The sequence below is a fragment of the Polypterus senegalus genome, chromosome 2 (genome assembly GCF_016835505.1).
Source record: "Polypterus senegalus isolate Bchr_013 chromosome 2, ASM1683550v1, whole genome shotgun sequence".
In the NCBI taxonomy this organism is placed as follows: domain Eukaryota; kingdom Metazoa; phylum Chordata; class Cladistia; order Polypteriformes; family Polypteridae; genus Polypterus; species Polypterus senegalus.
In genome coordinates, this window is record NC_053155.1 from 274,022,089 (window position 1) to 274,158,997 (window position 136,909).

Sequence of the window (136,909 nt, forward strand, 5' to 3'; positions counted from 1 at the left end):
CAGAAGGATCGTGAGGCCCCGCTTTCACGGTCTGTACTCATACTGAAAATCAAGATCAAGCGAGCTTTTGACCTTCTGCTCCACGGGAGGTTTCTGGCCTCCCTGAGCTCACCTTAGGACACCTGCATTACCACCCCAGTCAAACTCCCCACCTGCCACTGTCCCCAGAGTGGGTCGTAACCCAGGGTGGCTCGGGCATGTGATGCCAGAAGCGAGAGCCCCACAACTCCCCCCTTCCAACCTCAACAGGTGAGTAAAAAAATGATAAGAATAGAGGTATTTCACCGGCATCGCCCAATGGCCCTGGGCGGAATTGGGGGCCTCCCATTTATTCTGCACCTCTCATGTCTGTTCACAGTGCCAGACTAAGTCAAGCTCAACAGGGTCTTCTTTCTCCACTGATTCTGCCAAGCCCGTTCCCTTCACTGTTGGTAGGGACAGTGGGAATCTCGTTCATCCATTCATGCGCGTCACTAATTAGATGATAAGGCATTTGGCTAGTTTCCCTATGCCTTGTCCTTGTGTCATCTAAGTTGCATGCAACCCTTACGGCCAAGGGGTGGATGGAACCCAGAAAGGGCATCATGATAGAAGACCCCAAAACCAAAATAGAACAATGGGCAAACTGTATTGGCAAAGCTCCTGTCAAACCAGATCGTCTGCAAATACTAGAGTAATAATAGCGGAGGAACCCAGGAGGGTACCTTGGCCTTCATTCTCTAATTTATTGATCAGGGGGATCAATGGCAATATTACATAATGAGAGAGAGCATCCCCTTGTTTGACTCCTCTCCTTAGTGGGATTTCATCTGTACGGTAATCATTATTTTCCACTGTTGTGGATGCACCTATTTACACGTTCTTAATTACGTGCGATATGTGGACATCCAGTCTCATAATGTTAAGAATTCTAAAAAGGTAGGAATGAGAGCCTTTTCAAAGTTTATGAAAGCCATGCACAGTGAGTTTCTGATATGTCAAGATCCCCTGTAGGGTCTGTATGTTTTCCACACATCCGGAAGTTTCCATGAACTCTTTCTGCCTAGGGTTCAAGTTTGTTCCATCTTTAAGTCTTTGGTGAATGATTTTAGAGAAAAGCCATGTTATTAGGGCCCCAATGGTGATGGGTCTCCAGTTATTAATATTCAAAAGTTTCTGGTACTCTAAGGATGTAGGAAGGAGGACAGTTCTTGCTTTTTTATATGAGTTGGATAATAGCCAAAGATTGAAAAGTGTTGTTAAAGTTTCGTTCCCATTTTTAGTTGCAATAATATCTTCTTTTTTAATCCTGTCTGGACCTGCCACAGTGTCTGCTTTAATGTTTTTAACAGCAGCTGTAACTTTGATATTGGAAACAAGGGTGAAAAATATGGAATTATCCACACAATGAGCCGGATTATAAATTGGGGTGGATGTGGTTTCCCTTTCTGTTCCCCAAATACAGCTAAAATGCTCGTAAATGTGTTCTTTAGAGATTTCACTTCTCTTTCTTTTGATGCCATTAAGTAGTTCAACTGCGAGATGTGACCAATCTCTTCTGTACAAATTCTGAATACGTTTATATTCGTATTTCTTTAAAATTCTGTTGGGAATGTGTTTCAAAGTTATCTGGGTGGAGCGAGACAGGCTGGTAGGTCTATCCCTTTTATTGTTATAGAAGTCTTTAAGAAGGGTATTAGTAATGTTTTCCAGCCATAACTCCCTCTCTTTAGTGTTAGGAAAGCTCTCTTTCCATAATTGGAAAAATTCTTGTGTAGTTCCTTTTGTTATTAAATATTCATTCTTTTAGAATAGGGAACACTTCATTCACCTGAATGAACTCAAGTGACGAGATAAACAATGCATATCCGTCGTCTTCTATATTGGAGTCTGTCATACCATAGTCAATGTCTTCAGTAAGAGCTGACTCACTTTCTTAGTGACGATGCCTTGTGTGTTGTCCAAGGCCTCTACTGTTGGTAAACTGCTCACCACAGATTTGACAGGTAAAGTGTTTGACTTTGTGTTCTTTTACTTGTTTCGCACTTGGCTTGATGACAAGCTATGGCATGATGATTAAAATTGGTTTTAGTGCAATTTTTACATTTGATAATAATGATTTTGTAATGTTTAATTAGTCTTGTTAGGGTGTCTACAGGGTGGTCCAGATCTAATTATGCAGATCCAGATCGTCTGGATGACTTTGATTTATGCGGGGACGATTCCAGTTCGGCTCAAAGACGATTCTTCATGTCGTCAGTTCGCACACTTCTCGATGGCCCGGGATTTTTCGGGTGATTTTCTATATAATGAAAATTGCGTAATTAGATCTGGACCATCCTATGCTTGATCCTCAAAGCATAGACAATAATAATATTCTCCAGGGATGATGATTGTAAGTATATTCCCATTAATCTTCCATTGTATCTGGAATAAGAAAGAGAGAAGGAAGGTTATACATAACATCCATAATGTGCTATAAGAGTCTATGCACTATAAATACAACACAATGCGACAATACTTTAATAGGTTTGGGTTATGTGTGATGTGTTATATGTCGGTCTTTAGCGGCTGATGGGTCATTCCGATGGAAGCAGTACGACCTAGCCTTAACCTATTCAGTGTACTGGGGACATCGTTCATACCAGGTGCACTTTTGTACCCATTTCTTACAACCTTGTCACAACCTCCTTGTCACAACTGCAGTATGGACAACGAAAGTGACTGAGCTGGCTGAGATTTTTAGCGACATAGCCTATTTGTGTATGGAGCCACAGTGACACCCGACGTTTCGCTTTCAGGGTGCTGCTACCAAGGAAATCCCTTGTTGATAAAATCACCATGCACAAACTCATATTCTTTTAAAATAAGCATGCAACAAGCTAAAAATATTGACAATTATTCCCCCTGCAGACTATTCCTGTTCCTATGGTAAAAGCTTCGTTTCTTTGGATTTGCAGCAACAGTCTGTTAAGAGCACCTCACGAGGTACAGAATATTAACATTAGGCTATTGCATTTTTGCAACATTTTAAAAAGGCCCTCTGGGAAAAACTAGTATAAAGATACAGCTTATTTCAAGAAAAAAGAAATTAACTTTGGGAGCTTTACAACTTTGCTTTCTTCCTTGTTTTTGTTTTTCTGCTCCACGTGGGTAACTTTGGTTCATTTTCTAGTCAAGAACTTGTTTTTTGGGGAACATACTGGTACGTATCTGACCCTGCCATACTATAAGCCTCTTATCTTAGACATGTTGTAAGCTTTCTTTTTCAGGCTACAACTACAACTGCACAGTAGTATGGCAGTAACATGGAATAGTCCATTGTAGTCTGGACTGAACAAAAGAGCTCCACATTCACAAAAGAGAAGGAGGAGGAGGAGGAGGATGAGGTGGTTGAGAGCATGTACTGATAGCACATTGCCACATCCACTACAAACCAAACAACCTGGACTGGGACCCGAGTGCAGTGGGTGACACCTCAGCCCCCCTCTGGAACAGTGTGAAGTTTTTACAGTTGCTGGAGTGCTAATCCTGCCACCAATCCCCAGGTTTTCCCTGTAAATTGGAGGACCTGCTTGCATGGCTGGATGCAGATTAACGTCATACCCGGGATGGAGCAATTGCAGGCTAAAGTCCTTGCTCAAGGGCCCAATGGAGCAGAGTCTCTTCTGGCGTTTACGGGATTCAAATCGGCAACCTTCCACTAGATCCTTAGCTTCAGAGCCACCCCTAACAGAACTCCACTGGAAATAACAGCTATAACTGCAAGTTTCATATGTTTGAAATAAATAAAAAGTTCAAAATGCATTTTATCATGGAGCCTTGAACTACGTTGGGGCCCTAGGCACTTGCCTACCCATGGCTAATGGTTAAGTCTGCCCTCTGTGCATGAATGAAAAGGTATTGTGTACCCTAACTATCCAAACAATTTAAAAGGAAGTCTTGAATCCATAATGGATAGATACATGTTCATATTGCTCCATTTCTCATTCAATATGTTAGGCAGGATTGAAAAATCTGCAAATAGTGCTATGACACAGGAACTAGGCTTATCTAGAAAGGAACGGATACTATAATAGAACAAAGTGTGTCCGCTACACTTCTCTTTGCACAGTAAGCAAACTTGCATAGCCTCTGTCATTGCAATGTTTTTCACCAAATGTTCAAAGCGTTTAAATGAAATGGAAGTGACTGCCCTATAGACATTCAAACTTCTTGGCCTGGAAACCCTGGGAACTAGATAATGATTGACTGTTTTAAGAGCTCAGGCACAATACCCCACAGCTCAGAAACCAGTTAAAAAGCAGACGGAAAAGAGGAGAGGGCTGCTTAAAACAGGACTGTCCCGATTTGCCATCTGTTCCCAGCATCCTGTTGCTTTTAATACAGCGCATAGATTTCTCCACTTCTGCTATGCTGCACCCCATCTTCATTCGCTATTAGAAAACATTTCCCGTACTTGTTTATTATGAATACTGAGATCATTCTTGTTAAAAAAAGTAATCTAGATTATTAGTGAAAAGGTCATTGTTCATGTCTATTAGAAAGGTTGTCCTTGTCATTAACCAATCCTGTCATAGGTTTCAAACCTGTCCAGACCTGCTTTATCATTAAACCATCTTATAATGTTTTCCCCATTACTTTACTTTTTTAATGGACTCATTTACTTATCTCTGTTAAGCCCCTTTTGTCCTATCTCACTTTATTAGACAGCATATTCTTGTTAATTCGTGGCTAACTATTGGTGAAGGTCCCTGCTGCAGCTGCCAGAATGGTGACGTTCTAAACTTTATGTGCATCTTGGTGGACTTTAGCAGTTCTTTTTCACAGAAATGCAGATACTGTACTTACTGCCTGTTGCAGTGTCTTCTTTTAGTGGATGTCAGCACAATCCTAGTCAATGCAGGAGAAGCACACCTGTAGGATGGTAGCTCTGCTATCACTTCTCCCTTCAGTTCTGCGGTTTACTTATTTATGGGTGTTGTTTTTTTTCCGTTTCTACTTCTGCTAAATAATGGCGCAGTCAGACACATTCAGAGCTGCTTGGCGATTAATCTTGAAAGCGCCAGATATAACAGTTATCCATTATGTTATCTTGTCAAGTATTAATATTAACATATTTATTGCAGTGTGGCAAAGCCGACTCTGTTTCAGCGTACAGTAAATGGGATTGCAAAGTTGTGTGAGGCCACAAGCACAAAAGGGTCAGAAACATCCATCCATCCATTATCCAACCCGCTATATCCTAACTACAGGGTCACGGGGGTCTACTGGAGCCAATCCCAGCCAACACAGGGCGCAATGCAGGAAACAAACACACCTTAATGCGCTAAACCAAAGGACACCTTGAATATGGAGATTTGGTAAACGTCACGAGGCATGGAGTTTGGGAGAAACGCCACGGTGAGAAGATGGAGCAGAGCCGGGCCTAAAGATATTTTCACCTGAGGCAGGAGGATAAATTTGCGCCTCGATGTATATAAATTTTTTTATTATTAATAAGTATTAAATAAAAATAAATACGAGGAAACAAGTGTTTTGAGCGAGAGCATCCAATGCAAATTGTCAGTTTGCTTAAGGTATTTGACGAACATTGCAACATACATTTGGCTTTTTTCTTTTTCAATTTATTAATTTCCAATTTTCATCAATTTAGCTCCCTTTCCCATTGTTCACCCGAGGCAAGTGCCTCGTTCGTCTCACCCTTGTCCCGGCCCTGAGACGGAGCTTCACTTGAGACAGAGAATGCCGAACGTCAAGGAGTCTTTACCTCAGTCAGTAAGTGTAGTGAAATGTGGTCTAGACTAAAGTTTAAATGTTGGGATGTTTTTCTTAAATTTTGTTAAGACCAAAAATGACATTGCTTGGATTTTCACACCTCTTCACCTACAAAACTGTCACACAACCCCCTACATCTGAACATTAATACCTGTCAGCTTCACAGGTAGAAACAGTTCACCCAACCTTCCAGTCAAAGCCATCTCCAAAATACTCAAGTTATCAACAGAATTAAGCATTGTGGTAGGCATGGGCTGCGAAAAGCGTTGGAGGACATTGTTGGTGTTTCACAGAGATTGCTGCAGGTTATTAAGATGAGTCATTCCAAGTTCATTTAAAATTGCTTCAAGTCACAATTTCATATCAGCATCAAACTCTAAAATAAGATCTGTCTTATCATAAAATGGATTTGAGTAAATGTCTACAAGAAAGCATGGGTGGAATCAGGAGCGGACTGGGTCTCAAACCCAACTCGGGCATCCTTCAACAAGTGAGGTGACGAGGTCGGCCCACTCGAACCATTATTCATTGTAATTTTCTTAAAATTTGTGGTGAGTATGCGGCTCGCTACTTGCTATGAGCCTATGATATGAACTTTATCTAAACTGTTGCCAAACTTAATCTGTACACTGTTGTTTAGACACAACTTATGATTTGATGACATACTTAGAAATAAAATTTAATGAAACATAAAAATTTAGTAGCATGGCTTACACGTTATTAGAGTACATGTCAAATGTCAATGTCATGTCCAAGTGCCAGTACCCTAGTAGGTTAGTAGCTTCTCCTTTACAATGGAATAAATTATAACTGAGGTTATAATAAAAACCTCACATGATTGAAATGGTTCATTAAGTTAACGACGAAACTATAAATGTTCCGTCCTATTATGAAAAATTAATATCCTGTGCTTTATAACTTTATTTTGTCATACTAATACTGTAAAACAGCTGAAAACCACTAATTATCGCTCATGCTGAAGACTAGAGAACAGTAAAATGCATAATACATAATCTAAACTAATTATTAGTACTGAAGAATTTAAATACTAAATATGAGATCAAATAAATTGTAATAATGTATATGCTAACTGAAATGTAGTGGTATCAAAACAGAAATCGGCAAAAGGCAGTTTTGACCAAATTTTTCTCTGCAACATTGTGTACTGACAACTACAATAACTTGATGACGTAATACGGTATATTATATAGGACTACTGTATATAAATCGCAGTACCAGACAGATAATGTTTAGTAGTTCTGAAAATTCATTTTAATGTCAAACAGTAACCAGTACATAAAATGTATTTCATGAAGCGGCCGGCCCATGACCAGACCAGAGTCTGCAGCCAACCAGGCATTGCCCAAATGTGCTAATGGACAGTCCGCCCCTGGTTGGAATTAATGAATAGGCTATCTTAGGCTGTAGCCTAGAGGCCCTGATTGACTTGGGAGAGTGTGTGCGTGTGCGTGTGGTGGTCCAGCAGTTGTGTAAATTCTTGGGAAAATTAAGCTATTGTGATTTTATGGGTGTACCTTACATTACCATTTTTAGCAAATGTTTTACTTTTTTAGCAAATGTTTTACTTATTTGTTAAATTCAGTAGGATTTTGTCAGATTGTCAAAGGTCCAACTCATAATCATAACCACACATTAGATTTAATTATAACTTACAAAGCTGAAATTCAAAATTTAAATATTACTCCATTAAATGAAGTTATTTCCAATCACTACTTAATTACATTTGATTTAGTCCTGCCCTTGCCAACACACTCCCAGATTAAAACAAAGACAGTGCGACATCTAGATGGTAATTCTGCTTCAAAATTTATAGATACCTTGAGTAAGTCGAGTGTAATTGTGGAAAACCATTTAGATCAGTTAACACCAAATGAAAACGTGAACACAGTGGCTCACCTTAAAACTAAAGTGATCGAAGCACATAGAAACTCTTCCTGGTTTAATGAAAACACTCGAGCTCTTAAATTAGAGTGTCGAAAACTGGAGCGCAGATGGAGAACAACAAAGCTACATGTCTTTCAAATTGCATGGACAGAGAATGTTAATAAATATAAAAAAGCCCTCTTTAAAGCTCGCTCAGAATACTATCCTACATTAATAGATAGCAATAATAAAAATCCTCGGGTACTGTTTAGAACAGTGGCTAAATTAACAAATGGAAATTCAGATCAACAGTGCAAAATACCAACAGATATTAGCAGTACAGACTTTATGAACTTCTTCAATGAGAAAATTAAAAATATAAGATCCCAAATCTCAGCATCACAGTACAAATCAAATACTAGCTTAGCAGACCCTGACGCACATTGCATTCAGCACTTTAATAATTTTAATCCTGTAACTCACCAGGAAGTCTTAACTTTAATTACTAAAATGAAGCCCACTACTTGTTCCCTAGATCCAGTGCCAACAAAACTAGTAAAAAGTGCAATGTCAGTCATTAAACCTTTACTTAAAAAGTCAGACTTAGACCCACACATACTAAATAATTATAGGCCTATTTCAAATATACCATTCCTCACTATATTACTAGAAAAAGTAATCGCCAGTCAGATTCAGTCACACCTTATTCAATACAATTTATTTGAGAAATTCCAGTCTGGTTTTCACACTGGTCATAGTACAGCAACGGCACTAACATGGGTTGTAAATGACATTCTGATATCCTCTGATGAAGGAAGCTCCACTGTAATTATGTTGTTAGACTTAAGTGCAGCATTTGACACCATTGACCATTCTATTTTACTGCACAGGCTAGAAAACGATGTTGGGCTTACAGGCCCCGTGCTCGCTTGGTTCAGTTCTTATTTATCAAATCGATTCCAATATGTACAGAAATGTGCTGACAGTACTCCATCATTATACACAGAAGTTCAATATGGTGTCCCGCAGGGCTCAGTACTGGGACCTTTACTGTTTTCACTTTACATGCTTCCACTGGGATCTCTCATTAGGAAACATAATGTTAATTTTCACTCGTATGCAGATGACACCCAGTTATACCTTTCATTTAAATCAAGTGAAGTTTCTCCGATGTTGTCTTTAATTAGTTGTGTTAGTGAATTAAAGGAATGGATGAATGAGAACTACTTGTCTTTAAATACAGATAAAACAGAGATGTTAATTGTTGGAGGGAATGACGCTGATCACAATAATATTCTATCATCATTTAACTCAGTTGGAAGCCCAATTAATTTTACTGAATCAGCCCGGAATCTAGGAGTTATCCTTGATTCTAGCATGTCATTTAAAGCGCATATTACAAAGTTATCCAAAACATGTTTCTTCCATCTTAAAAATGTTAGGAAATTAAGGCGCTTTCTAAATAAACAGGATTCTGAGAAATTAATTCATGCATTTATCTCTAGTAGGATTGACTACTGCAATGCGGTGTTCACTGGCTGTTCAAACTGTTCTTTATACAGCCTCCAGTTAATCCAGAATGCGGCTGCAAGAATTATTACAAGAACAAGAAAATACGAACACATAACTCCAGTTCTTAAATCTTTACACTGGCTCCCAGTTAAGTTTAGGGCTGATTTCAAAATCCTCCTTTTAACATATAAAGCATTAAATGGCCAAGGTCTGGCTTACTTGTCCGAACTTATCATGACTTACAAACCTGAGCACACATTAAGATCTCAAGATGCCGGTCTGCTTATGATTCCAAGGATTAATAAAATAACAGTGGGAGGTCGAGCTTTTAGTTACAGGGCCCCTAAACTGTGGAATGGTCTTCCTGCTACAATAAGAGATGCCACTTCAGTCTCAGCCTTTAAATCCTGAAAGAAGACTCACTACTTCAGTTTAGCATATCCTGACTAGAGCTGCTGATTAACTGTACAGACTGCATCTCAGTGGTTAGTCATTAGCACTATAACATAAGTAACATGATAGTTAGAATTGAACACTAACCCTCACCTATTCTGTTTCTCTTCTCGGTACTCAAATGTGGCACTTGGTGCCACGGCCCACCTGCCAAGTTGTTTTGCCTGCCTATGGTAAAGTCATTCCTGATGGAGGGGATCGCAGGAATCATGGGAAAAAGGGGTCCTTTCATCGGATTGGCTGGCCCAGCACTGTTTCAGCCATGGAATGGCCAAATGGGGGATGGATGAGGTCACCTGGATACTAAGAATATCCAAATCTTATTATGTGATATCATCTACTGTTAAATTCTGCTCCATACTTCTAAAATTTTTATTCTTATACTGTATTGAGGATTTGTTCTGTTCTGTGTATTGTATTGTATTGATCCCCTTCTTTTTGACACCCACTGCACGCCCAACCTACCTGGAAAGGGGTCTCTCTTTGAACTGCCTTTCCTAAGGTTTCTTCCATCTTTCCCTTCAAGATTTTTTTGGGAGTTTTTCCTTGTCTTCTCAGAGAGTCAAGACTGGGGGGCTGTCAAGAGGCAGGGCCTGTTAAAGCCCATTGTGGCACTTCCTGCATGATTTTGGGCTATACAAAAATAAACTGTATTGTATTGTATTGTACATACAGGGATGGACTAGCCATTGGGACAATCAAGACAAACACTGTTGCGGTCTCTCTTTGTGCTACACTGTCAGGCCACAGGCTGTAAGACAGAGCGAGAGAGAGGGAGATGTGAGTGGTCCATCTTCAGTGTGCCTGTCCAATCACATGAGCGTACCAACTTTCAGCCACCCTGCATCGATGCAGACAAAAGCTTTAGAGGCATTTATTTTATTTTTTAGCAATTGGAGAACCAGTAGATGAAGTGACTTGCTCATGGCCACACAGTGTCATAAGCAGGACATGAGCCCAAAACTTCAGGGTTTGAACTCCAAAGTCTTAACCACTGTAACCACAAAGGGGAGCCAGAGAGCCCCTAATCTCCGATACAGTAATGCCCAGACATATCAGATAAAGGGTTTTATTGAGACCCAGAGCCTTCTTCACAGGAATGATAACAAAATAAACCTTTCGTTGTCCCTGCCAGGATGCCTGTCCCTTCTCCTGGGCACCCACACCACTTATAAGTCAACATAGATTTATGTTGTGGAACAGGGGAAATAAAACATGGGCCTTGTATACAAGAACAATATATCAATAAAATATGATTTCAGAAAGGATAATTCCTAGTGGTTTTTTTTTTGGTTTATTTAAGTCACTAGATGATGTAGTTGATAACATTTTGTTAATTGTACTTTATTTATTTTTGGCACATGTGTATGTTGCACCTTGTCTTTATCTCAGTTTCAGATATCTACATGTCCGCTTTATTCCATAACTACCGATTGAATCGGGCTACAAATTCTACATTTGTGAAATCCATACTTTCTCTGCAAAGAATTATTTGGTTTTTTTAAGCCCACGAAATGATTTTGTTATCATGGCACTGATTTGTGCTTAAAATAGACCTTTTTGGCCGATATAATGAAGAGCTTCCTGTTTAAATGGGGCTGCGAGACGTGAACTCAGCTCTTCGGCGCACCTCATTTGATTTTTTCCAGCAAACAAATTTTCAAAACAAACCGTATTTTACGACTCTAATCGGAATAGGAGTAATAATTATATTGGCGTGCCGGATCATGTCCTGCTAGGCCCGACTGGTGCATGGTTGAGTAACGTCAACCACAATTCGTCCTCAGTAATATCTGTGTGATTGCACATGGCAATGCCGTGCCGCTAAGCATTTACACGCCGCAAGGCACAGGCTGCTCGATTTCTTTCAACCCTTGCTGCATTTGCGACTGCTCGAGCTTCTTCAGCCGCTTGTGCACGGCTGGCACGATTTCTTTTTGCGTTAGTAGCATTCTGTATCGCACGTTCTTCATCTGTCGTTTCTGTCCGATTTGCACGACTTTTTACAGTGTTAGTAGGATTTGTAGCCGCACGGTGCTCATCCGTTTGTTGTGCACGTTGTGTACGCTTGGTCGCATTAGCAAGTCTATGTTCCTCGTCAGTCATGTGACATCGTTTCCTACGCATCCTTTCCGCGGCCGCTGGTCTTCTGGCTGCGTTGCGATCGTCACTCATTTTAGATCTGAGATCGGCTAAAATTTAAATAATGACCGTTGGTAATACCCAGCCGTTAATACTCAGTTTGCCAACAGATATCAGAAGGACGGATTCCAAATTGCATGGTTCTAACTTGTACTGAGTCGAGGTATTGACGGGAACACCATACATATGGATCCATCCATCCATTTCCTAACCCGCTGAATCCGAATAGGGTCACGGGGGTCTGCTGGAGCCAATCCCAGCCAACACAGGGCACAAGGCAGGAACCAATCCTGGGCAGGGTGCCAACCAACCGCAGGACACACACAAACACACCCACACACCAAGCACACACTAGGGCCAATGTAGAATCGCCAATCCACCTAACCTGCATGTCTTTGGATTGTGGGAGGAAACCGGAGCGCCGGAGGAAACCCACGCAGACACGGGGAGAACACGCAAACTCCACGCAGGGAGGACCCGGGAAGTGAACCCGGGTCTCCCAACTGCGAGGCAGCAGCGCTACCACTGCACCACCGTGTCGCCCATACATATGGATAGTATCAAAATATATATAAGGATAATTGTTAGCAATGGGGGTTTACCACTGCTCTGTGTTGGTCAAGCTCAAAGTCCATCTCTTTCCTCGCTCTTGGTGTATTGGAGCTTCCAGTTTGCCTGCGTCTGTAGCGATTAAGGGGACCTTAAGTTGCCGCTGGTCACATTTATGGGGTTGATCCATGTCAAAAGGAAGACACAAATTATTCAATCTGTTATTGTTTTATTGAGTAGTATGCTGTTGTAATATTCTGCTCTACAGAAATAAAGTCTGAATTAGCATAAGCTGCCCTAATTCAGGCTATTCGGTAAATCGTTACTTTTTATGTAAACCATGAGGTAGAAGTTCATACAGTAATAAATGAGAACTGTTGCATTAAATACTAAAATGCCCGCTTCGTTCTAAATGTTTGTAGTCTAAATATTTTGATTGTAGTAGAAATTTGTCATTCTCACCTACTGATAGAGGTCTGTAGAAGACTAGATCCCAAGTAAAGGATCACAAATCAAAAATCTCACTCAAATTATCTTGTTTTCATAATCACTGACCTTGATCTAGTCTAAAATGATGTCCCACATGCCTATGATTGAAATTTGCCATTTTTACCTTTGGGAATTGGCTCTTTGAGGACTAGGACCATTGGTAAAATATCCGTGATTAAAACTATCACCATATTTGTGATCAGCAACCTTGAAATAGCGTAAATTGACACTCCACATGCCTATATTACAAAAACCCAAGCCGACTTTTAGTCTTTCTGATTCTTTTTGCTGAAGACGTCTATTGGTTTACTCTTTGTCATGAGAATGTCATTTTCTGTGCAAAACAATAGTCCAAAAATGGCCAACAAGTGAGTTTTTTTTTTTCAGGTCTTAAGACCCATAAATTGAGAGAACCCCCAAAAAGCTTGACATCTTGAACAATTAGACATAAAGACGAGTCAGAGACTGTACAGGCTTATCATATTTGGGTATTTTCTAGTTCTTGTAAGTCAGGAGCTGCTGGACAAAAAAAAACTGAAGTGATTTCAAAGAATACACGAGAAATTCTTATGAACACAAAAAACATGAATACACATAGGGGACACGTTCAAGTGGCATAGTAACATGAGGGATAAAAGTGCAGCTTCATGCTTGAAATTCTGCTCCATTTGTTGTCTGGGTAGGTTGCTTGTTCTTCCCACATCTGCATGGGTTCTCCTTCAATATCCACAAAGACTTGCAGATTGTATTAGCTGACAATTCTAAAGTGTCCCATGTGAGAGGCCCTTGCAATGGCCTGTCTAGAGCAGTTTCCTGCCTTGTGCCCAGTACTGCCAGGACAGGCTCCAATAACTCACAGCCCTGAATTCTGTTAAGCAGGTTTGAAAATAACTAAAGGAGATATGTGTATAGGGCTGGTCATACACTTCTAATGTAGGTAGTGTGTGTGTATTCTACAAGAGATCACATTACAAATAAGAGGAGTTTCACAAATATTATGCATATTACACAAGAAACACTCACTTGCAAGTGTTCGAAAGAAATGTTTTAAAAGCTAAACAAGCACAAAAACACAGAGATGCCCGAGGGGTCGAAGTATGCCCTGTGATGTACCAGCATCCCATCCAGGGGTTAGGGTTAGGGCCTTGAGCCCATGCGACTGGGACAGGTCCCCCCCTCTTGCAATCTTGTGTTGGAATTGGAATATTCTAAAACTAAAAGATACAAATACACTCGCAAAAGAAGTACAGACAAATGAAGCGACTTGCTCAGAGCTAATGGTGGCACTTCAGCCCACATTCTAGACATAATCATTTTGTGTAATTAAAGCCAAATTTCAGCTTCAGTCTCCCTCATTTTTCATTCATTACAAAGAAGTGCTGAAGGCTCGCCATTAAGCATGTGTTTCTGGGGCATTAGTGTTCATAGGCTTAGACTGGCAAAACAAGAATTTCCTAATGGAAAAAGGCCAGTGATTACCTAGCAATAGAGGGAAGGTGTGTGCAGTGTATATAATTTCTAATTCTCACTGACATTTTTACCTCAACATAATTTCCTGTGTTTTATGACATTATTTTTTTTTACAAAGCTTGGCGTTGCATACTGATAAGCCAGAGGTCAACAGTCATTTTGAAAGCCATTCTGGCAAAGACCCGTCCATTTTCCATTCACCTATGGAGCAGCGGTCTTTAAAAGGCGGACAATGATGATATCAAGGAAAGGTAACCTGGACGAGTGGACAGGATGTCCATAATCATCTAAGCTAAAATATTCCAATGTTTTGTGAGTTATTTATAATAGAAGGTTAGGTGTGGCAGTGAGAAATTGATCCATTTTGAAACATGCATAGTCGATCACTGGAACGTTTTACAGAGTGATGAATGCAGAATGTCACATAATAAGGAGACAACCAGATCTTTTTCTATAATTTCAGATTATTGTTCTGCTTCTGTTTCTATTCACACTATAGGCAGAGAAGGGAAAGATATTGTGACTCAGTTTATTTTATTCTAGAGGTTTGCACTAATAAATAATTTGTAATCTTGTTTAAAGTAAAATGCCTTATGATGGTGCATGCTGGTAATGAAGGTACAGTGCCTACAAAAAGTGTTCGCATTTAATTGTTAAATCTGCACTGGCAATGAGAAGGTTGCCGATTCGAATCCCGTAAAATGCCAAAAGGGACTCTGCTCTGTTGAGCCCTTGACCTGCAATTGCTAAGCACTTTGAGAAGTGAGAAAAGTGCTGCATAAATGCAAAGAATTCTTGTTATACAGCATTGAATCACAGTGGGGTTTTGTGGCTTTTTTGACACTGATTCACAGTGTCAAAGTGAAACCAGATCTCCGCAAAGTGGTCTAAATCAATTACAAATAAAAAACACAAAATAATTGATTACGTTAATATTCACCCTCTTTAATATGGCACAACTAAATCATTACTGGTGCAGCCAACTGGTTTTAGAAGTCACGTAATTAGTTTATATTTTGCATTTACATTGTTTTGCTTAGCAGAAGCTTTTATCCAAAGTGACATACAAAGGAATCAAAATCAAATAAACATCAGTCTGCGGACTGTTTGGGAAACAAGTGTTACAAGACAAGGGTACAGAAAAGCCAAGCAAAATGACACCTTTTATTGGCTAACTAAAAAGATTACAATATGCAAGCTTTCGAGGCAACTCAGGCCCCTTCTTCAGGCAAGATGTAATACAGAAACTGAAGTTTCCTGTGTTTATATCCACACACTAGGACAAGAAACAACAATGACAAGGGTACAAAATTCATTATCACAAGTGAAAAGCTTGGAATATAATACACATTTGTTACAATTCTTAGATTACAAAACCTAGCAGCTAAAATCAGTTAAGACAGAACTTCACCAAATTAGAGTCTTCAGACACTTCTTAAACACAATGAGGGAGTCAACATTTCGAATGGAGGTGGGCAGCTCATTCCACCAGCCAGGAGGTACACATGAAGAGAGTCTGGACTGAGATTTGATACCACACAGTGGTTGCATCACCAGACACCATGTACCACCAGACCTCTGTGGTCAAGAAGGAGCATAGGACATCAGAAGTGTCTCTGTATACTTATACATGTGCAGACCCACCGACTACTTTGTAGGCAAACATCAACGATTTGACGTTAATACGCGCCGCTACAGGAAGACAGTGTGGTGATCCGACAGGGCAGGAGTGACATGTGCCTGCCTCAGATTGTTGAACACCAAAGGTGCTGCTGCATTTTGAATCCTCTGTGCTGGCTTGGTGACACATGCTAGTGGTCCTGCCAACAGAGAGTTGCAGTTGTCCAGAAGTGACAAGGCCAAAGCCTGGACAAGGGGTGTAGTGCATATTCTGTCACATTTGGTCTAATATTGTAGGTAATGTACAGAGTCATTCTGCAGGACTGAGAGACCATGGTAATATAGTCCCTGAAGGACAGCTGGTTATCAATCACCACCTCCAGGCGGCGTATTGACTCTGTGAGTGCTAGGGCCGGTTTATACTTCACGCACAGAACATGTATGTGCACGCATCATGGCTGCCACGCGTTCCCAGCGTTCATTTGACGCATCCTCTGAGCACGTCCTCAGAAATTAATGGGATGCATGCGTGAGTTGCAGTACCAGCAAAAAACCTGGGGGTGCAGTGTGGTCAAGTTGGAATGTGACATCAGAGTTTCTATTTACTATCAACATGTGATAGCAAGCCGCTTTGCAGATCCTACAGGATCAATGCACATGCTTTGATGTTTGATGAACGGTTCGATGACATGAAGCAAAATGCTGACGTACAAATGCATTCGTGGTGCTTTTATATTCAAGCATCGCATATTCCCCATCATAATGACATGATACATTTTAAAGGTCTCACATACCACCTCCACAACAGCATCATAATGTATGGCAGTGTATTTGACTAAGTGAGATCATTTATGTCAGGTAGAATGCCTAGTCGGGTAGGGTGGTCTCATGGCCTTGGAACCCCTGCAGATTTTTTTTTTTTTTTTCTCCAGCCCTCTGGAGTTTTTTTTTTCTGTCCTCCCTATGCATCGGACCTTACTTTATTCTTTGTTAATTAGTATTTCCTCCATCCATCCATCCATCCATCTTCTTCCACTTATCCAAGATTGGGTCACGGGCGCAGCAGCTTGAGCAGAGATGCCCATACTTCCCTCTCCCCGGCCACTTCTACTAGCTCTCCTGGGGGAATTCCAAGGCGTTCCCAGGCCAGCCGAGAGACATAGTCGCTCCAACGTGTCCTGGGTCTTCCCCAGGGCCTCCTCCCGGTTAGACGTGCCCAGAACACCTCACCAGGGAGGCTTCCAGGAGGCACCCTGATCATAATCCTGAGCCACCTCATCTGACTCCTCTCGATGCGGAGGAGCAGTGGCTCTACTTTGAGCTCCTCCCAGATGGCCGAGCTGCTTGTATTCACGATCTCGTTCTTTCGGTCACTGCCCATAGCTCATGACCATAGGTGAGGGTAGGAACGTAGATCGACTGGTAAATTGAGAGCTTTGCCTTTCGGCTCAGCTCCTTTTTCACCACAACAGACTGATGCAGAGTCCGCATCACTGCAGATGCCGCACCGATCTTATATTTAAAATTATTATTATATTTAAAATATTAGTATTTCCTAATTTTTATATATTTTTTCTTTTTTTGTTTGTTCATCTTGTAAAGCATTTTGAGCTACATCATCTGTATAAAAATGTGCTATACAAATAAATGTTGTACTTGTTGTTGTATTTGAGCCACAGAGAAAAAAATTAGGGACACAGTGAAAAGGTCTATTTTGTGAATAAAGTGGAAATTCCAGCTTTAATCTCGAAATCTCCACTTTAATCTTGTAGTTTATCTTGGAGTTAAAGCTGATCGTCATTCACGTCATCTTAAAACTGACTCAGTTGTTAATCGCTATGCGCTTCTGGGGCTGACAGCAGTGGCAAGCAGCAATGGCCACACAGAACACATTAAATGTATGATACTCCAGCTCTCTGCACACTTAGAATCCTTAGATAAGGCTGCCAAGTCTCTTTCTCTGAAAATGAGGACATTTGGGTGGAAAAATGAGGACCTTTGAGGACGCCTTTCCCTTTGACACCTTTATACTGTCTTATAGTTTTTTTAAATTATAGAAACCCTTAATAGCAGTTTATCACTATAATTATGATATGATGGCCACAATCACAGTCTCTGGCAAACTAATAACCCATTAAATATTTTGAATATGTCAAGCCACTTAAATTAACAGACTTCATTCCTTCCATTCTTATTTGGATAGCTTAAGTGTCATAAACCTGTAAAAAATGATACACATGTTGAATTCACTTCTAGTAAAATAAAAATAATTTTACTCTTTTCAATTTAGTTTATTTGCATTTATCCATCCATCCATTGTCTAACCCGCTGAATCCGAATACAGGGTCACGGGGGTCTGCTGGAGCCAATCCCAGCCAACACAGGGCACAAGGCAGGAACCAATCCTGGGCAGGGTGCCAACCCACCGCAGGACACACACTAACACACCAAGCACACACTAGGGCCAATTTAGAATCGCCAATCCACCTAACCTGCATGTCTTTGGATTGTGGGAGGAAACCGGAGCGCCCGGAGGAAACCCACGAGACACGGGAGAACATGCAAACTCCACGCAGGGAGGACCCGGGAAGCGAACCCAGGTCTCCTAACTGCGAGGCAGCAGCGCTACCACTGCGCCACCGTGCCGCCCGCATTTATCTATGTTCTTTTATATTTTTCCTGCTGAAGCTATTTTTCTCAGTAAATTTGGGTTCTTGGATAAATATGAATAGAAATCAGAGTATGCTACTGAAATTGAATCTTGTGAGCATTAGCCGCTTAATTGAATCTGTTCTGCCATTTTGAAAACAAGGATATTTGTTGTTCAAGTATTCTGTGAACTTGCACATTTTTTTCAGCATAATGGGTATTCCTGAATTTACTCTACGTAAATGAAAGTACTGTATTATGAAAATATTATTAAATTACTTGAAGATGTGACTTATTACTCGATCAACTAAAAAGATATTGAATTTATATGACCAAATAAATGTGTGATTTTTGTTTTTTAATTAACTGATAATTTAATAGTTGACTCATTCATTAACAATGGATGATAATAACAATATTTTCCATTAAAATATTACAAAGCAGCACTTACCTGCACTTAAGTATGACAGACTGTACTGTACTGTTTAACCAAGCTGATAAAAGAAGAATTGAAAATAAGATCTCATATAGAAAAAGTGAAATTGTAATTTCGATTTTGAATAAATTTGCTTAGTTACAGTGAATTTGAATGGAAAGGAACAACATTTATAATGAACTGTCTACTCACCTCAAGAAGATAAAGCTGAATTCATAAAATGAAGTGAAAAAGCCAAACTGGACAGACATTGGCTATTCTCGTCAATATCTGCATTGTTTACTACCAGAATGGAAGTGAAGATTCTGGGAAAAAACTGTGTGCAATACTTTTGCACATGCTGATCAGTGTACGGCTTTCAGTTTTTACCAATGATACGGATATGGAGAATTTCAAATTTTAGGAGCCAGAATTTTCAAAATTTTATAAATTCCTCCTGGAGGGCATGTCCGGGAAAATGAGGACGGTTGGCAGCCCTATCCTTAGATTTATACTTGATATCACTTTCATGATGAAATGCATTAAAGTATGTATATTACTTTTTACAGATAAATAGTTAACTTTATTTAAATAATGAATACTGTTAGTAATTACACACGTGTGGATGGCACAGTGGCGGAGCGGTAGTGCTGCTGTCTCACAGGGAGTCACGTCCCTTGTGTTCCGTGCCTAGAGTTTGCATGTCTTCCTGGTGAGTTTCCACAGATGCTCTGGTTTCCTTCCAAAAACATGCAGGTTTGGGGATTTGGTGATGCTAAAATGACTTTAGTGTATGTATGTGCTTGTACTCACCTAGCAATGAGCTGATGCCCCATCCAGGGTTTGTTTCTGCCTTGCGCCCGATGGATGCTGGAAGGTACGCATCCCTGGATTGATGGATATAATCATTAAACATCCATCCTTTTCAGAGATATTGCGCCAAGGTGTCCTCGGAATTTAATGGACGTTTCAGGCAATTCACAACACAGGGAAGGCAAAAGTTTTCTCACTGTGATGATACCTTGCACTGCCACTTAGTAGAATCTTCCAGATTTTTGTAAAGCATGCGCACAAGTATAAACAGTACAATGCTTGCGTAGCATTACTGTCCACAGGAGCATGTGTTATGGTGTGTGAAGTATAAACCCGAGTTTAGTGATAATGAGGCAAGCTGAACAGAGACTGGGTGCTGAATAAACAGAAGAAATGGGATAACCAGGAGGTCTTTTTTTGCCAGATTGAGCTGGAGATGGTGTTCCTTCATTCAGTTTGCAATTTTAGTGAGATTTGGAGGGAATGATTGGTATACCTATGTGTCATCAGCATGACACTGATAAGAAGAACCATGGGACTGGGTGAATGGGTTTAATGAGGAGGTCTATGGAGAGAAGAGAACAGGGCTCTGCAGTGATCCTTGTGGCACCTCAGTACTTGACTGGTGAACCACTGACATCTCTCAACACCAGGACACATGGTAGGATAGTCCCAAAAGGTAGGGCTCAAATCACCTAAGGGCAGTCCCAGTGATGCCAAGGTCAGAGAAGATGGCAAAAAGGATCTGGTGGTTGACCGTGTCAAAGGCAGAGGAGAACCCTAGCAGGATGAGCACAGATGACATGCTGGTAGCTCTGGCCCGCCGTAATGTCTCCACCACAGTAAGTAGAGCTGTTTTGTTGGAATGGACCTTCTTGAATCTTGACTGATTAGAGTCAAGAAGTCTGTTCTGCAGAAGAAAAGAAAGACCTGGTTAGAGACGGCACATTCCAGTGTTTTGGATAGAAAGGAGAGGAGAGACAATGGTCTGTAATTACCTACTTCAGATAGATTAAGAGTAAATTTCTTGAAGAGAGAAGTTATAAGGGCCTGAATAATATAGGAAAAGTGCTTGTGCTGAATGAGGTGTTGTTGATGGTGTTTGTAATAGGCAAATTAAATCCACTGTTATTCAATGTTGTATAACAATAAAATGTGAAAAGCTCCAAGAGGGTGAACATTTTTTATAGGTATTGTGCATAAAATATAGTGGCATGGTGGCACAGTGATTATTACACCCATCTTACAGTTCTAGCATCATGGGTTAGAGTCTCTCTGCGGACTCCACATTTCTTCCCATGTTAGGTTCATTGGTAACGCAAACGGTGAGGGACTGAAACTTGCATCTGTTACTTACTTATGTTTTAATTTTAAGTTTTTCTGAATACATTCAGGATTCAGCATGTGTTATTTATGACATGCAGACTGGTTGCTGTCTCCGATCCTAACCCAGCCATCAAGTTAGTATTTGGCAGTCGCCATGGAATTTTTGGTTAGTATATTATAATCTTTTACAATTTATTATAAATGTTTGCATATATATATATATATATATATATATATATATATATATATATATATATATATATATATATATATATATATATATATATACTAACCATGTGCGCCCATCTACGTTGCGTGTGATAAAGTTGTCTGTGAAGGGCTCTCTGTTTAAACACAGCTGCCAGTCACGAACTGGGCCCTTCGTCGCACAGCATTATGATTTTTTATAAGGGAAACAAAATTACAAAAGAAAACCCTTGGATATTGATTAGATAGGAACGGCCTACTCTGAATCACTGTCTGAATAGTAATTATGTGGTGGTGTAGGAGCATTTCTGCTTCTGTCCGTTCACAGTCCGTCTCGTTTTCACGACGCTATCGTTTCCTCTCACGATGTCTTCTCAACCTTTCTCCAATCTAGCAGGTTGCTTCGTGGCAATCCAAAGAGTAAGGCAATATACACGGAGCAATGGTTATAAAGGGGACACATAGATATCCAGGCTCTTTAAAGCATAAATAGGGATCACTTCATTGACATGTGAGTAAGCCATGGTACAACTGTGAGACGTGCAGCACTCGCCGGCTACAATGTAACAATAATAATTTCCGGAACGTGCTGTCACATTGTCATTCATTTTACCCATTGTCTTTCTTTCATTCATATGTTAAGTAGGCACGTACCTTTTATCTTCGGCAATCTCATTCTCTAACCAGGCCTCAGGAGCTAACCAGCATAACACTGTCCACCACCCCTTTCGTTATTCCGGCACATTGTTGACATCCGTGAGTAACAACAACGTACTAAACTGGAAGGTGGTCTATGCATGCGTGGAATTCGCAGACAAACAAAGGTCAAGATCTAAATGAAGATCTCTTTAGTTAATTTAAAGCACAACTATTTGTTTAGTTTGAATGTCTGTGTTTTGAGGTGTGACTGGAGTACTACAGTCTTCAGTAGTATAAGCCTGGAGGAGATTCTTAATGCAATGCCTATGTTTTAGCCGTCTCTCTACTGCCATCTTGTGCTTCTTCTTCTAATTCATTCGCGGACAAACAAAGATCAAGATCCAAATGAAGATATATATAATGTCACACGCGCGCATGGGAGGCAGCTAAAGGGCTCGAGTGAAGGCAGTTCTGAGCCATGCGGGATGTGGCAGAGCGCACTAACTCTCTTTCTCACTTCCCTGTAGACCTAACCGGGAGGTTCCACCTGTCTCTCTGGACGTCACTTCTGGGACCGAGCCAATGGAGACAGACCTTGCCAGCTCCGGCCCCCCTGATGTCACATCCGGGACTAATCCAATGAAAGATGAACACGTGCCCGACCTTATGACCTCACTTCCTGTCTCCCCTTTAAAAGCCTTCCCTTTTCCCTTCTCTGTCAGTCTTGTTTTGGACTCTGTTGTAAGCACTTCAGTGCTGGTATTTGAAAAAAAACGACTTTGCAGCCAGGATACCAAATTACATGGGTGGCTGCCCCAAACCTTTTTCTGTCTTTGTCTCGTTTTGTGACAGTGGCGTAGTCGGCAGGATGGAGAAGTCCCAGAAGAGAAGGGGACAGGACCTGCAAAACACCCAGGTGGGGGCGTAACGGGGCCGAGTATTCAGGCGGGAGGGTGCCCGTGGTTGGCGAGACCAGTGCGGGCTCCGCTCCCAGCACGCAGAACTAGGCCATCTAGAGGCCAGGGGTGTGCGGGTGGGGCTCACCGTGGGCTGCCCTGGAGGGGGGCAGAGGGACTCAGTATGCTCTCTTGGGGAGAGTGCCTGCCCCCAGTGAAACCACAGCCCATTTACCACCTAGGGGTGCCCCAGACTGGCAGGTGAGTAAAATAACAAAGTGGAGGTTGGACCCTGAGAGGCCGACCAGTAAACAAGCCTGGTCCTTATGGGCAAAGTATGGCAGTGGCTACGGCCCTTAGAAAACAAGCCCTACCAGGTAATTGAGCAGGTAGCGTGCTATCTGCTCCTGAAAGCACTTCCCCAGGGCTTCACCCAGCCGGTCTGGGGCGTGCAGTTTGAACATGTCAGGGCTCATAGAGCTTCTGGAAACACAGAGGCGGCCTCACACTCTGGGAGAGCAGAACCGTCCTTCTGCCAAACTCAGCGGGTATGTCCCAAGACCTAGCCCCTCCCTGTACAACCGGAGCTTGTATCGGTGTCGGCGGCTGGGCGCAAAACCGCTTGGAGCGAGGAGGAATGCAGGTGGAGGGAGGAGGGCTTGGTGTGCTCTGACAAACCCGTTGGCGGTCCCGCATACAGGCGTGGTGATGTTAGCGGGTTTAAAACTTCGCTCTCGATTCCGGCAGCAACATTTCCATTGTTGCCCGCCGTTTTGTGCTACGCGACAATGGCTAAAATTCAAGACCAGTATAACCTGTGTCCACGGGAAACCGCTGGTACAGGACCGCCGCTGTGTCATTAGCTACGGAGGATCAGTCCAGAAAGTAACCGTGGCAATCCTTCCTGATCCTCCACACCCGGTGATACTAGGGCGGGACTGGTCTGAATTAAAAGCGGTGAGACACATACCACTCCGGGGTTAAGTTGGGCCTCGTTATGGGCGGAGATGAACCGTCTCAAGCTGCCTCCACGCCGTGTAATCAGCCGGCAGAGAGAGTGAAGCAGCCGTCCTGGCTGGCGTGGCAACTCCGGGCGTCGCAGGCTGACCGTCATCCACCAGCGCGCGGCGGGCGGGAGGAAACCACGCCCATTGAGGTCGGCGCTGACCCTCTCTCCGTGTTGCGGTTTCAATTTAAAAGGCGCCGGCTTCTTTCAAAGGGAGCAATGGAATGACGACTCCCTGAAGTTTGTAAAAAATGCAGTGGTCCTTGTCAATGGCCAGCGCACTAGTCAGTCGATGCCACAGGGCCCCTACTTTGTGCTAGATAATGACCTCCTTTACCGTGTAGCAATGCATGGCGGGCAGGAGGCGAGGCTGCTGCTAGTGCAGCGTACCTTCGGCGGCAGGTCTGCGAGCTAGCACACGCCCACCTCCTAGGTGGCCACCTGGGCACCGAAAAACTCTGGAGCGGATCAAGCTCCGGTTTTACTGGCCAGGAATTAATGAGGAGGTTAGCCGCTTTTGCGCTTCCTGCCGGAGTGTCAACTGCGACAGATTCCTAGGAGGGACCGTGCTCCTCTTGTTCCTATTCCCTTGATTGGCGTTCCCTTCCACAGAATGGGTCGACCTGGTGGGACCTCTAGAGCCCTCAGCCGAGGACACAAGTACATTTTAGTCCTCGTGGATTATGCTACGATACCCGAAGCTGTTCCGTTGCGCTCAGCTACCTCTAAAGCCATCGCGCGGGAATTACTAGGGGTATTGGCGTGGGGATCCCCAAAGAAGTCTTGACAGACCAGGGGACCCCTTCACCTCGGAGAGCGTTCAAGGAGACTGCCAGATTACTGAAAATAAAGCATTTAAAACCTCGGTGTATCATCCTCAAACCGGCGGATTAGTAGAGAGGTTTAATCAAACTCTCAAGCAAATGCTGCGTAAGGTGGTCAGCGAGGATGGAAGGAACTGGGATCAGCTCCTCCCCCTCGTCCTTTTTGCCTATCGGGAAGTCCCACAAGCCTCCACGGGGTTCTCCCCTTTGAACTACTGTATGGCGACAACCTCGGGGCATATTGGATATTTTGAAAGAAGGCTGGGAAGAAGAGGCTCATCCCACCACTAACATACTGGAGTATATCGCCCAGTTACCGCGATAGATTTGGAAAGATTCGGCCTGTCCTTAAAAGTCACATGGAGGAGGCTCAAGCAGCACAGGTTCGCTACTACAACCGCGGCACGTCTCTTCGGGAGTTCCACCCGGGAGATCGGGTCATGGTCCTAGTGCCTACCTCCCACTCTAAGTTGCTTGCCCACTGGCAGGGCCCCTCTGAAGTTAAGGAGAGGAAGGGACTGGTCGACTATTTGGTGAGTCAACCCAATGCGTCGGCCAAAGGAGCGGTTTATCATGTGAACCTGCTGAAACCGTGGAAGGACAGGGACCCGATCCCTCCTCCGGCCAGCCCGCTCACTCTTGCTCACACACACGACCTTAACTTTGGCACAGACTTGAGACCCAGGCAACGGCAGGAGCTGGAAACAGTTATCCGGACCGTTCGAGAGGTAGTCAGTGAACACCCCGGAAGGACCTCTCTGATTGAGCACAACATTGTGACAGAGCCCGGGGTTGTTGTCCGAGAACGCCCGTACCGTCTTCCCGAGGCAAAAAAGGCTGAAGTGGAGCTTGAGATCAAGCGCATGCTGGAACTAGGTGTAATTGAGGAAAGTTATAGTCCCTGGTCCAGCCCCATTGTGCTCGTCGGTAAGCCTGGCGGAGTTGGAGGTTCTGCAATGACTTCCGTCGGCAACCAAGTCTCCCAATTTGATGCCTATCCAATGCCACGCGTGGACGACCTCCTCGAGAGGCTTGGACAGGCTCAATACCTGACCACACTTGACATGACAAAAGGGTACTGGCAGGTTCCTTTAACGGACTCCGAAGGAAAAACGCGTTTAGTACCCCTAGCGGACACTGGCAGTATCGTGTCCTTCCATTTGGGTTACGGGGCTCCAGCAACCTTTCAGCGTCTGGTGGACAAAGTGCTTGACCTCATAACTCATACAGTGCTGCCTACCTAGATGGCGTGGTCATCTATTCCAGCACATGGAAGGAACACCTACAGCATGTCCAAGCGGTATTACGGACACTTGGTGAGGCGGGCTCGGATTAATCCCAAGAAATGTTTCTTTGGATTAAGCGAGGCCAAATATTTAGGCTACCTGGTGGGTGGGTACCGTAAGGCCACAGTGCTCCAAAATTGATGCCATTCTGAAATGGCCCGTCCATGAACCAAGCGGCAGGTCCAAGCCTTTCGGGTTAGCGGGTACTACCGCCGGTTTGTACCCGGTTTTGGAAGCGGCGCCTTGACTGATTTAACAAAGAAGAGGGCCCGAACATTGTGGTATGGACTGCAAAAACAGACACTGCATTTGGTGACTTGAAGAAGGCCCTTACGTCCGCACCTATTTTGATGGCACCTAACTTTTCTTTGCCTTTCATCCTCCAGACGGACGCGGACACAGGCCTGGGAGCCGTGCTGAGCCAAAGTGTCGATGGTGTGAACACCCGTCATGTTCCTGAGCGGAAACTGTTGGACGGGAGACCAGGTATGCGCGGTGGAGAGGGAGGCTCTGGCGATTAAATGGGCGATCACTCAGCTGAGGTACTACCTGTTGGGCGTGAGTTCACCCTTGTCACGGACCATGCACCTCTACAGTGGATGGCCCTGCACAAGGAGTCGAATCAGCGGGTCACCCGGTGGTTTCTTGACCTGCAGCCGTACAAGTTTTGCTCGTTCATCGTCGGGGTGCTCTCCATGCCAACGCTGATGCTCTCTCTCGGGTTCACGACCTCTCGGTTAAGGTCGCCCGACCCACGGGTCTGGGCTGAGGGGGCCTTGTCACACACGCGCATGGGAGGCAGCTAAAGGGCTCGAGTGAAGGCAGTTCTGAGCCATGCGGGATGTGGCAGAGCGCACTAACTCTCTTTCTCACTTCCCTGTAGACCTAACCCGGGAGGTTCCACCTGTCTCTCTGGACGTCACTTCTGGGACCGAGCCAATGGAGACAGACCTTGCCAGCTCCGGCCCCTGATGTCACATCCGGGACTAAACCAATGAAAATGAACACGTGCCCATCCTTATGACCTCACTTCCTGTCTCCCCTTTAAAAGCCTTCCCTTTTCCCTTCTGTGTCAGTCTTGTTTTGGACTCTGTTGTAAGCACTTCAGTGCTGGTATTTGAAAAGAAAACGACTTGCAGCCAGGATACCAAATTACATGGGTGGCTGCCCCAAACCTTTTCTGTCTTTGTCTCGTTTTGTGACATATATATATATATATATATATATATATATATATATATATATATATATATATATATATATATATATATATATATTAAGCCATAACAGAATGATTATTAAACTTAAGGAAAAGGATTGAATGCAACTCAAAGGTTAACTAATGTAACTTAAGACTGAAAGCGCAAGAGGTCTCTGCCTTATCTTAGAGAAGCTACCAATGTAATTTTCCAAGGTTAGAATAAGGTAAATGAGTAATTTGGGATAAACTAATAGGAAATCCCATACACCCCTCATGTGAAACTTGTCAAGAATAGAACGATTATTAAAAAAGTCAAACTGCTTTTTCTAGAATTTTACTAAAAAAATTGTGGGTTAAAAATAGTTCTAAAGTTGTCAAGAACAGAGGAGTTGAGATTCATTTTCTTGTGCAAGGTTTTAAATACTGCAGTCTTTAGACATTCTCAGAAGACCTCCACACGTAATGTCAAGTTAATTATGTCGAGTATGCTATCAATTGGCATATCGGAAGCAGGGCAGTCTCGTCTCAGCAGTTCCCTTCAAGGACCACCGCAGAGCTGCCTGTCATAATTACAACTCCCACACAGCCCTTCAGGTATCCACATGGAATCCTCACCAAAGGGATGCCACCATCCAGTGTACCTTAAGGGGTAGTTTCCTGTCTGCCATTTATTATACTGGCCTCGTGACTGGGAAAGGGAATATCAGTCATCCTGGTCGGAATGACAGTCCATTCATATCCTCTATCACAAGGCATATCACAATTGTTTATGTATATTTTTACAAGTGGATTTAGTGACTTGACATGTCCAGTGCATTAGCCACTACTCAACATCATCTGCCTTGGATGAAATAAAATTAATAAAGAGAATGGACAGATGGATTTCTGTTTATCAGATGAATGAAAGCATTCACTTCTCACTCTGGCTTAGCAACCAAGTGGAGTTGCCTCCTCTTTTTTTCCAGCTGCAGTATAATCTGTTTCCTTGGCTAGTCTCTGATTAATATGTTACTAATTTCCTTTTAGATATGAACAAAAGCAGTTAATAAATGCTGTGCTTGCATCACTGCCACTGGACTTTTTACTTTAAACACCAATACCATAATGATGGATGGAAGTCACAGCTGGACTACAAATATTAACAACAAACGTAGTTTTGAGTGCCCTTTTCTTGTTTGTGATTGGGTGTCCCTTGTCACTGCATTCAAACATTTTGGGAGGGCTGAAAATTTGGAGTAATAGAAAAATAGATAGTACTTAGTTTTCTCAAAGAGACATTTAGTTTTTACAGAAAATATAGAAATATAACAAACAACAGCATCCCTCCCAAAACATATAAGAATTATAAAAAAGAAAAAGCTTCTGATTGGGCTAATAAAAGAGCAGTCAGAGTGGAGCAAATCATCCAAATGATCAATTGCTTTTGACTACACCACACCATTTTTGCATCAGTTTAAAATGTAATGCAAAAGCTCATTGCATTTTAATTCATATTCCCAGATAGCATGTCATCACTAAAAGAAAGGCAGACATATTTCATTTTGCTTGCTGGTAGCTCTGCGTGTATTGCATTTTGATTCAAGACAACTTTCTGTGTGAAAAAACCATGGAGGGAGAATCAGAGGAGGATGAATCAGACTTCAAGCATCAGGATGGAGAGCTGGAGGAACACAGAATGGTGGATGGGCTATTGCCAGCTGACGAGCAGAAAGGCGAGCTGTCGAGAGGGAGAGACAGAGAGGTGGAAGGTTGGGTCCTGATGTTGCAATATCCCAGACAGGGCACAGAAGCCCTAGGAGTTGTGGGGACCAAAAAATGTGGCACTCCAGGTCTATGTCTACTGGCAGAATTGGTAGATTGGACAAAAATGCGGCAGGGTGTGCATCCGTGAGACACTCGTGGGTTCTGACAAAAATCAAGAAAGAAGTGTAATGCCTCAGGGGAAAGGAAAGGAAAGGAATTAGCTTCTTTACGCGAATTGCTGGTGAGTGGCCCTTGGCATATTCAGCATGGTTTCTGCCCACTGTTCAAGTCTTTGGTGGTGCCACACGTTGCCAGCTACTTGTCGCCCAGCTCCACTTCACTTCGGGTCAAAGGCAACCCACATTATTCCCCGGGTTCTCTGCAGGCCAACCCAAGTCCAGAGTCCAATCCGAGTTTCTGCGGCAGCAACACATCCAAGCCGATAGGCTTCAGCAGCTGGGCTACACGTCCAATCACAGTGCTCTTCTAAGTAATGTGTCTGTGCTGCCTTATATGCTGCTGAGGGGGCTGCCTTATAGCTGGCTGGCTTCTCCAGGTATTCCTGCCCCCTCAGTCAGTCCACTGCTACTCTGAGGTCCAAACCCAGAGCGCAATGCAGAAGAAATATTTGTGGATTTTACCTTTCTGATTTGGATTTTAAAATCCCTGGAACACTTTATTGGTTATTGACGGTATAGTTTTATGGGTTTATTTAATGACTATTAATTGAACTGTTTGCACATTTATGAATGCCTTTTAATTTGAATAAATTCTTACTACTTTAAATAAGTGTCACGCTTGCCCTGGCTCATCCTTTGTTGTGATGATCAATGCCCTGGGAAGAGGGCAGTGCCAAGGCTGAGGGTACACAGCACTATTTCCCATTAAGGTAAATCTCACACTAATGTTCTTCACTAAATGGAGAATAGGAGAAGGGGAAAAAAATCTGCTAATTGAACAATGAGGTCAATTATGTTTCACTGATCGCAATATTGGTTAAAACAGAAACTTGCAGCCCCTGGATCTAGGATTAGAAACTCCTGGTTTATAGGGTCATTATTGTCACATGTACAGAGTCCAGTGAACATCTCACTTGCATGTGCTAATCAACATGCAACACTTTGCCACTCCCGGGTTCATGATTAGCAAGTATAACAACCGTACCTCAAAACTTCTGTCATCTTTACCTGAAAAATATCAGAACACGTTTGTTATTGAGCTTACCATTGAATATTAAACTCAACATGACATCAATACAGGTCAGGACAGGTCTGGTTGGGGTGCATGCACTGATACAGCGCGTTGTCACACCCACCACACAGTGAAACAGCTTGGGATCCTGGTTGGCAACCCCTCAAGCAGACACACCGTTCCGTTACATTTCCTGGAAATTATCTTCTATATGCCACAACCAGGTGTTACATGGGCATCCCCTTGGCCTAGTCCAGCCGCTTGATTCTTTAACAATGAGGATCCTGTAAGCCAGATAACCCTCAAGGAATCGTGCCACATGGCCGTAGTGCCATAACTGGCGCTACCTCACAATGCAGGTAATGTGCATCATTTAGGACTCAATGAGCAACTGCTCATTCGGCACCAAACCAGTGGTACCCAAGGATTCTCCTAAGATACATAGTGCCAAAGGAGTCTAGTCTTCGTCTCAGGTCACTGGATAGCATCCATGTCTCGCAACCATATAGCACAACAGGAAGCACTAGAACTCTAAAGACTTGGACCTTCGTTCTTTTGCAAAGATATCTGGAGCACCACACACCCCTTTCCAGTGATCTCATGACTCCTCATGCTCTCCCAATCCATCTACTGACTTCATAGGAAGACTTTACAAGAGACATGAATGTCACTGCCGAGGTAAGTAAACCCCTCAATGAGGTTGACACTCTCTCCTCAGTCAGACACAGTGTTGACGGCTGTGCCAAAGATGTCCTTAAAGGCCTGGATCTTGTTTTTTATCCAGGACACTCACAAGCTCAGACACACAGACTTTTCGCTTAGTCTCTCAAGAGTCCCGATCAGAGTGTCCATTGACTCCATGAAAATCACAGCATTGTGGGCAAAATCAAGATCAATGAATCTGTCTTTACCAACAGATGCTTCTGACTGGATCCCACGACCCTGCCAACACCCAGTCCATGCAAGCACTGAACAGAGTAGGGGCAAGAACACACCCTCTTATGAACTTCAGAATCAACTGGGAAAATTAAGATGTTCTGCCTCCACTCTGAACAGCGCTCACAGTACCAGTGTACAGGCCAGCCATGATATCCAGCAACCCTGAGGAGTTCCTGTGAAGTCTCAAGATGTCCTACAGCACAGCTTGAACAACCGAATCAAACGCTTTATGAAAATCAACAAAGGCTACAAAGAAATTCTGCGGATATTTGCGTTTTACTCGATGAGAACCATCAGTGCCAGGATGCTGTTGATGGTAAACTTTTTAGGTATAAAACCAGACTGCTCCATTCGCTGGTAGTGAGCAGGTGATCACAGATCCTACTGAAGATAACCCTACCAAGGACCCTACCTGGCACAGAGAGCAGTGTTATCCCCCTGTAGTTGCCACAATCCAGGCAATCACCCTTCCCTTTCCTGCAGCCTTCCGTACCCTCAGCTGGTTCACCATCTGTGCAATCTCAGTGAGACTGTGTGGTTCACAGCTAATTGGGGGATCATCCTCAAGAACCGTGGACCCAGAGAAGCACCTCATTCTGTCCTAGCTTGAGGATCACCTTTAAATAGCTGTTCAAAGTAACCAGTCCAGCAGGTCACAACTGCAGGGTCATCCATAAGGACAGTTCCATCACCCACCCTGACTGCAACTCCCCGAGGAACAGATTCGGATGTACATAAAGCTGGGATTCCTCTGTAAGCAGGACATAGGTCAATAGACCATAGATGGTGTGTCACTTGCTCACAGACTCCTCTAACAAATGCCTACTTATCTGCTCTCAGAGCCCTTGCAGCTGTCTTTCCCAGTTCCTGTAAAGACCAGAGTTGCCATCAAGCTGTACACTACGACTCATCTCGATGATATCCACGGTGCCCTGTAAGATGAAACATTTCCTCCTGGGAACACTGGTAACACCAACACAATCCTCAGCAACCTTCAGGGTCTTGTCATGGAAGGTCTCCCACATCAAATTAGGATTGGCACTCGCACCCAAGTCTGTAAGTTCCTCACACAAACTGTATACTCCTTAGAAACAGCCTGGACTTGGAGTCTGGCCAGGTCCTGCCTCATTCTCCTAGTAGGTGATAGCTTACTGGTCCTAAGCTGGATTTTCAGAGTAGCAACAACAAGCCTGTGGGCAGAATTCATAAACTGGGCACTTCTGTAGACCCTGCAATTTTCTAAGAGCCTTCAGCATCTGCCCACGAGGATGTGATTGATCTCCTTCACTACACCACCAGTATTGGAGTAGAAAGTCCAACGATGTGGCTCAGTGAGCTGGAACCAGGATCCAGCGATTCGCAGCCCCTGACCTTTTGCAAAGTCAAGGAACAATGAGCCACTTTCATCACAGTTGCCAGACCCATGGGGACCAACGCAACCCTTAAAGCCAGCCTTGTCAGAGCCAGTAGTCATGCTGAAGTTACCCATGACCAGAGGGGTGTCACCTCACAGGCACCCATCAACCACCAAGCGAAGTTGCATATAAAATGTCTCCCTCATCGAGACATCACTCACCGTGGTTGAAGCATACAGTGAGACAACAGACAAGCACCCAGGAAGTGCCTTAATCTCAGTCTCATAATACGCTCATTGAAAGGAGTGACACTGGAAACCATTGGAAGAAGCCGATCTGCTGCAGCAATGAGACAGCAAAACCCCTGCCCAAATTGCCATATTTACGTCTGGGTGATTGGCCCCACCTTTTCACCCTGATTACATTCAGCTTTGGCACGATTAATGCATACTTTGAATCAAACTGCAACACGCTCTGAGTAGCCGCTAACTGAATTTCAATACAATTTGGCCTTTATTTATGAGACGCGATCTATGGACATGAATTAAAATGGAATAACGCTCTTTTGTTGCATTTTAAACAGACACAAAAACCGTGTGCTGAAGTGAAAAGCAATCAATCATTTGGTTGATATGTTTTTAATTATGACACGATAAAACCGTACTAAAATTAAAAGTCCCACGAGTGTATGCATTTCTTTGCAATGCAGTTAACACATTGGAATGCATTTATTTTGGGCACCAATAATCTTCCATAAAAAAAACTGTCCCTTAATCCAGTGGTACGTGTGCAGATGGCCTCCCTGGACTGCTTACCATGCCAGAGGGAAGAGAAACAGGAGGGAGTGTATTTAGGTGTGTGAGGGAGGTGGGCACTCCCCCCAAAGATGGTTTCTGCCTTAGGCCTGACGCTGCTCTATTACTACTTTATAATGGAGAATCAGGATTTGGAAAACAAATGGATGGATGGATGTTGTAAATTGAATAATATTTACTGTGCATGGTTTAATTCTTGATTCAATAAAAAGGGTTATAATAGCACACTTTCTTTTAGAAATTCTGTGTCCACACAACTGTATGTCCATGAAGGCTGAGCAGTCAGGGAATGAGTCTTGAGAATGAGCAACAGGCCACATGAGAAGCACAAACCAGTAAGAGTGTGATTAGAGTATCAGTTTTCAAAAAGTGTACATTCTCACCTGTCCACACTGCAACACCAAGCCAGCATTTATAGACGTCTATGGCTCTGGAGAGCGTTTTCAAAAGTCTCCGTTTTCTGGGGTTAGAAGTCACAGAGTAGTGTGACCGAGAGAGAAAAATTTTACACTAATGACTGCGTTTTTCAACAAAAACATAGTAGTGTGGATTTAGCATATGAGCACAGATGCGCCGGCCGGCAGGGAGTTTGGGACTGAACCCCACCAACTGTTTGATCATACACAAAGTTATGATTTATGTACTTTCACTCCTTTGCCTCAAAATTAGCTCCTTTCTGAGAGTGCTGCACACACAGGTAAGTTACAAGCACCCATCCATTCAGCTTTATTTGCTTATCTTTTCTTATTCCATTTATTCCACTATTAACACTTAAGATAAAAAAACCCCCGCAACAAACATATACATACACATACTGTATTAAAGCAGAGCAGTTTCTATTCACCATAACAATGTCAACTACCCCATAACAATGTTAACTATTGTATTAAATAAAACAGCAAACAAGACACGTTTATGAATCTTTTAAAAAAACAAAAACTTCCATAACAATTCTTACACACATCTACTGTACTGTACATCAACCCCATTCATACAGAGAGGACGATGGGGCGAACATGCTGCTGCCGCCCCACCCTGTTAACAACACTTTTCCTTAAAATTCGCGTTAAACTTTTTGCATTTCTTTCATTTTCTTTTATTGTATGCGTAGCTAATGAATGCAATCGATTCGAATTGCATTGATTTTGGATTTATTGTTATGGAGTTGGCCTTGACGCTGGATTCGCAGCCTTGGGGACACCTGAATCATTCTGTAATTCACTGGACGAGCCTCCTTGATCATAACGGATATGCTGAATTGCTGTCGACTCCTTCTGTAAGTGCTTCGAGTGGCAATGACTGAGAAGTGAGCTGATGTTTGCAGCCACCTTCTGTCTAGCGGTTTTGGGGCGATCGCGCTTGTAATACCCAACGTTATATGTATGTGGTTCTGTGTCGGAACCTCCGAGTTCTGGTAGTCCATCTGCATCTTGTGGATTTTTTAATGCTTTGCTATCATCGCTCATCAGCGCCACTCCACCCCGCCCTGCCCGTCTCACCTTCTCCGCTGTCCTGCGGTTCATCTCTGCTTCTATGCTGAAATACTTATAAGCGCCTAGGGCTTGCGAAAGGCGCTATACAAATAAAATGTATTATTATTGGGGTTGGGAAAGGCGCTATACAAATAAAATTTATTATTATTAATAGTAAAAAGGTCAGTACCAAAAAGATTGAACTGTATTTGTCGCCGAGGGAGATTTGGCTTTTTACAGAAGCTAAATAAATAGATAAATAAAGATAGAGAGATAGATAAACGCATTTATTGGCTGAAGACACCAGAATAACTAAAAAGCAAGAAAACCTCTTGCTTGGTAATTACAGTCAAACTAAGGCAATATATTGGCGATGGAATAAAGAAGCTATATTTTTAATCAAAAAAGAAACAATATAAAGTAATTAGTAAACACAACGCATTGAAATATTTCTTTTGGTTTTTTCTTCCTCAACGGATCCGAAACTAAACATCACGAGTATCTCACGCAGCCAGTAACGGTGACGTCACGACCTGCGCCTCAGTTGATTGGCCAGTTCCGACTAGATATACAGTATAGGATTGCGACATCAGAGCTTTATAAAAGCAGGCGACAGGTACGGCCTCATTAGCGGCGAAGTGCTCACTGGCGAAAGCTGCATGTAAGGCCTGGGTTGACGGGTCAGCGTCCCGGACTGACTTTCGAGGGTAAGCTGCTGGGAAACTGATGAAGAAACACCTCCTACTACTTTTCAAGTACAGGGGATTAGTCAGAAAAGGGAAAAAGAGTAAAAGACGAAAATGGCCAAGTATATATTACGGAAGGCTGAACCCAAGGACGTCTCTGACATACTGCGACTCATAAAGGTAAGCGCTGTCCGTCTTTACATTGAGATCCTGGTAATGTTTTGTGGTGTAACTGACGAATGATTAAATCCAGCCAGTAAAGACTTTGCGAGTAAGGACTATTTAAAGACATATAACTGAAAGTTCAGAATACATATAGGAAAGCCTCCAGTTAGATATTACAGATTAAAAGTTGGAGGGAAGAATTTAAAACTTTGTATTGTGAATTAGCGATGCCGATTATCTGTACTGTCTTAGAGGAAGTGCCTTATCCAAAAAAACTGAAAGTGAATACGGAATCAAAAATGCCGTTCTGCTTATGCAAGGAGAATCGAGAGGTTTAGTAAATCCCGTGCTGTCCCCGTCCTACCCCCCCTCCCGTTATTTCCGCCATAAATGAGTCAGAGGCAGAATGACGAACGAAGGTTTATTGCGCAACAGGACGCGATGGCCTCGAAATGCGAATGATTGTAGTTAATCACCGACATGTTTATCTTGTTTACCACGTTGCAACTCTGTCAGTATGTTTGTGTATTTTTCAGTGTCATGTTTTCCATCCATCCATTATCCAACCCGCTATATCCTAACTACAATGTCACGGGGGTCTGCCGGAGCCAATCCCAGCCAAAACGGGGCACAAGGCAGGGAACAAACCGCAGGTGTCATGATTTGGCTTAATAACCTATTTGTTGTTCTTTTAGGAACTTGCTAAATATGAAGAAATGGAAGATCAAGTGATCTTGACTGAAAAAGGTACATTTTTCAATATTCTATTGTGTTAAATTAACATTTTGGACCCAGTCACATTATTTACTTTACTTTTCAATGTAAATTTAGCATTTATGTGGGTGTATTAAAAAAAAAAAAAAGTCCTCTTTAAAACTGATATTTTTGCACTTTTGTCTTCGTGGTTAACCAGTAGGTGGTAAAAAAAGGCCTAGCCAGATGTGTGCTTTTTAGGGAACAATTGAGACTTCTGTCTCAAATTTGGAAGAAGTAACATTTCAGTAGATTTAATATACTGCTAGTTTTGATTTTAAACATAAATCTTGTTAAAAAATGAGAAAATGAATTGTGATTAAACAGCCCCACTAAAATGAACATTTTAAAGCCTGTACTTGAAAGCTACATTAACGGCAGTGTGGGTAACTGCTACTGTATTTTGACATGGCAAACATACTTTGGAGTGTTTCTAAAAGCAGCTGTTTTAATTAATGTAAATTAAATGGCCCAGTTTAGATCTTCCATGATCCTGAACTGGATTAACTTAACAATTAAATCCATTTCTTTAGCACTTTTCTGACCTACTCAAAGCACTTTACATAGACATAACCATTTCAACCTCTCCCAATGTACAGCATCCAGATGGATGATGTGATGGCAGCCGTTCTTGTTCACCACATTTTAGCTATTAGGTGATAAACAAATGAGAGAGACACATTAGCCAGTTCGGAGCTGGGGATGATTAGGGGGACAGAATGTAGTAGGCTGCCGTGGGCAATTTAGTCCGAAAATTGAGAAACACCCTACTCCTTTTGAATGATGCCCAGCGATCTGTTGTGACCACACAAATCGGGACCTCTGTTTGTAGGTCTCGTCCTAAGGATTAAGCAGGGTTTGAAAAAGTTATTTTAATTTTCATTTCAGAAGTATAAGTACCTGCATTCTTTTTGTTGCAGAACTACTAGAAGATGGATTTGGTGACCACCCTTTCTACCACTGCATTGTTGCTGAAGTGCCAAAGGAGCCTCAGTCCATTGAGGGTAATCCTATTTTTTCATTACTAGGCTATCAATATATAAAAGTATAGAGCATATAACAATTGTAAAAAATCTTTCTACATTAAAAAGTAAATGTTAAAAGTTTATATATTACAACAAAGTACTTAAGATGTATCTTGTCTACTGTGGATGTGAAGTGTAAAGTATAGGGCGAGAGCATGCTACTATATTTACCCTACTTTTGTTGCATTCTGTATTGATGTTGAAATGTATTCTCTCAATTTATCCCCAATCTTCAGGTTACAGTCTCTAGCTTTGCCATGTACAAGGCCCTTGGCATGTACATGGGTGGGCGGGGAGGTAACTGAAAGATCCATTACTCAGTAACATTCCTAAGAGGTAAGGTCCGATGTGCCATGACCCATTGCCTGAAACTGTACACGGTAGATCAGAACTTTACTGGTTAGCAACAGACTCTCCGCGCACCTTAACAAGGTGATAAAGAAGTATTCTTTTCTGCATTTAAAAAAAAAATTGTGTAAACTGACAAAAAAGTGACATTGGCTTTCCCCAGTGATTCCAGATTTGAAGATTACTTCTTGCAAAGGGTGTTTGTTTTACTACCCTCACCTGTTTAAACTTCAATCCTGTCCTTGGCCAGAGAGGATTACTGCTCTAGTCTGGGTGCAGTCAATTCGGTGCTCATCTTGAAAAGGAACGCTGAAGCTTATGTCTGTAGGAGTGCTGTCTGTCATATTGATGTATGTGAGATAACTTTGTAGAAGGTTTTGACCTACCGTGTAAATTGTGTGGCTTTTGTTATTCCTGTCTACTGTTAACTTCAAAACAGGGTTTGTAAATGTTGAGAAGGGTAAAGATTCTGACCTTGAAAACCAAGTTGTTAGCGTCTCTGTGCACAGTCTTTGTTTTATAGTAATGTATTTTTCTGACGGAAACCTGTCCTCGACTTTACTGATTTGTAAGGTTTCTTCCTCTTGGTGGTTGTAGTATGTTTTTTTTTTATGATAATTACAGATTGAACTTGATAACACTTCAATACACTGATAATTTAATCATTTGCTTTTTCCTTGTAGGGTACACTGTCGTTGGCTTTGCAATGTACTATTTCACATATGATCCTTGGATTGGAAAACTCCTGTATCTGGAAGACTTCTATGTCATGAAGGAATACAGAGGTATATTAGTCCTTGAATTTTTGAATGAAATTTCTTATCCTTGTAAATCTTTCATTCTTTTTTAAACATGGGTTAACGTTTTGCACGTCATCTATTGCAGGTTATGGAATAGGTTCAGAAATCTTCAAGAAGTTGAGCCACGTAAGTAAAGCTCATACAGACTTAAGATAAATGCACAGAGGACAAAATGTTCAATGTCTGTACCTACTTATGTATTTATTTATTTTTAACAGACTGCAGTAAAAACTCGGTGCAGTGGTATGCACTTCATAGTTGCAGAATGGAACACTCCATCCATCGAGTTCTACAAGCGGCGCGGTGCTTCGGACTTGTCATCGCAGGAAGGATGGCGCCTTTTTGAGATTGACAAGGAATTCTTAGTGAAAATGTCAAAAGAGTAAAAGTGCATATCATGGGAATGCAGATTTTGAAATATTTTATCCTCATAATGAACATGTGTTCAAAGATCATTCTTGCTTAGTATACTGTAAAAGTGGTGCTTTTAATTAGATGATCTTAAACGCGTTTCTGCTTAATTATGTATTTTGTAATTTCATGTAAATGTGTAATATTTCTATTTATATTAAACCTTGAAAGTTACTTTCAAGTGTTTTTTTTTAATATTCCTTAATGTGAAGTGTAAAAGATGCACATGATTGGCCCCAAAGGTTAATTCCCATCTTGGTAATAATCAAAATACAAAAGCTCGAAAGACTTTATTAGCTAGCACTACAGTTTAGTTGTTCATTCTTTTGGACATTAGAGTCTAGTGCTTCTTACTGTCCCGTGTTCTTGCTAAACTTATTTTAAAGTAACAGTCTCAATGCACTGTTCTAATTCCCTTCATAATTTTAAATACCTCTTAATCATCTTCTGCTTAAACTGTAAAGGCTCAGCTCTGTTAATCTTTTCACATAATTCATTCCCTTTAGCCCTGAAATCGGCCTAGTTGCTTTTCATCATCAGACACCATGTAACAGTCAACCTGAGTGGTCAAGAAGGAGTGCAGCATCTCACAAGGGTCTCCATATACAGGGTGGTTCAGATCTAATTATGCAGATCTAGATCGTCTGGATGACTTTGATTTATGCGGGGACAATTCCAGTTCAGCGCAAAGACGATTCTACATGTCGCCAGTTAAGCACACTTATCGATGATCCAGGATTTTTGGGTGGTTTTCTATGTAATAAACTGAAGTTATGGCGTAATGAAAATTGCATAATTAGATCCGGACCACCCTATATACAGGGGCAGACCCACCAACTACTCCATAGACAGTATCAACAATTTGAAGTAAACACATGCTGCTATAGAGCAGCTATTGGAGGGTGTGGAAGAATAATTTTATGGTAACAGCATTTAGACATTAGCTGAAGAGTAATAAGTGACACAGATGGACAGGCTTTTCTCCTGCCTGATTACTGACTTGTCCTGTTAGAGGATATGTTTCTTTCCTTCATCAAGATGTTGATTTCTACCACAAGTGGTCTGAAGAGAGGAGTGACATGTGCCACCTCGGCTGGTAATGCACACTAAAGACTATCTCAAATGGCATAAAAAATGAGAACAACAACTGGTTGAATCTTGTGGTAAGTCATAATTATTGACATGTAAAGTAAGACAGCAAAAGATGTCAGTAATACCACAAGCAGACTGCATTGGAACTAGGACTGAAACCAAGAAATACAGTGAGAGGAGATCAAAACTGAGCACTTTGACCTCATCTACCAGCAGTTGAGTTCAATGTTAAAGACTTCATGTGGCTAAAAGGACCAAATCCCCACTGTAAGAGTATACTGTAAATATTGTATATTATAAGAGTCTTTCAAGTTAGAGGGCTGTTTAACTTTTTTGGGGGCTAAGAACAGGGGCAGGAGGATGCAGGAAGAAAATGAACAGAACGTGCATTAAAAACCAGAACAAAACTGCACACTTTAAAATTCCCTTTATGGGATGCCACTTACTTTAAAATTCCCTTTATGGGATGCCAGTCTGTGTCCAGGCTTGAATACTGTCGATGGCTTGCAGTTGTCTTTCAATTTTAAACCACAACGCTGGTAGTTCAGCTCTCACCTCCTCCTCACTCTGTGACCCCAAGCACAGCACTTCTTCTTGTCCTCCATGATGGCACTCGCTACAGAAGATGCTACACAGTGGTGGCTCACTCCAGCTGAAAACAGCCAAGACTTTAGTAATACTGTCTTTGCCCCAAACATTATGGAGGCTACCGTAGAAGTGACCATTACTTTTTCATTTTGTCACCCAGGTACTTGTTGGTTATGACGTTCTCACACAAGGCCCATGGCCATTACGGACTCTCGTATCGCAAACCCCTAACATCCTTGTAACAGTGCAAGTAGTATAAAGCTTGACCAGCACCCTTAAATCAAGGTGACGGACAGACAGGGTTGGCAGATTTGTCAGGCACTTTACAGCCCATTTATACTCACAGTCCCACCCAATCCCACATATTATAGCCCAATATTGATTCGTCCATTTCAAGCAAGCAAACTGCCACCTCAATACACCTTCCTACTGCTTAGTTAAAAATTTTGCTACTCTGATTGGTCAATTGGTCCTTAATTTGCATGTGTGGGTGGGTCCACAGAGTTATATTTGGAGAGTATTTTTTCTGAATGGCTAAGTCAGGGGGAACAACTCAAAGAGCAAAGCCTTTAAATGGATTTCTTTAAATGAACAGTAAAGTAAAAATATTGGAGCTCATTTGGGTACGCGTGCTGCCTTTTTACTTCTTTTCTGATTAACCAACATAGTGAAGTGTCCGAATGGATTGGCAAAGAAAAAGAAAAAAGGTTACTGTATATCCACGTTGAACATGAAATAAAGTAAGAGACCCAACATTTCCTTCATCAGGAGTGTCACCCAGACGTTGGGTCTTTTGTTTACTTTCTTATTCAGCGTGGATGTCAACTTTTAACTTACTTTCCTTATCAAAAAGAAATGACACCTCTAAGAACCCATTCCTTTAAAAATATTCATAAATGTTTCTAATAGTTTATTATAAACATTGCAGTCAAATAAGGATGAATTACTTACCAGCTACGCCCCAGGCTTTAACCTTCGTATTATCTCAAAGAACAGAAGCAATCAAAATGAGTCACACCCAAGCCATTTTTTTTTTTACGCATCACAGATTTAAGAAATAGCCCAACTGGGTGTGAAACCTCCCCAGCCTGGAAACTATGCGTAAAGATCCAGCTATGAAAAATGCACAGCATGACCTCTGCCCACAGCATTTCACAACATGCTACTGTGTTAAGATGCTTGACTTAATAAGATTGCTTCATTTAATCTGTCACTGTACTGGGGCAGCACCAGTATAGGCCCCCACTCACTATCCTTATTGGCCTTCCATATAGCTTAGGTTTTTACATTTGTTTCCACTCAAATAAAACTTTGTGTGTACTGTATGCATGCATTTTAATACACATCTCCCCCAATTAAAATATCAGTTGATTACAAATTTGCACAACATCACCAGTGTTAACTGCATCACTCCAAAAATTAAAAAGTATTTGGAAGCCACATACATGGGTGGTGATTAAACAGCATGCATCTGCATAACAAAGGTTTTAAATCAGGAGCATCTTTCAATACCTGAAATAGTTTTTTCTACTTCTAATGTTTATCATTTTTCCTTTTATGTTTACAAAAAGTGTCAGACATTTACACAAATATACTTTACGTACTCCGATCTCTTTCTGTTCTTGTTTGTGACACCCATTTGCGCTTTACTTTTTCCAGACAGGCTGTTTTATCAACTGTAATTGGTCGATTCCCACCGTAATGCCCAAATTTATCAATAATTGGTAGCAGCAGCTGTGAATTGCAGGTCACTGGTTGAACGAACTTTAACTATCTGTGCCATTGACACTAGTGGCCCTTCACAACCCACAATGAGGTCTGGGTAACCACTGTTATCTTCTTCAGTGGGGTTGTTCCATGACAGACCACCACATCTCAGATTTTGATTGAAATTGTTGAAATTGATTATTTCACATGTCAAAGTCACTGGTGTAAATAACAATTTCAAGATATGGTGGGTGGGGAGATGGTGAAAATTATGGAAATAATATATACAGTTGCGTGAAAAAATAGCAGTACAACAACGTGATGAACCACTGTTATGAGTAGTAGTGATATTTCAGTGCAACAAATAATTTACATGTAGATGCAATAGTTTAATAGAAAAACCAACAGATCCAACTGTCATGACACACACACTGCTCGTTCTGAGTAATTGGCCCATTGATTGAAAATAAAATCAGTGTGGAGTTTAATTAGAGAATGCATTCATTCTGTGAAAGTACAGGAGTCATTAATTGTCCTTTGTTAAGGAAAAAGGGAAGCAAATGTTTCACACATTGTTGTAAAATATATTTCCTTCTGAATTGCGAAGTAAAATGGACCATTCCAAACATTGTTTGGAGGAATAACGTAAGTTGATTAAAGAAGGGATAAAAACATACAGAATTGCAGCAAATGATAGGATGCTCGGCTAAAATTATCTCAAATGCTTTAAAATGGCAACAAAAACCTGAAACACACTGAAGAAAACGAGCAACTACTGTTAAAATGGATTGAAGAATAGTCAGAATGGCAAACATTCAGCCAGAAAGATCAAAGGTGATCGAAAATTACCTGTAAATACTGTTACAGTCAGAAGACTTTTGATCAAAGCTATCAGCAAGAAGCCCTCATAAAGCACCACTGTTGAAAGAACAGCATGTACAGAATCGGTTAAAGGTTTGCCAAGGAACACATTGACTGGCCAAAAAAGAAATGGTATAACATTCTGTGGACTGATGAGAGTAAAATTATTCTTTTCTGGTCTACTGGTCATCAACAGTACATCAGATGACCACCGGGTACTGAATTCAAGCCACAGTGCACTGTGAAGACAGTAAAGCATGGTGGGGCAAAAATCATGGTATGGCAATGTTTTTCATACTACCATGTAGATTGTTCATCTTGGGCTGAAATACCTGTTTATAGATGCCAGAAGTTGGCTGACTCGATGCAATACAGATGTGCAGCAGTTATCAAAACAATGGTTCTTCTTCTTCTTTTGGCTGCTCCTGTTAGGAGTTGCCACAGTGGACCATCTTCTTCCATATCTTCCTGTCCTCTACATCTTGCTCTGTCACACCCACCACCTGCATGTCCTCTTTCACCACATCCATGAACCTTCTCTTAGGCCTTCGTCTTTTCCTTTTGCCTGGCAGCTCTACCTTATGATCCTTTTCCCAATATACCCAGCATCTCTCCTATGCACATGTCCAAACCAGCACAATCTTGCCTCTCTGACTTTGTCTCCCAACCATACAACCTTAGCTGACCCTCTAATGTACTCGTTTCTAATCCTATCCATCCTCATCACCGCCAATGCAAATCTTAGCATCTTTAACTCTGCCACCCCCAGCTCTGTCTCCTGCTTTCTGGTCAGTGCCACCATCACCAACCCATATAAGATAGCTGGTCTCACTAGCGTCTTGTAGACTTTCCCTTTTACTCTTACTGATAACCGTCTGTCACAAATCACCCCTGACAATCTTCTCCACCCATTCCACCCTGCCTGCACTCTCTTTTCACTTCTCTTCCACACTCCCCGTTACTCTGTACTGTTGATCCCAAGTATTTAAACTCATCCACGTTCACCAACTCTACTCCCTGCATCCTCTCCACTCCTCTAACTTTATGAATTGAATGTGTAGTGCTTCCACTACATTTGAAATATGGAAATAAATGCTATTAAAAAATATTTCCATTTATTCACATTCTTGAACTCAACTGTTTACAGAATAATGGGTAGAATAACTGAAATAACAGAATAAGACCACAGCCAATATAATGTTATTTTAGACGTCTGTGAGAATACATACTACACTCTTAAAAATAATGGCTTTTTAATAGCATTTTATGCTTCTTTATGGTAGCACCATTATTTGACAAAGCACCATTTCATTCTAGGAAGGGTACTTTGCACATAAATATGGTTCTTTGTGCATCCAGCAGGGGGCGCATGCTCCCTGGGAAGAGGTTCATTAAAAATTGCCGTCTTTACAAAATCCATATATAATCTATTATAATAAAAAAAAAACTTGGGCCGAGATGTGATCTTCTTGGGAAAGACACTTTAACGTCCCATGAGACAAAAGGACAGCTGCTGTACAGGCTTTTAAATGATCGACACGCTGAGCGACAAGCAGAACACGCAGCTCGGCAGCAGCAAGCCAGCAGCTGATCTGTACACATCTCCTTAACGTTTTTCAGCCCAAATCCCCCAACCCCTTCACAACTTGAGCGGCAGAGACACGAAGTGGCTGGCAAGTAGTGCAGGGAAATGGGGGGCAAACCGATATATATATATTGTCACACATGAGCGCATAGGGAGCAGTTTAAGGACCCGAGACGCACCGCGACAAGTCGTGCCAGGGTACAACAGCAGCGTACTAACCTTTCTCTTCTTATTTTCTCAGGAAGAATGAGGCGCCGCCACTGTAATACTGCCCGGACGACCCAAAAAGCCGCAACACTTCCAGGTTCCTTTCTTCGCTCTGGTCCCCTTATGATGATGTCAAGCACTCATTCAGCACCACGATTTTCCCAGCATCCCACTGTTTCATTTCCAGACCATCCACATAAATTGTCCGTTCTCCCATCCTTCTATGTCTTTTTGAGCTTGTAAGAAACAAATTGACCTGAGCCTTTTGTTAAGAGTATACGGGGCTAAAAACCCCAAACCTTCATGCTGTGTTTGTCTTTCTTCTAAAAAAAAAAAAAAAAAATTATATATATATACACACACACACACTAGCAAAATACCCGCGCTTCACAGTGGCGAAGTACTGCCTTAAAATTTTTATTAAGAAGAAAGTTAAAAAATTAAACCTTTTTAAACTGAGGGAAAATATACCAATAATTATTTGTTAAGGATCTCTTTGTATACCACATTGAGAGTTCGGCCCTCTGGTTGTAATATGACCAAGCTGTTCGCTGAGCTTACTCTTGAGCATGCAACGTACAGTTGGCCATGTGAACAGTAACCTTGTTTCAAATCTCACAGCTTGGATTGCTTCTGTCATAATCGGTTTGAGTTTCATGGTTTATTTCAATTACGACAGTATTTGTAGGACTTGTGTTGAAGAGACATTCGGCATCTGTCAAGCGTTGTAAGTATACAGCCGGTTTCATTGATAACTTTACATCCAGCTATTGAGAGTTTAAACATTCATAAACATCAAAGTGTCCACTACTCAAATCATCACCTGTCAATCTAAGATGTGTAAGAGGCACTGGCGGTTGTCAAAAGGTGTAAAATATTTGGCCATTTCGGTACACTTGAAAGCAACAACCGAACAATTCACCGGCAGCCATCAACTCACATGCAGATGCATAGGTGAAGGGCTTAAGCATTTCACTCTTCTAGTGCTCCTGTGTAGAATAATTATTTCCTGTACTGTCATTAGTCCACACCTTGAACCTGTCCCAGTCATTCAATTCATAAGACACAATGTTCACCTCGATAGACATGTTAATGGGGCTACGGTTGGAATGATAAAGGAAATGGTACCTGAACAATGTAAAGTAAGTCTAAAATGCCTACACAATAACTATAATCGTAATAAATGAACAATAAAACAGCGTAGAAGCAGGGGATTAAATAAAAAGGCTGTAGTTATCAGCAGGGAGACGTGAATCCCGTGGTGAAGCAAGGAAGGGAATGTAGAGACTGGAGCGACGGACGGCCTTATATAGGCAGGCAGCCAACAAGCGGGAGGCGTTGGGATGGGGGACCCAACGCCGCCTCGCATGGTGACCGAGCTGCAGGCTATGGACGTATATATGCACGTAAGTAGGATTCAGTTAGCGTTGGGAACCCGCGTACCAAATTTCTTTAAGATGGGCCCATAAGTAACAAAGACCGTTGAAAAGCTCAATATGGCGGCCAACAGTGGCATCATACCACCGAAATAAGTACCAAATTTCAGCCTTCTACCTACACGGGAAGTTGGAGAATTAGTGACGTTGGAAAGTTCAATATGGCGGCTGACAGTGGCATCATACCACTGAAATAAGTATGTACATCTGTTTTGGTTAGCACAGGGAAGCCACCTACCAAATTTCGTGAAGATGGGGCCATAAATAAGAAAGTTCAACATGGCAAACGTTGTCAATCGTTATGACCGTTACACGTAGAATTATGAAATGAAACCTGCTTAACTTTTGTAAGTAAGCTGTAAGGAATGAGCCTGCCAAATGTCAGCCTTCTAGCTACACAGGAAGTTGGAGAATTAGTGACGTCGGAAAGTTCAATATGGCGGCTGACAGTGGCGTCATACCACTGAAATAAGTACGCAAATTGGTTTCGGTTAGCGCAGGGAAGCCACCCACCAAATTTCGTGAAGAAGGGGCCATAAATAAGAACGTTCAACATGGCGGACACTGTCAACCGTTATGACCATTACGTGTAGAATTTCGAAATGAAACCTGCCCAACTTTTGTACGGAAGCTTTAAGGAATGAGCCTGCCAAATTTCAGCCTTTCAAGGAAGGAAGTTGGAGAATTAGTGAAGAGTGAGTGAGTGAGTGCTTTGCCTTGTACATATATATATATATACACACACACACATATATATATATATACACACACACATATATATATATATATATATACACACATATATATATATATACACACACACATATATATATATATATATATACACACACATATATATATATATATATACACACACACATATATTCAATAGTGATATGGCGGGGATTGAAAGAATCAGTAACACTAACGAAAGATTATACTTGCTTCTGTTTAATTGTTTAACACTCACAATAATATAATAGTCAAAGGAGAGCTGTACTTGACCACGATTCAGTTGGAGTTTCCTGTGATTGGCGCTTGTCCAGTCTTTGACACAGTGTGGGAAACTGTTGTCCTAGGCACAGGCAGGAGCGATGTATTCCATCCGTCCGTAGGTGAGCTCTGGAGTTCCATGAAGTTGTTCCATTTTTATACCTCCTCTTTAAACATGTAATCTCCAAACATGGGTACAATTGGTTTGCTGACTGCAGTGGCAACTTGCTTGGGAACCTTTAAAATAGATGTTGACCCTGACGACCCCGGCCAAACAGGGCACATCAGCACTTCAGCATTGTGTCACACTTGATTCATCTGATTTCCCTGTCAGGTTCAACCCCATCATTTAGATTCTCATTAAAAATAAAATTACGTGCATGAATAACCTTTACAGATCACAGTGGTACACTTAAAGACTTTGCCTACACTTTGTGCTTTGAAAAACTTTAATATGTAGAAGAAACTGAAAGCTTTAATGTTTGATAGGCCACCTAGCAGCACACAAGCAGATTACGAAAACCTGGATTTAGCCTGTGCTGTTGTATGCAGCGAGAGTCCTTTTGTCCATCCTGATAGTCAGAGTTGGGCTCATCACTGGTCATACCAGGTGAAGAGGTAGGAGTAAAAAATGTACAGTACAAGGAATGGGTGATGCAGTAGGAATAGTGTGGGAGCCCTGACCACTGAAGGTAAGTGGCAATGAAAGGAAAAAAATCTATTCAAAATTGGTTCAAGGCATTAGCTTTGTCCAAGTTCCCCTCCTGCACCTGAACCCTAAATTGTTTAAGTCCAGTAATTATGCCCAGTCAACTCCAGACATCTTTCATGTTATTCTAAGCCAGTTTGTTTTCTATTTCAGTTCTGTACACTTCCCTTCACTCAGGTTTTTCTTCAGCACTCTCTTCAGAGCCTCTTAATCGCCAGATTTGAACGTTCTCTTCTTATCATTCAGGAGACTTTAACTCTTTAGTAATCCAGGTATTTGTTGTTTGGAAATCTGTGCACCGTTTTTGAGGGTACAATAGTGTCGACATAGAACTTAATATAGTCTGTGATGCTGTGAGTAAGTCCCTTGATATCATTCCCTTGTGACTTGTATATCATTTCCCAGTCTGTCCTTTGGAAACAGACACTCAGAGTCATTTCAGCCTTTAAAGTCCACTACTTCTATCTTGGTGTGAGCAGGTTTCAAAGTGAAAGGCTTGTAGATGAAAATAAGATCAGACGGTGGGTCAGATCTCATCAATGGTACCACAGGTTTATTGTACATTTAAAGGCATCTTTAACTTTTGAATAAAGCAAATCCAGGAAGTTGTGTCCAAGAATGGAACATGAAACTGATGGAAGTTTGTTATTGTTCCTTCCAAAATCACATGGCTGTATACAGTCATGCAAAAAAGTAAGTACACTCCATGAAATATTTACTTTTTTTAACAAATGTGGACATATCAAGTTTTGTTCTTCAGTTAAACAGTATCTATAAGTAAAGGTGATATAACAAACACCATTCCACCTTTATATTTTATATTTTGTCTGTTATCACCATGCCTAAATCGAAATAAGTCTCTGCAGCTTTCTAAAAGAAGACTACATATACCTATGAGTTTGGGATGGGATTTATTAAAATCTCCAAACAACTGGAAATCAACCATCAAACCATGCTGAATATTACCTTCAACTGGAGAAAATTTCAAACAAAAGCCAACTTGTCTAAGCCAGGCATATCCAGCAAATTCATCCCAAGAGTAGAACTCGACATGCTGAGATAAGTCTTCAAGAATCCCAGAATTTCATCACGGGACCTACAGGTAGCTCTGTTAATGTCAAAGTGCATGAGTCTACTATTCAATACATGATGCACAAATTAGATCAACATGGTAGGTGTGCCAGGAGGAAACCTTTTCTGTCCAAAAAGAACGTCAGGACAAGATTAATGTTTGCCCATGAACACCTAGGAAAAGACCAGGATTCTAGAAACAATGAGCTCTGAACAGATGAAGTAAATATAAAGTTATTTGGCTACAGTACTAGTAGACAAGTTTGGTTAAACCAAAGAACGCAACACGAACTCTAAAGCACAGTAGCCAAAGTATTATGGTTTGGGGCTAATACTCTAAGTCTGGGCCTGGGCACCACCACAGAATTCTCTATGAACTCTTCATTGTTCTAGGTGTTGCTCATGTATAATTGACTGTCTGTGAGAAGACAGAAGCTCAAATGAAATTGGACTTTGCAACATGAAAGTGTCCCTAAACATAAAAAAAGGAAGCAAAATGAAGTTGATGTCAGAGACTGGTAAACAGTTATATAGAATGCCTGCCTGAGACTGTTTCTGCAAAAAGGGACAATGCCAGCTATTACAGCCAAGGGTGTACTTACGATTTCCTCAGAAGGAAATGGCATAAATGGCCTATCATATCAAATTTTTCATTGTATATATTATTGCAAAGTCAAATAATCTTTTTTCCAATTAAATTATCTAATAAGAGGGGAGAAGTTGGGAGCATGCAATGATAGCATATTGTGACGACCACCACACGACGAACCACCTGGATTGGGACATGAGTGCAGCGGGTGACACCTCAACACCACACTGGAACTGTGAGGATTTTTATGTTGGCTAGAGGGCTAATCCTGCCACCAATACCCACGTTTTCCCTGCAAGCTGGAGGACCTGCTTGCAGGGCTGGATGCAGATTGTCAAACCCAGGATGAAGCAATTGCAGGTTAAGGGTCTTGCTCAAGGGTCCAATGGAGTTGAGTCAGATGTGGCATTTATGAGATTCAGAACCGCAACCTTCTGATTGCCTCAGAGCCACCACTCTGCCTGTATATTACCTAAAGATACTGTTCAAATGAAGATCAAATCTTAATATAACTTTCATGAGGTGTACTTACCCTTTTACAAGAGTGTATGCAGTAACCTAAGCCATGTGATTATGGGAGGAACAAACTTCCATCAGTTCTAATTGTGACTGCACTTTGTTGCAATATACTTTACATTAGTGCACATAGTATACATGTGTTACTTCATGTATATAAGTTACTAGTTTGTTTTTTTTTCTAACGAATAATATCTACTGTTGAGGAGTTGACTGCCAATGCATAACTAAAACTTGTATAATATGCAGACTAGTAATCTGAGCAATAGAGACAGTGAGCACAGTCTAGTGGCTAAAACTATGGACTTTAAACTTCAAGATGTCAGTTTAATCTTTGCCCCTGACTTACTGTGTAGCCGCTAGCAAGTCACTTAAACCTCTGACAAATGTTGCACAAAAGCCTCCTGATTTAGAAGTTTCACAAAAATTTGCAGAACTGGCATAAAACATCTTTCAACAGAATATTACAATCAGGATGTACAGCAAATTAAAAATAAAGAACAGATATACTTGCCAAAGAAAATAGATTGTAAAATAAAAATGTGATACTGTACACATATTTATTTATAATAATTACATTGGAAGTTTAAAACCAACTTTGTAACTGTACAGTATTTTAAATAGACTATAACACAGTGCAGATTATGAACCTGTAAAAGCTGTCAACTCCCTGAGTGTCAGTCCTCCAGCCAAATTCATCAAGGAGTGTACTAATGCAAAGATTGCTGGTTAATCCTGAAATCTGCTTCAGCCGTTCCAATTCAAGGTCTACAAAAGAAAATGAATTTTGTTTATGGCTTCACTACTGCAGAAAATACTGCAAACACATTTCTTAATTTTTTATTTACCTGCTGTATTAATTAGTATAAAACAGATTCTTCCGCTATAAATGGTTAATCATTACTATGTATTTACTGGTGCTGTATTTTTGTACAAGCGCATACAGTATGATCTGGTGGCGAAGCTTCACACAGGCAAGGTCTCACTCCCAGGTCACAGGAATTTAATAATTTGTGCTTGAAGATTTAATTTAATAAGGTAAAATCTGAAAGCAATAGGGTTCTTAGTTTAATCTCTAATTGGGATGCTGTTTAAAATTGGGGACAGCAAACTAACTTAAGACAGCACAGTGGCACAGAGGTTAGTGCTGCTTCCGTATTACTCCAGTACTTGGTTTGAATCACTGCTCAGATACCGTGTGCAATTGAATCTAGTCTGAAAGAACTTTTCCTCCAATATCCCAAAGACATGCATGTTAAGTCAATTGGTGATTCTAAATGTGAATTAATGTGGTGGTGGCCTGCATATTTGTGTCCTGTGACATAATGGTGCTCTGTCCAAGGATAACTCTTGCCTCATGCCCAGTTCTTCCTCAAAGGCTTTGGTACCCCACAACACTCAACTTAAAATGGAAGAATAAATGTAGGATAAAATAGGCATTGTTAAAATAACAACACAGTTGGTTTAAGACTCTGTATATCAGTAAATATGGGCCGAAATTGCCATTTTTATGTAGTCTACCACACAAAATAAATGTTCTTTCCAGTTATAAAAACAAAAAGTAACAAATGGTTACTGTTTTAAATGCTTGATACAGAATTTCAATTGATAAACTTTTCTTTATCACATAACCAGCAAACTATTCATGTGCACAATGTATAAGCATACCAAAGAACTGTTCATCTAAATACTGAAAAGTAAATGGTTAGCATTTAATTTCCTTTAAATTAAAAAAGCAATTTCATTGAATATTACAAATAAAATTATTTTAATGACAATTTTTTATTTGATATATTATGCAGTCACGGTTGGTGCATTTGGCCCAAGGTACACAAATTTGAACCAGGTTCTGATATAGTTCTAGTGTCTGCAAATGAACCATCGAAGGTACAAAAAACACAGAGTAGGAGGCAAAACCTGACAAAGGAATGGAAAATGCAGTCTTATGCTGGGAAGTTCCAAAATGCTACATGAATGCAAAGGGCACATTAGCCATAAATACAAGATGGGTGAGGCTCTCATATAGGCAGCATCATCAGGAAAGGATTTGGACATTTAAGTTAATGTAAAATTATTCTCAATAAGGCAACGTGGAGAAGAAATTAAAAGAAAAAGGAAATTTTCTAAAACCCATTGAAAATGAATGAAGGGAAATTACTCTCAGATTCTTTAATGCACTTGCAACACTGCATCTGGAATATGACATAGCAGTTCTAGAAGCTGTACAAAGAACAACTACAAAGCTCCTCTCCTCAGACTAAAGGCCAAATCCTACTTGGATAGACCAAAGGAATTAAACCTTTTGTAAGTCATGAGCAGTAATGGCATCAATAAACTTGATTTGGCAGAATTATTTCAGGTTAACTGTGAGTCAAGTGTTACAGAACCCAGTTTTAATTTAAATAGAAGTGCTTTTAAGACATAAGCCAATGTGCATTTTTTCACAGAAAGCAGGATGTAAATGTGAGTCAATTCAGGTAAGCAGTAGTGATGGCAGTTTTCTATTGTGCATTCAGACTTTCTCAGATTTATTTTTAACTCACTTCCTCAATTAAATGTTGCAGGGAGATGGAACATAAAAAGGATCTCAAAAATTCACATATGTCAAAGTAGAATTATGAATCAGCCTAAAACAATGTCTTAACTGTGAAATGATCCGTAGCCAGCAGAATGAAGTCAAATGAACTTGCAAACAAATGTGAGCATCATACAATAGCAATGCCAACCTGTACACCGTTCCATCTATTTCCTATGCTACATGTGGTTTCTTTAAGTTCTAGAGACAGCCAAGATCCCTGGACAGATGTTAAAGCATCAAAGAGCACATTCTCACTAATTATCATCATCACCATTAGATTAACAGCAATTCCCAAGATTTACACAGGTTAGTTCATTGTCTCCCAAATCTTTTTCTTCCATTTTCCACAGTCCTTTTAGGTGAGACCCATTTTTCTCATGTCACCCAACACTACTAACTCCAACTATGTTTTCTCCATTACTGCATTCTAATCAAAATGTTATGCGAGTCTAAAAGTCAAACTTTACCTCACATATTCAGCTCTTTGTCTCACTAACAGGATGTTTTTGACTGTCTTCATCATGTGATCCTTCATTCTAAAAAAAAGGAAGTAAAACAATGATTGTACTAAGCAGTAAAGTATTGCGTTGTACAGATCTGTCTGAAAAAATACATTTAGAGTTTCTAATTTATTGTCTGATTTTACCTGGACGTTTTTAGTTTTGTTAGTCCTTTACTCTAGCACAGTGTGTTCTTTTGCTTGACCCTGAGGAGTGAGGTTTTTTTTTTTTTTTAAACGGGTTGCATCTTTCTGAGAACTTGATCATGATCAGTTGCAACCTTTCCTCAAAATTAGCATCAGATTTTGACAAAAAAATCCTTATTGTGAAAATAATAATACCAAATGAGACTGTGGGAAACTTCTTGTTTCACAATTGCTAAAGATTTATGTATTCATGTATGCCTGACATTCATCCATTCATAGAACCTGATAATGTTGACTGTGGTCTTGCATATCTCCAAAGAAGGAACATGGTGCACTGATTAAAATATGATAAACATCCGTATCATATAGCTTGGTCTAGTACAGGGATATCAAACTCAGCTTTACTGGTGGCCAAAAATAACATTTTATATATCTCAATACAGGATGGAATACTTTACAAACCCCTACTGATACATTTTCATTATAAAAAATATACTCATATCTATCGTATCATCACAGTTCTATATTTTGCCTTGTGTCTCTCTTGAAACTGTCTTCCCATTTCATTAGCTTTTTCTTTCTTGGCCACTGCGGCAAGTTAGGAAAGCTCCAGGCAGCCACAGGACCAACATCAACATTGAGTGAAAAAAAGTACATGCAGTATGTGCATAGCTGAGTGAGAGAGAGTCCAGACACATGAGAATTTCTAGCTAATGCAAAGTACATCCATTGATACCTACATTAACATGTCATGAATGAATGGTGCTTGGTTGAATTAAACTAGGGGCACTGGCTATATACCGTACAGGCTACATTCAGAGTTGGTCAGAAACATAGCAATTGCAAAATGCAAACATGTTTTTTATCCACAAAGAATGATCATGTCAGTGGAACAGGCAAAAGAATTATGTAGGCCAGTTGCAATAGTCAAATAAGCAGTGGAACAGGAGCCTTCCCTGACACCTGTGCAGCTCTAAAAATTGAGTACAGTGGTAGCAGTTGCATGCTTAGAATCAAGCTACCATATCTTTCATGAGACTGTCACACCTTTGTCATCACACTTGAGTTCTTTGTGGTAGAGTGGCAGGTCACCTTCTTTCCACTTTTTTGTTTTGAGTCAGTTCCCACTCTAACTAGCGGTTACCAGATGTGGTGCAATGTGCTGCTCAGATAAGCATGAGCAGACACTGAACATGCATTCAATGCCAGCTGTTCATGTAACTCGGCAAAATAAATATGGATATAATCTACATATGAAACACAGTCTTTGAGAAGACTAACAGTCAGAATGGACCATATGTAACATTTTTTGAATATTGCTTAAATTGTTGAAGTGGGGTGCTTTAAAAATTTCCTACTGCTAGATCTGGGCCAGGAGCCTTTGACATCTCTTTTATAAGGGCAGGATTTAGTTTTTAGTACCATCAGTGTCAATATGTATTTCTTGAATACCTGTATTAAGTTTCTGCATTGTCTTGTCTTATATGGCTTTCTCATAGCTTCATTTTAGCTTAATCCTGATACTCTGTATATGCATTTAATTATCATTATCATTCATGGTGGCTCCAAAATCTGTACTAACCCCTACTTTCTCTGCTATTCTTTATAAGGTTTTCTGTGGTGGCAATCCCAAGTCTAAAGGCCAATGGTCCTGACAAGATATTGGGCCCACCCTCCCCTAACCACTGCTGCCAGCCTGAATCCATCTACAGACAAATGAAAGGGCATTATTTAGTCAAATAGCAATGTTCATTTGTATTGTATAGTACATCAAACACAATTTAATAACTTCATTGTTCTAGCTGAGTTGATGCCACATACTACATCACTGACAAAGCAATAACATGCTTTTGGATTAGTGTGCTTTAAATGAAGACCAGGAAATTTGAGAAAAACACACTTACCTACTATACGTATGCTTTGCATTCAATACTAAAACACAAACACAGTAAAACCCCAGAACAAAATGTTCTGCAAAAATATGAACTGGGAAATAACACTTATTCTCTGACTCCCTTCCTTCCTCACAAAACTCACAGTTACCAGTTTGCACACATGTAACTACTTATGCAAGTTAAGGATATGTAAAAATATTGTTAAAATAACCCTGGATTAATATTAATTGTAACTGGCTCAGACTTATTCCACATTTTTTTCCTACTGGAAAAATATTTTGTGAGTATACTTAACTGCATACTTACTAATTATAGCACTGTTGACATGTTGCAGATTGATAAGCACAGGCAAGTTAGAATTTCACTGTACTCTGTACATGCAGCAGTAATGACTCTATAAACCTAAAGCTGAATGAGCAGTACACTGCTGGATTATGCTGATGTGAAACATATAATGGTGCAGCTGCTGTCACTCACAATCTATGCTTTAAACATCTAGCACGGCAATCAGCACTTTGATGTTTATGACTGACTCTATAGAGCTACAAACAATACAATTATAGCTATCAACACAAGCCAACAATTATACAGGGTGGTCCAGATCTAATTATGCAATTTTTATTACGCTATAATGTATTAAGTTTATTACATAGAGAATTCATAAAAAATTATTTTTGTTGCCGATAGATGGCAGCACCTGCGCTGCATTCCGAAATGGCGGGGAGATGGTTGTCAGTCGAACAGCAATTCTTTTGTCTTGTATTGTTTTTCTGCATTGCATTAAAAGTTGCATAATTAGATCTGGACCACCCTATAGACAAGCAAATAGCATCAGGTCTATGTACAGCAGAATGCAAAACTAGAGAAGAAATACAGTAATCCCTCCTCGATCGCGGGGGTTGCTTTCCAGAACCCCCCGCGATAGATGAAAATCCGTGAAGTAGAAACCATATGTTTGTATGGTTATTTTTATATATTTTAAGCCCTTATAAACTCTCCCACACTGTTAACATTATAAGAGCCCTCTAGACATGAAATAACACCCTTTAGTCAAAAGTTTAAACTGTGCTCCATGACAAGACAGAGATGACAGTTCTTTCTCACAATTAAAAGAATGCAAATATATGTTCTCTTCAAAGGAGTGCGTGTGTCAGGAGCAGAGAATTTTGGAGAGAGAGAGAGATCGCTCGCTAAGAAAAGCGAACAATCAAAAAATCAATACGTGCTTTTTTTTTTTTTTTTTTTATTATAATCAATACATAGTAATCAAGTTTTTACAAAAAAAAAAATTATGCTAAGAACAGATCGATCCCCACCCTTGAGAGAGAGAGCAAGCCAAATGGTGTAAAATTTAAGGCTTGTAAAAATACCTAAATCAACAAATTCTCTGTGCTTTATAAACTCATTTCAAAATATTACTGATTAGATCCTGCCATGTTTTGAAAAAGTCTGCACAGATCCTCTAACTGAGTATTTGATTTTTCCAATTTTAAATAATATAACACATCAGTTTCCCACTGACTTAAAAGAGGAGAGTTTGGGTTCTTCCAGTTTATCAGAATAAGTCTGCGTGCCAACAGTGTAGTGAATGCAATAACAATTTGTTTGTCTTTCTCCACTTTAAGACCCTCTGGAAGAACCCCAAACACAGCTGTTAATGGGTTAGGAGGGATTGTGAGTCCAAGACTGTCTGAGAGGTAATTAAAAATTTTTGTCCAGAATAATGTTAATTTGGTGCAGGCCCAGAACATGTGACCTAGTGAGGCTGGGGCTTGGTTGCAACGTTCGCAGGTTGGATCATGCCCTGGAAACATTTTGGAGAGTTTTAGTCGAGACAGATGTGCTCGATATATAATTTTGAGTTGTATAATTGTATGCTTTGCATATGGAGCTTGAGTGAATTCTCTGCATTGCTACTTTCCACTCCTTTTCTGATATATTAATTGAGAGGTCATTTTCCCAGTGTCCTCTTGGATCTTTGAAAGGAAGGGATTGTAAAAGGATTTTATATATTGTAGAGATGGAGTCTAACTCCTTGAAATTGAGCAATAATTTTTCCAGCGTGGATGAGGGTGCAAGATGAGGAAAATCTGGAAGGTTCTGTTTAACAAAGTTCCTGATTTGAAGATAGTGAAAGAAATTTGTAGCTGGAATGTTAAATTTGGAACGTACTGTAATTGTTCATAGGATGCAAAGGCGTTGTCTATATAAAGATCTCTAAGCAAGTTAATTCCAAATTTTTCCAGATATTAAAAACTGCATATGTTTGTGAGGGTTGAAAGAGGTGGTTCTTTTGCAGGGGTGCCACAGAAAGAAGCTTCTCCGTCTTAAAATGCTTTCTACATTGGTTCCAGATTCTAAGTGAGTGGAGCACAATTGGGTTATTAGTGTATTGCCGATAGCGTGTGTTTATTGGAGCACAGAGCAAGGAATACAAAGAAGTACTGCAGGATTTTACTTCTATTGCGGTCCATGCCTGTGTATGTTCTTCTATTTGTGTCCAGGTTCTTATCGCTGTATATTTGCCCAGTAATAAAACTGGAAGTTAGGTAGAGCCATGCCACCTTCTGCCTTTTGTCTTTGTAGGGTCGCTCTTTTGATGCGTGGATGTTTAGAATTCCAAATAAATGAGGTTATTGTTGAATCTAATTGCTTAAAGAACGATTTATTAATGTATATTGGTATGTTTTGAAATAAAAAGGAGCTTAGGAAGAATATTCATCTTAACAGTGTTAATTCTTCCAGCTAGTGTGAGATGAAGGGTTGACCATCTATGCAAGTCTTGTTTAATTTTTTCCATGCAGGCGAAATTTTGTTGATAAGAGCTTTATGTTTACTTGTGATGTTTACGAGGTATTTAAACTGTTCTGCAATGATAAAAGGAAGGGTGTCTAATCTAATATTATATGCTTGAATTCACGGAAAGAGTACACTTTTATTCAGATTAATTCTGAGACCAGAGAGCTTTTGAAATTCTGTGAGTGCTGCTAAGACTGCAGGCACAGAATTTTCTGGGTCCGATATATACAGTACCATGTCATCTGCATATAATGAGATTTTCTGTTCCAGTCCTTCTCTGCTAATCCCCTTTATCTGATCAGTATTTCGACAATGTATTGCCAGTGGTTCAATGGCAATTGCAAACAGCAGTGGTGACAAAGGGCATCCTTGTCTTGTGCCACGTTCTAGTTTAAAGTAGTCTGAGCAAATGTTATTGATGCAAACTGAAGCTTCTGGGTTAGTATACAGTAATTTAATCCATGCACAAATGTTGGGCCAAACCCAAACTTCTCCAAAATAGTAAAAGGTATTTCCATTCAATCATGTCGAATGCTTTTTCTGCATCCAATGATAATAATATTTCTGGGGTGTTTGATTTAGTTGGTGAGTATATTACATTAAACAGGCGTCGAAGATTTGAAGATAAGTGTCGGCCCCTAATAAATCCAGTTTGGTCTTGTGATATTACGAGGGGAGCACTTTCTCCATCCTTCTAGCTATGATTTTAGAGAGTATTTTAACGTCGTTATTCAGAAGTGAAATTGGTCTGTATGATGCACATTGTAATAAGTCCTTATTTTGTTTTGGAAAGACAGTGATTAGTGCTTGGCGAAAGGTTTGTGGAAGAGATTGGTTATCTCTGGCTTCTGTAAATGTTGCTAATAGGAGGGAGCTAGCTGAGCGGAGAATTTCTTGTAAAACTCTGCAGGGTAGCCGTCAGGGCCTGCTGCTTTTCCACCTTGGAGTGACTTTATAGCATCCAGTAATTCTGATAATGACAGAGGTTTATCGAGTTCCTCCACACTAAAAGCGTCAATTTGTGGTATCTGTAATTTATCCAGAAATGCATTAGATTGTATATTGTCTTCTTTAAACTCAGTAGTATATAGGGATTTATAGTAGTCTCTAAAAGTGTACATTATATTTTTGTGTTCGATGATTTTATCTCCATTCGTGTTAGTAATTACGAGATTGCGCTATGCGTACATCTTGCTTGTGAATTTGTTGGCTAAAAGCTTATTAGCTTTCTCTCCATGTTCATAATAATGATGTCTGGATTTGTAAATTAGTTGTTCGGTTTCTTTAGTTGTCAAGAGGTTTAATTCTGAATGTAGAGCCTGCCTCCTCTTATGTAGAGTCTCGCTTGGTAGTCTGGCATGTTCTTCATCTATTTTAGTAATTTCACTTTTATCTCTGCTACTTTCTTGCGGATTTATTTCTGTGGGAAAGATATGAGATAATCTGTCCTCTTAAGAAGGCCTTAAGAGTTTCCCAGAGTATTCCTGCAGAGATCTCAGGGGATGTATTTGTCTCTAGAAAGAATTCAATTTGTTTGGATATAAATTCAGTACAATTCTCGTCAGCTAATAGAAGCGGATTGAGGCCATCTGCGGGGTGAGTGTATGGGGCTTAGTAATTTCAGCTCCAAGATCATCGGAGCATGGTCTGAAATAACAATAGCATCGTATTTACAAGATTTAATCTTAGGCAAGAAGTTATTATCTATAAAGAAGTAATCAATCCTTGAGTAGCAATGATGTACTGGTGAGTAGAAAGAATATGTTCTTGAATTTGGGTTTAAAAACCTCCAGGGATCTGATAAGTTGTGATCAGTTATAAACTTTGTAATTATCTTTGCGGTGTTAGTTGCGTTCCCCTGTGGAGGAAGTCTTATCTAAAAGTGGATTTAGAACACAATTAAAGCCCCCAGCCATTATAAGTTTATGAGTGTTCAGATTGGGAATGGATGCAAATAAATTTTGTATAAATTCCTTATCATCAACATTAGGTGCATAAACATTTATCAAAATCATTTTACAGTTAGATAAGTCTCCCATGACCATCACATATCTCCCTTCAGGATCCAATACTACATCTGATGCTACAAATGGTACTGTTCTATGTATGAGAATTCCCACCCCTCTAGTTTTCTTTGTAAAACTAGAATGGAACATTTGGCCAGTCCAGTCTTTTGCAGCGGAACTGATCCTTACTTAGTAAGTGGGTTTCCTGTAAAAATACTATTTTAGCATTTAGACCTGTTAGGTGAGAAGTACTTTCTTTCTCTTTAATTCGTGATTCAGGCCTTTAACATTCCAGCTTACGAAGTTAACTGTCCCATCATGGAGACACTGATTCTGAGTTTTTGATGTCATTTATAGTCTTAACTGGAAGTGAAATAGTTTAGGTCTTAATTTCCTATTCCCCAAGAGTTGTTGCCATGCAGCTTATTATTACGTTGATAGTTATAATTATAAAGATTGAGATGATAGATTAGATATAGATCAAGCCTGCTCTCTTTCTCTTCCCCTTAACCCCCCACCCTCCCTTTTTGCCTCCCCAGGTGAGGCTAAAACCCACTTCATGCAGTCCCAGTCCTCTGACATACCCAGAGACAGAGCACGCCCAAAGCACATCAAGCCCCCATGCAGTGGCGCTTTAAGGTTAAAAGATAGAGATATCTGTTACCAATATAGTCTTTAAAAGAGGAAAAAGAAAAAAAAGAAAAGAATTTTGCACTTAATATATACATATACATATATATACACATATACATATATATATATATATATATATACATATATATATATACACATACATACACACATATATACACATATATACATACACATACACATACATATAATCTTCAGCAATTTTAGTGCATTAAGATGATATCCCCAGATAATAAACCCAGGTGATGGTGTTAAAGATGTGTCCAAAACAAGCATAACAAGTCTTAATGCAGTAATAGCAATAACAGTAAACCAAGGGTATGATATTGAACAGTCTCATTTAGGGTACACATGAAATAATTAGAAAAGAAAAAAGAGGAGGAAAACGTAATTAAGCACAATAAAACATAAACATTTAGCCCTAGTAATACTAAGTAATAATAAGTAATAAGTAAGTAATAATAATAATAAGTAAGTAATAATAAGAATATGAGAATATATGCTGATAAAAAAAACCCGTATTTTAAAACAAATAGATCAGACAGTAGATTATTAATCCTAGCTTTATCATTTACCGCCATGACTCACAATTATGTATCAGAATAGTCCCGGATCAGCTTTCTTAACTCATTTTCTGCCTCCTCCTTGCTAGCGAAAACATAGAAATGACCCTGCCATTCCACTTTCAGTTTTGCCGGATACAGGAGGCCGTATTTGACATTGGCTTGCCGTAGCGCTGTTTAATATTATAGAAGGCTGCGCGCTTAATAGCTGTTGCTGGAGAGAAGTCAGGGAAGACGCGAATGTGGCAATTTTCATATATAATATTTTCCTTTTTCTGAGGAGTTCCATCACCTCTAACTTAAATGATAATCGCTCAAAACGAACTATAAAAGATCTTGGTCGGGTCTGACGGTGTTTGATCCGCGACGCTGTAAGCCGCTGCTATCTCAGATTCTGCTTTAAAGTCGCCCGATTATTTTAGAAAAAAGTTCAGTTGCGAATTTCACAGGGTTTAAACTTTCTCGATTCTCCGGCAGGCCTTCAATTCTGACATTATACCTTCTACTGCCATCTTCTAAAGCAGCCAGTCTGTCTCCAAGTTTTTCTCCGAGTTTTTTACATTCCGAACTGGCATTTACTGCTCTTTCCTCGGCACTGGAAGCTAGATGTTCGGCTATTTCGATCCGATTCGTGAATGTCTCACTAAGATGCTCCAATTGATCAGCAAGCGTGCTCAGTTTAGCGAGTTTTTCTCAATGCGCTCTTCAATTTTGCCCAGCACCTGTCGAAGTTCAAGTTGGACCTCTTGACGCAGCCTTTCATTTGCCTGTTGGAATTCCTGTCGCAGCCTTTCATTTGCCTGTTGGATTTCCTGTCCAGACATTCATTGGCCTGTTTCATCTCCTGTTTTAATTCCTGTTTCAGTCTCTCAAGTGCCTTTGCCGTTGCTTTCTCATTAGCCTTCTCGCTTTCCTTTATATCTTGCGTGAGCTCAGCGAGCAACACTTTCAGTTCAGATAGCTCAAATGTGCCTTCTTGTGCCGTAGATGAAGCAGCAGACTCTGCTGAAGCCGGTGTCCCCGCTGCTCCAGTCCCGCGTAATTGCGTAACTGAAGCCGCGGACCTCCCGGCCTTTTCCAGTTTCAGGTAATCCTCTCCAATCGGCGAGCTATCCACATCTGCACTCACGATCGCACCTTCGCTCCCCTTTTCGCTCTCAGCCGGCGACGATGTAGCGGACCGTGGTCCCGAGGAGTCTGTACTTTCGCCCTTCTGATCCAGGTCTGTCTCTGACAGGCCGTATCTCGAGCTAGGGCTTGCTGATCGCAGCTTGGATGTAGCTTTAGTCTTCGATTCTTTCGTTCTTTCCTTCTTGTTGGCCATGTTTATATGTGTTTACATATACTGTAGCGGTCCCTCTCGGGTCGAATAAATACAGGATATCTCAGAATAATAAGCAAATAATATGAAAAATAGCACCACTGCTAGCGGAGCTCCACTTCAGACGTCCATCTCCCGCATCGGACGAGACCAATTTCCGTGCTTTTAAGTATGCCGAAGCACCGTGATAAAGCGGCATTTTTTAGAGGAGCGTCCGTATCCTCTAGGTAAACAGCCTCTGTGTAAACAGCCCCTCTGCTCACACCCCCTCCGTCATGGAGAGAGACAGAAAAAAGCAAACAATCAAGCACCGTGCGGGAAGCATATTGTATATCATTGAGGAGTTTTAGTTAATACGTAATACATGCTCCGATTGGGTAGCTTCTAAGCCACCTGCCAATAGCGTCCCTTGTATGAAATCAACTGGACAAGCAAACTGAGGAAGCATGTACCATAAATTAAAAGACCCATTGTACGCAGAAATCCACGAACCAGAGAAAAATCCGTGATATATATTTAGATATGCTTACATTTAAAATCTGCGATGGAGTGAAGCCGCGAAAGTCGAAGCGCGATATAGAGAGGGATCACTGTATAACATATTAGTTGTCCAACTTTCTGTTATGCTTTTCTCCTCACTGAGTGATTAACAATATCATCAAAGTTATTAGTCAGTTCACTTTTTTATGGCCACTAGAGTGTGCCTTCAAATGCCTAGTTGGTTGTCCAATTGTCTTGAGAGCTCCAGACCTGAACCCAGCTGGCTCATCCACTAGGCTATGTAGTCTAAAATGAGTAAGAGTGCTCCTGCCATGAAGAGTGCACAGAGCTACAGGGTTAGGCTCCACCATCCCGCAACTGTAATGCAATAAATAATCAAGTTATCAGGTTGCTTTGTACATGTCCAAACTGATTGTGGACATGCAGTTCTATTTTTTATTAAAATAATGAATTGATTATATTTTTATTACACCAATTCCATTGCTTTAAAGCGTTCTTTAGTTTCATTTTTTTGTAATGTATTTGCTGTAATAAATGGAAATCTGATAGAAACAATTTAAAAGAATTCTGAAATGTAAACATTTCCAATGAAAGTGACAGACTGATGCAGTAATAGCCTTTAAGATATGAATGCTCAATTTTGTTACAAATGCATTTGTATTCATAGTTTGCTCATCTACCAAGTTCAGAGATACTACATAAAAATATAAAATAAAGTTAGGAAAGACAGTCCTGCCAATCAAGTTCATTCAATAAAAACACTGGCATAACTATTGGGTTTAAATTTAAGCAACTTTTTAGTCAAAAAACAATTATTGTCATTAAACTATTTTTTAAATTATATTATCAAATTGCTCTGGAAAAGAGCAAGTTCTGCAAAACTGGATGTTTTTTGGACTTTTCCTACAGCTCCCAATTAGAGAATCAAGCAACTTCATATATTATGTTACATATCCTTTGTTTTTCCTAATTAACATTACCTTTTTGTTTTTCTTTTTATTACTGTCTTCTGAGGTATATTCTTTCCAAAGTGACTCTAAGGTAACATAGCTCTGCAAACTCCATTCATAAAGTGATTCTCCTGTAGTCTGGAAAGTTTAATAAAATGGAAAAATCATTGGGTTAACTAGAAAGTGTGTTTCATCCTACTGTTATCAAATATTAGACTATAACCATGAAATTCTGTACCAGTGAGGCCTCTTCAGGAATTCAGTGACAATTAAAACAAGTCAAAGTGGTCACCAGAACAGCCAAAGAACATGTCATAAATAAAACCTTACATTCAAAACTGCACAACTACACTTTTGAACCCAAATTAAAAAAAAAAAAAAGTTAAAACACTATGTGTTAAATAAATTAGGCAAAAGCCACAACAGACAAGAACAACTAAATTCAGCAGCTGCAAATGAGCTAGAGAGGAGAGTAAAAGCCCAAATAAGAAAGCAGACTACAGCAATACAACATTTTTTAAAATCTCAGACTTTTAGCTTATTCTGTCAAAAAAGGAACAATTTTTATTTAATGTAAAAATATGAACATTTACTTACTGGTAAGTTAACTCCAAGAGACCACCTTCCAAAATAAACATGTAACAATAACGCAAAAATCTCATCAACAATGTAGTGTGTGCAATGTCAAAAGAAATTTTTGGTAACCACCCTTTAAATAGTTTACTGTAATTTCTAGCCAGTTTTGTTTAAGTTATGAAACATATTGAATTAATCTAGAAACTGTCTGGATGGTGTGTATTAACTCTGTTGTTTGCATGTTACTTATATATTGTTGCTGCTTAATAGATCTACTATATGCCTGTTACTCAAAGAATTACTCAGTAATGAATAAAACAGTTGAGATTAGACATATTGTTGAAAAAATTAACTTATGAATGAATATACAAGATCATAAAAACTGTTAATCCCTGAAATAAATTCACCCAAATAAGGTAAGTTACAAGTTAAATGCATGGTGAAACACACCAAAAAAAGGGATTCAAATTTTATTTTAAGAAATCTTTTTCTTTGCTAAACTGTTTTGTCTATGTCCTTACTTTCCAGTATTATGAACAAGGTAAACATATTTTTTTAATATAAATATATATATTTCTATCACTTTATTACCTTTCACCTTAGGAGATCAGAAATTAACTGAGATAAATATGCAGAAATTAAATAATTGATAATGTCTATATGAAACATTTACACTATTTCTATATAATGCAAATATTGTTAATACCACAATTTCCTCAAAATAACAGTTTTGTTCACATGCAGGTGTTATTTTGATTTCCTTTAGCTTAATAACCAGTGTTTCATTCGCAAGCTAAATTTTATTGCTCTGAGTTCTCATACAAATTTGCAACTCAAAATAAGATGTATGCTTGAATTCACAGAATTAATATACAAGGACAGCCTAAATGAAGACAGAGTAGCACATAGGAGAGGCATGTTAAGGATTTCTAGTTAGTTCAAATTATTTTGAAATCCACACTAGAACTTTATACTCTTGCAGTGTTTTTAGCTCCTGCTGTTGCTGAATGTAAGGCAGTAATGAAATGGTAATGAGAGGTCTCTGAGTACCTAAGTGCACATTTTCAAGCATAAAAATCTCTTTTACTATTTCAAAATCATGATAGTTCTTTATCACATTTTACATTTTCAAAATCACAGTTCAGAAAAATGTGACAATTTAAAAGACTAATGTTTCCCTCACAAGTTCAGTTTCAAACTTTTTATTGTATGGAAATTATAAAGTAAAATTCTTACTGTCTTATCTACAATGTACTACTGTCACAAGTCTAATTCCAAACACATTACATCTTGCCTGAAGAAGGGGCCTGAGTTGCCTCGAAAGCTTGCATATTGTAATCCTTTTAGTTAGCCAATAAAAGGTGTCACTTTGCTTGGCTTTTCTCTACAAACACAGATAATACATTCAACAATAAATACCACTCCAGTGTACAAATTTTCCAGAGATGTCTGCATGTACTAAGTTGAGAAATGTCAACAAGCAAACTCATGATAACACACACCAAATATAATATCTAGATGAAGGCCTTAAAACACTGTTTAACTCAATGTCTGTCAAGTAATTTTGCATGAACACTAAGAGAAGCTAGAACCGCAAATCTACTGATATTGTGAGGTGCAGCTATATCCAATAAATCAAGCTTTTAGTAGGAAGGTGAAATTAAAACTATACAAAATATTAAGTAAGATTAACAACAATAAAATAACCATTCGTGACACCACAAAAGTTGAATTATTTCGGTAAGCTAATGACTTCTACTACACATGAACAGCAGGTTACCACAAATAAGCATGGAGTGACAAGCAGAGTTTAGCCTGGATTATTTTTTTCCATTCACTTGGAATTTGCAGTATTAATACTTACTTTAGCCACTGTAACAGCCTGTTGTGGGTAATACAAAGAAGTGCTCAAGGCCATTAGTCCTGATGGGTAAATTAGTTTCTTGATTCTAGAACCTGTTTGGGAAGAAATAGGTCATACATATTTAGTTATTTAATACACAATGTATATAAAAGCACAGGTATACTGTGCCTTGAGAAAGTATTCAGACATTAGACCAACTTTCTAATTTTATTAAGTAACAAATACACTGAAATGTTACAATTTGCTTATATTTTTATCTCAAGGCATGAAATCTTGACAATTTTATGTGATATTGTTTTATATTAAAAAAAATCGTTACAGAGTAAAAACTGAAATATGCAGTTCCCAAATGTTCGATCCCCACATTTACATTTTTTTGTAGAGTCACATTCTGCAGCAGTAACAGCTTTAGTTGTTTTGGGGGCAAGGATGCACCAGCTATGCATATTGTTTTGGGATTAACTTTGACCCATTCATCCACATGATGATGCTTGTGTGTCACGGCATAGATTCTCATCAGGGCGAAGGTCAGGGCTTTGACTTGAACACTAGTGGATATTATCTTTTTTGTCCTTGAGCCACTCCACATATACTTTAGCCTTGTGTTTGGGACCATTGTTCTGGTGAAAGATGAACAATTTGCCCAAGCTTCAGAATTTAGTAGAGTAAAACTGGTTCTCTTGCAATGCTTGATTGTATTTTCCACCATCCATCCTTCTTTCCATTTTAAATATATGGAAAGTTCTTGTTGATGAAAGGTGTTGCCACAAAATAATGCTACCACCTTCATCATTTACTTAAAGTATAGAAGGAAAGTATAGTTCTCATCCATCTTTTAAAGGTCAGTTTTCAGATGTAGCTTTTGTGTGATTAGCAAACTACTCTATGCTCTGGTGCACTGGTACCATATAGTTTTATAAAGAAAGATAAAGGGTTTATTATAACGGCCTATTTAACCTACATACCTCTTGCTAGAAAGAGTCCAATGATGCCAGTAAAGCCTATGACACCAAAGCGAGGGTAAAATCCTGGTGGTGGATTTTTCAGAAACTCGTAACTTTCTGTAGAAAGGAGAGAAAAAAACAAAAAGACTAACACACTTTGAATTGTACCAAAGACAAAATAAACATACTTATGGAACTGATGGCACATTTCCAATAATGACAACAACAGAGGGAATACTGTGCAGGGCTGTTAAATGGACTATAAAATTGGCTAAAGAGATTTCCACCCCATCACGTATCTTTTCTGGTACAGTCCTTCCCAATACATCTAGAAAGAACTGTAAGTGAAAAACAGCAACAAGTCAAGTCAAGTTGGGGAGCATGCACTGGTACAGTGTGTTGCCGCACCCATTACATGGCAAAACAACTCGGGATCCCATTTTGCAACCCCCAAGGCAGACACGCGGTCCAGTCCCGCCCTGCGGAAATGACCCTCTATCTGCCGCAGCCAGGTATTACGTGGGCAACCCCTTGGATGGTCCAGCCACTCGGGTACCAAGCAATGAGGATTTGACGAGCCGGATCACCATCAGGGAAACGCGCCACATGGCCGTAGTGCCATAACTGACACTCCCTCTCAATGCAGGTTTATCCATTCCCAGGAATCCCGGGCTTCCCGGGATGACACAGTGCATGGGCATCTCACATGTGAATGGTTTTAGATCGACCAACACTTATTTTTAATAAAACTACTGCAGTATGTTGACACCAATAAAAGACTAACCTTATCTACAAGCAGTTCATGCTGTCATATAAGTACATGTATGTAGTTCAGGGGTGCCCAATGCGTCGATCGCGTTGCATTCAAAAAAAATTTTTTTTTTAAATGTTAGTCTATCATATATCCTCCCTATGGCATTTGCCACTTGATTGACATACAGGGCAGCCAGTCTGAGATCTCCTTTCTTCTAAGACACTGGTCATCCCGCACTCACGATCAAACGTGCAAGCTACTGCAAAACTTCGGCTGTGATCTAGTTAGCCTTCCAATTTATATCAACTAAAGAAGGGATTTTAAAAAAATTGTTTGGAGAGAGTATGGGCTTTATGTGTAATTAGAAAAGGATTTTTTTCTCTCACAATGTCACAATCGAAGTGCGTTTGTCTGATCTGTCAATCTATCATTGCTATTTCAAAGAAGGAAAATGTGGAAAGGCACTTTCGAACTGTTCATAAAAACTACGAAACTGACTTCCTTCCGAAAAGCAATCTGAGAACGAGAAAAGAGAGGGAACTAAAATCACAATTATTCGGACAGCCGTCATTTTTCACTCAGCTGAATTCAAAAGCTCCTTGACTGCATTATTAGGCTCTATTAATTTATGCGAGTCAGCCTTTTCTCACATGAAGATTATTAAATCCAAATACTGTAGTGAGCATAAATATATTGAAATGTTAGTGTGCCATAAAGGTTTTTCAGTTATGCAAGTGTGTGTATATATATATATATATATATATATATATATGCTTTTTAATGGAGGTAGATCATTTCGACCTGGTTATTTTAAAAGTAGCTCGCAAGCCGAAAAACTGTGGGCACCCCTGATCTAGTTAGTTGCTGTAATTAAGAGTGTAGAAACCATAACTTGTCCAGTGTGCAGTCGTCCAGGCGAGAGAGTACTTCGTGCAGAGTACGCCAGCTGCGAGAAAGCACGCTTTGCCACCACTGAAGTAGACAGCACAGTCATCAGATACAGATACACTTGTTCTAAACAACGCCCGTGCTTGCCGTTGTTGTTAAACACCGCCATTTCAGCTGTTACTGATGTACTGATGCATCCAGTTTCTTGTCATCATTCTGTGATGGCAAGTTTCTTGGCACAGATAATGCGGATGCAACAGACTGACGCATTGAAATGTCAAGTTGCTGTTCAAAGCTGTTGTCTGACAGACGTCAATGAAGTCTTCAGTTTTCAACTATAACTGTTATTTCTTGATCAATTTTTACACTTTTACACGCTATATATGCAAACTTGGCCGTTCCTGGTTTCCCGGGAATTACAGCAGCTTCATTCCCGGGAATGTGGGAATGAAAAATGTCTGGTAAACGGGAGCACGGATTGGATTCCCTAAATGTGCCTCATTCGGGCCTCCAATTCCATTCGAAACAAAGTCAAACCAACGGTACCCAAGAATTTTCGAGAGAGACACAGTACCAAAAGAGTCCAGTCTTCGTGTCAAGTCACTGGATAGCGTCCATGTCTCGCAATCATATAGCAAGACAGGAAGAACCAGGACTCTAAAGACCTGGACCTTCATCCTTTTGCACTGATATCGGGAGCGCCACACACCCCTTTCCAGTGACCTCATGACCCACCATGCTCTCCCAATCTGTCTACTGACTTTACAGGAAGTCACCAGAGACATGAATGTCACTGCCAAAGTAAGTAAACCTCTCAACAAGATCAACGCTCTCTCCGCAAACAGACACTGCTGATGGCTGTGCCCAAGAGGTCATTAGAGGCCTGGATCTTGGTTTTTATCCAATGCTTACTAAAGAAGGTACAATCAATTATAAAGTAGAACTTCAACTGCTAATAACATGGAATTATTTATATGTTTTAAATTCTTAAAGACAATAGTGCATTAAATGCAGTATGACAATGGCATAGTTGTTCACTTTAATATGTATGTTTACTGTGACTTTTACCAAGATATGTATTCATATATCAAACTTTATTTTTCATAATGATTGCTTCAGTTTTTCTGAATTTTTCACCTAAAAAACTAATTTTGTAACTAACCTTAAATTTCTTTAAATACATCATTAACTCAGCTATTAAGTGTACCAATTTGCAGAAATACATTTAAAATATTTTAAAATCTAAAATTAAAATAAAAAACTCCTACTTCATACAAATGCAAGTATAACACATACTGTATCTTGATTAACAGGATGAAACAGATAATGTATATTTCAAGGTTTCACAGTCATGTACTGTAGGAAACTGAGCACTAAGCAAACTCCTGTCAATCATGAAGAATCTACTGCATCCACTTAACAGTGTCATCTCCAGGCAGAGGAGTAGCTTCAGTGACAGACTTTTGTCACTGTCTTACTCCACTGTCAGACTAAGGAGATCGTTCCTCCCTCACACTATGCGACTCTTCAATTCCACCCGGGGGAGTAAATGCTAACATTATTCAAAGTTATTGTCTGTTTTTACATGGATTTTTATTACTCTTTAATTTAAATTTTTTTTTGTGTCCGTATACTGCTGCTGGATTATGTGAATTTCCCCTTGGGATTAATAAAGTATATATCTATCTATCTATTGATTTGTCGAACTCTTTCTTTTCTTCAGTACATTGTCTTAGTAATTTCAAACCAATACTGAACAGGAATTCACCTCTCTAAATTTCTAAAATGAAACCTACCACCTATCACTTAGAATCTGACCCAATAAATTTAGTGAAAGACTTAAATGCTTCTCCTGCAGCACACATTCCTAGCATTAACAAAAGATCTTTATCAACTTTTTCGGTTCATAATGTGTTAAAAGTTGAAATTTTTAAATAAAAAAAAATGTAATTCTAAAATACTTGATAAAAGTAGCATAAGGGATTCACTACTTATTACAACTCACTCTAATGATTTTAGTTTGGCTTTCATTTTTTTCCTGTACTGTTGCAGCATTGATGTGTCTTGTCAATTACACTATAATGTCTTTTTATGGAGGGAACACTACAATTATTATGATGTCAGATTTAAGTAAAGATTTTAACATAATTGACAACACTATTGTATTACACAGACTTGAAAATATTGTTGGACTCTAAGATGTCACATTTCATACTTATCAAACAGATATCGTAATATACAGAAATGTGATGACTGTTGTCGGTCATTACATTCTGAATTTAGACAGATGGGTTTAATAGTGGGACTTTAACTACAGGTGGGATGCAAAAGTTTGGGCAACCTTGTTAATAGTCATTATTTTCCTGTATAAATCGTTGGTTTTTACGATAAAAAATGTCAGTTAAATATATCATATAGGAGATACACACAGTGATATTTGAGAAGTGAAATTAAGTTTATTGGATTTACAGAAAGTGTGCAATAATTGTTCAAACAAAATCAGGTAGGTGCATAAATTTGGGCACCACAAAAAAGAAATGAAATCAATATTTAGTAGATCCGCCTTTTGCAGAAATTACAGCCTCTAAACGCTTCCTGAAGGTTCCAATGAGAGTCTGGATTGTGGTTGAAGGTATTTTGGACCATTCCTCTTTACAAAACATCTCTAGTTCATTCAGGTTTGATGGCTTCTAAACATGGACAGCTCTCTTTAACTCACACCACAGATTTTCAATTATATTCAGGTCTGGGGACTGAGATGGCCATTCCAGAACGTTGTACTTGTTCCTCTGTATGAATGCCTTAGTGGATTTTGAGCAGTGTTTCGGGTCGTTGTCTTGTTGAAAGATCCAGCACCGGCGCAGCTTCAGCTTTGTCACTGATTCCTGGACATTGGTCTCCAGAATCTGCTGATACTGAGTGGAATCCATGCGTCCCTCAACTTTGACAAGATTCCCAGTCCCTGCACTGGCCACACAGCCCCACAGCATGATGGAACCAACACATTTTACTGTAGGTAGCAGGTGTTTTTCTTGGAATGCTGTGTTCTTTTTCCTCCATGCATAACGCCCTTGTTATGCCCAAATAACTCAATTTTAGTTTCATCAGTCCACAGCACCTTATTCCAAAATGAAGCTGGCTTGTCCAAATGTGCTTGAGCATACCTCAAGCGGCTCTGTTTGTGCTGTAGGCGGAGAAAAGGCTTCCTCTGCATCACTCTCGCATACAGCATCTCCTTGTGTAAAGTGCACCGAATGGGTGAACGATGCACAGTGACTCCATCTGCTGCAAGATGATGTTGTAGGTCTTTGATGCTGGTCTGTGGGTTGACTCTGACTGTTCTCACCATTCGTCGCTTCTGTCTATCCGAAATCTTTCTTGGTCTGCCACTTCGAGCCTTAACTTGAACTGAGCCTGTGGTCTTCCATTTCCTCAATATGTTCCTAACTGTGGAAACAGACAGCTTACATCTCTGGGACAGTTTTCTGTATCCTTCCCCTAAACCATGATGGTGAACAATCTTTGTCTTCAGGTCATTTGAGAGTTGTTTTGTGACCCCCATGTTGCTACTCTTCAGAAAAATTAAAGGAGGAGGGAAACTTACAATTGACCCCCTTAAATACTCTTTCTCATTATAGGATTCACCTGTGTATGTAGGTCAGGGGTCACTGAGCTTACCAAGCCAATTTGAGTTCCAATAATTAGTTCTAAAAGTTTTGGAATCAATAAAATGACAATGGTGCCCAAATTTATGCACCTGCCTGATTTTGTTTGAACAATTATTGCACACTTTCTGTAAATCCAATAAACTTCATTTCACTTCTCAAATATCACTGTGTGTGTCTCCTATATGATATATTTAACTGACATTTTTTATTGTAACAACCAACGATTTATACAGGAAAATAATGACTATTAACAAGGTTGCCCAAACTTTTGCATCCCACTGTATCTTCCATTTACAAGCTACTTTTGCTCATATGCAGATGATACTCAACTCCATCTTATCTTCAGATGGCCATTTTTTCCTATTGTGGTCTTGATTAATTCTATTAATGACTGAGAATTGGTAAGTAATAATCAGTTGTTTTTAAATACAGCGAAAACATAAATGTCTTTTATTATTTTGGAATGATACAGGCACCTTTTAACTCAGGAGTCCTACATATTGGATTTCCTAACTCAGCATTAAGTTTAAGTGTTATCTTTGACACACACATTGCCACATCAATAAAAATGTGCTTTTCCAAAAAAAATTTTAAATAGTAAAATTGTCTAATTATTCAACATACAGAGAAGTTAATTCACGCATTTACTTCTAGAAAACTTGTCTTTTTCAGTGTGCTATTTACAGGCTGATAAATATGCACTGATTGAAATTTTAATTCAAAATGCTGCTGCAAAAGTTTTTATCAAAATAATTCATATACTGTATATTTTAAAACGTAGCAGTTCCAACATGCATCTCCAGAAGACCTAATCACTTACATTGCCTAATTCAGCTGGCTATCTGCAATAAAAGTTGTGCTGGCTATCTGCAATAAAAGTTGTGCTTGATATAGTCCAATAAATCTTCCTTTAATAACTGCTTCCATTAATTAACCCATGATACAATAAATTGCTTAACGCTGCAGTTATGTTATACATGTGTTATGCAGCTTCTTCACTTATGTCATTTTTCCTAAAATGCCTGGATTTACCTACTGTCCCCAATTCAAATTATTCCAGTGGTTCTAGAAAAGTCCCAAGTTCTAGTCACCCGACTCCAAAGTATGAGTAAGCATCATTAATTTCTGTAATACTAAATCTATACTAATAAAAGGCAAAGCCCTCACTCACTCACTCACTCACTCACTCACTCACTGACTCATCACTAATTCTCCAACTTCCCGTGTGGGTGGAAGGCTGAAATTTGGCAGGTTCATTCCTTACAGCTTCCTTACAAAAGTTGGGCAGGTTTTATATCGAAATTCTACGCGTAATGGTCATAACTGGAAGCTGTTTTTCTCCATTTACTGTAATGGAGATGAGCTTCAACGCCGTGTGACATCATCACGCCTCCCACGTAATCACGCAGTACATAGAAAACCAGGAAGACCTCAAAAAGCGCTGAAGAAAACATGCATTATATAATTGAGAAGGCAGCGAAACAATAAGAAGCGAGCGAGTGACATATACAACCATATTCATGAGTTCTGCTACTGAAACAAAGCACGATGTAAACCTACACTTTAAATTAAGTTCATAGACAGGCTGCGCTGGCGCTTGTAATTTAGTGCCTGCCCATATAAGGCCGTCCGTCAGCGGCAATCCAATAGCAAACTGCCACGGGTAAATATTCACGGGTGAAGGACTGTGCTTATGGAGAGGAAGATGAGATGGTCAGGGTGGTGTTTGACACAAACTCAGCTTAAACTGCGAGAGAAAGTTTTAAGTGCCAGGACTAAGGTAACATTAAATACAGCCATGGACATAGCACCAGATGGCACCAGCACAGCTGGGAACCTTCGATGCATGTACACCGAGCGGCTCACGTGAACTGGCGCAGTGCACAGATAAAAGGCAACAGTTCCAAAGAGCTGAACAAAACCAATTACACAATTGAAAAGGCAGAAAAAAATATGAAGCGCCTCATACATACAAGCATATTCATAAATCCAACTACTGCGGAAACAAAGCACACGTTGGAAAAAGTCAATGTCCCGCTAAAGGAAGACAGTGTAAAAATCCCTTGCATGCAGTGTGTCAGGTCTCAGATAAAGAAGAAGACGAGCTGTTTATTGATGCAGTAAGAAACGAATCGATGAATGAAACCTGTCATCTTTACAACGATTGACAAACACGGAATGTAACTTGAACACAACACATCCTACAAATACGAACCTGATTGAAAGAAATAATGATAATCAAATCCTTGATGACAGCAACACTCAGTAACACTCACAAAACAAATACTGTATATTGACAGTCATGTTACGTTATTTTTAAAATGTTCCCTTTTCTTTTCTAGCTTTTTAACACACTACTTCTCCTGTGATACGCGGGTATATATATATGTATATATATATATAACCCGATCTACATACTCGAATAATGGATACTTTATTCGCCATCAGTGATTGTTTTGGTAAAGCCATACTCAGTGTATTCATTAGATGAACGGTAAAAAGTAAGGCGAGGGAGGATGACTTATTGAGGCATGCAGGCTGTAGTCTTGCGTCAACTCTATCTGAATTGCGCGATCACATTTGAAAAATATATCTTTTCAAGTTCTATTTAGTCCATATGTGTCAAACTCAAGGGCGAGATCATTTTATATACTGTATTATTGTTATTAAAGCCCGGGTATATGAAGCGCTGGTAACACAATAAACTACAGATCCCATAATGCAGCGCTTCAGCTGCCTTGCCGAACAGTAACCGCGTTAATCAAGTCTACCTTAAGATGCTGCAAGTTATTGCGAAGCTAGCTCACACGATGCTGAAGAGAAAAGTTGATTCTGAAAATAGAGCCTTTAAAAACCGATGGGAGGCTGAGTATATGTTTACTGAACCCGTGTGTCTCATTTGTGGAGCTAATGTGGCTGTAATTACAGAATTTAATCTAAGACGGCACTATGACACAAAACATCAGGGTAACCTGAAAGACCTGAATGCAATGCAGAAGATACAGAAAGCAGAAGAATTAAATAAGAATCTGACACTTCAGCGGACGTTTTACCCGTGCACAATCACAAAGTGATTTCAATTGAGGCTGCTTTTATGGGAGACACAACCACTTGCCCCACTTTCCCTATTACCAAGTAATGTTAAACCAAGTCGTCACTACGGTGTTCCCAAATCAGAACTTTGCTGATAAACTGAGCGCACTGAGTTTGCACGGCGCTTTGGTGACTTTGAAGAACAAAAAGTCCGTCTACATGCGGCTCGAACCTTGTGCATGTTTGGTAGCACATATCTGTGTGAGAAGCTCTTCTCAGTGATAAAGACTAACAAAACAGCACACAGGAGTCGCCTCACTGATGAGCACCTGCAATCCATCCTGAGAATCTCCACAACACAGAACCTCACACCAAACAGAAACGAACTTATTGCCAAAAAAAGATGCCAGGCGTCCAGCTCTAAAATGACATATGAGCAAAGACAACTGAATGATTTGATTTGTTATTGCTGAAAGGAACACATTTTATTTATATTTCTAGGTTTTGTTATGCAGCATGTTCATATTTGAATTTGTATAATTTTGACAGGATATATTTTTATGGAGAGCAAAATCTTTTGGGATATTTAAAATCTAAGTTTATTTTTATAAAATATAAAATTACATAAGAGTAAAGAAATTTGAATGTTTGTTCTTTTAATGTTTACTTTATTTCTAACTTGTATAATTTAGACAGGATATATTTTTATGGAGAGCAAAATATTATAAGTTGTTTAAGGTTTGAGTTGATTTATTCAGAAATAATATTCCTGTCTGTTTTTACCATTCCTACCAAAGATATTTCTGTCGACTAAATAAAAATTCCTTCTATTTAAAATTTAAATAGAACTTGAACAAATACGATAGTTCATAATATCCACGCAGACTTGCACGTAAGAGCGGTGTCATCCGTTTTAACAAACAGCGTATTGCACTGATACTGAAATAGCTGTGTGTGTATATATGTAGATATGTATGTATATGTATATATATGTTTATATATGTGTGTGTGTATGTATATATATATATATATATATATGTATTTGTGTGTATATATGTATGTGTGTATGTATATGTATAGATATGTGTATATATATATGTTTGTGTGTGTGTGTAAATATATATATATATATATATATATGACAACAACACTCATCACTCACAACAGTGACAAAACAATAACATTGACAATCATGTTACGTTATTTTCAAAATGTTTCCTTTTCTTTTTCATTGCTTCTTTAACACACTACTTCTCCGCTGCGAAGCGCGGGTATTTTGCTATTGCTGATAATTGTTAAAGCGAGCTGAAATATTTCAAAACTAAATAGATTAAGTGTGGCTTTCAAGTCTGCTTGTCTAGTACACTGATCTTCACTTCAGACTTGTGTTTGGCATCTTGGATGCTCGTGAATACTTGTTTTGTATACTCATTTTGAAGCCAACTTTATCACTACTCAGTATCCACTGTTCCACTGGTCTCAGTTTTGGTGGCACTTTCACATTTTTCTAATGAAACAAAGAAAGGTTAGAACCAACTCTTAAGAAAAGAGTATTTTTAATAAATGTATCTTAGAAATTACTCTGGAAATGACAATCAAAAGTGTACTAGTAAAATCAATTTTGTGATATGTAAAGGGTGGTCCAGATCTAATTATGCAATTTTCATTACGCTATAACTCACCCAAAAAATCCCGGAGCATCGAGAAGTGTACAAACCGACGACATGAAGAATCGCCTTTGTGCCGAACTGGAATTGTCCCCGAATAAATAAAAGTCATCCAGATAATCTGGATCTGCATAATTAGATCTGGACCACCCTGTATATTGAATATTTAATGCTTGATTGAAACTATATTTAAAACTGAGCAATCTCTTTTACTGGCACTACCTGTGAAAAGTCATTTTAAAATTAATTCTCATAAATCTTTATAACAAAAGCTTTGAACTAATCAATAAGATTTCAAGTTGAATGGACCCCTGGTTCAAACTCACAGCCTGTACAAATTCCTATATCACCTCTTCCTAAAAATGTATTAGTTTCTGTCGGTTTTGCTTGCAGGTGGAGTCTACTTTGCAATTGTTTAAATTATTTAAATGGAGTGCAGATTTAAGCTCAGCTCTCTGAAATATCCCTAGGTACATATTTTGTTCTTGTTCACAGTATTACTGCACAGTACTAATTTAATATTATTGGGTGCTGCAGTCATGGGTTTTTATTATTATTAATATTATAAGTCAGCAGAAAAATAGCTACTGAAAATCATGATATTTTGGTGAAAATTATAGAAAAATGACAGCAAATCAACCAATGTAAAAAAGATAAGGAAGTAAAAGTCTAAGCAAATGTCAACAGAGGTAAATCTGAAGTAAACTTTCTTTAACCTTGTTATCTAATTAAATGGGTTATAAGGAGATAAGAAAATACTGACACCAACTTATACGTGACCCTGTGTTAGGATATAGTGGGTTTGACGATGACTGACTGAGTGTTGCATAAGCAGTGCAGTTGTACTTCTCTTACATGTGCAAATATTTCCTGAGCTGAAACTTTATGTATATAAAGAAACAAACATTTAAAAAACATAAAAAGTCTGGAAAGACGCCTACCTTTTCCTAAGTGGACAGAATGTTCTATTTTTGGCTTTAATACTGTAAGAAAATCCTGAAATAAAAATAAAACATGAATTAAAATCAGGCTTATATAAATGTATCTGTTTCTAAGTATTTACTTAAAGAGTGATCATATTAGCCAGTACCCATAAGAACAGACTGAAACTCTTTTTAGTGGAGAATAGATGACAACGTCAAGATACTAACTCCACAAAAGGAAATAAAAGTCTTGGTGGAAGGCTATAGCAGTAACATTCAGGGACGTTTCTTGCCAAAAACAGCTTGAATAAACGTACCCATAATATATACTTATGTCAGATTAGACACTTAAAAGAGATAAAGCCTAAAAAACATAAAAATATCTATTTACCAATTGCTAACAAAACAGAAGTCTTACAATCCTTGAAGCACACAAATAATGGCAAGAGGAAAGCTAAACTAAAAGATACATAACAGTTAAAAGCTCAGCAGATGAACTGTGTTTGTAACCTCTGTTTTTATGTGATGAAGATTATTGCCACTTATTTCTTTTACATATCTGCATTTATTCAGTTCTGAAGCTCTGAGAAGAAAAAAAAAATATATCTTAAGGCATTATTCCAAGTATACTATTGGACTGTTCAAAGATCAGAGCTCCTCTGGCCACAATATTTAAAAAACTTTGGAACTGAACATTTTCACCTGTTAATAGCCACAATCTATGACAGAATCTGCAATCCGTGGTGCAATCATAAATATCAGTCTAATATCACCCACCTTAGAAAACAAGCAGAGCTGTAGAAGTGGGGTATAAAGTCAGACATGCACCCAGAAGAAAAGTGTAGAAAATACTCATTTTATGCTATTATAATACTGTTTTATGTGAAATATTAGGCACCACAAAGAGGAAAACTGAAACTGAATTAGAAGTTGCTCCTCTTATTTCACTCCAAAGAAATCATTTTCACAGACAAAAGTGAAGATTTCTAAATGGTTTGCTAGAACGGTGGTTTATAACCCCTGCAATAACTGTTTTCTAAACTTCTGCATGGTGGAAATCTCAGCTTTGATAGGTTGTGATTTTCATTAAGTAAAATGCATAACTGACACAAAGTAATATCGTGCTTTGTTTGAAAGTACTATAAAGGAATACATTCTTTGATGACAAAATGTTAAGTAGAGACCTTCCATACCTCAACAAATACTGTAATGGTTATATATTATTACATTTCCTTCATACTAACACTTGATAATACTACTATACTACTTCTTTTAATATTATTAAAGGAGACCACCCCCTCAGCCATACGGAGACAGAGGCAAGTATTCACCCAGCTAGGTCCCACAAAGATGAGAGATTCAGAGTGAAATAATCATACTTATTCTATCACCATTGATAGCAGACCATGACAGTACCACATCAAATACCACATGCAAGTTACACCATGCCCTCACTATCAGGTCAGGTCAAAAAAAAAACTCCACTATAGGGTTGCAGAAATCCAACAATCAGGAAAATTATTAAAACAAGCTGCAACTGATATATGATAAAAAAGCACAACAACACAAGGAAGCTAAAATGACATCACATTATTCAAGTTCTCTTGAAGTCAGGAAGTCTTTCTAATTACCAACTCGAATATTCACTGGCTGAATATTCAGCCTCCAGTTATATCTGAGAAATTACCTTTACAATTAGATTAAAATATTGCCATTATGATACTACTTTATTCACTGTATATGATTTCAAACAGTAAACTATTCTTTCATCTAAGCAAATAACAAATTCACTGTACTCTTTACACATGAAAATAATGACCCTATAAACCAATAAATGCATATGGCTACAGAGAGATGGAACGAATATGGACAAATGGAGATGAGTCACCTATTATGTGGATTCAAAGCCAAATCCTACTAATTAACATACAAATACAGAACAGTAATGCAGTGAGCAGTGAGTGTCAACTTCATGCCTGACCAAGTCAAACATAAATCAAAACAAGAAGAGCTTTAAAATGAAGGCAAAAGAATATGACTCTGGGCTCACAGTCCTACAAGAAACAACAAAGTATCCTATAATCACCATCAGGTCCCTAAAGCTTTACAAAAACATCCAGAGGAATAAGATTAGTAAAACTATAAACTGTATTCACCTAGAGTGAATATTTAACCCGAGAAAAAGTAGCTGATAGAAAAATGCCAACATTTAGAGACCTTATTTTAAAAACTTATATGAAGTAGCACAACCAGATGGGCTCACAAATAAACAAGAATCAATACTAAACTCACTCAAGGTACAAGAGTATTATGATGAGGAAAGCAGTTTGCATACCGAAGAACTTGGTATAAAACTGGGAGACATCACTGTTGCAAAAAGCTGGCAAAGGATTGCTCAGAAACACCAAAGAGGCCAAAGAGGGGAGTGGTTTATTTTTTAATTCAGTTAGATTTTCTCAGTACATTCTGGTTGCATTTTACAGACAAAAAAAAAAACAATGTAGGTTTAGGTGGATTTTTGGGGCTTAGGTCTGAAAGGGTTAAAAAGACCATAGAAACACTTTGTCTAAGAAAGTATAGTCCAGTAAATAATAAATATGTACATAATATTTTCATATCACCAAGCCCTCTGTGCGCTGCTTTTATTTTAAAGTTCAGAAATGGTAAATCAAGTTGAGGAAATATCTTGAATCTTTTTTTTTAGCACATTGGCTCAGCAGCTTTCCTCACAAGCAGGGATATTTGCTGCACTGAAACACATCATAGAAGCTGACCATTTTAGTTTGCAGTTATGAGATCATTTTGATAAATGCAATCTGGAGGGCATTGTGCATCCACTACATGCTGATTCAAAGACAGTCTTCATATGCCTCTGATGACCTCTGTGTGTGTTATAGTGTCCTATGTTATTTAGTTTAAGGCACAAGTGACTCAATTTGCATACATTTAAGTAACTATTAACATTGTTAATGTTCTTGCCTGGGCATGGCATTTGTACACATGATGTTAGCCTGTGATCTGAGAAGCAAACATGGGAAATGCCCTATCATAGTATAACTCAAGGAAAAGAACAAAAAAGCTGAATCGTTACTCCTAAAGGGTGAAGTAAGTGGAAATAAAAACAACAGAATATACAGATCTTATTACCCAACAAACCCATGACAATAACAAAGGACAAAAGTAAACCATGGGCAACCACATAAGTCTAAAGGGAGAAAAAGTTGGTCTGTTATTAGGCAAGCGCGACATAATCATACTTAGTAAGTTATTTTTATAATGAGTCTGTTCAGTATCAGAAATGCAAAACTAAAATAATTGACAAAATTCTACAAGCAAGATAAAAAGCTGCCCTGCTGTGCAGAAAAAAAAAATCCATGATTGCCAAGGTGTTTATACATACGTATTTAACACAAGACACTTAAAAACTACCTAACCTCTTTTTAAATTGCAAACAAAACAGTTATCAACCATATGCAAATGTTAAATATTGAAACAGTTATACTTCAAATAAATGCAAGTCATTACTAAAGGTAAACGGTATTTTTTTTTTAAATGCAAACTTTACCTGAACCCAAGTTGTATATGGCTCCACAGATTTCCTGACTGTTGAAATACTTTCCTCCAGCTCTGTGGTCTCCACAACATATTTATAATCATCCTCTGGTTTTGTATAAAGGGAAAGCTTCAAAACATAACGAAAGCTTATCACAAACAGAATATGACAGTAACTGTTATGATAAATGAGAAAAAAAAGTTAATTTACAAAGATGCTATGTTACAGTATGTGTCAAACACCACATACTATAGTATATTCTAGGGTTGTCACAATACCAAAACCTCAAACTTCGATACAATACTATGAAAAGTATTGAAACTAGATACTGTTTTCAGTAACCAATGCAGTATATTATGTAACTCAATAAAAAACTAAATAAATTACTATTCTGTATGCATTAAATTCTTTACATTGATGAAAACAAATAATACAAACTGTAATCACTAAATGCAAATAATTCAAGTAGTGCAATCTTCTATAAGGGTTAAGAGTAAAGTTCTGTAAACAATAAAATGTAAAGAACATTAAATATACTCAACATTTTTTGCATTAATGAAAACAAATACTGTTACTGAGGTAATGCAGTGAAATGTTACAAATGTAATGAAATGTTTAATATTTTGCAAACAATATACTGTACACTGCTCAAAAAAATTAAGTGAACTCTAAATCATCACAGTCTAACACCAAGGTCATCGTTTTACAGGTGGTGGCCAGAGAAAATTGCTCTCACCTTATGCTTGCTGATTAATTCTTCTCTAGTTTTGCATTTTGCTAGTGTCCTTGTCACTATTGGTAGCATGAGGCAGTACCTGCAGCTGATTGAGGTTGCACAGGTAGTCCATCTCCTCTAGGACTGTACATCCATACATGCCATCACAAGGTTTGCTATGTCTCCCAGGATAGTCTCAAGAGCCTGGAGGAAATACCAGTAGACGGGCCGTTACACAAGGAGAGCTGGACAGGAACATAGAAGGGTATCAACCCAGTGGCAGGGCCGGTATCTACTCTTTTGTATGAGTAGGAACAGGAGGAGCTACTGCCAGAGCCCTACACAATGACCTCCACCTAATTACTGGTATGCATGTGCTCCATGAGGGCGGCATGAGGGCCCAACGTCCTCCAGTGAGACTTGGACTCACAGCCCGTCACTGTGCAGCTCAACTGGGATTCACCAGAGAATACCACAATTGCCAGCTCCACCATTGGCACCTCATTCTCTTCACAGAATAGAGCAGGTTCACACTGAGCACATGTGACGCCGTGGTGAACGTTATTCAGCCTTCAACATCATCCAGCATGATCGGTTTAGTGGTGGGTCAGTGATGGTCTGGCATATCCTTGAAAGGTCAGATGGACCACCATGTCCTAGGCAACGGTACCCTGACTGCTATTAGGTACTGGTGCAGTACAGTGCTCAACCTCAAGGTGGCTAATGCTCAACCTCAGGTGTGTAGGAAGTCCTGGATGATGAAGACATTGAAGCCATTGTCTTGTCCGCAGACTTGAATCCAACTGAGAACCTCTGGGATGTATCAGTGCATCCAATGCCACCACGTAGAACCACAGACTGTCCAGGAGATTACTGATGCTCTGATCCAGTTCTGGGAGGAGATACCCCAGGACACCATCCACCATCTCATCAGGGGCATGCCCAGATGTTGTCAGGAGTGCATACAGGCACAGGAGGGCCATACACACTACTGAGTCACATAATGAGTTCAATCAATCAATCAACATTTATTTATATAGCACATATTCATACAAAAAATGTAGCTCAAAGTGCTTTACAAAATGAATAGAAAAATAGAAGACACAATAAAAAATAAACATAAGTCAACATTAATTAACATAGAATAAGTAAGGTCCGATGGCCAGGGTGGACAGAAAAAACAAAAAAAAAACTCCAAAAGCTGGAGAAAAAAAAAATAAAATCTGTAGGGGTTCCAGACCACGAGACCGCCCAGTCCCCTCTGGGCAATCTACCGAATCTAATAGAGTTGCCGTGATGAAATTCACACAGGTTGGATCAGCCTACGATTTCAATTTTTGACTTTGATTTTTGGTGTGATGTTGAATCCAGCCCTCAGTGGGCTGGTGATTAGATTTCCATTGACCATTTTTGCATCATTTTGTTTGTCAATGAATTACACAGTATTATTCAGTAAAGATTTTCCACTTTAATACTGCATTCTTTAAGATTCATGTGTGATTTAATTATTCCCTTTATTTTTTTGAGCAGTGTATATAGCATTTTTAAAACAAACAATAAATAAATATCTAAGTAAAATTAACATTAGTGTGGTCTTTTGTTCAAAAAAGTAACACAGAAACAGACCACTAACACATTTAAAGGCTTTCCATAAATACAAACAATGCACATTGCATTTTTCTGTAAATAAGTAACAATGTTCTTATAACTTCCAAATTTTTTGCAAGAAAGGCTGGCATGTCAACATGCTCTTCCATGAGGCCGCTGCATGCTTTTGTTGAGCTGCAAATGAACCCTGACATACTAAATACATGCTCGGAAACACATCTGGAAGTATATGAGCACACAAGAAGTCATGCCATTGTTTATGCAATTGAACACTAAAAAGTAATAGCATTGTATTTTATATAGTAAAGGGGGCAAAATATAATTGTAAGTTGAATGTTATAAAATAAAAAGAAAGTAACGTGCCATGACAGCATACTTCGCTGTGACAGTTTAAAACATGAGGAAGCAAATTAGCTCCAGTGCTAAAGACTGTTGCCTTGAATGAACAGCACCTATATAACTGCCCCACTGGTAAAACTAATCACAGACCCTGTCTTAATGCATTGACTACAAAAAACACTGTTTAGGTAAGTTAAGGCCATGTGCCCCACACACCAAAGAAAACCATCTCCCCATTCCTCGATATCTCATGGTATCGACTGCACACTCTGGACTGTGGGGCTCCAAAGTCCCTGAAGTTGTCATATTAACCCTAGTGAGTGGGTTGAAATGGGGCTACAACTCCAGCCATGACAAATCAGAAATGTGCTTGTAATGCAGGCTGCAGAATCAATATTATGAAAAATGAGTACTTAAGTAATTTTAAAAAGTTGTGAAGGATGACATGGATGAACTGGTATTCTGGGCAGGATAAAGCCCATTCCCTATCTCAGCTGGGAGGTTGACATGATATGCCAGAATTGTCAGACTGACATCCCAGTGGAGACTGGCAGAAGACCCATACCTGGATGAGAGGTTGAGTTTTAGTATTTTTAAAATGTATTCTCACTCTTCATCCTGATAAAGGCAAAAGCAGGAAGGCTAATCGAAAATAAATTTTATAAAGTTAACTTTAAATGATTACTTCATCTCAAAAGTATAGTACAAACCATGCTGAATTCAGTTTCACTTTCATTTTGTGTTTTGTTTTGTAACATTAAGTTTTATCTACAGATTATGATACATTATTTTACAAAAAATTAGTTTGAAAAGGGTAATAATTCTTTTACTATTCTAGACAAAAAATACACAGATGTTCTACTCTGGGTGACAGAAAAAAGGATATGATTTGGAAGGGACCAGAAGCAAGAGAAGTGGGAAAAATAACATGCAACATTCATAACCAGAGAGACTATAATAGAACTAATAGACAAAATCTAAACAGTGACCAAAAAAAAGAGCAAGAAGTCTTTCACCAAAATGTGCACTAGGAAAACACACACTAAATCTTTTTGAGAACTTGTATCTTGGATAACCTGGAAGTGTGCAATGCTGACCTTTCTAATGTTACACTGATGACCTCACTTGCAGCGCATCTCCTGACAAATACGGTGGCAACACTCACAAGAAAACAAAAGTTCTTCAATTTCATTTTATGTTGACAAACATTTTTTCTTCTTCTTTCCAAATTGTATTTTGGCATACTTTTTACATAATAATGATAAACGCCATATTGAGCAGTCCCTTGTACGGTCCAAAGCTTCCAATCATTAAAACTCAGAAGGTCTTGAGAACTCCAAAGGCAAATAAGAAAGAGGGGTATAAGAGCATACTTTGAAAGTACATTAGGCACCTTTCAAATTCATGGTGTATACATGGTTAAATGAAAGATTCTCAGTTGCTTAAACCAACACTTCAATATCATGTTTTTCTTTTTCCTGGATATTTTTTCCATTATACTGAATGACACACAAGTGTCATGGCCTTCAGAAGGTAATTCTTCAGCTTACACGATACAACACTAGAAATAAACAGTGTCATTTCAGAGTAATACAGAGAGGAATTAAATCTTAAAAAAGGACAGGCCGTTTCCAGCACTTTACCTAAAAGAATTGGAAGCAACTGGCAATACTTCGGGAGATGTCCCAAAATCCTATCTAAGGTAGGATTTACAATGTGCCCATCTACTCTACTATGTAGTAAAATGCTAATGTACAGTAGTGTGTGTCCAGTTCAACTGAGCAATCTGATCAACCACTTTGGCTTTGGTTACACGATCAACAGAAGAAGTGTGACACACAAGGAGAAGTAAAGGCGAAGAAGGCCCACTAAAAGTTGCCTTTGAAGACAAGAAACATAAAAGCGGATAAAGAGACAGAGTCTGACAAGCAGGCATTATCGGAACATGTTCAAATAGAGGAACTGCTGGACAAAAGAATTTCAGACACATGAGGATACAGAAGAAGGGTGCTGAAGGTACACATGGAGCAAGAGATATCAAATATTTTTATATTTATTCTACTACCTGTCTTAGTGGCTAGTAAAATGTAATTAAGACAGACCATTTAATCAGTGTGTTTGTACCACTATATGGACATGAGTTAAAATAAATAAATAACTAATCAAACAACCTAAATAACTATTTTTTTTCCTGATCAGGAAGACCTAGAAAAGATTAATTTCATTTAAACAATTTCAGATTCCATGTTTTTTTTCCGTCAGCACAGACTCCATATTTAAAGTCCAAGAAAAAAAATTCAGTTACAATGCAATCTTTGCAATTTGTCAAGTGAAGAAAGAATAAAAAAATACAATCCAGTAAATCATACCTCTTCAACTTTAAGGGAGATGCCACCCTGCTTATCTTCACTTCCAGCATGAACTCGGAAAGGGAGAAGGCTCAGGCCTATGCCTGTTGGAATTGCTGCTAGCTTCAATGTCTAAAATGAGCAGTTAAATATAGTTATAATAAGAAAGAAACATACTGTATACTGTATAATGAGAAAGTCATAATCAAGATATTCAAAAATAGCTGCCACAGCATTGTGTTTAACTCTAGAATAGGGCCTTGACAAACTGAGATTAAAGTGTATTTGGAGTTGTTGAGTTGTGTTAAACTACACTAATAAGAAAAAATGAGACAATATTGTTTTTTTGTATATTTATAAACTTTATATTATTGGTGAAAAAGTGAATGAGACTAAGGTACAGAACCTTTTTTATTTTTTAGCAATGTTTTGCATACTTGTACAACAAAACCAATATTGGAAAAAATCCATTTGTTGTGTTAAGTCCCCCAATTCCAGCTACAAAAACATTTACTTCTATAGCACATTTTCATTCACAGAATGTAGCTCAAAGTGCTTTACAATATGTCAATATATCAAAGATACAGAAGAAAAGAAAAACAAATTAAATTAGGCAAGAATGATAATAGTAAAACAATAAATATGAGCTTAACTAATGTATACAATGTAGGAGACGGCCAGCAGCTTAACCCGGCTGGGATGCCCCAGAAATGGACACTGCCTTCCCCAAGACGCTAGATGACAGATTCCCTGGACTGCGGTGGTGCCCTGGATTCCCGCAGGGCACTATGGGACATGGAGTTCGGCAACACAGCCCTGCTGGGTACCATGGGTGCCGCCAGGGGACGCTGTGGGAAGATGGTGGGAGACAAAGTTCTTACCTAGCCCGGAAGTAATAGGGGATCATGAGGACGGAAACCCTGAAGTACTTGCGGGCTGATCAAAGAACTTGAATTCTCCGTCTGACCCGGAAGTGCTGGCAAGTCACATGAACAAAAGAGGAGAAGCACTTCCCGGTCAAGGACTTTATAAGGGACTGCTGAAGACCCAGCAGGCGAGCCTGAGTCGAGAGGAGGTGGACAACGCTTACTGAGGAGATGTGGAGGAGAACAGAGAAGAATATTGTGAATTATTTAATTGTTAATTGTGGTTGTTGTGCTTGGGGAGTACTGTTGGAGAACAAGAAATTAATTGAAAATCTTCTTGGTGCTTTTACCTGGTGTCCTGCGTGTCTGACTGTTGGGTTTAAAGGGGCAACAGTGTCACCTAGCATCTAACATATAATTAGAAAAATAGAGTACTTATATATAACATTAAAATCTCTAAAGATGAGCCTGATAAGGTCAGATGGCCAAGAGGACATAAAAAAACCCCCAAAAAACTCCAGATTAGCTGGAGAAAAAAAAACAAAATCTACAAGGGTTTCAATGCCAAAAGATCACCTAGTCCCCACTGGATAACCTACCAAACATAAATTTTCTAAAGCTGTTCCTCATTGTTTCCAGGCTTTGTCCCAGAGCTAAGCAGAATTATTGGGACAAATAAATGACAGGTGATTCTATTTGCTCAGGTGTTCCATGTTCTCTTAATTATTAACCATTAAAAAACCTCTGAATCTGTAGGATTGGTTGTAGTCCCTGGAGTTTGATTTTGGGGTCTGGTGTTAATATCCAAGGTACAAAACAAAATGAAAACTAGAGGGCAGGTCATGATAGAAAAGCAAGCAATTCTGAAAATGTGATGAAAGCGAAAAATGATCAAAGCCATTGGTAAACAAATGGCTATTCCAGAATCAAAAGTATAGAATATGTTGAAAAAGAAAGAAATAACTGGTGGTCTAATCAATTTGCAAAGAGTACAGCATCCCAGGAAGACCACAGCAGCTGATAACAGTATTGTTATAGTTGTTAAGAGAAACCCAAACGTAACATCCAAAGAAAAAAAAAGACAAGTCTACAGGATGCCAGGGTAATACTGCCAGTATTTGCCATTTGCAGAAGAATTGAAGAAAGGAAATATAAAAGCTACACTGCAAGATGCAAATCTCCTATGAGTACCAAGAAAAAGAGCCAAACTGGAATTCGCAAAGAAGTACAAAGATGAGCCAGAAGGAAATCACATTTGCATTTTCAATCATGTTAAATGTGCCTGCTATCCATTTTCAACCAACTTTGAATGTGGTCTTTGTGATTATTCACCAGTGTGTTTACACCCAGTTTTTTTTTAATTTGGTCACATGCTATCCAATTGTGACACACATTAATGCAGGTATAAACAGATGTAGTTTGCTTTAGCTACACATTCTTACATTTTTAGACTGCTTCTCTAAGTCAACTTTATGTGCTGACGTAATGTACCTTTCTCAATGCTGATTTCAGTCCTGTGGCAGCTGTTAGCTTTCCCTTACAGTGTCCAAGTAAGAAAAGCTGTGACAGTTTCAAGAGGGAGACACAAGGTAGAAGATACAATTCTGATGTGCAGAAAAGTACCCATGTGTCTAGTTTGTAAAGAAAATATAACAGTAGTTGTTTGTATATACTGTATAGTCTAGCCTGGAAGTGGGTATACAAAGGGTTATTTTTGGCCCTCAGTAAAATAAAGCTTGACACCTCTGGTCTACATAATAAATAATAAAACAAATATCTTTCACAAAATTGATCACTATCATATGTAACATATTGTTAAAGTAGCCCAAGTCAAAATTAGATAAAAAAAAAAAACAATGCCAACCTTTACATTAACTAAGTGGTTGAGCCACCATTAGCCACAAGAGCCTCAACCAAATGCTTCCTGTAGCTGATGTTCTGACCTATGCAGTGTTTAGGTAGTATTTTGGCCAATTAATCTTTGTACAACTGCATAAGGATCATTGCTGTTTTAGTCTATCTAGATATTTTTTTCCCTTTCCAAAGCCCAATTTTGCTACTCCCAGTACAGTACATGATGAGCCTGACATCAGAAATCTGCTGTACATTGCTAGAGTTACTGATGTTCATATATGCCATACACTATTGCTGACATGTGATGGGGCATTGAGATCAGCTTGCCAACGGTAAACAGATTTTGTGCAGAGTGAAATTTTGTTTTTGTTTTTTCTCTTTCAGCTGGTCTTGCGTTAATATTCATATTTTTTAGCTTGTATTTCAAAACACTGAGTTTATTTTAGTACTTTTACCAGATGCATATCCATATATTTCCATATAAATCTTGCATGAGGTTTTTATGTTCAGCACTGCATTTGATGGCTCTGAAGTGTTCTGCTTTCATCCATACTACTATTTGTAATGGGGGAATGTTACTAGTGTATTGCATATGAATACACTGAATTCAAGGGTCTTTAAGCTTTGAGGCTCCTGCTATCTGGAATTCTGCCCAAGCACTGTTTGTGAGGATTCATTAGTGTTAAGACTGAAAGATCTGCTATGCCCGATTACATATGCTATGCCTGATTTTATTTTAATCATTATTTTATAATTAATTTGTTATCTAATTAATTAACCTTACCAAGCTGTTTAAAAATTCTTCTTTTGAGTTAAGTCTTACCTATTATGAAAGTGATTATTTTGTAGGCTCTCCTCATTAATTCTATTACCTATGCTTTATTGTAAAATCAATTGCATTATTACTTTTTGCTTTGTGCTGGTCTTTTGTGCAATCTGAAATGTTCATTATTAGATTTTGTGCAATATGCAATAAAGACTGACTGCCATATTGATTTTATGTATTTAAACATTTAACTGTGTCAAATCTCAAATTCAACCTGTCTGAATAGCTGAACAGCAGCAAATACTACTTTTTCAGTGTGTGGCCCAATTTTAAAACACTTGTACTAAAAATACTACATTATGACTAATGTAATACAATCTACAAAGTAAAATCAAGCCATAAATGGACACAAATATAACACCAAAATGCCATATACAGTTACACAGACACCAATAACATGCCAAAATGTCTGGCTGAAGTAAGCAGGATGAAAAGTAATCTAATTTAATGTTTCAATTCATTAAAATCCAGATTTTACAGAAGTTGAAATCAACAGTAAAAATGTCAAAGCCACAGGAATATACAGTTGTTATCCAAATGCTCTCCCACAACTCATTTCAAGCTTTCCCAAACAACAAGAAGCAGAAGGGTGCATGCTAAATCATACCCGCATACAACATTTTGGGCTTGCAGCCAACTACCAATAGAATGCTGTTCAGTAGAATCTCTTTCCACTTACACAATGAAGTATTCCTTTATTCCTTAAATCCAGCTCCCCCACTTCTTTCTCTTTCCGAGTTTTTTTCAACTTCCTCCGTTCTATTATGCACATTTGCTTCTCAATCAGAATACTTCCATTACTCAAAAGCACTGGGGCCTCTATGATAGCCCTCCATTTTAATGAAGTCATTTTTGTTGTAGACCTTGGTTAATTAGTACAACCAAGAAAAGTAGGTCAGCAACAAACACCAGTTTAGCTCTTAATTCCCCAGTGCAGTGATAAACATTCATTATGGTGCTTGACTGCAACCTCTGTGAGATTAAAAACACTCTTTTCAACAAAACATATAACAAGCACTACTATCAGATCCCAGGATCCAGCATCATCTGTTTAAGGATCACATATCTGCGTCAGTCACATTTTAAACTGTTACTTTTGCTAGTTACAAGCTAATCTCTGCATCAAGTCAAACAATGTAATAAAGTGTTCAAATTATAGACTAATTCCTGGGTATTTCAGACATATTGAACATGCAAACGGCTCAGTGCCTACTACTATATCCTATCAAAAAAATGCTATAATCATTCTGGATCCAAATCTTGCAACAGGTGCACATATCATTAGGCTGGTACTAAAATAAGTTAATCCAATCTTAAAAAGAGTATCAAGTAACAATATTGATTTAGCAGTCATATAAATACTATAATGTACTTAATGCATTAGAGCAGAGTTCTGATCAAGGCTGGTTTCCACCGTCTGATGCTGCTGGGTATAGACTCTGGTACTCCAGAGGTTTAATAATGGATGGATGAGTTGGAGTCATTCATCACGATTATCAGACATTCATACTGCTAAAATCTATGCTTTTAGGCAAATATGCATCATTAGCACATTACTGGCGCAAATTACAATTTTCACTGGCTGTTGGTCAAATGACAACTCTACAAAGGAGAGCCTCTGTGAAGAAGTTAAACAGTCCAACCTTCAGTAAAAATAGTGGCAAGTTCCCATGATAAAAATAAATCACTTCACTTTTTGTGATTAACATATCTTAGTAACACAGATGGCACATTTTCTCAAACTGGAATCACTGGAGTCAACTTATTACTAACACTTCACTTAGCACACGTTTCCAGGGCTAATTAATGATTACCACTAGGAATGGGCTGAATTATAGGACACCAAAAATGTTTATAAAATTTATATTTGGTATTCATCCAAATGAAGAAGAAAATGCAGAAATTTTGGCCAAGTATATAACACTGTCTCTGCTGCCTTCCTGTTCCAGTTATGGAAGATGTTTTGAAACAACTTCTATTGATGAGTAGGAAATAAGCAATATGTCACGAACGCCATCTTTAGAGGTTTATACTGGTTATTACCAATAAGAAACAATAGACAAATGGTGAGACACCACAAGGCTTTTAAAAAAGCAAAGATAAATGGGCAAAGAGAGAAGCATAATGGGTCACACGCTAACACTGTTCACATACACAGACATTGCTAACATTCTCATTTGCAGACTTAATTAATATATTCTAGGTATATACAGTTTACAGGGTCATTAATGTCACAGGTAAAGAGTATTCTGAATTCTTACTTTTATGTGTTGACCAATAAGCAATACGTTGCCACTCTCTATCACCATGATTAGTGCATTTAAATAATTTACCTAAGTTATCTTACCTCAAAGTTTCTATCTTCCTTACCTGAAAAGGTAAGAAGCACGCAAACAATGTATTAATGGATGGGCACAAGATCTTCAAATTTACAAGACATAAACTGAGAAAGCACAGTCATTCAAGGCAGGGTCAATTGGCCATGCTGTTTGTATTTCACCTGTCCTTTCATGCTGGTCTATGTGGTTTTTGCTGTTTGTTAGCATTACGTGTAAATTATAAAATATACTGCAAGTCCATCAACTGATGGCACAATGTATTATTTTAAAAACTGTATTTTGTCACTGTTTTTATTTATTAATTTAATTATGTTAGTTAAGTTTTTAAAATATTTCCTCTTTGAAAAAATTCAGTTTTAGAATCAAATTTCATTGAAAACCATAAATTAAATGTGAAAATGATTTAATCTGCATCTTATGCAATCACACAAAAATAAATGAAAAAAGGTATTTAGCATTCTATATTTGGCCTGTTTTCTGAAATTTGGCCTTTCACATTGAACATTTTGGTGCACCTCTATCTATAACAACTGTAAAAAAAATATTTATTTCAAAATTATTCATTAAATAAGGATACAAGAAAAACTGGACATCATATCAGTATTACACTAAGTTTCCACTTAAAACAACTGAGGCATAACAAAGAGTTATGAGTGTATGTTAGTGTTTTGTTTCTTTAATAACCTAATCAGTTTCACGAAAGTAAGAAATATTTAGGGGACAAAATGTAAATGTTCACCTAATTTAAATAGTGTTCATACATGTTATATAGCAACTTCATGGAAATTTACAATTAAATGAAAAGAAGATAAAAAAAATAAAATAACCAATATTGAATGGTAACAGAAACAGCAGACATGACACAGAACTGAACAGTCACTGTCACAGAACTAACAAATTGCTGCATCCCCAGTAGTGTCACACACAAGCCCACAGGTGAAGTATGAACTTTTTTCATTTGACTACCAATAAGAATAAATTAACATAAAACAAGCTTAGTGTGAGTAGCAACAAATGAACAGCTACTATATGCCAAGTTTATAAATCAAGTTTGAAGCCCATTTTTTATGATGTTTATGGCAGACTCACAAATATGCAAACTTCTAACTCTGCTAACCAGTGGGGTAACCTCATGCTAGTTACCTAAGCCAGTAATCAACCTGTGTAAGATTCTGTTTACAGTCAGTGAAAAAACATAAGTATAAGATGTAGACTCACTATCACTGAAAGTTCAGCTTTTTGCTTACCAAATGTTTGATTATTTTCAGCTTCCAACCATATTTGTGCATTCTGTTATTTAACAGTGCACATTGATATTCAAACAAAATGCACCAATTCGCCAATACTGTTCAGTTTGTAAGAAAACAACTCCCTCTATTGGTGCACAAAAAAATCTTTAGCTCCAAAAGTACAATATTTTTGGTTGTGTACATTATTAGGTGTCTGCTCTTTTTATGCCCAAAAAATTACAATTTGTTACCTATTTGGTACACAGTTTTAGCAGTGAAAGTGGGTTTCTTGATGCTGTACAAGTGAAAGCTCTGAAATATTAAATGGATTACTTTTGCTTTTGCTAAGAAGTACTGTACTCTTAATCAAGTGTGTGGAAAGGCCAAAAACTTGCTTTCCCTTTTGGTACAAATCAATAGAGATTTTTGTAAAACTGCAAGTCTCAAATGCCCTGTATGGAATATGGAAGTCACTAAGGGTATGCTTCTTTCTGAAAACATTATATACCAGGTTGGAGAAACATGCAATACTTGATATCCTGTAGAGATCTACTGGATAGAAGAATTCTGGTCTTATTTATACTAGCAAAATACCCACGCTTCGCAGCAGAGAGGTAGTGTGGTAGAGAAGTTATAAAAATTGTAATATCTATTTGTAGCAGTTTGCAGTGCCCTTTTAAGGATATTCACAGGAATCTACATTAATTACACAACAGATCTTTCACTTCACTGGTAAACTGAAGCCCTGGAAATAACAAAATAACAACAAAACAGTTTTTAAAGAAGATTACTATTATGCATATATTATTGCCATAACTAATATAAATTATATTTAGTCATATTTATACTCAAAACACAGAGGATATAAAAATCTAAAGAATTAGGCCTAATAATGGAATTTACATATGATATATGTATGGTGAATGAAAGCGTGGCAATAACTATTTTAAGCTTTAATAAGTTGTTATTCTGTTTACAAATAAACATTCATTGTAAACATTAGATAATTGTATCCAGCAGGGGGCGCAAGCTGCCCAGGAATGTGTTCTTTTCAGATATGCAGCTTATAGTTTGAATCTGTATATATATAAGTAACCATCACAGAACTATTAAGACAAAAAGAATATGACACAAAAGAAAGAATATATTTAACTTGCTTTAAAATACAGCTTTCACTAGTAATATACATTGTAGTATAATCATTTATACATACAAATACAGCCAAAGAGAATCCGATGAAACAGTGCCATCATTGTTCAGACAATCGCAGTCTATCCGGTTAGAAGTGGAGGCATGATTTTTAGCACATGTTCCCATCTGTACTGAAAGGCTTCTGGCTTAAGGCATCTTCAGAGGCCTTAGAAACCCACACGTTTGCCATATTCAATGAGCTATTCGTAATCAATACCAATTGTGCCATTTACATATGCTATATATAGATTAGGCCCTCTAAGACCCTAATATAGCACATTATTTCATTATCTGTAAACAGTGCATCAACTCTGATTACTTAAGGTCCCCGCCTGAAAGAACTGTCCTTGCTTCAGTTAAATTAAATGTAATTATGTTCACAAACGCAAAAGCAAATATCAATTCTGGTTACAATAATTCAAAGTGTCTATTATGTGTTTACCAGAATTTTTTTTATAAAAAAAGTCTGTTTTTTTGCTAGATGCTGTATCTTAACAAATGTGTATTGGGTGGCTAGGTTGGACCTCATTTAACAGCATGTTGTTTCACTCAGATTTCTTTTAAGACTTATTGTCCATGCATGTACTTACTAATGTGATTATCCAGTTCATGGTCATGCACCTATCTATAATCATAATTTAGGGTTACTAATTTATTTAAGGTTAGCTTAATTTAACATGCTACAGAACTTGAATGTTGAGATGGATGTTTGAAATACCAAACCTTGATAAGATCAGCAATGACAGAATCAGAGGAACAGTTAACAGTTTGGGAAATTTCTAAGAAAATCAAGGAAAAAAAGTTAAAGTGGTGTGGGCATATCATGAGAAGAGACATAAACAGTATGTGGAGAAAAATCATGGATGTGGACGTATTAGGATGGAGGAGAAGAGGAACAACAAAGAGAAAGTGAATGGACTTTGTGGAGGGAGAACTAAAGGAGAAAGACGTATCAGGCAAGGAAGTGTACAACAGATGAAAATGGTGGAGGCTGGTGTCACAAAGCAACCCCACATGAAAGTGGGGAAAGCTTGAGGTGAAGAAGAAGAATTAATTTAACAGACTTCATGAAGGTAAATATATAGTAAAAGAGCAATGACAAAGATCAGGTGGTCATAAAATACACACAACAGCTGAGTTGCCTAGTGTTTACATGGTGAGAAATTGTAAAGTTAAAAACTAATTACAAAGTATATATTACTAAACTTTTTAATATTACACTTGTTGGCATTTAGTAAATAAACATTGTTAGCACTGGAATGTTTCTTTGCATACAATAGTTTTAGCTTGTTTTATCCAAAGAATCCCACACTGGAATAAATAAGACAGGAGACATAATCAAATTCAGATTTCTTGGTTCAAAGCCAATTATACCTAGCAGTACAATACCAATGCTTCGTGCGTGGTGGTCTTTCTGTATCAACAGATCACACTGTAATTAATACGTTTTGCCACTTGCTATGATCCCGAGCTGCCAGAAGCTTGACTTGTGGTGATAAGCATCTGTGTGCCAAATTTCAAAAAAGCAGCTTAAAAAAAAAAAAAACTAAACCTCAAGAACAAACAAAAACAGGATATAACAGACTCTCTCTCTCTCTATATATATATATCTATATATCTATCTATATATATATATATATATATACATACATACATACATACATCTACACACACAGTAGTTACATTCATTTTACGACATTTTTTTACGTATTACACATTGTCCAGTTAGACTACAGCAGGATTTACAGTAAGTTCACGAGTTGCAATCAAGTTTTCTCTCTTTCAAGCAAGCACGCAACGTGTGAGCCTTATAGTTTCAAAAAGAACGTCGTAGCGGCTGGACTAAAAAATAAATTTAAAAATAAAGTATAAAGAGCTAGTATTTCTATTATCCTTTAGAAGCCTTCTTGGGATGCAAAATGTGTACACTTGCCGTTACAGCACACTACTGACACGGATAAATTTCTCACCTTGTGCATGATCTTCAGCGACCTGCCCAGCAGAATAGCACGCGTTTCTCGCGAGAACACATTTCCTGACCTGTATGAGACAAAAAGTGCAACACCGGAACTGGAAACTGTGTTCCAAGTATACAGTTTTGATGTTTCCTAGCAACCAAATCACGCTTTCTTTCGTGGAGCCGAGACAAAGTTGGTGTTGCTGTTTGCCTAGGTTAAAGTATAAATAATTGAAGGGCAGTCGATAATGTTAAAATGAACCACAGCATCTTTGAATCTGCTCTCCAGCCACAGGTACCGTGTTCGTTTGAAGATAAGTTGGTGCTTGTCGTACAGTACGCGTTTTTACCACAACTCTAGCTAAAACACTGTACAAAGTAAACAGGAAATAGTACAATCATGCACACATTTGAAATTTAAGATTAAATGTGAAAATGTTTTTGTATCTATTGAAACACAGGAGAATAACTGTTTGCAATTGCCTTCTTTAGTTTGTCCTTTCGTTTCAATCGATTTAATTTCTTTAGTTTACTTTAATCAGAATAAATAATTACATTTTCGGAAAAAAATGCTGCAAGTCCTATAACGATTGTTTATAAATTGTACCTTTTATTGTATACGAATCTTGTTAAATCCGTTTTATACCAATATTCAGTTCAAGGCTGATTAGGATTACATTTGGAAAGTATGAAATTTTAATTTTGGAGAATGGTAAATCGATTTTTCTAAATTCAGGACGTTGCCGGTTTTATTTTATTGTTTTTACCATATATTTGGCTGACGCCTTTATCCAAGGCGACTTACAAGATTAGAAGGTCGTTACAGGTGTTTATAAGTTGGATCATAGTCAGGTTAACTGACCTAAGTCAGGGTACTTGAAGTGAGATCGATAATGATTGAACTGGACACTTAAGTTTACAATCCAGTATTTTAGCCAGTGCACCTTACTCCCTGCTCTTTTACTACACTAAGACAACAGTCTTGAGGGGCATATTGTTTTGGTATGTCAGCCCACATTTGATCTTGTATAATTAGGAGATCCCTATAACTGTTGGACCTTGCAAGGGTACTGGGTAAGCATTATTTAATTTATGTTTGCAAGTATTATGGCAGCTTGGTGTTCAATTGAAATTTAATACATTCAATGCACCATTCAAACATTTTTTAATGAATAATAAACGTAAGAATCAATACACTTTATGTGTTTTATCATGGGGACTCAGTCCTTTGCGAATTAAATCCAAAATAAGATCTAAATTCTTTCTGTCATCATGAGAGTTTCTTACAGAATCTGAATTTGTGATGTAATATTCTGTCCCCACAGAATAATTTCTGGTATCATAAGATCTCATAAAGTTGTATTTTTTCTAGTTTTACTAATAAGAGGATATATCCTAAAAGAAAAAAGTGTTTTGGGAGAGAACCTTCACCTCATATTTCTGTGCTAGTTGTCATGCACATTGCATGTGAGAGTAAAAGAAAACATACAACCTTACAGCCTACATCAGGTGTGTATTACTCATCAGACACTGGCAATAACGTATACATTCAAATACAATCCTATACCATCCATACCCCTACGTTTTCTAACTGGACACTCACCAAATCAATGTTGCACCCTAATATTTCATCCATGGATATCACTAACAGGAGACAAGAGATTGAGCATAACATTCTCAAACCCACACAATCTGGTAGGTACAAGCAACCTGGAGCCTATCCCTTCCACACTTGTCATAAAGCAGGAAGCAGCCCTGGATAAGGCACCAGTCTCCTGTAGGGTTCACTCATGCAACCACCATGCTGAGGTCTTTAAAGAATCACAAATGAATATAATTTGCTTGTCTTTGAAGATGTGGGAGGAAAACCCATGCATTCACCATACAGACAATATCCAGTTACGGGATTCACACTCCACATGTTAAATCCATGACGTGGCAACACTACTCAATGTATTTGTATTTGACTTTGCACTTAAGATTCTCCTTGAAACGTTGTGCTAGACATGCTTTATGTCAAAAGACACTGAACGTGTACAGAACTCTGTTTAATTGTCCATGAAGAATGAACACAGCTGACCTATAACTAAGCCCTACAGTGTCTGCTTTCTCACAAACTATTAGTCTTTGATTCTTTTTTATGATATTTACACAGTAGTAATATGTTCTTTCTGTCTTTGATTTTAAATGCTAGTTAGACTTGGGGTCATCTTTGAAAGGGATCCTGCCACAACCATTTCTTGATTGTGACATATGAAGGGGCCTGGTCCTGGTACATGCTGAATAGGCGAGGGTTAATATCAAAATGCATATTGTTCAGTAGCATTAGAAATGTATTAGTTGCATGATGTTTGATTTTGCAGTTTCTGGCATTCAACCTCAAATACTAGAAAGTTGTAATTCTCATATTTTTGGTACAGAGGAGCTAATATTTGACCACTTAAAAAATCAGATGTACCTTTCAGGTTCAGGCTCAAAGCATGTTTTAGTAATCCCAGTAAATTACATGTACAACTAAAATTTTTCTTATATACTGTAGATTAATTATTCTTTGCATTTCATCAGTCTGCATGCTCTCTGAAGTTACTTAGATATTTCTAGTTAGTTCATTATTATTTCTCTAAATCCTTTCATCTGTTTTTCAGACATGCATATTTCGCTTGTATTTAAAGATTATCTTTAATCATCTGTTTGGATTAATGTGCTAATACATACAAAGAAAAGCTTTCCCAAAAATGTTAGTACTGTTGATGAATTCTAGTTTTATTCTGGACTAATACCACACTCTAAATTGGTTCCCACTGTACAGATACTAAAGTTGGGATAGACTGTGTAATGGAAATTGTGGTTTAAGAAAACAGATAAATGGAACTTAAAATATATTGCATATGAAATGTGGAAAACATGTTGTAAGAGACATTTTAATAGGCATCATGGTTTGGCTGGCCTCCCAGCCGGGATGGATAATTCCTTAATTGTCCTGGAGGCTCTTTTAATGGAAGGATGTCGGTGGATGGGCATCCTAACCATGTTGGTTAGTGGTACCTTTCCTAGATGGGAGGCCATTAATAATGGATGGTCAGGGGACACTGTTTACCATGGCCATGTGCTTTCCCAGTACGCTGGGTGGCGATATCCCTCTGGTGTGCATCCCATTTGGACACATGCAAAGATGCATTGGAGTTGTAGTTTTGGTGAGCAGCCCTGTTGAGTACTTTGGGTGCCACTAGGTTTCGCCTGACCCAAAAGTGCTTCCTGGATGCACCATGATAGCGCTGAAGTACTCCCAGGTCCAGTGTAAAAGAAGCTGCTGTCCTTCACCCGGGGAGTCAGAGTCGGGAGAGTAGTGGGATGAAGCTCACCTTGATAGAGTGGAGAAGGGGAGAGTCATATTGGAGGAACTGTGGAATACATTAAAGTATTTGTGGCAATAAATCTCTTTATTGGAATCTGAACCTGTGTCTGTGCTGTTGTGGCTGGGGTTTGGGGTGCTGCAACACCCCCTAGTTGTTCACAACAGCATTCCAATAAAGCAATGTCACTTCATGCTGTGTTATTTCAGAGCCTGATTGCAATGTGCTAAAGTATACAGCCAAATAAAAATCAAGAGTCTTCAGCTTCTGGAAGACAGGTGAGCAAAAACCCAAGCAAATTTTCTTCTTTTTTTAAAAATGTGTAGATCCCATTTCTAATATTTAAAAAAAGGTTATTTTATTTTTATAAAACATTGACCTAAACCTTTGTCCTATTTAAATGTGCATGCATTCAGCATAGCTATTCATCAGCTTTATCTGCTGCTTTGATTAAGTCAGGGGTTCTTAACCTTTTGATGACTCCAGACCCCCAATGGATTGTCCAATATGGTCCCATACCCCCTTTACTTGACTGTCAAAAATAATCATCACCATTCCTTATATTAGTTGCCAGTTTCATTTCTAAATATGTCAACAGCTTGAATTTACTGTACTTTAGATATGGATAGCTAGGAAGAGAACATGAAATAAAATCATAACTTTATCATATTTATTTACAAAAAGCAAAATTAAAAGATGACAAATTTTAAATATACAAACAGCTACAACTATTTTACAATATAACTTTGATTCACCTGTTTCAGATTATAAACCAATAATTTTACTTCTTACAGTTGAGTATTACACAAAAGAAGAAAACAAACTTAAATATGCAGGTTTTTTCAATATCTAGACCACATAACACAGACTTTCACTAATCTAGTGAGATATTTGCTGTTGTTTTCGTGCAATCAAAGCATGGACTCGGGTAAGAGTTACGGACAAAGCAACTTGCATGTGATCTGACACATAAAGTCGATTTCTTCACTTTGATTTCAGATGTAATAATGCAGAGAAACCTGTTTCACAGAGATACATAGGGAACCAAAACATTCATTGCCCTCATTGCCAAGCTTGGGTAAGCTGGGATTTGCTCACCCCAAAACTGCTTGACATCCATCCCAGCCTTTTCAAAATTAGCTGTCATTCTTGGGTCTTCTTGGAAGTCAATGAAATCATCCTTTGCTGAATCATTATCACTCAATCGCGATATATCAAATGAGAAAGGGTTTTGTATCCAAACAGATTCCATGCTAAGATCATCAATATCTGGAAAGTAACCCTCAAATTTTGTACTTAGAACTTCCAAATGATTTTTTACTTCTTGAAGTATTTCTACAGGTAGTTGTACCATTTCCAATAAGGATATTGTCAAGGATTGGAAAGTTTGCCAGGTTTCCACTTTCAATACGGCGGCGCCAGATAGGCAATTTCCTTGCAAATGCGACAACTTTTCACCTAGCTTGAACAATGTCCACATCCCTTCCTTGCATTGATATGTTCAAATCATTGAGGAGACTGAAAATATCAGCCAAATATCCCAGGCTAACAATAAAATGTTCATCTTCAAAATGATCAGCTAGGGGGGATTGTTGATGCTTGAGGAATTCGAGAATTTCATTCAAAAGTTCTACTACATGCTCAAAAACATGGCCACGACTCAGCCAACATAACTCTGTGTAAAGTATAAATTAATACATTAAGTAAAATAATTACCAGTACCCAGAGATCGAGTCCCATATCCCCAAGGGGTATGGATACCCCTAGTTAAGAACCCCTGGGTTAAGTTATATTGTGTGACAACATATTGCTAAGTTGCTTGCTACTTCTTCATTCCCTTTATGTTCTTTTAATGTTAGATGCTATTTTTTTCTCCTTAGAATGACTTTCAAACCAAATAATGCTGCTACAAAAATTCAGAAGTGCTGGAGATCATATAGAGATAGAAGACTGTTCCTCCTTCTGAAGCACACCGTTTGTGCTGCGGTAAATAGCATCTTTTGTGAAAATGCTGAAATAAAACTATTTAAGAAATGCACATAGCTGATCATTTTTGGGTCAATGCAAGCTGAGAGCTACTTATGGGCAGAAAGTAGATTTCTAGTTCATATCTGTTGTATGCACTTTTGTGAATAGTTAACAGTGTTCATAACTACCAGTTGCTTTGAATATTCTCATTGATATGTATCTTTTGCTAGGCAGCTTTGTGAAACAGTAGTTAGTATTCCTGCTGAGTTAAAATCCCAGAAATCCCAGACTAGTTAATGTCCATGTGGATTTTATACAGCTACTCTCTAAACAAATAGAGAGGAGGATAATATTAAAGTAAGATTTGTTTTCATCAGTCACGCTGTTTAGAAATTCTTTTTTTACTTTTTATTTTTTCAGGAACACTGCCTAACATATGAAATACTCCGGAAGGTTAGTCCCACAGAAGCAGAGCTTTTAAAGGATCCAAGCACAAAGTGTAAAGTGAGATTCAGGTAAAAAGCATGCACATATAATTTTTCACTCACTAATACTCAGACCTAGATATCATCCCAAGTTAATTGCTCTCCACTTTTCTCCACGAGGGCAGGCTTTTTTATCTTTCAGGGTCATTCCTCAAAAATATGTTTATTATTTTGTTTATTAAAGTTTAAAAAAATATTTGTTTTAAATACTATTCTTTTAAACAATTGTTGTGCATTAGGTTTGCTGGTGCAGAGTTCCCCCCAACTATTGTGTTTAAAATATTTCACCAGAATGGAGGATGTGGAAACAAATACATAAATGGGAAAAGAGCCATCTCACCTGCAAGCGAGGTAATTCATGGGCAATGCAAAAGCAATGGCAAGCAAATCTCTTTCAGACCGTTTAAGCCATCTAAACTAAGTAAATAAGTATAATTATTTGATTTTTTTTATTTAGTGCATCTACTGCAATGAGAAGTGAAGCAAAATGATGCCTTTTATTGGCTAACTGAACAGATTACAAGAAGGGGCCTGAGCTGCCTCAAAAGCTTGCATGTTATAATCTGTTCCGTAAGCTAATAAAAGGTGTCAATTTGCTTCACTTCTCATTATATCCGTAATGGCGAACACGGAACATCAACCTACTACTATGTACAGTACTTAGAATTTTTGTTGGTAATTCCTTATTTTCTATTTTAAAATGATACTATGATCATTTGCCAGTAGATTTCAACAACACAGTGTTATATTAAACATTATGTTTATGTGATAATTCTGTCCATTGAAATAATATTTAGTTCTTCACCCATATTTTTTTCTTTAGGTAATCCATTTGTACTTAAACAAATGGACAGATTAATCAAATATTTAAATATTTGCATAAGCACAATACTTTATGAATAAAAAAAATCATCTGATGTGGAAGACATATAAAGATACAGAAAAAAATTGATATTATGAAGTGTTTATGGGAAGGAACATTTTGTATAGTATAGGTATACACTGAAATGAGTAAAAATAATCTGCTTTTAATTCAAATTACAGGCAGCTGTAGATGCTTGCAAAATAATGGGACACAGACGCTTTTATGATCAAATAATTTGTGATGAAATCCAGAGGCAAAAGAAAAAAATTGTGGATGAAGTCGATGTTGTTAGCATGAAGGATTATATGCAGGTATAAATTTTTGTTTATGTTATGAACAAAAGTAAAAAAAGCATTGAACATATTCAATGTATATTTTATTAGATTTACATTCATTGCATCTTTTATTTGTACGAATTAGTAAAAGGTTTAAAAATGCAAAATAAACTTTAATTATACCTCAATAAATCTATAATCTATTAAGTGACACATTATGAGTGATACAGTGGTGCTGGACCATTTTACATTTTTCCTAATTTGGACTAAGAAAATAATTTTATATTTATCTTCATTTACCACATAAAAATGGGATTTTCTAGACAATACATATAAACTAAAATGCCTTGTGCAATTTATCGTCGATGGCTGCCTCATTTGTGTTTTTCCTGGTTATAGTATACAAGTAACCTCGATGAAACGCCAGCATACTTGGGAGGCAAGGGAAACACCTGGAGAAAACTGTCTCTGGAAGAGATGCCAAGAAGCACTGTCATGTATGACATTGTGGATTATGCTAAGAGTGGGTGCTTATCGGAGTCACTAAGGGAGAAGCTGCCCCTGCTGCTTATGAAGCCAACTTCAGAGGAGATGCAGCTTCAGCAGCTGAGGACAATTTCACAGCCAAGGTATTACAAGAACATATTTTTCTATGCATGCGTTAAGATTTAAAACAAAAAACAGAAAAGACTGTGTAAAGTTCACACAAATAAATAAACAAAAAATTCAGAAAACAGAAATACAATATACTCAGCTAACCTTCTTTTGGAAGAACAATTAAATATAGCTGCATGCAATTTATTAGATTTTTTTTTTTTTAATTACTGCCAAAATTCTACTTCCTCAATCCATTCCTGTACCCACTTTATCCATTTTAGGGTCGTAGGGGCTGATGCCTATTCCCATTGGATGCTAGACAGGAACCAAGTCAAGATAGGACGTCATTCTACCACAGAGTACGCTCACGCAGAAATCTACTCTCACTTACACCATGCCAGTTTGCAACTACCAGTTAACCTACCGCACACACCTTAAGAACTGAAAAGAAAACAGGGTACTCACAGTGACCAGGTCCGATGTTGAAATCAAGTCTCTTGTAGCTATGAGGCAGCAGCTGTAACCACAGAACCAATCACTTTGACTTACTTATGTTATATGATTAAAAAATGTAAGTAATGTTGATTGGGAAGAATTAACATTGAACCAATCATAGCAAATATTTAGTGTTGGACTTGTATCTGAAATAAGATGTTTTATCCAGGAAATTAAGTTTAGAAGTTAGTGACAAATGTTTAAAAAATGATGTTCCTTACATTTTATTTTCTGAAACCATACTTTTTCTAGTATGTTTTGCAGCAGCTTACAAAATACATTACTTTAAAATGACATATAAAGAACACCATATGATGTCACGGCCAAATCTTGCACAATAAATTATATACTGCTGTTTTAATGAGAATTGCAGAATCAACCAAGAAAATAAATGAAAGGTCAGCACTCTAATCTTGTTGAGTTGCCATGCTTAGTTGCTACAGCCAAATCATATATTACAGAGTTTGTGTTTGTGTGCTGTTACCTATTATGTTCAAACTCTGAGTGACACCATTCCTATAGGTCAGGCGTTTGTCAGCAACATCTTAATATAAGTGAATGCAATAGTCTCCATTATGCTTGGCAAAAATAACTTCAAGTACGTCATGGCATATATATTGTATTTGGATTAAACTAATGATTGCTTTTTATTTGCCTATAGTAATGTTAAGCAGCTTGATTGTGGAGCAGAAATCATACGATTATTAAATTAAATATTTCTCTGTTGCTTTCCGTTGTAATCATAGGTCTCCTCCTGTTCCTCCATCTTCAGTAGTATCCACACTAAAGTCTGCAACCTCAAAACACTCATCTCGCAGGTCTTGCAAAGCACGACAGAAAGTTGCCAAAATGAGAAAACTCTACAGTTCCAGTTGTCCAAGAATGGTAAATTCAAGGATTAATCTTTTTTCTGTGTTTTAACAAAGTGAAAACAGAAGATAGGGTGGTATGTATGATGCTGCAAAAGTGCTGCCGCTTCACAGCACTAGGGGACTAGGTTTAATTCCAGCCCAAATCACTGTCTATGTGGAGTTAGCATGTTCCATCCATGTCCATATCACTTTTCTTTCCATTTTGCAAAGGCCAAGTCTGTTAGGTTAACATTTCATATTAGACTTTCAGCTACATGATTTATCCATTGTGAGCAATTAAGAGTAGTTAAGAAAAAGATGTCATAGCAAGTCAGTAAATCTAATACTGTACTTCAGTTCTAAGTGAAGGGCACTGCCTTAAAGTGCTTCAAAGAACATCAAAGAAAAAAAACTATCAACTAGTAAGTAAATTAAATTAAAGGAAAATTACCATATGAGAAATAGAGTACAAAATCAGTTTGAATTGATTTTTGTATGAACTTAAAAGTATGACAGACCTTGACTGGCTGACCACCTACTTCTTTGGCTTACCCAACAGTGCAAACAGTGACTTCCATGTTTTCCATAAACTGGTGATAGAAGTTGTGAGACTAACCCGGACACCACCAATCAGAGACCACACCTTTATAAAAAGACACACGTTTATTTACCACAAATAAACACAGGTTTGAGACCCGAACACCACACAATGCACACAGCAATTAATCACCACAGTAAGGTTTCCTTTTCTCGGTCCTTGGCTGCCTGTCACCTCCTGGGAGCTTTGTCCTCCTCCCACTCCCGACTCAAGCTCCCCGATTGTATGAAGGCGGCCCCTTTTATTCCCGCCCGGATGTGCTCCAGGTGGCTGATGACGTCCTTCCGGCACCTTGGCCCCGGAAGCACACCGGGCGTCTCTGGTAGGTTCCGCCGCCATCTTGCAGAGTGTGGCGGAAGTAATTATTCCTGGGTTTTATGAGGTTTAAGGCGACCCTGGTGGTGGCCACGGGTCCAAACAGGTTAATCGCTTTTCCCTCATTTCCCGTGGTCCTCTCTTAATCCAGGTTGGTTGCCCTCTCGTGGCCCAGAAGCTATACATGTCCCTTTCCGGTCCTTATAGGCATCCTGGCCAGGTAAGGACCCCAGCAATATGCCACAAAGTACAGTAGCAACAACAGACAAATACAATGCCATACATTAAATTGTACCTATGATTGGCTACTTTATCACATGGGAATAAAAACTGTGCTTGACTATACCATAATGTACCCATTTAGCAGAAAAGAGGAGGCAGAAATGTGACCCTGTGGAATGGCTGTCATTTTTAACAATACCATTTACCTTTCTAAGGCAGTAAATGGTATATTGAATTGAAATGGGTAATGAATAGGAATAATGTGAAATTTGAGCATATATTATCATTGTTGTCAGTCAACTGTGATAGATAAATAGAGATATGGATAGAAAATTACCCTGAATAAGAAATAGTTTTGCAATATGACGTGTTTTCACCCTGCCTTGTGCCCAGTGCTTGTTGGGATAGGCTACTCACTGAACCTGCCCTTGATAAGTGAGATAAAACAATGGCGAATGGATGGAATAATTCTGAAGCCAAAGATTTTTGCCCAAGTTAATGAGGGTGCCGAAGTAAGAATAACATTATAAAATCCATTTACTCAGCTTCCTGAAAGGTGGGTGGGCCAAACCCATTCCTGGAGCCTCATTCACAAGGCATCATCCTGGATGACTTACCCAATTTCATTTTTGATCCCTGTTAATTTTAGTAAAGCTAATTTGCATGACATTAACGAACACAGTGAATATGATTGCCTCATTGATCTACACATTAGATTGCCATAAAGTACCTTAACTTCACTTGTGAATGCATCCATGTCACCTATAATATGTTAACTGTATAGCACTAGTCTTCTACTGTTGTTTATACCTTGTGCTCCTTTAAACTACAGCCTGCCAGCACTTAGTGGTTTTCAGCCACAAGTATTTGTGTGCTTTAAGAAGTTGTCAATTAACCCAATTACATCTTACCATGAAGACATTCTTTCAAGTGATAGGGTGCTGATATATAGCTCCCCTGTCTTATTACAACCACTCAACTGACATTCACTTTAATTAATACCGGTAACCATGCCATTAGCATCTTCATTTATTCACATAAATTTATTTTGTCCATATATGCATTTTGAGCACAACATTAAGCTGCAAACAGTTTAATTACAAACCAGATTCCAAAAAAGTTGGGACACTAAACAAATTGTGAATAAAAACTGAATGCAATGATGTGGAGATGGCAAATGTCAATATTTTATTTGTAATAGAACGTAGATGACGGATCAAACGTTTAATCCAAGGAAATGTATCATTTTAAAGGAAAAATATGTTGATTCAAAATTTCACGGTGTCAACAAATCCCAAAAAAGTTGGGACAAGTAGCAATAAGAGGCTGGAAAAAGTAAATTTGAGCATAACGAAGAGCTGGAAGACCAATTAACACTAATTAGGTAATTTGGCAACATGATTGGGTATAAAAAGAGCTTCTCAGAGTGGCAGTGTCTCTCAGAAGCCAAGATGGGTAGAGGATCACCAATTCCCACAATCTTGCGCAGAAAAATAGTGGAGTAATATCAGAAAGGTGTTACCCAGCGAAAAATTGCAAAGACTTTGCATCTATCATCATCAACTGTGCATAACATCATCCGAAGATTCAGAGAATCTGGAACAATCTCTGTGCGTAAGGGTCAAGGCCGTAAAACCATACTGGATGCCCGTGATCTCCGGGCCCTTAAACGACACTGCATCACAAACAGGAATGCTACTTGTAAAGGAAATCACAGAATGGGCCCAGGAATACTTCCAGAAACCATTGTCAGTGAACACAATCCACTGTGCCATCCGCCGTTGCCAGCTGAAACTCTACAGTGCAAAGAAGAAGCCATTTCTAAGCAAGATCCACAAGCTCAGGCGTTGTCACTGGGCCAGGGATCATTTAAAATGGAGTGTGGCAAAATGGAAGACTGTTCTGTGGTCAGACGAGTCACGATTCAAAGTTCTTTTGGAAATCTGGGACGCCATGTCATCCGGACCAAAGAGGACAAGGACAACCCAAGTTGTTATCAACGCTCAGTTCAGAAGCCTGCATCTCTGATGGTATGGGGTTGCATGAGTGAGTGTAGCATGGGCAGCTTGCATGTCTGGAAAGCCACCATCAATGCAGAAAAATATATTCAGGTTCTAGAACAACATATGCTCCCATCCAGACGTCATCTCTTTCAGGGAAGACCCTGCATTTTCTAACAAGATAATGCCAGACCACATTCTGCATCAATCACAACATCATGGCTGCGTAGGAGAAGGATCCGGGTACTGAAATGGCCAGTCTGCAGTCCAGATCTTTCACCTATAGAGAACATTTGGCGCATCATAAAGAGGAAGGTGCGACAAAGAAGGCCCAAGATGATTGAACAGTTAGAGGCCTGTATTAGAAAAGAATGGGAGAGCATTCCTATTTCTAAACTTGAGAAACTGGTCTCCTCGGTCCCCAGAGTCTGTTGAGTGTTGTAAGAAGAAGGGGAGATGCCACACAGTGGTGAAAATGGCCTTGTCCCAACTTTTTTGGGATTTGTTGACACCTTGAAATTCTGAATCAACATATTTTTCCCTTAAAATGATACATTTTCTCAGTTTAAACTTTTGTTCCGTGATTTATGTTCTATTCTGAATAAAATATTAGAAGTTGGCACCTCCACATCATTGCATTCAGTTTTTATTCACGATTTGTATAGTGTCCCAACTTTTTTGGAATCCGGTTTGTAGTTTTCAGCCCATTAAAAGAATTACATCTCTCTGAAAATGTTGACAAATACTGTAGGTTTCTCATCAATCCCTTCAAAGACCTGCAGTTTACTATAGTAAAGAAAATCAGATTAATTTTTTTTCATTCTTTCAGTATGACTTGATGGATATAGGACTATCACAGAATAATGAGCTGTACATTATATTGTCGGACTTTTTTATTTGATTTTTGGTTTGATATACTTCAGGGGTGCCCATACTACGGCCTGTGGTCCATTTTTAATTGGCCCACAGCAAATTCTAAAAATATAATGAAATATGGCCCACACATGAAACTTGTTCTTATCTGTATTGTAGTTCTTAGGTTTAACACAAGGCGGAGCAACTGTCTTGATCAAGGCAGCGTCTTCACAAACAAGCGCAACCAAAGACCAAAAATGGCAGAACCAAAGAAACGCCCAATAGCAAGTGAGTGCAGAAAATTTCAGACACGGTGGGAAAATGAATATTTCTTCATAGAAGTCAAGGGCAAGTGTGTCTCTTTCATTTGCAATGAAACTATTGCATTGATGAAAGAATATAATGTGTGTCAACACTACGAAACCAAACATCCAACCTACGCGTCCTACACTGGTGCCGAGCGAGAACAGAAAGTTAAGCAAATGGCAGCTAGTCTGGTAGCTCAACAACAGGTTGGCTTTTCACATGCTGTCTTCAAGGAAGAGACAAGTTTTATGAAGTATTTAAATATAGGACTGGAAAGATTATGTTAAGACTAAAACCTTAAAATAACAATGTTTTCAAACCCAGTTAATCCATTTAAGTATCACTGAGGATTGGAGCCCATCTTAGTGCCACTGAACACAAGGCTCATACAAACTTCCATCTACAAATAGCAGTAATTTGCTGTTGACAATTAACTTTAACTTCTTTAGGTGAGGAAAGGGTGTAGATTACATAAACTTTATTAATCCTATGTGGACATTCAGATGCATACAGAAGCAGAAACATCCATCCATCCATATTCTAACCCGCCGAATCCGAACACAGGGTCACGGGGGTCTGCTGGAGCCAATCCCAGCCAACACAGGGCACAAGGCAGGAACCAATCCAGGGCAGGGTGCCAACTCACTGCAGAACACACACAAACACACCCAGCACACACTAGGGCCAATTTAAAATCGCCAAACCACCTAACCTGCATGTCTTTGGACTGTGGGAGGAAACCCATGCAGACACGGGGAGAACATGCAAACTCCACGCAGGGAGGACCCGGGAAGCGAACCTGGGTCTCCTAACTGCGAGGCAGCTATGCTACCACTGCGCCACCGTGCCGCCGTAGCAGAAACATAAAAACAAGAATAGAGACTCATGGGACAGATAATATAGCCAATAAATCAATCAATCAATAAATGTATATTGTGCAGATATTTCAAAATAAACATAATGAGTATATCGGGAGGAAACATTGAATTGGACAGAAAACCCCCACAGAGGTGTTTCTTAGCACTAAGTACTGGAATGAGCCTGTGACTAAAAATGCTCCAAGAGAGCACCTCCTGGAGGGAATAGGCTGGATTTTTCATGATGACATTCACTTTTGATGCCATCCTGTTCTCCACAGCTTCCAGTGTGTCCAGGGTACATGCAGACAAGGGTGAACATGACATAGACACATTAAATAACCAGGCACAGGCTTACTCTGCCACCCAAAAAATATATTACCAAATACAAAATCTTAAAGCATTCTGTTGCAGCAGCATCTTTAATCAGCAGCACCACTTAGGAGCAGTCTATTATACACACTACTTATAAGTATAACTTGTAAATGTGTTCAAAGGTAGAGATACTCATATTTCATATGATATCTACTGTCACCTTATGGCCAGGAATCTCTAAAGTCTTACAGCATTTTTATGTCTATTCAACACAGACACATTACTTCCCCACACCCACCTCAAGGCTCTAACTACTGATATTATGGTTTCAAAGGAATCTTCCTTGATGTTATCTTCATCAAGAGAAGCCAAGTGATCAGATAATCTCTTATTGTACACCATGTGGTAGATTTCTCTTCCTTTGTTATGCAGTTTTATTATTTCATTTTAGCATTGGAGGTGACACCAAAACACTTGCGTTTATGTTCCACTTCACTTGCACTGGAAGACAATTGTGCGGTGCATCAGGAAGTCTGGAGTAAGACACGTTAGGGTTTAGAGTTATCTGTTATTTGCTTGTAACCATTTTGCTATCGATTCCAAAGTCAAAATTTTAGCACTAATCCTACCCTATGGCCATGTAGAGTCAATTGGCATATCACTCTGTTCATTATTGCTAGCAAAAGTTCTACTCGCTCATAACCTTTTATCCCAAACAATGTAATTGTTTTGACCATGCTGGCTTCATTTTTTTTTTAATTTAAACATTACATCACAATTAATGAATTACAAGTCATTCAGGCATATGGTGCAATACTATATATATCACATTCAATCCAATCTGAATTATTTTTCCTTTTGAAACAAGTGTCTTACTAATCTTGAGACAAGTAAATCAAATAAAAAAATGACATTTGTGAGGGAGTGCCTGACTGGCAAGGAGATGTCAGGGACAAGGGCAGGTTTAATCCTGCCAGAGAGCATCAGGACACAGAGACATACAATGCAGTAACGGTCCTGCATATGACAGGATGGGCGCACATTACCCACTAGGAACATTACACCCTGTATGTACTGTATGTCATGAGCTTTGTGAGGACATTAAGCAGGGGCATCAGCAGTGTGGTATAGTGGACTTTGAAAAACTCGGTTGTCAGTTGTGACCCTCAGCAAGTCATTTAACATGTCTGTACTACAACTATGTAGAATACATGTAACAGTTGTAAAATATAGATAAATGCATAGATAGTACTTTATTTGTCCAAAGGAGAATTGTAACTTTTAAAAGAAATCCAAGGAATATTGTAATAATAAGAACAACCATAACTCTCTTCAGATCCACACCAGAATTACTAAAAAGAAGAAAACATCTGATTTGACCAAAGAGAACAGAGCAGTCATAATGAGACATTATAAAGGTGTATGGCCATAGATATAAATGAGCCTCATTAGTGCTTTCTGGCACATCTCTGATGAAGGATTTGCTGACTGAAAGCACTCAGTGATAGTGTGTCATAGAGAGGTGTGCAGCATTGCTCAAACTGGCCATAATCCCATTATTGCGCCCGAGTTCCTAATTAGCTTTTTGATTCAATGAACTTCTTTTGAAGTTATGTTATCCGTCCAGCACACTACAACATAGAAATCTCACTAGCTGTCAGACAGATATGTAAAGAATGTCACAATAGGAATACAGCCTCATAAGGAAGAGTCCATTCAGCCCTGTTTTATATAGTTCTATGTTACTAAGCCAATGCAGCTGTTTTAGCAGTGTACCATCTCCACATCTACACCCTGAATGGTGACCAGGAGTAGAGACAGTTCGGTGTGGTGCAAGTCAGTAATTTTCCTTGGATGTTCATGCTGAGTGTCAGACAATACCTTTACACCAAGAAACAAAGTTCTCCACCTGACTCCTATACCTATACTTCATCCCCTCCCCCCTTTGTCAATATACCCTATTAGTACTGAATAATCTGAGAATTTTTGCAGGTGACATGACCTGGTGTTATATTTATAGTGTGATGTGTACAGCATGAACAGAAAATGAGACAGGACTGACCCTTGTGGTTCTTCAGTGTTCCTCATCAGAGATACAGTTCTTAAGCCTCACAAATTGTGATCTGCCAGATGGATAGTCCATTATCCAGAACACCACAGGGTCATCCACCTAAGTTTTCTCCTTAACAAGAATGGCTGGATGGTATGGAGGGTGCTGGAGAAATCAAGAGATATCATTCTCACATTGCCACTTTTGTCCAGAAGGGAATATGCATAAATGCATACATACATACAATCATGGCCGAAATTATTAAAATTGTGGGTAAATAGTTTTATTTCAAGCATATGATGCTCGTTTGAACTCACCTGTGGCAAGAAACAGGTGCTGGCAATATAGCAATCACACCTGAAGCCAGTTAAAATGGAGAAAAGTTGACTCATCCTTTCTGTTGTGTGTCTGAGTGTGCCACACTAAGCATGGAGAACAGAAAGAAGAGCAGAGAATTGTCTGAGGACCTGAGAACAAAAATTGTGGAAAAATATCAACAATCTCAAGGCTACAAGTCCATCTCCAGAGATCTTCATTCATGTTCCTTTGTCCACTGTGTGCAACATAATCAAGAAGTTCACAACACATGGCACTGTAGCTAATCTCCCTGGACATGGACAGAAGAGAAAAATTGATAAAAGACTGCAACGAAGGATAGTCCGAATGGTGGATAAACAGCCCCAATCAACTTCAAAACATATTCAAGCTGTTCTGCAGACTCAGGGTGCAACAGTGTCAGCTCAAACTATCCGTCAACATCTGAACGAAATGAAACGCTATGGCAGGAGAGCCAAGAGGATCACACTGCTGACACAGAAACATAAAAAAAGACAGACTGGAGTTTGCCAAAATGAGGAAGCCAAAATCCTTCTTGGTGAAAGTCTTGTGGACAGATTAGACCAAGGTAGAGCTTTTTGGTAAAGATCATCATTCTACTGTTTACAGAAAACAGAAAGAGGTCTACAAAGAAAAGAACATAGTACCTACAGTCAAACATGGTGGAGGTTCTAAGATGTTTTGGGGATGCCTTGACTGTGTGCAAGCCATCATGAAATCTGAAGACTACCAAAAGATATTGGGGTGCAATGTAGGGCCCAGTGTCAGAAAGCTGAGTGTGCATCAGAGGTCATGGGTGTTCCAGCAGGACAATGACCCCAAACATACCTCTAAAAGCACACAGAAATGGTTGAAGACAAAGCGCTGGAGAGTTCTGAAGTGCCCAGCAATGAGTCCGGATCTAAATCCGATTGAATACTTATGGAGAGATCTCAAAATTGCTGTTGGGAGAAGGCACCCTTCAAATCTGAGAGATCTTGAGCAGTTTGCAAAAGAAGAGTGGTCAGAAATTCCATTTGAGAGGTGTAACAAGCTTGTTGATGGTTATAGGAAGCGCTTGATTTCAGTTATTTTTTCCAAAGGGCGTGCAACCAAATATTAAGTTGAGGGTGCCAATAATTTTATCCAGCCCGGTTTTTGAGTTTTGTGTGAAATGTCAGATTTGGCTTTTTTTCTGTTTTTTTTTGCACATAAAGGAAATAAACATGTGTATACCAAATCATTCATAATTGCAACAATTTTCTGGGAGAAATGGTGCATTTTCTGGGAAAATTCCAGGGGTGCCGATAATTTCGCCCATGACTGTAGATAGATAGGCTCAGGTTGGATGATTGGGAGACAAAGTCAGAGAGACGAGATTGCGTTGGTTTGGACATGTGCAGGGGGGAGATGCTGGCTATATTGGGAAAAGGATGCTATGAATAGAGGTGCCAGGCACGAGAAAAAGAGGAAGGCCTAAGAGAAGGTTTATGGACATGATGAAAGAGGACATGCGGGTGATGGGTGTAACAGAGCAAGATGTAGAGGACATAAAGATATGGAAGAAAATTATCTGCTGTGGCAACCCCTAATGGGAGCAGCCAAAAGAAGAGGAAGAAGAAGAGAGAGAGGGATAATAGCATCTTCCTCCAACATTTGGGTTATGTGGGAAGGAGGTGTTAGTAATAAAATGTATATTATGTACAATAGTAACAGTGTCTCACAAATTACCAAAATATTAATAAGAACCTGTTTGCTTATTTTACTTATTCTCCCTGTGTCTGTATGGGTTTTCCTCAAACATCCTGAAGATGTGCCAGTTAAGTTATTAGGCAGCTCTGAATTGGCCTGGTGTGACTGCATGTGTGAATAAGGGGTCCTGTTGCAGAATGCTGCCCTGCCAGGGCTGGTACCAGATTTGAGGGAACCCACGTTATTCAACTGGATTAAAAAAAAAAAGTATAAGAATGTTAGGTTTATGCAGCAGTTAAAAGTCTGGACATGGCTGATTGAATATATTTTTAACTAGTCTTAAAGACATTTTGATTTGAGGATATTGCTTAGTTAAAGTTTGTTTCTAAGACATATATAATGAATGTGATGCCTAAGTAATTTTTTTTTAAATGATTTTGAATTTTTTTTTCTCCTCATTATTGCAAATTGGTTATGTTGTGACAAGATAGCATAGCATGAGAGCAAACAGTCCTGTTTGGTAGGAGGCCACTATTTCTTATTGTAGTCATCCATAATGTAGCAAGAAGAGCTCATTTCAGCATTAAGAAATAAGGGTCTGTTAATCTCAGAAATTCCAAGAACCTTTACCGTTTCTTCACATGCAGTCACAAAAACCATCAAACACTATGATGAAACTACCACAAGAAATGCAATCCAAGAGTTACCTCTGCGGCAGAGAATAATAAAGAATCACCAGCCTCAGAAATGGCTAATTAACATCATCTCAGATTACAGCACTAATAAAATAAACTGACACCACTGCTCACAGGAAACTGTGTTAATTAGGCCTTCTTGATAGAGCTGCCGCAAAGAAACCACAACTGAAGTAGACAAATAAGAAGAGACTTGTTTGGCCCAAGAAACACAGACAGCAGATCTCAGACCAACGGAAACATTTTCTTTGGTCCAGTGAGTCCAAATTTAAGATTCCACCTTCTGTGTCTTTGTGATACTCGAGATGGTGAACATAATGTCTGTTTGTGTGGATCCCTCCATGAAGTATGGGGAGGATGGTGCAGGGGCACCTTGCACCATTTGTCAGTTATTTAAAATCGGTGACACAGTTAACAAGCATCGCTGCAACAGATTTCTGCATTAGCATGCTACCACATCCGTCTTGCATGTAGTTGAGTCGACATTTGTTTTTCAACTGGATAACAACTAAAACACACTTGCAGGCAGAGAGCTATCTGGCAAAAAAGGGAGCGTGATGTAGTACTGCAGGGCTGGAAATCTACAATCACCAGGGATGGTTTTGGATGAGTTGGACCAAAGAGCAAAGAAAAAGCAGCCACCAAGTGGACAGTATACTGTTTGTAGGACTGATTGAAAAACATACCAGATAAATTCATTAAGCTAGCTGAGAGAATGCCAAGAGTGTGTAAGGCTGCCATTAAAGAAAAGGGTGGCTACTCTGAAGAATTAGATACAACGTAATTTTGATTTAACAGTTTGGCCATTATGTAATTTCCTATCTATTATTATTTCATAATTTGATCTCGTCACTATTAATCCACATGGTAGAAAATAGTAAAAGAAAGAGAAACACTTCTATAAATAGATCTGTCCAAACCTTTAACTGATGTACAGTATAACTGGAAAATGAAGCTGGGAACTTAATTTTAACAATAATCTGGACTGTTCTGTACATTTGTCATAGTAACATGTTATATTTCTTTCATACACTAATTTTACTGTAAACTTTATAAAGGTAACATTAATTTTTATTTACAATAGAGCAGCTTGATGACACAGTAATAAATAAAAATAACATTAATTTAACATTAAATAACATTTAAAAAGTAAGCAACATTAATTTCTCTCATGACTGTGTTAGTTTTTCCTCCCATGTTCTCCAATACATGCTGTCTGGCAATTCTAAACTGTCCCTGTGTGGTTTGCCATGTGGACAATGCAAAAGCCTTAAGCCCAGTGCTCCAGAGAAAGGCACTGTGACCCTGAACTGGAATAAATGGGTTTTAGATTATATATATATATATAAGATATAGATAGATATAAAGATATAGATAGATATAGATAGATAGATAGATAGATAGATAGATAGATAGATAGATAGATATACATGTATATATAGATATATATACTAGCCCTGTGCGCCCAACTACATTGCGCGTGTTAAAGTTGTCTGTAAAGGGCTCCCTGTTTAAACGCGGCTGCTAGTCGTGAACTGGGCCCTTCGCACAGCATTATGATTTTTTATAAGGGAAACAAAATTACAAAAGAAAACCCTTGGATATTGATTCGATAGGAACGGCCTACTCTGAATCACTGTCCGAATCGTAATGATGTGGTGGTGTAGGAGCATTTCTGCTTCTGTCCGTTCACAGTCCGTCTCGTTTTAATGACGCTGTCGTTTCCTCTCACGATCTCTTCTCAACCTTTCTCCAATCTCGCAGGTTGCTTTGTGGCAATCCAAAGAGTAAGGCAATATACACGGAGCAATGGTTATAAAAGGGGGACACATAGATATCCAGGCTCTTTAAAGCATAAATAGGGATCACTTCATTGACATGTGAGTAAGCCATGGTACAACTGTGAGACGCACAGCACTCGCCGGCTACAATGTAACAATAATAATTTCCGGAACGTGCTGTTACGTTGTCATTCATTTTACCCACTGTCTTTCTTTCATTCATATGTTACGTAGGCACGTTCCTTTTATCTTCAGCAATCTCATTCTCTAACCAGGCCTCAGGAGCTAACCAGCATAACACTGTCCACCACCCCTTTCGTTATTACGGCACATTGTTGACATCCGTGAGTAACAACGTACTGAACTGGAAGGTGGTCTATGCATGCGTGGAATTTGCGGACAAAGATCAAGATCTAAATGAAGATCTCTTTAGTTAATTTAAAGCACAACAATTTGTTTAGTTTGAATGTCTGTGTTTTGAGGTGTGACTGGAGTACTACAGTCTTCAGTAGTATAAGCCTGGAGGAGATTCTTAATGCAATGCCTATGTTTTAGCCGTCTCTCTACTGCCATTTAGTGCTTCTTCTAATTCATTCACAGACAAACAAAGATCAAGATCCAAATGAAGATTATATATAGAGATATTATATTTTGTTAAATGTGAAATAACTAACTAACTTAAGAAGGCATAATATACTTGCAAAATGTAAGCAAATTTGTTTTCTGAATTGTGTGTTATACAACAGCCATCCAGAGAGCTCAGATCTAACAGCCAGTTGTCTCTTATGGTCCCTTGCACTAAGTGTAAAACTACAGGGAACAGGGCTTGTGCAGCTGCTGCACCTCATCTGTGGAATTCTATATCTCGTCACATTAAGGAGTCACCTTCAATTGAACTGATAAAAAAAAAGAGACTGAAGACGTATTTCTGTTCACTAGCTTTTAGTGACCTTCACTGATACTGACGGTTCCCTACTCTTAGTCATATTTTCTTTTTATTTAAGTCACTGCTGGCTGTGTTTTGCTTTTAATGTACTTGTATTTCTATTTATTTTATTTATGTTTATTGTATGTTTTAATTTAAAGCACTTTGGCTACAGCATTACTAATACAGTTTTAAATGTGCTCTATATATTTTTTTTCCTTTCATAGGAAGTGAAGCAATAGTTTATAACTCCTTTTATAAATTTGACTATTATTTTGCAATCTATGGTTTTCTAAATTTGTGTAACATATAAACAAGCATATTTCTCATTGCTGTAAAATACTGCTATATTTTGCAGGAAGAAAAAGCAACATTACAGTTAGAAGCATTTATTCCCACCGACATGGACACTGAGAAACTTGAAATGGACACATATTTTGATGATGAATTGGATGAGGAAACTAATAATCTGTACTCATGGACTCAGCAGCTCTCCTTGGAAGACACTGCGATTGGTTTTTAGTAGTTCTTCTATCAGAATCTAGAGATGTATGTACAACTCCTGTGCTATGCCCCACACCCCCTTGCAGGTGATAGAAGACAATATTGCTAAAGATCCTCTAAATGATCCATGGTGACCAAATCAGGTTTTAAGATATCATGCAGAATAAATGACATCATATGTAGTGCTTTTCATTGTGAGTGCCAACTCAAGGCATTTTAAATATACATATTAAAATTGCACAAATGTTTAGAGAGTTGCACATTTTTAAAATTGATGGAAAAACAGACCAGGTAGTGTGTTCTGGACGGTGTTGGTGGTTTAACTGTCCAAAGTTCACCACAGCCACTCAGCTATTTAGCTACTTTCTTGACAGGTAATGCCACACTTCAGATGTAATGAAATCAGTGCCAGTTGATATTAACATCCTATGGGGCTTAAGTTCGCAAGCCTGAAGGTTACAGGCATGGTAAACAAACTCATGAGGTGGCTTTGCTTGTGTACATGGTACGTTACTATATACTGTATTAATACACACCAACTATGGGTATAGTTAGCAATATACAGTACATGTTGGTGTTGAGTAACTTTTTGTCAACACTTCCTGTATTTTCAAACATAAGTGACGTATCACGACACCAAAGCCTAACATTTGACCCTCATTCTAAGCATTACCCAGAGAAGCAATTTGTCATTAGAAAATTTAAATCCAAAGCTCAAAAGAATAAATGGCATCTCTTTTTATCTTGCACACAGTTAAGTGGATAATTTACTGTCAATTTTAGGTCACTAGTTTGAGGAGTGAAAAACCAATATTTTCATTAGTAGTAAAATAACGGATAAGATAATAGTGAAACCCTTAAACAAAAGTCCTCCTAACACAGTGAGCCAAGATAAACTATTTTAAAGCTAGTCCATCTACTAACTCAAGCAGCACTGAACAAGCTTAATTTCTTTGCTGCCTAGAAAATTTACTACACTGTGGTTTATTTATGATTTTGAGTAGCACAGAAATGCCGACCCTGTTGCTTAAAAGTAAAATTATGCAAATAGTGCTTCAACATGGTAATCTTTTTTTAAATACATAATAACTGGTATGTAATTATGATTGCACTAAAGTAAAGCCAATGACACTGCAAATTGCCCAAAACATAAAAACATTTGTTTAAGTTACTTTTTCAAACAATGTATTAATGTCTTGACACTCTTGCTTGCAGCAGCTGTATTTTACTTCACGTAAGCAACACCTTAATGTGAATGGTTTTTTGTGCCACATGAACAGTGCTTCCTGAGCTAAACATTTCTTAATAAAAAAATAAAATTGATACATGACAATATCAGCCATTACCACAGAAGGAAGTATGTGGAAATTGCACAAAAGCAGTTTTCACCACAAGAAATTTTTCTTAATCACATATGGCAAATGTCTAGCTATTGTGAAGGTATGTTGCGATGTACTATGGTACAGATGATTGAACAGCAAATAAATAAATACAAACAGTTGCAAATGCAGGTTACCTATGACCACAATTTTTAATGTGGAACTTTTGTTCAGATGTGCCAAATTGACAGCACCCTTTGTCAGGTAATTGTGCATTCTTTTCTTCACACAAATTCCACTGTCCAAAGGCCGATTGTATCTTCTGATGAAGGAGATGCAGTCAGTGCATAAAACTGAAGTATCTACCACATAAATGTACAATGGAGTTTGCATGTCAGTAACACCCACATGAAAGAACTCTTTGTGGTCCATTGGAGGTACAGTTCACAGTTAAATAAAATTGTCAATTCCTCTCCACTGCTACAACCAAAACACCCACCACTCATTTTACTAAAGGAGACTCTGCTATTGATTTCTTCATATGCTGAACAGCATACTTTCAAAAAACTGTTTCTGCCAATTTGGGGGGTTGGGAGAACTCTTAAGCATTTGAACTTTGCCAAATTATTAAATTACATACTGTGCTTCTCTAAAATGCATTATTGTTATTTTCTTAAAAGAAATTGTAACTACCCCATTTAATTGTTAGCACTATTTACAAAAAAAGTAAAAATAAATGAAAAAGAGGGCGGCACGGTGGTGCAGTGGGTATCCCTGCTGCCTCCCAGTAAGTAGACCTGGGTTCACTTCCCAGGTCCTCCCTGCGTGGAGTTTGCATGTTCTCCCCATGTCTGCGTGGGTTTCCTTCCAGGTGCTCCGGTTTCCTCCCACAGTCCAAAGGCATGCAGGTTAGGTGCATTGGCGATCCTAAATTGTCCCTAGTGTGTGCTTGGTGTGTGGCTGTGTGTGCTTGGTGTGAGCGTGTGTGTGTGTGTGTGTGTGTGTGTGTGTGTGTGTGTGTGTGTGTGTGTGTGTGTGCACCCTGTGGTGGGCTGGCACCCTGCCCGGGGTTTGTTTCCTGTGTTAGCTGGGATTGGCTCCAGCAGACCCCCCATGACCCTGTAGTTAGGATATAGCGGGTTGGATGATGGATGGATGGATAAATGAAAGAGATGAAAATATACATTTTTGCTATTAATATAAAAATAAAAATCCTGTGTGAAATGTATAAAGATCAGTTTATGTATTTGAATAGTATGAACACATACAAACTTAACAGAGGATGCAAAGTGTTTAAAGTAACATTTTTTTTTTTTATTTCTGTAATATTTCATTTACCAAATAATTCTAAAATTGTAACTTTGTACTTCAAAACAAAGGCATGATGTAAGCATTTCTGAAAAATCTAATTTGACAAGACTGCACTAAATAAAAATATAACCTGAACTGCACAGAAAGAAAAAAAAACACTATACAAACGTAATCATTTGGCATTTCCTAGGCATTTCATCATAAGTGACAAAGGGGAAGTAAAAGATTCTTTATGGAAATATGTTTTATAAACTCTTTGAGGCAACCTTGTATTTTATAAAGTGGCTCTAAACTGTTAGCATAAGTGGAAAGAAGGCGTTTTAAACATGTATATCATCATAAAGAAAGGAAAGACGATGTTGCTCTTTTGGCAATCTACAAAAGTCCACTAAGCATGTCCACTACTTGGTTTGGGGGGTGGGGGTTATTTATATAGTTTAATAAACTGTGATATTAATCCAATTCTGATTCCAAAATCTTGAGGCAATAACATTCATGAAAGGAATACAATGATCAATGCATTTGTCCTGTTTTTAAACTTTTCAGATAAATGAAATAATGTAAAACACACAAACACACATTGCATTCTTGGTAATGTTCTGCATGATTATCAATGAAATATTATTGAAACAAGGACTAAAACATTTTTTTTTTCCTATGGGCCCATTAAATACAGAATCAAAATATTTTGGTGAAACAACAACAGACTAGTATTAAATAACAGCTGAATGCTTACCTATGTGGTGACAGAATTTTTTGCTTCTTTTCAGGCTGAAACAAATCAATTCTGCATATTAATGGAGTCTTCCTTTAATAATCTAATGTTTAAAAAACAAAGATGTGTGGAGTAAAATCTGCCCTTGGCAAAATCTTATTAAAAGGCCTTCTTATAGGGTTTTTTTCTGACATCATCAAGCCATTTTATTCACTTCAATTAAAACTCTAAAAACATAAATGAAAGCACATTAAACAGAACAGAAAATGCAAAGCCAGCTACAGTAATAAAAAAATAAATATAAAAAATAAATATCAAACATATAACCTAAATGTTCAAGTAATATTAGTGCAGGGGAAAATTCTCAAACTATAGCATCAAATTTTTCAACACGTAGTATCAAAACATAGTTTCTTTTTTTATATATAAATACATAGCTCAATTTCAAACTACACATGTAAACATGGCATGTACTTGACATACCAATATCATTTCTAAACAGCTTTTGCCGATTGTTTCCCCAAATGTCTCGCCACCACTGTTGAAAGGACCAGTTAAATGTTACATTTAAAAGAAAAAGCAATATTGAATTGAAGAAAAACAAAATGTCCTCACTATGTTGGCTTCACTGCAAATATATCCTTCTTTGAAAATGCATGATGGTTGCCCAACTAGACTGCATCTGCAGAAAAAGCCAGAAAGGAAAAAATACACAGAGCATGACTGGAAAGCAGCTGGACTTTAAGTGGGTAGTTCTTCTGGGGGGTATCATAAACATCTGCAGACTCCCCTCATAGTACTATTTTACTAATCCACATTACAGGACTAAAGATGAATGCAGCGTTAACTGGAACAAGGGAAAAAATAAACAAATAGCCCTTTGTGAAAAGTCATACAATATGAGCACCAACCTTACACACTTTTTTCTTTTCAAAAGAAGCTCTTTGGAAAATGTCTACTGAAACCATCCCAAAGTACAGCAGTATGTTTATAGCCCATGGTTAAGAATATTGAAATAAACCTAAAAAGTCTATTTTACAGACAATTTAATTAGTCAAAGGACAGAGAAATGTTGTCAAGCAGTACATCCTGAAGCAGCTAATTACATTCTGTGAGCATCATTGAATCAACATAAATACTTTATCTTGGTTTCTTAAAAAAAAAAAAAAAAACATGGAATATTACTTTACTTCACTTTTTGTTAATACAGAAAAAAAATATTTTTAGGCATGAATAATTTGTGATTATGTAAATCACTTTTTAAATAATAATATAACTATAGGTCTATAAAATCCACTGTAACGGAAACTGTTAAATCTGCTGTGTTCTTAAACTGTGCATTTAAATATTTGGGAATATAAAGAAAACAAACCTGCTCATTCTCAAGTACAGCCGAGTGTCCCACAAAGTATACTAGAACTGCTTATTTGACACGTAAGAGTGGCAATAACCCTTTTCAGAGATGTAATTACTTGAGGGTTATTTCTTTCAAAATAATGAAGCAATGCTGCATAATGTTTCAAGCTTTAAAGGGGAATATATGCTGACAATCCTTGATTTTGTTTAATATTCCTTTTTTTCCTTCTACCATTTCTTTTGTTTAATAATTTTCTGACTACTCTATCTACACCATATATCCTGATAAAGCTGTTGCTCCAATCCCTGCTCCCGACATGTTAGATCATCATACTAACTACTTGGCCTACCTGTGCTCAAAAATATACATGCTGATATGTACACAACTGCAATCTACTAGGGTTAGGAATCCACCAAAGAGAAACTAGTAATTCCAGTCTAATGCATGTTGCAAGTTATGCTAAAATTCCAAAACCCCCCGTTTTCAACACTACTGTCATATAATGCAGTGGTTCTCAACCTTTATTCTTCCCAGTCTTCCAGTGTACCATGAGAATACTAACATAAACAGGCCATAATATTCACTCTGTTCTATTTTTCCTACAGTCTTGACAAAGGTGCTTGTTTTTGAACTTACATTTGTTAACAAAAGGCTATTTACTGCTAGTGCTATTACCCTGCCTGTGTTTTTAATGCAAAATTAAAAGGCCATTTCAAACACAGTCTGGATGCTTTTATTAAATAAGTTAGTTTTACTATAAATTTTTAATTATAACATAAAATGAGAATGCAACAAAAGATCCTCACGGCTCACTTAGCTTATGTGTTACATTTTAAGTTAACCATAAAATGATTTAACAATTTCTGAAAGTAAAAAATGAAAAGTAATTTTTAAAATGCATAATTATTTTCTGTAGACATTTTATCATAACTTAATCACAGCAGGTACTTCATTATCTTCTGGAATCAGCACTGGAGAGTGTCCATCAACAATAGCCGGATTTAATGCAAGTGGAAATATGGATTCACTCTCCCCAGACCAAAATGCCAGCAGAAAAGGCAAAAGCATCATGTAGGCGATGGCAGCAATCAGGTAAGCTACAGAAGGGCAGCCAATCCTGACACCTGTGCAGATTTAAAAGGTAAGAGCAGTTGCAGCAGCGGCATATCTGAAGTCAACCTATCATTTCCTTCACGATACCGGCACATTTTTTGGCATCATGCAAGGTTTTTTTATGGCAGTGTGGCATCTCGGCTTCTTTTCACTTTCTTGTTGGGTCATTACGAGCAGACTGTTTCCATTACAACTACAGGATAGATGTGTTGTGCTGCATGAGTGGCCACTGAATCCTAGAATTGCTGTGCATATGCAGAGAGTCTGTCCAATTTCTATCCAGACATAATGAGGACACTGGAGATGCATTTTAATGCTAGGTGTAAATGTAATGCAGGTAAACTACACATGGATACAATTTATAAATAAAACACACTTTAAGAAAATTAACAGTCATTGTGGACCTTATGGAATATGTTTTGAATATTTGTTGGTCAGGCACCCCTGCTGTAGATTGATTTTTATCCATTTAAGTATTGTGCTACTGTTTCATAATTATTCTCCACAATCTTGTGGATCCTCTAGAAAAGTGATTCCTAACCTTTTCTGAGTCACGACCCCTTTAAGAATCTTATGAAAGCTATGCCCCCTTCCCCAGAAATATTAATTTATTTCAATTGGAACCAATGGTGACAGCTATTTTTCTCGGTTGATGTTTCTCGCGCATTATTTTTCTCACAAGTGTATAACTCCTGCATTAGCCTTAGGTGTGATAAATACCTGTGAGAAAAATAACACCAAGAGATTTAACGCACAGAAAAAACACGCAAGAAAGTTCATGCAAGAAAAATCAATTGTACCAGGTTGTATAGTGAATATAAATGTTCATTTTTATCTGACCCTCACAGACCTCAGGTTAAGAACCACTGTTCTAGAATTTACCTCCCTAACCCCCAACCCAGGTTGAGAACCACTCTAATGTTAATGAAACCAACCTCTGGATTATACACTGCAAAGTTATTAAATGCAACCGGTGTGCCACAACAAGACTGCTTTGGACATTGTTGTAGCTTTGTAATAGACTATTAGATCAACTATTTTAGTTTTTTTAAGTGATGTACTGCATACTGCAGTTATTGTATTTGTTTTTTTGAATGGTTATGCATTATATGCATATTATTAAAAAGCTAACATCTCTTTAACAGACATTCAATTGCTGCAATGTCCACTTTCTTTTCCCTGTTCAATATGGATTCAGTTATTCATGACCCTCGAAAGCTGATAGCTTCATTTTACCGCACTAACCACACTACCAAAAAAAACAAAACATAAAAATGGGGAAAACAGTTTTGGAAAGTGTTAAGCTAACACGGTAGAATCTGCAAATCAAGGTGTCAAGAGTTAAGAACATCTAATCAAAGTTCTTGGTAGAAAAAAATTCTAACACGATGCAACACTATTAACTTGCCTCTATTTCAATAAATGCCAAATAATTTGTCATCTTTTTCATGCCTTAAAAGTTAGGTTCACCAAATCTTAAGTGGGATGCGTGCTAAAATGCTAAAATAATCAAATGAACAAAGCAAATTATTTAGCTCCAAACTTACTATTCCAGCTAGCTGCATTTAATAGGGACCTAACTCTGAAATATAATTAAGTTTTTTTTGGCAGAAGCATTTGAAAACTCTTTATGATAGTGCAAACTGAACAATGGTGCTAAATAAGGTATTGATTAACTTATCTTAGATTGTTGAAAATTAGCTATGGCAGAAATTATAATAGAAAACATTTTTTTTTCCTACCTATAAGTACAGTAACAGAGAACAACCATTTTAAACAGGTTTGATGCGCCTTTAACACAAGTAGCCCAACCCAGGTTGTAACAAACTTGTTTAATCCAGGCACAAATCAAGCAGATGTTTGGTTTCACACTAAACGTTGCAAAATCTGAACTTCTATTAGTGATGAGAATGAAAAATCATGAACAATGTCATTGAGTCAATTTTAAAAAAATATCCATACATATTCTAACCTGATAGCTAGCTTGTTCGGTTCTGTGTATGCGAGGGACCCATGCTTATGCTGACACCAATAGGTGCAAGGCAAGAACTTACCCTGGATGGGGAACCAATTCATTGCACGGCTCACTCATACCAAGCCAACGGAGAGTCAACAATTGTCTTAACCTACACATCTTTGGGATGCAGAAGGGGATAAACCATGCAGGCACAGAGGTGAAGTGCAAACTTTACCCAGGACAGATTGGGCCTAAGATAAAAACTTAGGACACTGATGCAATGAAGCAGCTGCGCTAGTCTTTCACCAGCAATTTGGAAATAAACAAATTTTAAGAACCACCAAGTACTCTGGTTTACTCCCATAGACATGCAGGCTAGGCTGACTGTTAACTCAACATTTCCCCTTTATGTCATAGCGTGGACGTGTGTGCTCCGAATTGAACTAGCACTCTTCTGACATGGATTCCTTCTGTACATACAAGTAATTTCATGTCAAATCATCGAAATTTTGAACCTCATCGTCACAGATTTTAACGAAACTTGACATGCTGATTTGGTCAAACGAGTAACCCATGGAACTGAAATTGCACATATCTTGGATCAATATTAAGGGAGATTTAAGCTAACAAAGTTTGAACTTAACTATGATTATGACTTTGACTGACTATATCTCCCTAAATATAAGTTGCACAGAAATGGTCCCATGTTGTTTTAAAGCTGTTTTACCACTCTGTATTTTGGGTAAATACTATGCTATCCCCCAAATGAAAAATGACCATGTTATGACTGATTATGATATTAAAATTTAAATTATGAAAAATCCTCTATTTTAAAATTGGTAATTTATTTTTTACTAAAGCTACCTTATAATGTCACGAACAGCTCCAGAAAATGTGGTCTTTGGTTTTTGAGTTGTTACTGAGATATTGTTTCTTATCTGAAGTGCGCATCAATACAACAATTCCTTACTATGCTGTTGAATAGCAGCTAATGATCAGTGAATGGTACAGGGTTATTAGGGTTCATGAAAAGTAAGACTAAAGCCAGAACTAGCAGTGAAAAATTATTTTTAATTGAAATAAAAAACACGGTTTAAAATGAATAAATAAGACAATAATGCCAAAGTAACTAAAACAAAATAGAATAGTAAATCAGAATAGTTTTAGTTTTTCTTTCCAGTTCACATTTTTGACTTCTTGAGAGACACAAAAAAGGGCCTTGAATTAAGTAAATCATATTTGAGATCATGCATTCTTTCATTGCGGTTTTCAGAAAATATAGATCAAGCCTTTTCTCATAAAACTGAAAAACAAACAAAAACTAAACTGAAACCAAAGGGGCTCTTAGACCACTATAGTGAGAAAAGAAATTCAACTTTGGTGGAATCATGAATAAGCTGGACTGTTTAAATGGTAAGGTGGGAATAAAAAAAAAAACAAACAATGGCTACACTCTCAATTTATATTCCATCAGAGTCTTTGACACACCAGTTGTGCCTTGGTTTGAAATTGTGTATGTCCGTCCTGTTGCCGTCACAGGTCCATCTACTAAAAGCACATCCCAATGATCTGTGAAAAGTGTATCAGGAGGCCTTGGGAATACGTAGGATGGAGATTGTCCATAAGGATGTAAAAAGCTCAGTCTCAACTCTCCAGTGCTGGGCATGGCTTCTTCAACACATCCTAATCATGTACCTTCACCTCCAGATGTTGAGGGACAAGCCATAGATACAGTATCAGGAGGGCTTGCTAAGTCACTACTGAAACATCAGACTTCAGCCGAAATCGAAACTTGCGTGATCTTGTATTGCTGTCTCAGGCACATTTCTTAAAACACGGGTTATCTTCTTGAGGTGACATTTGAAAGGGTCACAACAAGATTCTGATCGAGTCTAAATAACTTCTCTACCGAAGACATTGTCAAAATGCATGCTGCTGCAGCCAAGGCAATGCTTTTTATCTCCACCAGGTAATTGATAGCATTTGCTATTGATTGATTACGCCTGACTGATTTGCACACCTCACTCCCCTTTGATTAATGCAGGGCGGAGCATTGGCATTTATTAGCCACATTGGAATGGGTCTTTTTCACAGCAGAGAATTTGACATGAAATAGTATGTCAAGCACAGGTATCACTAATGACATTAATTAAACTTATGTTCAACTTCAGTGTAGCATAATTTGAACCTTATTTAATGTCATTATGTCCACTGGTGCTTGCAATACAGTTTCAAGTTAATATGGCTCCTATAAAAAAGACCCATTAGTGATATGAAACCATATGCCACCTATAACTAAGAATAGCACAGCAACGACTGAAAAACCAAAGACCAAATTTTCTGGATATGTTCATGACATTATAATCTATCTTTAGTGAAAAAAACTTCAATAGGTATTTGCCCAATGCAATACCAGCTGAGTTAATTGTTTTAAAAATAAAAAAAAAGGTTGATTGTTAGTGAAATTAATGAGTTTCTGTATGTCATGTGACCTCCACACACTCCCACATTTGTTCAGGTTGAAGCACATCACAACCAGAATTGACTCCACCTAAATGGGGTTACAACTTGTGTTAGAGGCCTACTTGAGAAAGAAACGGAGTAAGATAAAAGTGAAATGTTCACTCAGGGAAAAAAAAAAAAATCAGATTACAAAATTAACATTTCAAGTTGGTAAGATGTCACTCTACCTAATAAGAATTTGACTTTCACGGTTACATCTTTTCTCACTGTAAACAAGTATTCCTTAAAATTGTCATTTGGAGTCTTTTGAACTGCACTTCAGCATCTGCAGGGCACAGAAGAGCAGGTTCTCAGCTACACCGTCGCACATTCTCCAGTACATATTCTGGAAAATGCAGGCTGCAGACCTGCAGACCGTCCAGTTTACAAGGCATTCTAGGGTACTCATCCTCCTTCCACTTGTTTTCCTCTGGGTCAAAAGTGAGTATGGAGTCACTATAATGACCATTATAACAAAGACCCCCAAGAACCATAATTTGCTTATCAAGTACAGCAACACCATGTCCACTTCTACCGATGGGCATTGAAGCCAAAATGGTCCACTCATCTGTATTTGGATCATAAACTTCTGTAGAGGGGCAGCCCTGGGATTCAAAGGATGCTCGTAGAATGACACAAACTCCACCAAAAACATAAAGCTTCCCATTGTAGGAAATCATTTTGTGAAAACACCGAGCATAATTCATTTTTGACTTGTTCTCCCAGCAAGTTGTTACCACTTGGGTCCTCCGGGTTCGGTGCTCCAGAATACCTTCCTTGCTAGGGTCAAACACGCAAACCTGCTTTGAAGTTGATGATGAGGTAATACCTCCAGTGATATATAATTTGCTATTGAGTACAGTACCTTCATGGCCATATTTATTAACAGGGTAAGGATCAACAAATTCCCACTTATCTTCTGTTATATCATAACGCTCAGTTGAGTAAAATGTCTCATCTCGAGTTCTCCCTGCAACTGCATAGATAAACTTTCCAATGACCCCTACGGCAAACTCTGAGCGAGGAACAGACATGTCTGCCATCCTAAGCCAAGAGTTCTGCCTTGGATCATATCGAAACACTTTCGAAGATGCGTGAAATTCCCCATCTGGACCCAACTCTTCACCTCCCAGTAAAAATACAAAGTTATTGACAATAGCCAAGCAGTCTGGCCTCAAGGGCACCTGAGGACCCTCCAGTTCCCACCATACTTTAGGTTTGTGTAGCAACAAGATCTTGCTGTTAACCATGCTGTGTCCGATCATCCCCCGAAAAACAGCAGTCTGAGGTTTTATGGAACGAATGCGATTGGATTTCATCTCCATTAAAGGTTGCTGATTAATGCCATGAAAGTAATTGAGAGCTTGTTCCACTTCAAGTCGAAGCTGCCGGGAATAACGATAAAATTCAGATGTCTTAACCTGCCAGGAGAGAATTTGAAAGAAGAAAAAAAGATGTAAATTACAACCAATCAAAATAACTGGGAATCTCATTTGAATTACAACTAAATAAGTGGGAACAAAAATATGATCATATTAACACAGTTTAAGGTTGGAAGAAAAAGCTAAATTGGTATATTAAACAAACATTTATTTCATGGTTAAATTATTTTACCAATGTCCTTACATTTTTGTTTTTCTACCTATCCTGAAGAATACAGTATACCAAGCTTAGATAAAATACTACAAATTATCTTGTAGCCTTTTATAATAGGAGAGCAACCAAGTAACATACTCAGATAGAATAGTATTTTTTAACGTTTTACCATTTGCTGAACCCATCCATCCATTTCCCAACATGACAGGTACCTGAATTTTCAGGTCACAGAGAACTGAACCTAACTTGACAGCACTGTGCACAACAAAAGAACCACTTCGAGAGCTGAGAGAGATCCAACCTAAATTACACGGATTAAAATAATTGAGGAGAAAAAAAAATATTTTGGACCTGATAGATGGCACAATAATGAAGGCATCAGGCTACCAACTTTAAATCCAAGTCCTGTGTGGATTTTGCATGCGTTTATGTGGGGATTATCACCAGGTATTGTTTCCTTCCATATCAATACAAATACAATCATGTTAGTTTAAATGGCGACTTTAAATTGGCTATATATGATTGGAGAACAGGAATGTCCCGTAATAGACTGTGAATACTTATGTACATGTGATTTCTCAGTTTTTTTATTTTTAATAAAATTTGCAAAAACCTCAAGTAAACTTTTTTCACGTTGTCATTATGGGGTGTTGTGTGTAGAATTCTGAGGAAAAAAATGAATTTAATCCATTTTGGAATAAGCCTGTAATATAACAAAATGTGGAAAAAGTGATGTGCTGTGAATACTTCCCGGATATACACACACACATATATATATATATATATATATATATATATATATATATATATATATATATATATATACATATATATATATATATATACATTGAGGAGGGCTTGTGGACGAGAGGAGGGCTTGTGCCTCCTCCACACCGCGAGGGGGCGTCCGTCCTGGTTTTGTTGGGAGCCACGGGTCGAGGGCATGGAAGCCCTACCCTGTAGGGGCCCGTGGTTGCCGGCAGGCGGCGCCCCGATGCCGGTTTACCCCGTACAGTCGCCGGCCGGAGCTGGAACCGGAGGCAGGCAGAATACAGCGGGAATGGTGAGTGTTGCCGTTCCCGTAAAGCAAAGGAGGGAGTTCGCCGAACAAGGCTGTGACCTTTTATGGAACGATCAGCTCCGAGTAGGCAACTTCCGACAGCGGACGCGCGGTGCAGGCGGCTGAAGAGGCTGGGAGATCGAACACGCAGGGGCTGGTAGGATCGGGCTGCTGAGTGCCCTGGGTCCTAGCGCCTGCGCCCAAGCCCGCAGCAGTCTCCTGTCGCTCTGCCTGACGCAGACGGAGCGGGTTTGAGCTTTGCTGTGCTCAGACCCAGACCGCCAGGACGCCCAAGAAAAGAAGGAGGAACCGGCGGGTGCATGCCGGTTCCTCCGATAGGAGAGGACGCGGCGCTGGGCGCGCGCGTCCGGAGAAAGGCTGTCCTCTGTGCGGGCAGAGGAAGTCCCTGGGCGGCTGGGCGAGCTGCCTGTGAGAGCGGTGCCGCGGACGAGCGGACGGGCACGGAACCAGCGGCGGAGGACTTCAGCAGGCAAGTCGGGGGCTGTCGGAAGGGGGCGGGAGCACTGCGGGTACGGAGACCGCAGGGCGCTCGGGGTGAGTGTCCTGGCAGTGCTTCTGGCCCTCTTTTTCCTTTTTCCACAGGTCCGAAGCCCCGACGAGCGCTGAGGACGACGTCGTCAGGGACCTGCCCTCCTGAAACGGGCCGCTCTGCGGGAGAGCTCCACGCCGGGAGGCCAATAGTGACCCAGCTGGGGGACAACGGGGCGAGCGGCGCGAGCCAGAGGGGCACGTTTGCGCCAGCGGGGGTGCCGAAGAAAGATGTCCCAGGGTGCCGTGATGGACCCTGGGGACATAGTAGGACCCTCTCTGGGACGTGCTGCCCTTTCGGGTTGTGCCGCTCGACCCACGTGTCCTCGCTAGCGGTGGGGCACTGTGGTCCCCGGCCGGACGCAGGAGGACGCAGAGGAGGGCTTGTGCCTCCTCCACACCGCGAGGGGGCGTCCGTCCTGGTTTTGTTGGGAGCCACGGTCGAGGGCATGGAAGCCCTACCCTGTAGGGGCCCGTGGTTGCCGGCAGGCGGCGCCCCGATGCCGGTTTACCCGAGACAGTCGCCGCCGGAGCTGGAGCCCGCCGGACGCCTTGGAGGACGAGAGGAGGGCTTGTGCCTCCTCCACACCGCGAGGGGGCGTCCGTCCTGGTTCTGTTGGGGACCACGGGTCAAGGGCGTGGAAGCCCAGCCCTGTAGGGGCCCGTGGTCACCGCCAGGCGGCGCTCCGATGCCGGTTTACCCCGTACGGTCCGCGGCTGGGGCTGGAGCCCGGCCGGGACGCCTTGGAGGACAAGAGGAGGGCGAGTGCCTCCTCCAGACGGAGTGGGGGCGTCCGTCCTGGTTAGGCAGGGGGCCTCGGGTACAGGGCATGGAAGCCCAGCCCTGCAGGGACCCGTGGCCACCGCCAGGCGGCGCCCCAGTGCCTAATTATCCCGGGAGCCCGGTACTTCCGCCACACCAGGAAGTGCCGGGGGGAAGACTTTATGTGGGGCCCGGAGAGCTGCCAGGAAGGCAGCCGACACTTCCGCCACGCTGGGGCGTGGCCAAGGAGCGTGGCCAAGGAGCAGATGCCGGAAACACCTGGGGCTCATCCGGGGGCGTTATATAAGGGGCCGCCTCCCTCCAGTGAGTGGTGGAAGTCGGGAGGAAGCGGACTGAGCAGAAGGAAGGACTGGAGGCAGCCAGGAAGGCACAAAGGACTGTGGGCCTGGACTTTGGGGAATTCGTGCGTAGAAGGCACTGGGGTGCACGTGAGCAAAGACATTGTATATATTGTACATAATAAACAGTGTGTGGAGTAAAATATGTCGTCCGCCTGTCTGTGCTAGCCAGTTACAATATATACATATATATATATATATATATATATATATATATATATATATATATATATATATATATATATATATATATATATACATATATATATATATATATATACATATACATATATACACATATACATATATACACATATACATATACATATATATATATATATATATATATATATATATATATATATACCGTAATCCCTCGCTATATCACGCTTTGACTTTCGCGGTTGCGATCTATCGCAGATTTTATATGAAAGCATAACTAAATATGTAACGCGGGTTCTGCAGACAATGTGTTTTTTTTACTTCTTGTACATGCTTCCTCAGTTGGTTTGCCCAGTTGATTTCATACAAGGGACGCTATTGGCAGATGACTGAGAAGCTAACCAATCAGAGCACGCAGTTAAGTTCCTGCCTGCTGAATGCGGTGTTAACCAGGAAGTCTCGTCTCGCTCATTCAGCATCAACGTGTTTCGCTGTGTAAAGAGTTGTGCTCTTTTGTGTTTATCTTTGTGCATAGTCAAGCCCTTCATTATGGCTCCAAAACGATCTGCTACTGCTTCAGGGGCCGTGCCAAGCGCAAACGGAAGATGTTAACGATTGCGAAAAGGTAAACGCTTTGGATGTGTTGAAGGCTATGATTCTTTTTATTTAAAAAGTAGGAAAGGAATATAAGATCTACGGCCACAGTGTCCTTTTAACCAGGGTGCAAAACGAGTTGTAAGTGGACGTAATAAGGCAGTAGTCTGGATGGAATCTGCTTTAGGGATTTGGATTGAAGACTGCCAGAAGAAGAACAACGGCAGTGCTACACAATCGCCTGAAGTGGCTCCTTTAGGGGCTGTGACGCTCTCCTTTGTTGTGCAGTAAAATAAAACTCATTGTTATCGGACAAGTTATCGTGTCATTGTTGGTGAGTAACCATAATTAATTTTCTACTTACAGTACTTAGTACATGTACGTACGTTTAGTGTCACTGTACACACATTTACTGTATACTATTTTTCTTGCATTGTACGTATTTATTGCTGGTGGCCTGTCTATCATAATGGCTGTAACATGTGATATCGGAGACACTCAATATCTTTAAAATAATATTTAGGTTTTACTGTATATAAATAGTGTGTTTATAAACATAATTTCAGTGAATCTTACCTAATATCTAAGAGAATACAACGGGATTATGCTGTATAACTCTGCGGGGAATATTTATAAACAGTGTGGGAGAGTTTATAAGGGCTTAAAATATATAAAAATAACCATACAAACATATGGTTTCTACTTCATGATTTTCACCTATCAGGGGGTCTGGAATGCAACCCCCGCTATCGAGGAGGGATTACTGTATATATATATATATATATATATATATATATATATATATATATATACATATACACACACACACACACACACACACACATATATATACATATACATATATACACATACATACAGTGGTGTGAAAAACTATTTGCCCCCTTCCTGATTTCTTATTCTTTTGCATGTTTGTCACACAAAATGTTTCTGATCATCAAACACATTTAACCATTAGTCAAATATAACACAAGTAAACACAAAATGCAGTTTTTAAATGAGGTTTTTATTATTTAGGGAGAAAAAAAATCCAAACCTACATGGCTCTGTGTGAAAAAGTAATTGCCCCTGAACCTAATAACTGGTTGGGCCACCCTTAGCAGCAATAACTGCAATCAAGCGCTTGCAATAACTTGCAATGAGTCTTTACAGCTCTGGAGGAATTTTGGCCCACTCATCTTTGCAGAATTGTTGTAATTCAGCTTTATTTGAGGGTTTTCTAGCATGAACCGCCTTTTAAGGTCATGCCATAGCATCTCAATTGGATTCAGGTCAGGACTTTGACTAGGCCACTCCAAAGTCTTTATTTTGTTTTTCTTCAGCCATTCAGAGGTGGATTTGATGGTGTGTTTTGGGTCATTGTCCTGTTGCAGCACCCAAGATCGCTTCAGCTTGAGTTGACGAACAGATGGCCGGACATTCTCCTTCAGGATTTTTTGGTAGACAGTAGAATTCATGGTTCCATCTATCACAGCAAGCCTTCCAGGTCCTGAAGCAGCAAAGCAACCCCAGACCATCAGACTACCACCACCATATTTTACTGTTGGTATGATGTTCTTTTTCTGAAATGCTGTGTTCCTTTTACGCCAGATGTAACAGGACATTTGCCTTCCAAAAAGTTAAACTTTTGTCTCATCAGTCCACAAGGTATTTTCCCAAAAGTCTTGGCAATCATTGAGATGTTTCTTAGCAAAATTGAGACGAGCCCTAATATTCTTTTGCTTAACAGTGGTTTTGCGTCTTGGAAATCTGCCATGCAGGCCGCTTTTGCCCAGTCTCTTTCTTATGGTGGAGTCGTGAACACTGACCTTAATTGAGGCAAGTGAGGCCTGCAGTTCTTTAGACGTTGTCCTGGGGTCTTTTGTGACCTCTCGGATAAGTCGTCTCTGCGCTCTTGGGGGAATTTTGGTCGGCCGGCCACTCCTGGGAAGGTTCACCACTGTTCCATGTTTTTGCCATTTGTGGATA

At 38.9% G+C, this 136,909-nt stretch overlaps 4 protein-coding genes across 6 annotated transcripts in view; 2 read left to right on the forward strand and 2 right to left on the reverse strand.

Moving 5' to 3' along the window:
* Positions 1 to 35,247: 35,247 nt before the first annotated feature.
* On the forward strand, positions 35,248 to 38,932 carry LOC120523891 (diamine acetyltransferase 1-like). The gene is made up of 6 exons (XM_039745588.1): positions 35,248 to 35,519; positions 36,200 to 36,251; positions 37,178 to 37,261; positions 38,314 to 38,415; positions 38,516 to 38,556; positions 38,649 to 38,932. The coding sequence occupies exons 1-6, from the start codon at positions 35,454 to 35,456 to the stop codon at positions 38,814 to 38,816; spliced, it is 513 nt and encodes a 170-aa protein (XP_039601522.1). The 5' UTR covers positions 35,248 to 35,453; the 3' UTR covers positions 38,817 to 38,932.
* A 9,620-nt stretch (positions 38,933 to 48,552) lies between these two features.
* apooa (apolipoprotein O, a) lies at positions 48,553 to 97,345 on the reverse strand. Of its 2 annotated transcripts, XM_039745591.1 has the most exons (10): positions 95,313 to 95,364; positions 92,879 to 92,901; positions 87,007 to 87,117; positions 81,988 to 82,104; positions 78,441 to 78,495; positions 67,511 to 67,606; positions 66,546 to 66,637; positions 64,136 to 64,243; positions 53,241 to 53,309; positions 48,553 to 50,963 (listed from the first exon to the last, which is right to left on the reverse strand). In XM_039745591.1, the coding sequence occupies exons 1-9, from the start codon at positions 95,350 to 95,352 to the stop codon at positions 53,250 to 53,252; spliced, it is 702 nt and encodes a 233-aa protein (XP_039601525.1). In that variant the 5' UTR covers positions 95,353 to 95,364; the 3' UTR covers positions 48,553 to 50,963; positions 53,241 to 53,249. The 2 variants fall into 2 exon arrangements, with proteins under 2 accessions (XP_039601525.1, XP_039601526.1); XM_039745592.1 differs by lacking the exons at positions 92,879 to 92,901; positions 95,313 to 95,364 and adding an exon at positions 97,261 to 97,345 and having other exon boundaries at positions 50,509 to 50,963.
* A 68-nt stretch (positions 97,346 to 97,413) lies between these two features.
* Positions 97,414 to 121,661, forward strand: c2hxorf58 (chromosome 2 CXorf58 homolog). 2 transcript variants are annotated; one of them, XM_039745589.1, is made up of 9 exons: positions 97,414 to 97,542; positions 100,810 to 100,878; positions 102,481 to 102,586; positions 102,989 to 103,083; positions 103,293 to 103,404; positions 104,098 to 104,229; positions 104,593 to 104,822; positions 106,032 to 106,170; positions 119,421 to 121,661. In XM_039745589.1, the coding sequence occupies exons 3-9, from the start codon at positions 102,482 to 102,484 to the stop codon at positions 119,583 to 119,585; spliced, it is 978 nt and encodes a 325-aa protein (XP_039601523.1). In that variant the 5' UTR covers positions 97,414 to 97,542; positions 100,810 to 100,878; position 102,481; the 3' UTR covers positions 119,586 to 121,661. The 2 variants fall into 2 exon arrangements, with proteins under 2 accessions (XP_039601523.1, XP_039601524.1); XM_039745590.1 differs by lacking the exon at positions 100,810 to 100,878.
* A 5,318-nt stretch (positions 121,662 to 126,979) lies between these two features.
* klhl15 (kelch-like family member 15) overlaps positions 126,980 to 136,909 on the reverse strand; it is a 39,046-nt gene continuing 29,116 nt past the window's right edge. The window contains exon 3 of the mRNA XM_039745593.1: positions 126,980 to 131,261. Coding sequence (XP_039601527.1) covers positions 130,152 to 131,261 — 1,110 coding nt within the window. The 3' untranslated portion in view covers positions 126,980 to 130,151. The remainder of the gene's footprint in view (positions 131,262 to 136,909) is intronic.

Coding starts and splice junctions, on each gene's coding strand:
- c2hxorf58 (XM_039745589.1), top strand. CDS start 102,482: ATGACTTTCAAACCAAATAATGCTGCTACAAAAATTCAGAAGTGCTGG. Junction 103,405..104,097: donor CCATCTCACCTGCAAGCGAG/GTAATTCATGGG, acceptor TTCAAATTACAG/GCAGCTGTAGATGCTTGCAA. Junction 104,230..104,592: donor GCATGAAGGATTATATGCAG/GTATAAATTTTT, acceptor TCCTGGTTATAG/TATACAAGTAACCTCGATGA.
- apooa (XM_039745591.1), bottom strand. CDS start 95,352: ATGATGGCACTGTTTCATCGGATTCTCTTTGGCTGTATTT. Junction 92,902..95,312: donor GATTCTCTTTGGCTGTATTT/GTATGTATAAAT, acceptor TTACCTTTTCAG/GTAAGGAAGATAGAAACTTT. Junction 82,105..87,006: donor TCTCCCTTAAAGTTGAAGAG/GTATGATTTACT, acceptor TATGTTTTGAAG/CTTTCCCTTTATACAAAACC.
- LOC120523891 (XM_039745588.1), top strand. CDS start 35,454: ATGGCCAAGTATATATTACGGAAGGCTGAACCCAAGGACGTCTCTGAC. Junction 36,252..37,177: donor AGTGATCTTGACTGAAAAAG/GTACATTTTTCA, acceptor TTTTTGTTGCAG/AACTACTAGAAGATGGATTT. Junction 38,557..38,648: donor TCTTCAAGAAGTTGAGCCAC/GTAAGTAAAGCT, acceptor TATTTTTAACAG/ACTGCAGTAAAAACTCGGTG.